Raw genomic sequence first — 134,744 nt, forward strand, 5'->3', positions numbered from 1 at the left:
CAGGGACACCTCCTTCTGCATCAGCTTGCTCAAAGCCCCGTCCAACCTGGTCTTGAACCAGGTTCAAGGTCGTAGAGGTGATGCTCCAGCCCTCTGGGCTAACGGGACCAAATATGACCTTAAAAACAGGTTTCAGCTGTAGAGATGGAAATAGCAGTCCTTTATATCTGCAATACTTGTATGGACTCGCTGCCAAATAATCTCCCAGGAAAGAGCATGATGTCCAGTAGCGCAGAGCAAGTGGGTCACTGCTGCCCATGGGTACGCTCCCGCTCCATTCAATGCTGCCACAAGAGTCTTAGGAGATTTTTCTCAGCCTGTTTGGGTTTGGTGCACCTTGGAATTTCATCTCTCCTATCTGCTCCTGCAGACTTTTTAAAAAATTCTAATTCCAGGTGAAAAATATAAGGAGAAGGTAAAACAAAGTGTAAATAGCCACAGTGCTTAGTGTGGGCCCCAGCCCATATGCTTAGCACCATCCAGCAGAGTTCCCTCAGAAAAGCCTGCTGTTCCTCCTCTCGCTTTTCCTCTGGTGCAACCCACTGAAGTGCTTCTCTGAATCTCCTGCTGCTGTCAGCAACTTGGTCCCTCAACACTGTGGAGAGCCAAGTTCGCATGTCTGAAGGACCTGCTGGGACAATAACTCCCCGTGGGTGACAAGGCACCTCTGCCCACAGCAGGGAGGTGCAACCAGGTGGGCTTTAAGGTCCCTTCCAGCCCAACCCATCCCCTGATTCTCTGGTTCTACGACGTGACCAGGATGGGACAGACACACTATTACACCTGGAAGGAACAGTGTCTGTATGTCGGTACGAGCCATTCGGCTCCTGGGGATGGAGGTGATAGAGCTTGGCACTACCCAGGGAGTTCAGCTCCACATCCCAGTGAAAACATAAACAACTTCGAAGGCCGGGAGCTGCACGCAGGTGAGAGCACCCTGAGCAGCAGCAGCTGCTCAGCCAGGAGGGGGGCAGGTGGAATCAGAGAATCTCTAGGCTGGAAAAGACCTCCAGGATCACCAAGTCCAACCATTCCTATCAAACACTAAACCCTCAGCACCTCATCTATCCGTCCCTTAAACACCTCCAGGGAAGGTGACTCAACCACCTCCCTCGGAAGCCAGTGCCTAATGACCCTTTCTGTGAAAAATTTTTTCATGATGTCTAGTCTGAACCTCCCCTGGCGGAGCTTGAGGCCATTCCCTCTCGTCCTGTCCCCAGGCACTTGGGAGAAGAGCCCAGCTCCCTCCTCTCCACAACCTCCTTTCAGGTAGTTGTAGAGAGCAATGAGGTCTCCCCTCAGCCTCCTCTTCTCCAGGATAAACACCCCCAGCTCTCTCAGCCGCTCCTCATAAGGCCTGTTCTCCAGCCCCCTCACCAGCTCTGTTGCTCTTCTCTGGACTCGCTCCAGAGCCTCAACATCCTTCTTGTGGTGAGGGGCCCAGAACTGAACACAGGATTCCAGGAGCGGTCTCACCAGGGCCGAGTCCAGAGGGAGAAGAACCTCCCTGGCCCTGCCGGCCCCGCCGTGTCTGACCCCAGCCGAGCTGCCCTCGGCCTCCTTGGGGCTCGGGAAGGGGCGGGGGCAGCCGCCGCCGCTCGGTTGGTTGCCGGGTCCCGCCCGCCCCGAGCAGCCGCCGCCTCCCGCTCCTCCTCCCGGCGGGCGGCGGGACGGTCCCCGCTCCAGCCCCGGCGGCGCTCGGGGGGCGATGCCGGCGGCCACGGCGCCGGGGCTGGAGCCGACGCGGAGCGGAGCGCCCGGCCGGGACAGCGGCGGCCCCCGCGCACGCTCAGGTACCGGCGGGGCTGCGGGACCAGGGAGAGGGATGCAGCTCCTCCGGGGGGCGATGCGGGACCCCCGGGAGGGATGCGAGACTCCCCGGGAGGTGATGCGGGTCCTCCAGGAGGGATGCGGGACCCCCTGGGAGGGATGCGGGATCCCCGGGGAGGTGATGCGGGATACCCGGACGGGATGCGGGACTCCCCGGGAGGTGATGCGGGTCCTCCGGGATGGCTGCGGGACCCCCGAAGAGGGATGCGGGGTCCCCGGGAGGGTTGCGGGACCTCCTGGAAGGGATGCGAGACCCCCGGTGTGGGATGCAGGACCTCCGGAGAAGGATGCCGGACCCCCTGGAAGGGATGCGAGACCCCCGGAGTGGGATGCGAACCCCTGGGCAGGATGTGGGACCCCCGGAGAAGGGTGTGTGCCCCCCCCGGCGGGGTGCAGGACCCCCTGGACACGGCCGCACTCCCAGTACCAAGCAGGGAATGCTGTCTCGTGCCGGAGAAGCCACGGTGCCAGCCCAGGTGCCGCCCCCCGAAGAATTTGGGGGTCCCGGGGCTGCACGGGGTGCCCTGCGCCCGCTGTGCTTTGGTTGCCCGCACACTGGAAGCCTTTGGGTGAATTTATGGGAGCTGGGACCAGGCTGGGCTGAGCGGACACGGGAATCAAGGGCATTTTCCAAGAGGGAAGGGACGCGGCACGCATCCTGCAGCCTGTTGGAAGGCATTGATCCTCAAAGAGCTCTTGTCTCTGCAGGCTGGGTAGGAAATGAAGATATCTGGTTTTTGGTGGAGTAAGAGTGGAATGAGAAACCAAGCCAAGATTTTTTCTTCCTTTTTTCTCCCTTGCCCCTCAGTGGCGTTACTTAGTTTGATCATGTAGATTATAACATCCTTTGCAGCCTGTCCCCACATAGCCCCGGCACTTCATTAGCTCTTGCCAGTTGATCAGCGTTTATCGATGACCTGGTTTTGTGATGCTGATAGAAATGAGCAAACGTGTTTGGGCTAAAGGGGTAGCATCCCTCATCACTGCATCCACTCAATGTGATTAACAGTGCGTTTAACTTGAAAATAACAGAGCAGTTAATTTTAAAAATGCAAAACAAGCTCTGGGAAGCCTACTTGGAGGATTAACAACTCAAACACAAGTGTAGACCCTGCTGCTCTAGTTCGGTGCTAATGTTGCTAATTACCGACTTTTTTTCTTATCTGAAGTCATGTGTGTTTGGCTGCTTTTATTTGTTGTGTCAAATTGTTGCCTGGGGCTGGGTTTACCCCAGATGAAAAAGTGAAAGAGAGAGTTCGGTTCCTTGGCGCAGCCTGATGCCTGTAACGCTTGGAGGGTCTCTTGCAACTTCCTGAAACACAGCTATGAAATCAAACATCCTCTGCTTTTCCTGGTCTTGCCTGCATTTTGAGGACTAGTTTCTCCCTCTGACAGTCTCACCTTGAGCAGAGAGAATGAGAACACCCTGTGCCTGAGGAGGCTCAGCAGCACACTTGGAAAAGGAGCTGTGGGAGCCTGGCTTATCTGTTGGAAGGGTCAGCATTGTGCTCATCTGTTCTGCATATCGGAAGGGCACGTGTGCACAGCAGGAGTGCAGGATAGAGGAAGAATGCAGCAAATCATAGAATGGTTTGGGTTAGAAGGGACCTCAAAGCCCATCCAGTTCCACCCCCTGCCATGGGCAGGGACACCTCCCACTGGATCAGGGGCTCCAAGCCCCATCCAACCTGGCCTTGAACCCCTCCAGGGATGGGGCAGCCACCACTGCTCTGGGCAACCTGGTTGAGGACCTCCCCACCCTCACAGCGAAACATTTCTTCCCAAGATCTCATCTCAATCTATCTCCCCTCTTTCAGCTCAAAACCATTCCCCTTTTCCTATCCCTGCACTCTCTGACTAAGAGCCCCTCCCCAGCTTTCCTGGAGCCCTTTCTCTACTGGAAGCTGCTATGAGGTCTCCCTAGAGCCTTCTCTTATCCAGGCTGGACAACCCCAACTCTCCCAGCCTGTCCTCGGATGGGAGCTGCTCCAGCCCTGGGATCAGCTCCGTGGCCTCCTCTGGACTCACTCCAACAGCTCCATGTCCTTCCTGAGCTGAGGACTCCAGAACTGAACGCAGGGCTCCAGGTGGGGTCTCACCAGAGTGGAGCAGAGGGGCAGAATCCCCTCCCTCAACTTGCTTGTTAAAGCAAGTCTCATTCTGAGCAGTACCCCAGTATCTGGATGTCTCAAAGCTGAGAAGACGCCTTCTGCAATTCAGCCTCTTATGTTTTTAAATGATACAGATGCTTTTATGCGTTCCGTACTGTGCTTGTTTTGCTGTCACAGCAGCATTACGGTATTATTGCCTCTCTGCGGTTGTTTGCTATGGACAGGTACTCATCGACCATCTCTTCCCAGGCTTGTTATATTACCTAAAAAAAGCCTCTGAAATTCTGAAATGCTCATGTCGGTGGTGACCTGAGTGCTTTCCTGCCCTGCAGGAGCTGCTGTGAAGCAGGGGTGCTGTCGTCAGCCCAGCCACTGCATCGCCACCAAGTTGCTGTTGCCTCTGAAGCTGCTCAGATTATATTGAGGGCTGAAACAGGAAACGGAGGAAGGAGTAACGAAGGTTTATCATTATTTTTAGTCTGTGTGTTGCTGAAGCTGGGAGCTCTAGCCCTCTGTTTTTCCAGATTGGTAGCTTGTTATTTGTGTGATTCCTCCCTTATCCCTCAGTACCATCCTGTACCCCTTTCAGATGGGTCAGCACATGCTTCTGTAACTGGAGAGGTGCAGCTACAAACACATCAGTGTGGTTGGAGACAGAGAGAATGTAGGAAAGGAATAGAGAACGTGACAGAAACCATCGTTCTGCGAGGTTATAAATTAGAGGGTCTCTTGCTGCTGGGTTGTCGCCTCTAGTTGTGGTTTTGCTTTATCTCTCTGCCTTCCCTAACCAGGGAGGAGGAGAGGCTGCCTAACGTGAAGTGGAACGTGCAGCGGAATCCTGTGAGTGCTTCCTCCAGACAAAACCATGACACACACCACTGAAGGGAAGAGACGTAATCTCTGGCTTAGGGCAGGCACAAACTGCAGTTTGCTGGAGGGTGGAAGAGGTGTCAACCTTTTATTTACATGCTTATACTCTGGGTGACTGTTGGTGGGATGTAGGTATTGTATGAGATTCAACAAAGCCAAGTGTCGGGTTTTATACTTTGGTCACAACAACCCCAGGCAACGCTCTGGGCTTGGGGAAGAGCAGCTGGAAAGCTGCCTGGTGGAAAAGGACCTGGGGGTGCTGATCAACAGTGGCTGAACGTGAACAGTGGCCCAGGTGGCCAAGAAAGCCAACAGCATCCTGACTTAGATCAACCATGGTGTGCCCAGCAGGAGCAAGGGAAGGGATTGTCTCTCTGGATTTGGCACTGATGAAGCCACATCTTGAATTCTGGGTTCAGTTTTGGACTCCTCAGTACAAGAAAGTCATTGAGGGACTGGATTGTGTCTGGAGAAGGGGAATAGAGCTGGGGAAGGGTCTCGAGCCCAGAACTGGGGGACCTGGAGCTGTTTAGCCTGGAGAAGAGGAGGCCGAGGGGAGACCTCATTGCTCTCTGCAGCTCCTGGAAAGAAGGTTGTGGTGAAATGGGTGCTGGTCTCTTCTCCCAAGTTACAAGCAATGGGATGAGAGGAAATGATCTCGAGTTGCACCAGAAGAAGTTTAGATTGGATATTAGGAAAAAATTCTTTACTGGAAGAGTGGTGGAGCACTGGGAGAGGCTGCCGAGGGCAGTGGTGAAGTTTCCATCCCTGGAGGGGTTCAGAAAGTGTGTAGATGTTTAGTAGGCACGGGATGTTGGGCTGACAGTTGAACTGGGTGATCTTACAGATCTTTTCCTGCCTTAGCAGGGAATACCAGGTTGGATGTGGTTTTGGTGTGACCCGAGGTGTCTGTTCGTTTATTATGAGTAGTGGTTTTTGCTGAAGTGAGTTTCCTTGCCAGTGCGGAAACTGTGCAATAATGTCGCCAAGAACTTACAGTTGCTCTTCCAGGAAGGCAGAAGCAAAGTTGTCTTTCAAAGCTGAGAGCACTGCTGCTCTGCAGAAAGTCTGCAAGGAGGTTTCTCGCCTCGTTCCTGTGATCCAGCTCAGTTTTTAGTCTAAGGAAGAAAATATTGATCCCAAATTTCCCTTTCCACAGGGCAGAACATGACACAAGTTAAAACACATAGGCTTGTAATTTCTTCGGGGTTATTTCTCCTTTTTTTTTCTCCCACGAGAACCAAGTCAAACCTCTTATTAAATAAGGTGAAAGAAGTGACAGTTGCAGAATTTCAGCTAATTGGTTTTAGCTGCTGTGCTGCAGGATGCTGATTTTAGTGGTTAGGCGTTTGCACCAGGCATTGTTACTGCTTGGAGGCAATGATTTTTGTGCTTGTCATAAAAACTCCAGAACAGTACAAAGTTGAAGTAAAAGAGTTATTAGGTCTTCTGGCACAGTCCTGCATAGTGTGAGATTGTTCCCTTTGGTAGTCTCCAATACTTAGTCCTCGCTGCTCTTAAATTACCTAGGCTGTAGAGATGAATTATGTCTAGGCTTCTGAATATCAGCTAGGGAATTGAACTGAATGTTTTGGACCCAAACCACTGATATTTCAAAAATCAGAAGTCATCCTCAAAACATAGAAGCAAACCCACCCAAATGACAACAGCACTTTCTGGATTAGTTGCGGCCAGAAATGTGGTCTGTTTTCAAGCGTCCAAACGATGCTGGTTTGGCTCTTCCCACCATGGCAGAGCCAGGAGATCTTTAGACCTTTCCCATCAGAAAGTAGAATGTCCCAACACACATCTGCAGCTCTAAACAGAGAGAATTGTAACTGCGCTGAAATTAGCACTACTTAGCTTATTTAGTCATGATTGCCACTGACTTTTTATGTGCCTGACACTACAGAGTCTAACCTTCAGTGCTCCACAGAGGCATCTGGACAGGCTGCATCAATGGGCTGCAAACAGGGGTATGAAGTTCAACAAGACCAAGTGCCAGGTTATTCACTTAGGTCACAACAAAACCATGCGGCTCCAGGCTTGGGGAAGAGCAGCTGGAAAGCTGCCCAGCAGAAAAGGACGTGGGGGGACTGGTCGGCAGTGACTGAACAGGAGCCAGCAGTGGCCCAGGTGGCCAAGAAGGCCAAGAGCATCCTGGCTTGGATCAGCCATGGAGTGGCCAGCAGGAGCAGGGAAGGGACTGTCCCACTGGACTTGGTGCTGGTGAGGCCACGCTTGGAACCCTGGGATGAGTTTTGTGCCCCTTACTCCAAGAAAGACATTGAGGGGCTGGAGCACGTCCAGAGAAGGGAGCGGAGCTGGGAGCACAAGTCTTATGAGTGGCTGAGAGAAAAAGAAAAAAGGAGGCTGAGGGGAGACCTTATTGCTGTCTACAACTGCCAGAAAGGACGTTGTGGTGAGGGGGGTGCTGGTCTCTTCTCCCAATTGGCAAGTGACGGGACGAGAGGAAATGGCTTCAAGTTGTGCCACGGGAGGTTCAGATTGGATATTAGGAGACACTTCTTCACCGAAAGGGTTCTCAGGCACTGGAGCGGCTGCCCAGGGCAGTGGTGCTGTCCCCATCCCTGAAGGGGTTTAAAAGATGGGCAGACAAGGTGCTCAGGGATGTAGTTTAGCAGTGGACAGGTATGGTTGGACTCAATGATCTCAAAGGCCTTTTCCAACCACACAATTCTAAGAGTCGGTAATTTGATGTGGACAAGCCAGCCTGTAGGACAGTTGCTAGTTTTCATATAGGCATCTTATGGACACACTGTTTTTCAAACGGTGTTGCAGATCAGCAAGGATGTTATTCTGAGGAGCAGGTTTGACTATCTCAGTGGATCAACAGATTGACAGAGGGATGATTTTGCAGTCTTAGTGGAAGTCTGCCTCTTGTGTTTTGTTTTGTTTTGAGATGACAGGGAGAAACACAGAAGTTGCAGAATGAGCAACTGCTCACTAAAATAAATCAATCCCCGTGTCTGTTGAGGGTCTTGCAGGTGGGGTTGAGCTGGTGCCTGGTTTACATAGAAGCTTTTGTCAGCAGAGCAGAACCCCTGTTGCTGGTGCAGAGACGCTGGCCCCACAGCCCCCAGGCTGCTCAGGGAGGCAGCACTTACTGCACTCAGCAGCAACTAGAGTAGCAGCGGCTGCAAGAAACACTCAGAGGGGCAGAAAGTGGGTTAATTGCTTGCTTTTCCTCTAGCAGAGGTGGAAGCGATTATTAATTTGTTATTTCTGGGATGAAATAAAGCTAAACACAATGTGGATCACATGTAGTCTTCTGAGAAGAGGGTCTTTTATTGGTCAAACATTGGAAGGGGCTGCCTGGGGAAGTGGTGGAGTCACCATCCCTCAAGGCGTTAAAAAAACCATGCGACTGTAGCACTTCAGGACATGGTTTAGCAGGCAAGGTGGTGTTGGGCTGACAGTTGAACTGAGTGTTCATACAGGTGTTTTACAATCTCAGTGATTCCATGAGTCTATGATGTTGAGGAGGGGTGAAACGAGGACAGGAGCTGGGTTAGGTGAAGGGAAGAGATGTTGCACAAAAACCTGAGTGCACTTTTGGGGTGAGAATCGGTGTTCAGGAAGATGTTTTGGGCTGAGGCGGCTGGAGGAGGTGCGAGTGGGGAGTTTTGTTGTCTGATTCCTCCTATTCAGGAGGGCAGAAATTTATGCCTTCCTATAAAACAGCAGATTTCTATTCAGGAGAGTTTCTGCTCGGAACTGCAGTGATCTCCAAGACTATGACCTTTGCTACCTGCCTGGGTCAAAAGAGGCATCTTGTCTGGACACACAGGTTTCACTTTGCTCTGACAGAGGTGTCCCATGAAGCCAGTGGCTGTTCCGAGCACTCTGGTGTTTGATTATCATTAATAAATAGAGAAATAGAGATGGGGACTAAGTTTTTCACTCATTTTAAAGACAAATCAGCGACTATCCTTGCCCTGTATTCTGGCTGTCCAAAAGTGGACCGATGCAGGTCTTAGTTTCTGAGGCATGTGGCTGTATAAGAAAGTGGAAGGCATGGGGCTGCTGTCCTTTGATCTACTCACTTGAGCTCCTTCTTATTCTGCATGTGACTCACTCGCAATCATTGACTTTTTTAATGGAAAGAAGTAAATGCAGTGCACTGGTTCCCTCTCCTTACCCTGGCATCTTCATGCCATCGTTCCCTAACTCCTATGGCCAGGGAGGCTGAAAGCAGATGTGCTTATTGACTTGTACTGTTAATCATTGCCGTGCGTGGATGGTTCCTGGCAGGATGCTGCATGACTTTCGCACAGTCCAGTTTTGCAGGTTGCTTTTGTGTTAGTGGCCAAGCTCCTGGCTGCCTGCCCTTCTGCTGTTATGGGTGAAGCCCAGGACCAGGAAAAGCCAAACCCAGCAGCAATAAAAACATAAATAGCAAGGAAAAAAAAAAGTGATAAAATGGCAGAGATTTAAAAGTCTTTTAAATCTGGCTGTTAGTTTCTCACTCCGTGAATGAGTTCTATCACCATAATGAATTGCATGCTATTGCTAACTCTTGCAGACTGGTGTCTAAAAAAATCAATTATTCACAGAAATTCCTGCTGACAGTTGCGAATGTCGGGTCACAGCACCGTGGTGCACCTTTAGCAGCTTAACACAGTGAACCAAGTACAGGCACAGCTTCAGTTTGCTATTGGGAGTGAAAAAGTACTTGCAGAAGGTAGAGCAGGCCAGCCAGTGGCAGCAAATGAAGGCGAAGTCTATAGCATTAAGGTTAGTTTTGCTTGGTTTGATGAGTGGGAGTTCCCCTAGAAAATTAACAAGCCTGTATTCAATGTCCCTTTAAAATAAGAAAGGAGTTTCAGAGAGGGAAGGGTGAAAAGTTTCTGTATTCTTTAAAATAAGCACATTGTGTAAATGTAATTCCTATACTTCGGGGCTTTGGGGCAAAAAAATGGGTATGTAACCATCAAGTAGCAAACACTGGCCTCAAGCTGCACCAGGGGAGGTTTAGATTGGATATTAAGAAAATTTTCTTCATGGACAGAGTGGTGAAGCCCTGACAGAGGCTGCCCAGGGCTGTGGTGGGGTCTCCATCCCGGGAGGGTTCAAACAACGTGTGGCCGTGGCACTGTGGGACATGGGTTAGCAGGCACAGGGGGGTTGAGCTGAGGGTTGGACTGGATGATCTTAGAGGTGATGATATAACCTTAATGATTCTATGGTTCTATTCTGTGATTTCGATTTCTAGTTCACCTAAAATTTCTTGTTGAGTGTGAATTTCTGCTGCCTGAAGCAGTTTGTGGCCAGCTTGGGACCTTCCCACTTGAGCACTTTTCCGTGAAGGCAGTGTTGATACAGCACTTGCTTCATGTCCCCGTCACAGGCAGGGGATTCTGCAGGTTGAACCCAGTCTGGCAAACATCATGCAGAAGCAAGAGACCACTGGCCACATCACTGGGGGACGTCTGCTCTTATCGGCGACATTCACTCCCCCAGGCACCGCTGTGCACAAACCAGACTGAACAGTTGCTGCAGGCAGATAACCTGGAGCTGTCATGGGCTGTATGGAGCCAAATGCACAGCGAGGCTGGGCTCCACTTCTCGGTGCTGCCTGGGCTGGTGGTGAGGAGTGGGATGCTGCCTCCATCCATGGGGACAATGCAGAATGGGCCTCCAAAGTGCATGCGAGCGGGTGGCAGCGTTTGTGGCTCCTGCGAGGCACAAGCAGCAGCCTTGGCCAAGTCAAACTGTCCAGTAGGGCATCCTTCATCCCTCCTCTCCCTATGGCTCCTAAGAGACACGTGCCTTCCCAGTGAAAATATGTTCCTTTTAGCTTCTTTTAGCCTGGAGAATAGGAAGCTGAGGGGAGACCTCATTGCTCTCTACAACTACCTGAAAGGAGGTTGTGGAGAGGAGGGAGCTGCGCTCTTCTCCCAAGTGACAGGGGACAGGACGAGAGGGAATGGCCTCAAGCTCTACCAGGGGCGGTTTAGGCTGGACATTAAGGAAAAAAATTTTCACAGAAAGGGCCATTGAGTACTGGAACAGGCTGCCCAGGGAGGTGATTGAGTCACCATCCCTGGAGGTGTTTAAAAGATGGCTGGACGAGGTGCTGAGGGACGTGGTTTAGTGATTGGGAATGGTTGGACTCGATGATCCGGTGGGTCTTTTCCAACCTGGTTATTCTATGATTCCATAATTCTATGATTCTCCAGTGAAGAGCTTTTCAGTGAAGCACTGAATTTCGACACTGACTATTGCAAATTAAATAGACTATTACAAACCATGGTAAAAGCAGGAGATAGCTGATATTGCCAGGGTGTTGTATTCCTATTCGTTTTTCTATCAGGTGTGATGAGATAGTAATTTTCTATCCTGTAACCTTTAAATCCTGAGATTCTTACCTTAGCTCTGCCCAGCCCTCCTGCTTGTCTGTGCAGCCCACTATGGGTCACCAGAAGCACAAGAGTGAATGCATTGAATCTGCAGATCCAGCGCGTGATGGACAACATTGCTGCTGGTCTGCATTTCTATTTCCTCAGCTACAAGAAGCTGGATCTTGCTCAGCCTACCAAAGATCTATTGAAATGTTTAATTTTATTGACAAAACTTTAATAATTATTAAGGGAAGATGGAAAATTATAGAATCATGGAATTGTTTGAGATGGAAGAGACCTCAAAGCCCATCCAGTCCCACCCCCTGCCATGGGCAGGGACACCTCCCACTGGATCAGGGGCTCCAAGCCCCATCTAGCCTGGCCTTGAACCCCTCCAGGGATGGGGCAGCCACCCCTGCTCTGGGCAACCTGGGCCAGGGCCTCCCCACCCTCACAGGAAAACATTTCTTCCTAAGATCTTCTTAATCTCCCCTCTTTCATGATTAAAACCATTCCCCTCATCCTGTCCCTGCACTCTCTGATCAAGAGCCCCTCCCCAGCTTTCCTGAAGCCCCATTCAGGCTCTCCAGAGCCTTCTCTTCTCCAGGATGGACAACTCCAACTCTCTCACCCTGTCCTCAGATAGGAGGTACTCCAGCCCTCAGATCATCTTCACATCCCTAAATCCTTGATTTGTTACCAGCTGGCTTTCAGGTTAAATGTAGAATTGATCCACTTAGGTGTTAAAAAGAATTGGTCTGCTCTAAAGAGAAAAAGCTGAAGAGTTCCGCAGAGATCCTTAGAGGTGCTAAACCATTTTTTAGGTGAAAAGACACAGAGCTGAAGCTTTTCTGAGAATGAGCCCTTTTCTTGGATCCAGTGATAGAGTGAATGCTGAGGTTTGTGTTCAAAATGCCCAAAGAAGGTAAGTTTGAGCCACTGAGGGCCCTGGGGATGATTGATGTGGAGAAGAGTAGGATGAGGAGAGACCTCATCACTTTTCTGAGGAGGAGGTTGTAGTGAGGTGGGTGCTGGCCTCTTCTCCCAAGTAATAAGCGATAGGGCGAGAGGAAATGTCCTCCAGTTGCACCAGGGGAGGTTTAGGTTGGATATTGGGAAACATTTCTTCACTGACAGAGTGGTGAAGCCCTGGCAGAGGCTGCCCAGGGCAGTGGTGGTCTCCATCTCTGCAAGGGTTCAAACAGCCTGTGGCTGTGGCACTGTGGGACATGGGTTAGTGGGCATGATGGAGTTTTTTTGGTGGTTAGACTGAACAAGCTTAGAGGTCTTTTCCAACCTAAACGTTTCTATGACATTCTTCTTCTTTCTACATTTTAAAGGTAACAAAAGCAAAGAGAGAAATTTCCATCCGAGTGTCCTGTTGCAGAGAAAAGGATGAGATTTTCCTGTTCAGGTTCCTACAAGGGAGCGCCCACAACCTTCTCCAGACACCAGAAATGCCCATCATAGTCTCTGTGTGAGGGGAGGTAGCTGAAATAGTTTTGCTTATATAAGCAGGTTGTGGTTCTCATGTCAGACTTGTGTATGAGCACAGAGAAAGGCTTGCCAAAGGCAGAGTGCTAGTAAAACTTGTCTGTTTTCCTTGGAATACCGCATCCATGTTAGCAAGGTGCTAAATATTGAGTTGGATGCTGAAATCTGGATTTCCCAAAATAGTTTTCTTTCTATAGCGTAGTTGCTTATTTAGTTGTCAGCCATTGTTTTCTTGCTCTATTATGATAATGAAAAACACTTTGACCATTGGTCCAAGAAAATCTCTTGTCTTGACTATGGACAAAGAAAATTTTATTCAAATATAGCCCTGATCACAAGCCGTGTTCCATGGGCTCCGTGGGGGAGATGCTACTGTTCAGTATCTTTATCTGAGATCTGCACAAGGGGATCAAATGTACCCTCAGTCCATTTGCAGATGACACCAAGTTGTGCAGGAGTGTTGATCTGCTGGAGGGCAGAAAGGCTCTGCAGAGCGACCTGGGCAGGCTGGATCAATGGGCTGAGACCAGCGGGATGGGTTTCAACAAGGCCAAGTGCCAGATCCTGCACTTGGGTCACAACAACCTCTTGCAGCGCTCCAGGCTTGGGAAAGAGCGGCTGAAAAGCTGCCCTGGGGAAAAAGGCCCTGGGGGTGCTGGTCAACAGTGGCTGAACATGAGCCAGCAGTGGCCCAGGTGGCCAAGAAGACCAAGAGCATCCTGGCTTGGATCAGCCATGGAGTGGCTGAGGGCCCTGGGGCTGTTTAGTCTGGAGAAGAGGAGGCTGAGGGGAGACCTCATCACTCTCATCAGCTCTTCAGAAAGGAGGTTGTGGTGAGGTGGGTGCTGGGCTCTTCTCCCAGGTAAAATGTGATGGGACATGACAATGTGGCCTCAGGTTGTGCCAGGGGAGGTTTAGCTTCAATATTAGGAAAAGTTTCATTCCTGACAGAGTGGTGAAGCACTGGCAGAGGCTGCCCAGGGCAGTGGTAGAGTCTCGGTCCCTGGAGGGATTTAAAAGCCATGTGGATGTGGTGCTCAGGAACAGGGTTTAGTGGTGCAGTTGGTAATGTGAGGTTTATGGTTCAACTTGATGATCTTAAAGGTCTTTTCCGACCTTAACGATTCTATGTCACTTTGCACCATCTGCCGATATGTTCCAGTCAGTTGCACAAGTTTAAAGAATGAGAGCTTATTCATGAGCACTGGGGAAAAATACTAATGGAAGTTGAAAATAAAAAGCTACAGATTTTACCAGCCTAATGCTTCATGCTGGATACTTCCAGCAGCAAGGATGTGCCTCTTGATCGCTGGCTGAGGACAGAAGGACCTAGTGGCAGAGGGCGGGTTTGGGGATGATCCTTTGTAATTCCCTGGAGAGGAGGAAAATCATATGGAAACAGAACTGACCTGCACGTTTGAAATTCAGAGCAGCACTGATGGATTCATTTGTCTTCCTTTATGTTTCTCCATCCGTGGTTCTGTTTGGCTTTCCCTAAAGATGAGGTGACAGATCCTCAGGTAACACTCACATCTTTGGATCTGAACCTCTCCAGAGGCTGCGTATGCATTGATGCACGGGGGAGGCTCAGGACCATCTGTAGAGGACTGGGGTATTGTGTAACCAATTACTTCTGTTCTCCTTCTTGTAAAAACCAGTGCTTATTATGCAAGAAGCAGTGCTAACTGACTTCAGAGGCAAGCACAGCCAGGAACGAACTCTTGCTGCCTTGTGGGGATGGTGTGGTGGGACTTACTTCTCTGGAGCGGTGAATTTTCGTTGCATCCTGATGTGATCATTGTCCCATCATGTCTATCTGCCCCAGAATATTTGATACATTCAGGGTATCAGCTGAAGTGCAGATGAAAAGCATATTTCAAGTAATTCCTCTTAATTTTCTTCTCTTTAGGATCTTTGTTTTATACTCTCGGTCACCAACTGCACTGTACAAATACGCAGTTTATTTATTATTTGCTTTAGAATGACGAAGGGGGCAGATGCTTAGCAATATTGGCTCCATTTTATGACTCCAACAGTCACAAAAGTAACTCTTGGCATCACTTCCACAGGGAACTTTTAATTGGGAACAGTTTGAATTAAGGAATAATTCTGGAGCACTCCATAGTGGATAGAGATATAGATATATAATTTCTTTTTTTTTTTAAATTTGGAGGTAACAGTGAAGAGAGAAATAGATGGATGCTTCTAATTTGCTTTACGTTTAACAGATCCTTCCTGTTCTCGAAAGTTGTGCTATTATTAACTGTTCAGAAGTGCCATAACTTCTTTTTTCAGTTCTGTTGGTAAACAGACTAATAAAGCACAGAAAAGCCATCTGTTCTTGCTATACTGAGGATTTCATCAAATATCTCATTTTTCAGTTAGGTCTTCTTTCTCATTTAATTTTTCCTGCAAGAAGAGAAATATTCAGTAATGCCTTCATTGCTAGATCCAAGAGTAGTATCTACAGATGAAAATAACCTGATTGTGATGTAAATTGGCCAAAAACATCAATCATGGAGATGAGGACAGGATGAGATGGAATGGTTTTCAGCTGAAAGAGGGAAAATCGAGATGAGATCTTAGGAAGAGTTGTCTTGCTGTGAGGGTGGGGAGGCCCTGGCCAAGGGAAGTGGTGGAGGCCCCATCCCCGGAGGTGTTCAAGACCAGGTTGGATGGGACTTTGAGCGACTGGATCCAGTGGGAGGTGTTCCTCTGGCAGGGGGTTGGAACTGGATGGGCTTTGAGTCCCTTCCAACCCAACCCTTTCTGTGATTCCATGATTCTGTGGTTCTTGCAGGTTGCCAGGAGACCCCTGAGCATGAATCTCCCCTGAGCAGCGGTGGCCAAGCCTGGCCCTGCCTGCTGAAGGTGGTCCTTACAGTGCTGTGCGTGCAGAGGGCTGCATTTTGATGTACGTGGTTTGTGCCACACCTGGACCTCTGAAACCTCCCCTGGGGGAAAAACTTTGCTGGGCCATGCCTGCATGTCAGAAAGCAGATGAGTCTATAACAGCTTTCCCATGTCTTGTCTTTATAGTGACTCTGGGAAACCAGTAAAACAGGTAGCAAAGTTCACCTCATGCCATTGCTGATGTGTGCTTTTGTTAGAAAAGGTTTGTTACCTGGTGCCACCAAGCAGTAGCACGGCTCCATCACATGCTGCCCAGTGGCTGGGCACCTTGGCCAAGCTCTACAGCTTCAAGAGCTTGGGCCTCCACCCATCTTTTTTTACTGCTGGGTTGGTGTCGTATTTAACAGTCATTTCTTAAAAAGCTGTGCCAGTGTATGAATGTTCCAGTGGAAGGATCAGCTCCTCTGAGTAGCAGTTTGTTGGTGCACCTTTTCGTGGAATGAAGAACCCGGCTGTGGCAGGATACATCGCCAGCTCCGCGGGGAGCACAGTCACGAGGAGAATGATGCCAGGGCCAAGTGGTCTTGCAGACACAAGAGCCTTTACTACATCTGCTTTGTTAAATATTTCAATTCTAGCTGCTTTTCTTTTGCTTTTTAACATAGCAAACTCTTTCAAGAGCTCCTGGAAGATGTTGCTGAGAGAAACTGTGGCTGCCCCATCCCTGGAGGTGTTCAAGGACAGCTTGGATGAGGCTTTGAGCCCCCTTCCAACCCAATCTATTCTGTAACTCGATGATTCTCTGATTCTCTCTGTGAGGCTGCTGCAGATGTTTAGCGCTATGCCTGTCACTCTAGGGACTCTGAATTTTAAAGCATTCGTCTGTAAGGAAGTGGACTTGCAGAAATAATATCAGCATGTTTATTTTCTGCAGGGTTTATAGAACCTAACGCTCTGTCTCTTTCTGGAATCTGGTTATTCAGGGGTGTTTTGCTTGTGTTAAATAGTGAGTAATCAGCAGCCGAGGGCTTGAGGTGCATGGGCATAGGAATAATGAGGTGAAGTCATGCATTGCTCCCTTTCTGCACAAACGGCGAGTGGCAATCTTGATAACATGCTTTCAGATCATTATTGCTATGGTTTAGGTCATTTTGGTATACACTTATGTGATGCATTCAGTTTTCAGTCTCTATGTTTCACTATATGAGGAGCACAGGAAATGCTTAACGGGCAAGTGTGCCCTGGTCGTTCTCTCATTTCTGTTTTCTTATCAGCAGAGCATAAATCTGCAGCTTGCTGGCAATGAAACCATATGTTAACTCTTCCTGACAAATTGATTTTGCAGTACAGATAATCCTGGCTGTGCATATGAAGATACATTTTGGATTATTTTGTCTTAATTCTTGCATTACTCTCTGTGTTTCAGTGCCTGGGAATTACATATGTGGGTACTTCTGAGCCCAGTGGTTTGGTTGAATTAAGAATTTATGGAGCATTAGTGTCTTTACTTTAAGGACAGTTATTTGTCATGTGAAATAATCCATTTATTTGCAATAGCAAATGCCTGCCTTCTGTGTTGACAGAAGATTCAGATAGAATCATAGAATGGTTTGGGTTGGAAGGGACCTTTAAAGGTTATCAGTAGGCCAACCCCCTGGAGCAAGCAGAGACATCTTCAACTGGATCAGGTTGCTCAGAGCCCCTTCTAACGTGACTGTGAATGTTCCCAGGGATGGAGCCTCCACCACCTCTCTAGGCAACCTGGGCCAGTCCCTCACCACCCACAGTGTAGAAAATGACTTCCTTCTATCTGGTCTAAATCTTCTGTCTTGTAGTTTAAAAGCTTTCCCCCTTGTCCTACGAACCACAAAAAAAGAACAAACAAAAAACCCCATCCCTACTAAAAATTCAGTCCAAATCTTTATTGTAGACCCTTTTAAGTACTGAAAGGCCAGAGTCAGGTCTCCCCAGAGCCTTCATGAACACTTTTTGAACAGAGCGTATCCTTTTAGTGTTAAACCAAGCAAATAAATAGATTTCTATAAATCAACTCTTGCTTTGTAAGATGCTGAAGAAGTAGATGTAGGAACTTGAAAGTGTTTGGTTCTTCATGCCCTGAAGGGAGTTGGTGAGCTGATGTCATCTAGGTTCCCTAGAGCGGGTGCTGTACGTTGGCAAGGTATGGAGTGGACAAAACAGTTTGTTAATCCTTTTTCAGAAAGTAAAATTAAAAAGCAAGAGTCCTCACAACTTCTATTAGACTTCCAAATAATTAAATAAGGCCTCCGGGGAGACCTTAGAGCAGCTTCCAGTACTGAAAATGGCTCCAGGAAAGCTGAGGAGGGGCTTTTGGTCAGGGAGTGCAGGGATAGGACAAAGGAGAGCAGTTTTGAGCTGAAAGAGGGGAGATTGAGATGAGGTGTTAGGAAGAAATGTTTTGCTGTGAGGGTGGGGAGGCCCTGACCCAGGTTGCCCAGAGCAGGGGTGGCTGCCCCATCCCTGGAGGGGTTCAAGGCCAGGCTGGATGGGGCTTGGAGCCCCTGATCCAGTGGGAGGTGCCTCTGCCCATGGCAGGGGATAGGAACTGGATGGGCTTTGATGTCCCTTCCAACCCAAACCATTCCATGATTCTGTGATTTCCAGCCTTTGCTTTGTAGGAGCGCATCAACAAGTGAGTTTTCTTCTTGAGCTTGGAAGTAGTAGCCAGTATCTGTAAGCATAAGCACAGCACAAACCTGGGAATGGAGAATAACAGTGAGGAGTAATGCACTTGATGCAAGGAGCACATCTTGAGTCTAGGAATGATGCCGCGAAGCTAATAACAACACATCATGAATTTCGATGTTTATTATAAACCACACAGAAATGGCTGATGTTAATGCCTCAAGTCATCCTCCTAACTGGCTGCCAGGCATGAATCTACAGGGTTTGAGGTGCAGGTGTTGCAAAATATACGTGAGTACCAATTAGGGGGTTTAGTCTTACATTTGTGGGTGCTAACAGAAATGTAACACTGAATGAACTCCCTACTGTCACAAGACCTGAATATGGTATTTTCAAGATATTTAGAAAAGAAATATAAATCAAGATGTAAACCTAGTCAGCACAAATGCTGATGCAGTATTTGTGTTTTATTTCAGGAGGCAATGCAGCCTCAAACACCAGTCTCTGCTGAAATAAAAAATACAAATGTATATTTTTAAACATAGTAAAATTTTTGATTGTAGTAAATTTAGTCAGGTAAACATGTCTGAAGACTATCCAAAGGTTAAATCATAGAAACACAGAATCATAGGGTGCTTTGAGTTGGAAGGGACCTCAAAACCCATCCAGTTCCATCCCTCTACCCATGGGTAGGGACACCTTCCTCTGGATCCAGTTGCTCCAAGCCCCATCCAACCTGACCTTGAACCCCTCCAGGGATGGGGCAGCCACCACTGCTCTGGGACACCCGGGTCAGGGCCTCCCCACCCTCACAGCAAAACATTTCTTCCTAAGTTCTCACCTTGATCTCCCCTCTTTCAGCGTAAAACTGTTCTCTCTCATCCTACCCCTGCCCTCCCTGCTCAAGAGCTCCTCCCCAGCTTTCCCAGAGCCCCTTTCAGTGCTCTAAGGTCTCCCTGGAGCCTCCTCTTCTGCATGCTGATCAACCTCCACTCTCCCAGCATGTTCTCGTATGGTTGGTTCCCCAGCCCTTGGATCATCTTTGTGGCCTCCTCTTGTCTCTCTCCAACAGCTCCGTGTCCTTCCTGTGCTGAGAACTCAAAAAATCAATTGTCCTGAAAGGATCCAGTGCCAAATGATATATTCTTTGGAGAACACAGGCTGATTGAAGTCCGGAGAAACTGGCAAGTCTTTTGAAAGTATCTGTTGAAGGCTGCTGAGGTGGCTAAGCAGATGTACTTTGAAATCATATTTGACTCTGAGTGACTTTCTGCCTCTCGTGCAGCTGGAAGTGTCACCTATATGAACTCTTAAGTGTGTGCACAGGTGGCCACCAAGGCCAAGAGCATCCTGGCTTGGATCACAAACAATGTGGTCAACAGGAGCAGGGAAGTGACCCACTGCACTCAGCACTGGTGAGGCCGCACCTCAAATGCTGGGTTCAGTTTTGGGCCCCTCACTACAAGAAAGACATTGAGGGGCTGGAGCATGTCTGGAGAAGGGGAATGGAGCTGGGAAGGGTCTGGAACGTAGGGGTCCTGGGAGCGGCTGAGGGACCTGGGGCTGTTTAGTCTGGAGAAGAGGTGGCTGAGGGGAGACCTCATTGCTCTCTGCAGGCACTAGAACAGCTCCCCAGGGAAGTGGTGTAGCCCTCATCCCTGGAGGGATTTAAAAGATGAGTGATGAGGTGCGCAGAGATGGTTTAGTAGTGGACAGACGTGGTTGGACTCAAATGATCTCAAAGGCCTTTTCCAACCAAATGATTCTATGATTCTGTATGATCTGGTAACTAAATATAGCGTCAAAAGTGTAAAATGCAAAAAGGCAGCTGTTTTGCAGTATAGGGCAGTGGGATTTCACAGTCAGTCTCTGAGTGATTGAGGTGAAAATAAAGACCAAAGTTGTGACGCTCGTGAAGAGCGGAGGGAAGTTGTCCAATGCATGAATCCCATGTGTTTCCAGTAAGGGGATGTTGAAGGGAAGGACAGAGATAGAGGGAAACAATCCTCAAGGAAATATTTGCTCTCATTGAGGGAATTGTGGCCATAGGAAGATTCTGAAAGATGTGGCAAAACAAACACAATCAATCTGCATGGAATTGAAAAGGCGTGGTTCCAAAAGTTCAGTCCATATTTACTTTGTAGGTTAGAGTAGTAATGGTCACTGTGGCTTTCGTTCAGTCTTTTGCAGAAAGTTCTTTGGATTTGTTTTCCAGGAGGCTGGTTTTTTTAAGAGTATACATGGAAAATGTGTACTAAAGCCCCTCGGCTGCAATTTGATCACAGAAGCTTAACATTAATGAATGATAATAGAGGGGTCTTAAGCATTAAAAATAAAATAGAATCATAGAATCATCAAGTTGGAAAAGACCTCTTGGATCACTGAGTCCAACCATTCCTATCTGCCACTAAACCATGTCCCTCAGCACCTCATCCACACATCTTTGAAATGCCTCCAGGGAAGGTGACTCAACCCCCTCCCTGGGCAGCCTCTGCCAGTGACCAATGACCCTTTCTGTGAAGAATATTTTTCTGATATCCAGTCTGAACTTCCCCTGGCGGAGCTTGAGGCCATTCCCTCTTGTCCTGTCCCCTGTCCCTTGGGAGAAGAGCCCAGCTCCCTCCTCTCCACAACCTCCTTCCAGGTAGTTGTAGAGAGCAATAAGATCATCCCTCAGCCTCCTCTTCTCCAGGCTAAACACCCCCAGCTCTCTCAGCCATTCCTCATAAGGCCTGTTCTCCAGCCCCTTCACCAGCTTTGTTGCTCTTCTCTGGACTCTCTCCAGAGCCTCAACACCCTTCTTGTGGTGAGGGGCCCAGAACTGAACACAGGATTCGAGGAGCGGTCTCACCAGTGCTGAGTCCAGAGGGAGAATAACCTCCCTGGCCCTGCTGGTCACACCGTTTCTGATCCAAGCCAAGATGCCATTGGCCTTCTTGGCCCCCTGGGCCCCTGCTGGCTCATGTTCAGTCGCTGTCAACCAACACCCTCAGGTCCCTCTCCTCCCGGCAGTTTCCAGCCAGACTTCTCCTAGTCTGTAGCTGCTCAGGGTTGTTGTGCCCCAAGTGCAGGACCCGGCATTTGGCCTTGTTAAACCTCATCCCACTGGTCTCAGCCCAGCGGTCCAGCCTGTTCAGATCCCTTTGGAGCCTCCCAACCCTCCAGCAGATCCACGCTTCCACCCAGCATCCACAAACTTGCTAAGGGTGCCCTTGAAGCCTTCATCCAGGTCATTGATAAAGACATTGAACAGGGCTGGACCCAGCACTGAGCCCTGGGGACACCACTTGTCACTGGCCTCCACCTGGAGTTAACTCCATCTCCCACCACTCTCTGGGCCCTCCAGCCAACCAGTTTTCCACCCAGGAGAGTGTGCGCCTGTCCAGGCCAGAGGTGACAGTTTCCCAAGCAGAATGCTGGGAGAAACTGTGTCAAAGGCTTTACTGAAGTCCAGGAAGATCCATCCACAGCCTTTCCCTCATCCAGCAGCCGAGTCACTTCGTCATAGAAGGCGAACTAACCAAGGTGGCTGTTAAAACTTTGCATTTCTTTTTGATTCTAAGTGTGGAGTGTGAAATTTTCCCTTTTAATCTTTTTCTGTGTGGTTGAAACTCTGGCCATGCAGTGTCAGCCCAGTTGCCTCTGAGTCTGCTGAAGTCATTTGTAGGTGCAGCAAAAGAATTTGATGCAGAAGTGTTTGTTTTTAGTAAATGTTTTTAAAAAAGGATTATATAAAGCCATTTCTAGATTCTGTCAGTGCTCTTGTGAGAAGAAAAATAGAAAAACTGATTCATAGTTATTATCTTTGATGAATATCTGGATATTCTATGTTATCTTAATAACCAGTCATTAAAATTTGTGTTTAACATGAGTGTGAGACACAGAATGTTTTTAAAACAAAATCTGATGTGTAAAGCTAGTGGCTGACTCAAAGAACAGCTTTACAAACAACAAAGAAGTCTTATGAGGAGTGGCTGAGGCACCTGGGGCCACTTAGTCTGGAGGAGGATGAGGGGTGACCTCATCTCTCTCTGCAGCTCCTGGAAAGGAGATTGTGGTGAGGTGGATGCTGGGCTCTTCACCCATGTAACAAGTGATGGGAGGAGAGGAAATGGCCTCAGGTTGTGCCAGGGGAGGTTTAGATTGGATGGTAGGAAAAGTTTCTTTCCTGTCAGAATGGTGAAGCCCTGGCAGAGGCTGCCCAGGGCAGTGGTGGAATTTCCATCCCTGGTGGTGTTCAGAAAACATGTAGATGTGGCACTTTGGGACATGGTTTAGGTGGCATGTTGGTGTTGTGTTGATGGTTGGACTTGATGGTCTTAGAGATCTTAACGCTGCTATAATTCTAAGAAACAGAAAAAAAGAAAAGCTAAATGAACAAAAATGTACTGAAAATGAATGATACACCACAAAGCAGAATTAGTCCTTTGACAATCGAGAATAATTGAACATAGTTGTGCTACATGCGGATGTCTTTAGAGTGGCATTGACCTGCTGGCTCACTTCAGCCAAGAGAGAGCTGCAGGGCTCTGGAAAAACAGAACATTTCTGTAGGATCATGAAAGGTGCTGTCAAGTAGACTGAAATCCATTAGATGTTGGAGAGTTTGCATGGGGGAAGACGTGTTCTGAATACTTCCAGGGCAGAAGATGTCAGACTGAGTGCTTAATTAAACACAGAGTAGCACAAGACAGGAATCTGTAGGAGACCATGCCACTCACAGTGATTTTATTTAAGAAATATTTAATATGTACCAGTCTAAGTGGCTAATGTTGCCACACCAGTAAAAGACGGCTTTGTGCCAGGGGTCAGAACACTGGAGCTGCCAAACGACGCCAAAGAGGGTTTGGCCTTGGGGTGGCCCCTGGCAGAGCAGTTGGCATTGCACACCACGATGTCTGTTATTCATTTTTACCATTAGCTTTACCACATAACAATGTGGTTATGATAAAACCAAAGTGGACCTTGGCTTTTAGCTCCAGTGCTGCATAGTCTTGCTTTGCTTTTATTCTGCAGGACACTGTGGACGGGTCTTCCCTCCCCAGCTTGGCACGCTACAGATCATTCATGGCAACGGCACAGCTGTGGGGACAGTGATAACGTTCCAGTGCTCTGCCGAGCACGAGCTGGAAGGACCGGGCGTCATCACTTGTGTCTGGAAAGGGAACAGTACCCAGTGGACAGCTGGAGTGCCCTCCTGCAAGCGTAAGGTCCTTTCCAATCCGTTCCCAGTCCTTTGGGGCTGTGTTGTGTCTATCCCTGCTCATCTCCTCAAACTTTAGGATTAATTCTAGACGTCTGTGCAAGGGAGAAGACAAATTCCATTTCCTTCAAAGCTGCCCCCAATGACTGTAACTGTGCTCCATGTGTGTTCTAACATCATTAATTATCATGACACAGAAAAGACTTGGTAGGATTTATGGCTGATCTCAGGTCACAGAATCATGGAATGTTTTGGTTTGAAAGGGACCTCAAAGCCCATCCAGCTCCACCCCCTGCCATGGGCAGGGACACCTCCCACAGGATCAGGGGCTCCAAGCCCCATCCAGCCTGGCCTTGAACCCCTCCAGGGATGGGGCAGCCACAACTTTTGTGGGCAACCTGGGCCAGGTCCTCCCCTCGCTCACAGAAAGACATTTCTGCCTAAGATCTCATCTCAATAACCCCCTTGCAGCTGAAAAGCATTCCCCCAATCCTATCCCTGATCAAGAGGTCTCCCTAGAGCCCTCGCTTCTCCAGGCAGGGCAACCCGCAAGCATATTTACAAATATGTAACAAATATTTACAAATTTATTCTAATCTCCTGGTGCTCATTGCTGAAGAGAGTTTTGCTGTAAGAGAAACACAGCAGTATTTTATGAAGAATTTTAAATGGTTGCCTGTGGGCAACCACATGGGAAAGTAACCATATTGACAAATAGAGTTTGAATGGCAACAACATCAACTACCTTTCACGCTGTGTTCCTTCTTATTTATTTTAAGTTTGTTAGTTATTTGACAAGAAGTCGGCTCAGACCAAACATGGCACCTCAGTTCTGGAGTCCTCAGCACAGGAAGGACATGGAGCTGTGGGAGCAAGGACAGAGGAGGCCATGAAGACACTTTGAGGGCTGAAGCATCTCCCATCCTCCCATCCAGAACAGGCTGAGGGAGTTGGGCTTGTTCAGCCTGGAGAAGGCTCCAAGGAGACCTTAAACCAACTCTTTATCAGGGAGTGCGGGGACAGGATGAGGGTGAACGGTTTTGAGCTGAAAGAGGGGAGATTGAGATGAGATCTTAGGCAGAAATATTTCCTGTGAGGGTGGGGAGGCCCTGGTGCAGGTTGCCCAGAGCAGTGGTGGCTGCCCCATCCCTGGAGGTGTTCAAGGTCAGGTTGGATGGGGCTTGGAGCCCCTGATCAAGTGGGAGGTGTCCCTGTCCTGTGGCAGAGGAGTTGAACTGGATGGGCTTTGATGTCCCTTCCAATCCAAACCATTCTATGATTTTCTTACTAAGCTTTGAGAATCCCAGTGTCTCATACCTGGTATAATTTTAAATCACAGGTAGATAGATGACTCTTCTAGACACTTATCACTCTCACACAGATTCAGCTATTCTTATCTCTCTTTTGAGAGATTCCATTAAAGAAAAGTGACATAAATCCTCCCCGCCTGAGGCTCCATAAGTAGAAAGCTTTGTGGGGAGCTCATCTGGACGATTTGTGATGCTGATTGTGGTTGTGCTAGAAGAACTAGATGAGTTTTCAAGTGTTTAAATGTGCTTAGTGCTCCAAAGGACGTTACCTGTGCCACACCACATTTCCACTGCTCCTTTTGTCTGGATAATTCACTTCCAGCATCAGGTCTGTGTGAACACTCAGCCCTGCAAGTACTGTCCTTCTTCCATCCTGAGTCCTTCCCCAAACAGAGGAATAGGATGAAAATTATATGGAACCTGATTTTACAAAATAGGATCTAATTATATTGAATTCTCTTGGCTTTAAACAGCTTCTTTAAACCCATTTACCCCTGCCAGGATTTGTTTTTGCAGCTCCAGTCCTTAGGAGAGTCCGCTAGGTCAGCACCAGTGCTAAAGGCATTGTGCTTAATTAGTTACAGTGGTGAAATACTTGTGAACAAAGTAGTAATAGCTTATAAACAGGAGATTCTTAAATAGACCAGCTTGAGGCTTGCATAGCTGTAAGCTGAAGCCAGGATCTAATGTGAAAGCCCTCGCTGAGCTGCTATTAGCAGAGGTGTGAAGTGGGCAGGTTTCAGCATGGTTTAATGAAAATGTGAAAGATGAATTCATGGGCTGACCTTAGAAATGTCCTTCTGTGTTTGCTTTGCTGCAGCCATATCGAAATATGAGACGTTTGGATTTAAGGTTGCAGTGATCGCCTCCATCGTGAGTGGTGCCGTCATTCTGCTAATGTCCATGGCTTTTTTAACTTGTTGTCTTATCAAGTGTGTGAAGAAAAGTGAAAGGAGGAGGACTCAAAGGTAGGTCGAGAAAAGATGGTTAAAACCAGCACAAGACTGTGCATCATATGGATCCCATTGCTGCGACAGCAGAGAGCTTCACAGGGCTTTATGCTCACGCTATCACAATGATGTTAATTACTTAAAATCCTTAATTTGTAGGTTAGGCTTCAGACACAGAAAGATTTGGAATTCAAGACTATTTAGGCACCTAATGCCTGTTAATAGCAGATGACCTCTCTGGGCCTGGGCAGATCTGGATTTACGCAGGATTATGCAGAAGCTGAGTGTATAAGACCTACGTGCTAGCCCAGTGTTTCTCTCTTTAAATTATTTAAGATTGGCTGCATTTTCCCTTCCTCTCTCTTTCATTTTTTCCTTTGCTCTCCTTGAACGTTACTGGGAAAATCAATCTACCCATGTCAAAGCCACCAAAGCCCTCACCGTCTGCAAAGCATACTTAAAGTTGTGCTGGAAGGAGAAGTTTTGGAGTGAGGCAGGGGAATGGTGGTGAAGAGCAAGGCTGAGGAGGACATGAGGGGGCTGTGTGGGAACCAACTTAGGGGGGAAATTAATTTCAAAATCTGATTATAGCCAAAATACAGATTTTCTGTTTCCCTTGAAAAGGATGCTGTGAGGCCAAAAGGAAGTCTTTGGTGTCATTCATAATATTAGGTCTTCACTGACAGCAGTAAGTAATTTTTGAAATGAAAGGCTTGATTGGCATTTTTGGAATCGCCGCTTTTCATTTCAGTCAGACTGTTCATATCAAAGTCCTTGCTTTTCATTTATTTTAAATTGAGTTCTGTTCAAATTAGCTGTTTGCATGACTTTGATGGCTTGACATAATATTTTTCTCTTATGAAAGAAAAGCCATTCACAGTGAATATTTTGACCTGGTTCTGTCATCAGGACATAAAATGATCCCTGTTGTTGGGAGCTGCTCCATTCTCTACTGCCCTCAACCCTCCCTTCACTGCCTCCAGGAGCCACTCAAATCCAGCCTGTCCACAACTCAGCCCCACTGTAGACAGACATTGTGTGGCTTGGCCCCACTGTCAGAAAGCAGCTGAGATGGTGGAGAAACCATCCATGTCCCATGAGAAAGAATGGCACAATCCTGCAATTAAAGTTAAACCTGCCATTAAAGTTAAACTCCGCTCATGTGGCAGAGTGGCTGATGTGGTGGTAGCATCCCAGGGCATGAGCATGGGAGGGTCTGCCTGTAGAGAGGAGCTCTTTACATGGAGTCGTAGAATCATTAATGTTGGAAAAGATCCCTAAGGTCATCCAGTCCAACCATCAGTCTAACACCACTATACCTACAGGTCAGTTGATGTAGTTGGAAAATATGGATCAACTTTTGGATGCGCAGAACATTATCAAGTCTGCAACTTCTCTTTGGATTAACAGAAAATGAGACTCTATGGTAGGGGAGTAGTTAAATCAGTGTCTCTTAGACCATCTCTTAAAGAAAAAGTAAACTGTACTAGTGGGATAGGGAGGATGTCCTCATCTTGCCTTTAGCTTTGAAGTCTGCCTGTCTACTTTTGAGGACTCTTTTAGTTGGTCTACTAGAAGAGGTCACCTCAGCCTACAAACCAGTCTTGCAAGGTATGTGTTTGATGATATTTGAAGTGTCATCTTGTGTTTTATCCTTGCATTTGGAGACAAAAAGGACAAAGGCTGCTGAAAACCCTCCCATGATTTAGCCTCCGCATAGATCTTGTCCCACTGCATGAGCGTAACTGCCATTTTCTTTGGTAGGAGCAGAATTGAATCCTGAGGGGACAGAAATGGCACCAAAATCAGCATTGCCAGCCCTCACAAATTAATCTTGTCACATCAGCTAGTGGCAATGTCTGTGAGCATGTGAGTCTAAGACTTTTTTTAAAAACAAGAAAAGAAATTATTATATTGGTTTTGTCCTAGAGTTGAAGAGAGCAGCATGAAAATTGCCTGGAGTGTTTCCAAAAGGAAATCCTGAAGGCAACCAAATCAGCCTTGCTCTTAACAAAGGAAACATTTACCTGTCCTCTCCATTTTTAACTCACAGAATCATAGAATCACCAGGTTAGAAAAGACCTGTTGGATCATCAAGTCCAACCATTCCTATCAATCACTAAACCATGCCCCTCAGCACCTCGTCCACCCGTGTTTTAAACACCTCCAGGGATGGTGACTCAAACACCTCCCTGGGCAGCCTGTTCCAGTGCCCAATGACCCTTTCCATGAATTTTTTTTTTCCTAATGTCCAGCCTGACCCTCCCCTGGTGGAGTTTGAGGCCTTTCCCTCTTGTCCTGTCCCCTGTCACCTGGGAGAAGAGGCCAGCTCCCTCCTCTCCACAACCTCCTTTCAGGTAGTTATAGAGAGCAATGAGGTCTCCCCTCAGCCTCCTCTTCTCCAGGATAAACACCCCCAGCTCTCTCAGCCGTTCCTCGTAAGACTTGTTCTCCAGCCCCCTCACCAGCTTCGTTGCTCTTCTCTGGACTCGCTCCAGAGCCTCAACATCCTTCTTGTGGTGAGGGGCCCAGAACTGAACACAGGATTCGAGGAGCGGTCTCATCAGTGCAAAGTACAGAGGGAGAAGAACCTCCCTGGACCTGCTGGCCGCACCGTTTCTGATCCAAGCCAAGATGCCATTGGCCTTCTTGGCCACCTGGGCCACTGCTGGCTCATGACTGAATTCATCTTTTCAACCTGCCTCATGATTTTTGAATCCTTAAAAATATGAGTGCTTCAAAAATACACAGAAATTACATTTGGGGTTTTTTTCTGAAATAATTTATTCCATAAAAAGAGCGCATAGTCTTTTCCTATACAACAGGATCTGGCTTGGCATGTGTCACTGACAGAGGTCCATGGGAACATTCATAGAATCATGGAAGGGACCTCAAAGCCCATCCAGGTCCAACCCTGCCATGGGCAGGGACACCTCCCACTGGATCAGTTGCTCCAAGCCCCATCCAACCTGGCCTTGAACCCCTCCAGGGATGGGGCAGCCACCACTGCTCTGGGCAGCCTGGGCCAGGGCCTCCCCACTCTCACAGCAAAACATTTCTCCCTAAAATCTCATCTCAAACTCCCCTCTTTCAAGGTGAAAACCATTCTCCCTCATCCTGTCCCTGCCCTCCCTGATCAAGAGCCCCTGCCCAGCTTTCCTGGAGCCCATTCCAGTTCTGGAAGGTGCTCTAAGATCTCCCTGCAGCATTTTCTTCTCCAGGCTGAACAACCGAACTCTCTCAACCTGTCCTCATAGCAGAGATGCTCCAGCACTTGGGTCACCTCTGTGGCCTCCTCTGGGCTCGCTCCAGCAGATCCATTGACACAATGTCATGCCTTAAGTAACTGTCCTTGTTGTCCATAGTCTCAAAAGCCACTGAATCCCCCACCTTAGGGTATGTAAGCTAGTATTTAAGTCTCTGGAAATCTGGCTTGCACTCAAAGTTCATCATGTGTTCAAATGCTGATTTCACTAAATCTGGATTTAAATTCAAACTCTAGCAGGTCAGGGCTGTGGTCAGATCAAAGCTCAAATATACAGCCATTTATCAAAGTAACATATTTTACCACTTGCTTAATTCACAGAGACATGCAGCTGTGGTACCAGCTCAGAAGTGAAGAACTGGAGCACATGCAAGCTGCTTACTTTGGTTTTAAGGGAAGAAACAATAACAACAATAAGAAACTCAGGAATAAATCAGTATTCAGTGACGCAACTAACATGGCATATGATAACCAAGGCTTCTACAGGTAAGGCTGTTAAATTATAGTAGATTTGGATGAGTATGTTGAGCATATTTTAGAAACGATTCCTCAAAAATGCATTTTAAAGGGATGGCCCTGCAGAGGATGTGATGCCAGGGGGCTGTCCTTGAACTTGCCCATCTTGTGGACTGTTGCTGGAAGGTGAGACAGCAGAGAAGCTCAGCATGACCTCCCTCTATCTTCTTTCCTCTGTCCCCAGTAGTGCTTTGTTAAGCAAGGTCTGCAGGGGAGGTTGCACCAGATTAACTGGTGAGCGGTTTTTAATTGGCTTTGTTAAACTGATGCTAAACTGCAGTAGGAAAGTCACTCCTGTCTGTTGGTCAGTGGTGTCAAAGTGCCAGCTTGTTTAAGCACCTTAAGAGACACCTGGGGCTACGGCTGCGGCACGGCTCAAGGTGAGCATCGGGTATTACCACTTTTCCCTGGGTGACTGTAAAAGCTCTCTTAAGAGAGATCATTTCGTTATCAGGGTGTGCAGGGCAAACACAGTGGATCCACAGCCGCAGGGTAACGTAAACGCCCGCAGGGAGGGAACTCTGACCCTGGGAGTCCAAAGATACATCCACACTGAACCCAAGTGCATCCCATCATGTGGACGTATGGATGGTGGGCAAAGGTATTTTTCATGTCAGTTCAAAATCACCTCTGAAAGTGTCCAGATGTGTTCCACTGGCTGTGGTGTTGCCATCAAAAGAAAAATGGAGACATGTTCAATTCTAATAGCAGTTTTGCCATTACCATTCATATAAGCACCTGTCATTGTGTCTTTTATACTCTTCAGGTTCTGCTTCGTCCTCATGTACTGTAATATATAGTGCAATCCTTGTTTGCTTTTAATTCACTGCTCACTTGTACAACTTTTATGTACCACACTATCAATGATTTGTAGTGGTTACCTGCAGAAAACAATTTTATGCAGATTATAAACCTGCTTCCATGTCACAGTGCAGCTGGAAATTATATTCAAATGTAGCATTTGCACAGAAGTCTGATGGCTGCTTAATCAATTCCTAGCTTTGGGTGATTTCAGGAAGATGAATAAAGCTAATTAAATGCTGATTATAACCTAAACAGTTTTGAGAAGACTCAGGTTGCATTTCTTAATTGTGGGCAGCTTCAATCTGCTGCAATGTTAATGTTTTGTGCAAATGTAAGCTGCTTTTGGAATAATGCGGATAAACTTTTAAAGGGCTGCAAACAGGTTAATGCTCTGCTGGAGCCTCGAGCTCCTCCTGGGTGCTTATCTGCCCCACTCCAGTGAGCAGGAGCTGCTCTGCTATGGTTACCAAGTTCCGTACACTTCTTAACTGCAAATAGCAGGGAATGTACAATTCTTCTGGATAAGCAGCTTCTCTGGGGCCAGAAATCAACAAGTTTGTTATTTCTGTATAGACCTGAAGAATGTATAATTTTCCGTGGGGAATCACACTGGGCAGGAGGAGGAAAGCCTGTGGGCTCTGTTTTTAACTTTGTAGAGCAATGCACACGCTGTGTTAAATACTGGTGCACATGCCCACCTCTGAATGCATGAGGGCCGCTGTTACTCAAGGTCTACTTTATTGCTCGCATGCAGAGGTGATGTGGTCCTGGCTAATCACTAGCCAGCATGAAAATCAGCTAGAAGGAGTAGTTTGCACCTCCATGGCAAAACTCCAGCCATTAATGATGTAGAGAATGGGCACCGAGTCTCAGAGATGGAAATGGCTTTGAAGCTGCTACAGACCCTGAATAAAACTCTTGGAATTGCTGTAGGGACAGGCATCACCCTTTATCAATTTGTCTCTTTCTTCACTCAGATAAGATCTATTTAAATCAAGATCACAGAGTCACAGACTGGTTTGGGTTGGAAAGGACCTCAAAGCTCATCCAGCTCTGACCCCCTGCCATGGGCTGGGACACCTCCCGCTGGATCAGGGTGCTCAAAGCCTCCTCCAACCTCAGCCAAGATGCTAATTTCAACAGGCTAATTCTGCTAAATGGATATACGCACAGGATGAGACATGGGAATTCTGCTAATATATTTCATGTCAACTTTTGAAGACAACAAATGATCTATCAGCTTTGTGTTTCACTTGCAAAGGCTTACTAATTGTGCATAGTGGAAAAGACTAAGTTTCATCATCCTGTGCACATCCAGTTATTGGAGAAGCAGGACAGTGTAGGCAAATCCCTGCAGAGGTGCAAACGTGAAGCTGGCTTATTCTGGAAAGACTAGTGTGAAAAGACGTGTACTATCTGGGTTATTGCTGCAGTACCTTTCTCTGTTTAACGTGAGACAGATGTGCTGGCAGCCTACCTGTGCAGGTGTTGCTGTAGTGGTGGAGCTGTTGTAGTGTTGATTGGCTGAGGTAATAAATAAAGGTGGTTGGAAAAGAGCAGCAAAACTGAGTGCAAGCAAACCCATAAGAAAGCTTCTGTAGATTGCAGCGTGCTTGTGAACCAAAGCACATGTCCATGGTTATGAGCAAGCCAAAAGATAATTTAACCAAGGCTCTTCAAGGAAGGTTTAGAGTTCACATCCGAATCATAGTATCATGGAATGGTTTGGGTTGGAAGGGACATCAAAGCCCACCCAGTTCCACCTCCTGCCGTGGGCAGGGACACCTCCCACTGGATCAGGGACTCCAAGCCCCATCCAACCTGGCCTTGAACCCCTCCAGGGATGGGGCAACCTGGGCCAGGGCCTCCCCACCCTCACAGCAAAATATTTCTTCATAAGATCTAATCTAAATCAAAGCATTTTTTTATCAAGATGGTGATGAAACTTTGGAGCAGGTTTCCTAGAAGTGGTGGTCAATGCCCCTAGTCTCTCGGTGTTCAAGAGGCATTTGCACAATGCTCTTAATAGTATGCTTCAATTTTTGGTTAGCCCTTAACTGGTCAGGCAGTTGGACCAGATGGTCGCTGTAGAACCCTTCCAACTGAAATACCCTGTCCTATCCTATCCTATCCTATCCTATCCTATCCTATCCTATCCTATCCTATCCTATCCTATCCTATCCTATCCTATCCTATCCTATCCTATCCTATCCTACACTACCCTACCCTACCCTATCCTATCCTTGTGGTAGCATTTCAGACATTTGGAGAATTTGTGCAGTGCATCACTAGACCTCTGACATCAGAAATCTTTCTCTTCTAATACAGAGCTCCCCTAAGCAGCATGGGAGGCTGATTTCCCCCTGCTTTTTTCAGGGCTGCAGTACGTGTGGATTGCTGTGATGCAACCTTGGGAGGTGACTCTGCAGCCCACTTAGAAGAGGAAGGCTGAGACTTGAGTGGTGTCCCTGTCTGAGAAAGGAGTGGGTGGAGGCCTGGCAGTTTATGTCGCTTTTATGATAGTGTTTCCTTTTCTTAAAGACAACTGTTCTGCAGCTTCTTCATGTAAAACATGAACTATTTGGAAGAGTGAGAACTCCTCCACCCTTGAAGAAGATCCTCTTGAGGAGATCTTAGCCTGTTTCTGAGAGGAAAGGATGTTGGTGATGCTGCTTTCCAGACTTAATTGAAATAGATTTAGATATTAAGTAACATTTTGATTCATCACTTTACGGCTTAAAAATACTCTAATAAATAAAACAAAAAGCCAGTTCTTTCAGGAAAACCGACATGAAATAAAACCGAAAGCCTGTTCTTTCAGATAGGTAAGATATTATGGTTTATGGGGTAATTTAGGATTCATAGAAAAAACTACAGCAATGCCTTAGAATTCCAAAGAGATAATTTTGGCTTCATCATGTGGATGCAGAATGCTGATGTTCAGAAGTCATAAATAATGAAGGAGCCCAGCTGTTGGACAGTAGAGGCTCCAGAGGGCTGTTCTGGACCTGTCTGAGCAAAATGAGGTATTTTTCCCATCACATTTGAAGCATGTAAACAGATGTGATGAATATATAGTTTTGCACAGAGATATTGAATTTTAGTGGCAATTACTCTAATTATAATGAGCTCCATTCTTGGCTGCTTGAATAAATTGCTTTTTTTTCCCTAAGAAGTATCTCCATGAATGCCTGGGATCATTAACTAGAGAGTGCAGCCACCTCTTTCATTCAGATGTAAGGAATCATAACGAGAAAAAAAAATCCAATTTTTAGCAGAATTTCTTATATGCAGGAGCTGTGGGCATTTATGGGATATTTGCATTTTTTAATATTTGAAGAGTTTACTGCTGTTGAGCAGGGCAGGACCAGTACCAAGGCATAGGGCTGCTGGGAGGGACGTGTTATCCCCAGCGTTGCTTCTCAGAAGTTTGGAGCACAGAGCAGAGATAGCGGGTTGCTGTGTGATGCAGAGGTTTGGGACAGATTAGCTGAGGCAAAGGGTCTGTCACTTATGGGAGGGAGATTAGCTGCAGCGCTGGGCCATGTAGTTAAAGGAGAACAATGTTCATGAGACTCCAAAACAACCCCCCTGAATGCTTGCCCAGCAGAGACAGGGCTTGTCAACACGTACTGGGAATAGCTCCTACAGCACAACTGCAGTGTGGATCAGGAGAAAAACCTAAACTCAGTAAATTCTCTTCTGACCTCTTTAACATTTTAACTCTCTCTGTCCCTCTACTCGGCTCTGGTAAAAATAATAATACATATACAAAAAAAGTGATGCACAGCACAATTGCTCACCACCTGCTGAGCAATGCCCAGCTTCCCCCAAGTTTATATACTGAGCGTAACGTCATATGGGATGCGATGGGACGGGATTTCCCTTTGGGCAGTTTGGGTCAGCTCTCCTGGCAGTGTCCCATTCCAGCTCCTTGTGCACCCCTAGCTTGTCAGGCCAGTAGGAGAAGCTGAAAGATCCTTGACTGCTTAGTGGCAACTAAAATATCAATATATTATCAATATTATTTTCATTCTAAATCCCAAATGCCCCTCTTCCATCATCTTCCAACAGTGTGGAAGACTGGGGAAGTTCCACTGGACTGGAGGCTGATGTTGTTCCCGTTTACAAGAAGGGTCGCAGGGAGGATCCAGGGAACTCCAGGCCTGTCAGTCTGACCTCAGTGCCAGGGAAAGTCATGGAACAGGTGATCTTGAGTGCTACCATGAAGCACATGCAAGAGAACCGGCTGATCAGGCCCAGACAACACGGGTTCACAAAAGGCAGGTCTTGCCAAACTAACCTGATCGCCTTCTATGACAAAGTGACTCGGCTGCTGGATGAGGGAAAGGCTGTGGATGGATCTTCCTGGACTTCAGTAAAGCCTTTGACACAGTTTCTCCCAGCATTCTGCTTCAGAAACTGTCACCTCTGGGCTGGACAGGCGCACACTCTCCTGGGTGGAAAACTGGTTGGCTGGAGGGCCCAGAGAGTGGTGGGAGATGGAGTTAACTCCAGCTGGAGGCCAGTGACAAGTGGTGTCCCCAGGGCTCAGTGCTGGGTCCAGCCCTGTTCAATGTCTTTATAAATGACCTGGATGAAGGCATCGAGTGCACCCTTAGCAAGTTTGCGGATGACACTAAGCTGGGTGGAAGTGTCGATCTGCTGGAGGGTCGGGAGGCTCCAAAGGGATCTGAACAGGCTGGACCGCTGGGCTGAGACCAGTGGGATGAGGTTTAACAAGGCCAAGTGCCGGGTCCTGCACTTGGGGCACAACAACCCTGAGCAGCTCCAGACTAGGAGAAGTCTGGCTGGAAACTGCCTGGAGGAGAGGGACCTGGGGGTGTTGGTTGACAGCGACTGAACATGAGCCAGCAGGGGCCCAGGGGGCCAAGAAGGCCAATGGCATCTTGGCTTGGATCAGAAACGGCGTGACCAGCAGGGCCAGGGAGGTTCTTCTCCCTCTGGACTCAGCACTGGTGAGACCGCTCCTCGAATCCTGTGTTCGGTTCTGGGCCCCTCACCACAAGAAGGATGTTGAGGCTCTGGAGCGAGTCCAGAGAAGAGCGACGAGGCTGGTGAGGGGGCTGGAGAACAGGCCTTATGAGGAACAGCTGAGAGAGCTGGGGGTGTTTAGCCTGGAGAAGAGGAGGCTGAGGGGAGACCTCATTGCTCTCTACAACTGCCTGAGAGGAGGTTGTGGAGAGGAGGGAGCTGGGCTCTTCCCCCAAGTGATGGGGGACAGGACGAGAGGGAATGGCCTCAAGCTCCGCCAGAGGAGATGTAGTCTGGACATTAGGAAAAAATTCTTCACAGAAAGGGTCATTGGGCACTGGCAGAGGCTGCCCAGGAAGGTGGTTGATTCACCTTCCCTGGAGGTGTTTAAGGCACGAGCGGACGAGGTGCTAAGGGACGTGTGGGTCTCTTCCAACCTGGTTATTGTATGATTCTATCATTCTATGATTCTCTGCTCTTCTCTCGTGAGACCTCACCTGGTGCCCTGCGTTCAGCTCTGGATTCCTCAGCACAGGGAGGACATGGAGCTGTTGGAGAAAGACCAGAGGAGGCTACAGAGATGATCTGAGACCTTGAGCGCCTCCTGTACAAGGACAGGTTGAAAGAATGGCAGTTGTTCAGCCTGGAGAAAAGAAGGCTGTAGGGAGACCTTAGAGCTGTTTCCAGCACTGAAAGGGGCTCCAGGAAAGCTGGGGAGGGGCTCTTGATCAGGGACTGCAGGGATAGGACAAGGGGGAACATTTTTAAACTAAGGGAGGATAGATCTATACTGGATCTTAGAAAGAAATACAAAATCATAGAATCAGTAGGTTGGAAAGGACCCACAGGATCATCGAGTTCAACCATTCCCATCAATCACTAAACCATGTCCCTCAGCGCCTCATCCACTCGTCTTTTAAACCCCTCCAGGGAAGGTGACTCAACCCCCTCCCTGGGCAGCCTCTGCCAGTGCCCGATGACCCTTTCTGTGAAAAATTTTTTCCTAATGTCCAGCCTAAATCTCCCCTGGCAGAGCTTGAGGCCATTCCCTCTTGTCCTGTCCCCTGTCACTTGGGAGAAGAGGCCAGCTCCCTCCTCTCCACAACCTCCTTTCAGGCAGCTGTAGAGAGCAATGAGGTCTCCCCTCAGCCTCCTCTTCTCCAGGCTGAACACCCCCATCTCTCTCAGCCGTTCCTCATAAGGCCTGTTCTCCAGCCCCCTCACCAGCCTCGTTGCTCTTCTCTGGACTCGCTCCAGAGCCTCAACATCCTTCTTGTGGTGAGGGGCCCAGAACTGAACACAGGATTCGAGGAGCGGTCTCACCAGTGCCGAGTCCAGAGGGAGAAGAACCTCCCTGGACCTGCTGGTCACGCCGTTTCTGATATTTTCCTGTGCGGGTGGTAAGGCCCTGGCTCAGGTTGCCCACAGAAGCAGAGGAGGCCCCATCTCTGGAAACATTCAAAGTCAGGTTGGATGGGGCTCTGAACAACCTGATCGAGTTAAAGTTGTCCCTGCTTCTGTAAGGGGCTTGGCGTGAAGGATCTGTAAATTTCCCTCTTAACCTGAAGCATTCTATGCTTCCACAATTTTAAGACTTAAAAGTCTTCCCAATTCTGTATGGGAATGAAACCAGACCTGGTGACATCACTCACCCAGGGGACTGACCTTCCTGAGCACAGCAGAGCGCCCCAGCGTGCCTGGGGTTAGACGGGTGCTGCGGGTTCTGCGGGTGAGAGTCCTGGGCATCTGGGACATTTGGTGTGCCAGAGGAACAAGCATTTAAATGCCTTGCCAGGTTTAACTGAACTGGAAGTGTTCCTGAGAAGGATATGGTATTTTTAATCATTTTTTTACCGATGAAAAATAACAACTGGCCCTGCAGTAATCCTTTTCTGGAATAATTGGGCAACTACCCCCAGAGGTGAATGATCCTCTTCCATCTCCAGCAAACAATCATGCAGGAGAGCTTAGGCTCTGTCCCCTGCCTGAGCAGGCAGGTTGTCTTCTACCCTGTGGCGGGCACAGGGGGAAATATCACTATACAGAAGCTTAATAACTGTCCTTCCTCTGGCAATGTGTGAGAGGTGGAAATAGATGTCAGTAAGCGATGAAATTTAAGAATCAGGTGTGGAAAAGTAGAGCGGGGTCATCCTAAGGCAGAGGCTGGGGTATGCTTGCTCGCTGTTGTGGGATAGCTCAACCTGGTCCTTTGGGGAACAGTTGGTACAAGTGCGTTGAGGCAAGTTTGATCTCAGGATCCCCTGCCTGGAGAAAAGCAGGGAAACTCCAGCTTACTTCTAACTCCCAAAGTGAAAAAGTGGTCTCCTCTTTTCCTAGCCATGTCTCTAGGAGAACCCATGAAAATATGCAGCTTGTGGCATAAACACCATGAGAACAGACAGCAAACCCTTTCTTGTGTGCAGAGACATTAAAGAAGCGAGCACGCCACTGTTTGAGCTGTAGCACATTTAAACATCAGCATGCACAGAAAGATAGAGGAAATACAGAGAGCGAGTACTAAGAAAAAGCTGAGCAAGCTCGTTTCAGTTGGCATCAGTTTTCTATTTATGGCAAGAAAGAGACACATCCAGGGAGACCTCATTTTTTCTGCCTAACAGTAACAGAATCACAGAATCATGGAATGAGTTGGGTTGGAAGGGCCCTTAAAGCCTATCCAGTTCCAGCCTCTGATTTGAACACCTCCAGGGATGGGGCAGCCACCACTGCTCTGGGTAACCTGGGCCAGGGCCTCCCCACCCTCACAGCAAAACATTTCTTCCTAAGATCTCATCTCAGTCTCCTCTCTTTCAGCTGAAAACCATTTCCCCTTGTCCTATCCCTGCACTCCCTGATCAAGAGTCTCTTCCCAGCTTTCCTAGAGCCCCTTTCAGGACTGGAGGCTGCTGTAAGGTTCATACTCAGGTCATCCTTGTGGCCTTCTCTGGACTCGCTCCAACAGCTCCAGGTCCTTCCTGTGCTGGAAACTCCAGAACTGAGCATCCAGGTGGGGTCTTACCAGAGCGGAGCAGAGGGGCAGAATCCCCTCTCTCACCCATCTTGTTCCACTGCTTTGGATGCTGTCCAGGACACGTTTTGGCTTTCTTGGTGGCAGGTGCCCATTTGGGCTCGTGTGGATCTTGTCATCCACCAAAACCCTGAAGCAGTGCCCAAGTATCTTCTAAGATAGTTGCTAGTGTGCTTTTTTTTTATTATTATTAGTATGAGGAACTCAGTTCCACCTTCTTGAAGAGGTAGTCAACAGTTACAAACCAAAAATCAAATCAAAAGTGCATGTACCAGGAGAAAAACTATAAAGATTTACATGGGGTAGTCACAGCCTTTGCAAAAAGCCCTGCCAGGATTATAGCTCAAATGTAAGTACTCTGATCATTTTTGCAATAAATACAGTTTTCTTGGGCAGGATTCGTCCTATTCTGATATTTTCTCCTATAAAGCTCTGCATCTTCAATTACCCGTGGTCCACCTCCAAGTCAGACAGCCAAACTGGCTAAACCTGTACCTGGAGGACAGCTCTTCTCCTGGCTCTTCCTCTCATTCTCTGAACTATTAAGCTTCCACTGACCGAAATAAGTCTATTCTGAGGTGACTGTGGCATCCTCCATTCACTGCAGTGTATCAAATCTCGTGGACATCTGAGGGACGATGAAGTCAGTGGAGTTCCACCTAAGCAGAAGCTGAGAAAAGCTATTAAGAGGGTTGTTTGGTAAGGGACAGATAAGTGTGTGCGCAGTGGGCTCTCCTCTGCACACACTGCTATCAGTCAGAGGCAGCTTTCAGTTTGCATTTTCATCCTTGGGAGCTCTGTGCTTTATCCAGAATAAGTGTGGCTGGGTTTTTAAGCACTTCAACTTGCCTTAACTCCAGTTTCTAGCTGGGCTACTTCAGGACATCACGGTAAGAGGATCAGGAAACCTCCCTGTAGTCTTATCTGGAAATGCAAACCCAGCCGAGGAGGTGAAGTGCTGAGCACCCTATTGGGATATACATTTGACAAGGGCAGACTTGATGTACAGCTGAATTTGGAGCTCCCATCTGCGGAGAAGAACCACCACCACAGCACTGGTCTGTGGGTTTGAGAGGATTCGTAAGAATTTTGCTTTGTGTGACTTGAAAGCTGTTCCTTGCTGGAGGGGAAACCACTGGGACACCCGAGGAGTGTGAGAACACAGCGGAGTGGCCAGTGGCCACTGCAGAGCTGCAGAGCTGCTCACTGCTGGCTCTGAAAAGAGAGGTTTGTATGGGAGGACAGGAGGGGATTTTACATTGCTGTTTGTCAGGTGACTTTGTACAAGACCCAGGGGTGATCATGGAAGCATTATGAAAACAATAGCAGCTCCATTGAAAGCACATGTTGCTGTGCACACCCCCTCCTCGCTGGCTGCAATGACAATTAGGACAGAAATCATTGCAATTTAGCAGCCCTTTGTGCCAGGGCCCCAAGTTGAAACCACAGCTCACTTCCCCTGCCTGCTCTTTCTTTGAAACACGTGTCACAAGGTTCTGGAAGGCTTGAGTCTCTGAAAGGTGGCAGTGGGGAACACAGAGCACAGTAATAACAAATTAGAGGGGGAAAAAAATCCTTTTGTGAATAGAAAAGCTTAAGGTGGGACAACTCGCAGGGTGGGACAATTGATGTAAAATCTTGAAAAGGAATTCTGTCCCTCTCCTGTGCTGGGTCTCCTCCCCTCTGGTCCTGGTGCCACATGATTAAACATCACATGCATAGGGAACTGGACTGATTACACACAGTTGGATCAAACAGGTTGTTTGCTCTTCAAAGCCGTTTTACCGGATGCTTTATGCAGCGAAGTACAAAACACCACAGGGACAATAGGTCCTACGCCTCTTCCTGCAGCCCTGGGAGTGGCCCGCTGGTGGCTCTCCACAATTTCAGCCACGCAATGTGGGGACCACGCTGACCCCCACGCGGAGACCCAAGTACAGGGTGCAAATGATCTCACGCACGCAGCCCAGCCTCAGGCAGCAGGAGCCAGCAGGGCTCAGCTCACTGTGCCCGAGCTTTCAGACAAACAAATGAGCAATTTCTGGCAGTGAGGCAAATCATAAAAGAAAAAACAAGAGTTTTTTGGAGGGAGTGAAGGGTCTAGCTCTCTGGTAAGACTACTGGCCTTCCAAAGCACCTCTAACAATATTGCACTAAGTCACTGTTGTAGAAGATCATAGAACCGTGGAATGGTTTGGGTTGGAAGGGACCTCAAAGCCCATCCAGTCCCACCCCTGCCATGGGCAGGGACACCTCCCACTGGATCAGAGGCTTCAAGCCCCATCCAACCTGGCCTTGAACCCCTCCAGAGATGGGGCAGCCACCACTCCCCCAGGCAGCCTGGGCCAGGGCCTCCCCACCCTCACAGGAGAACATTTCTTCCTCAGTTCTCATCTCAATCTCCTGTCTTGCAGCTGAAAACCATTCCCCCTTCGTCCTGTCCCTGCCCTCCCTGATCAAGAGCCCCTCCCCAGCTTTCCTGGAGCCCCTGTCAATACTGGAAGGCTACTCTAAGGATGTTATATATAAGATGTCTGAGTGTTTATATAAGATGTTTTCAGTCTTAACCCTCTCAGCAGTGCATCTCCTGGCACTCCTTCTAGATGTCTGGGTGGGATTTTCTTGTTCTGCTTAGCTTTTCCATCAAGCTGAATCTAGGCTGAACAGCTTTACAGCAGCATGTCTCTCAACATGGGTATTTCTTCAAATGTTGTCCCTTTTCAGTGTGGTGAATCTACACCACACTGTCCTACTAGTAGAAGGGCATCAGATCCTTCAGCTTTTTAATCTCTTCTACTTATGTGTTTAGAGTAGGAAAAGCACTGGGGAAAGTGTCCTCAAGGGGTCAGAATGCAAAGTAGGAATGTGACCACGTGACCCATCCCACCCCATCCCATCCTGTCCTTACTTCCAGAAGGTCCTTTGGCTCACAGCCCTGCTGCTCAGCAAACCTGGGCAGACAGGAACATTTTTTAGTGCAACATGAGTTTCTGATTCACCTTTCCTTGCAACCACTTACACAAGGTAGTGGAAGACTTCAACCATTATAGTCACTAAATCAAAGAGGAGAAAAAACCCCAAATTTCATGTTATTGTGGAGGCCAAAGCTATGAGCTAATTTCACTGTCTTTGCATGTGACTTCTTTGACTGAATGACAATGCCAAGCTGCCTCTGTTAAGAGTGTGCTGGCTTTGTGTTTTTGGCAGAACCTTCTCACTTGGACATTGTTGTTGTTGGATTGTCCTTATTTGCTTTTTACCAGGTACACTGGTAGCACGTCTTGTAGTCAGAAAGGGCTCTGGTACAAAAATTTCAGGTACTAAAATAACTTATGTGGGAGAATATACTGGTCTGTTCCTCTGCAGAAGAGATTTTTTTTCTTCTTGATAACGTGCTCCAGCTGTACTGGATACCTGAAAGGAGGACCTCAAACCTACTGAAACACGGGCTTTCCCATTTGACTCCCTCCTGCAGTCAGATCAACTACTTCACAGAGAATGTTTTATCACTTGGCCTAGAGATGTGTAAAAAAAATTAATCTCAAAACAGTCCAAACTTGGAATGCACGACTTCTTCCAAATGCTTCCACACAAAGGGGGAATTAAAAAAATTGCTTTTTTTTGTTGTTCTTTAGATGTATTTTTTAGTTGGACTAGTTTCTTTCTGGTTGTTGTCTTAGCTGACAGAGCATAAAAAGGAGTTTGTCTACAGCTCAGTTCAGTTCTCCCTGAATGTGGAAAATACCAGATCCTCAATTCTCCCTTGCAAAAGAACAGCCCATCCCTGTGAGGACAGGCTGAGAGAGCTGGGCTTGTTCAGCTGGGAGAAGAGAAGGCTGCGGGAAGACCTTAGAGCAGCTTCCAGTACTGAAAGGGGCTCCAGGAAAGCTGGGGAGGGGCTCTTGATCAGGGAGGGCAGAGATAGGACCAGGGGAACGGTTTTTAGCTGAAAGAGGGGAGACTGAGGTGAGATCTGAGGAAGAAATGTTTTGCTGTGAGGGTGGGGAGGCCCTGGCCCAGGTTGCCCAGAGCAGGGGTGGCTGCCCCATCCCTGGAGGGGTTCCAGGCCAGGTTGGATGGGGCTTGGAGCCCCTGATCCAGTGGGAGGCGTCCCTGCCCATGGCAGAGGGTTGGAATTGGATGGGCTTTGAGGTCCCTTCCAACTCAACCGTTTCTATGATTCTATGCAGATTTTCTTTCAGCAGTAAGCTCTGCAGTATCACTCTGTAGTTATAAGTGTTCTGGTGTCAAACACAAAGATACTTGAGGCCTTGTTGATGCACCAGGACTAAAAAGGCAGAGTCGAAACAGTACAAGTCAATGCAAAGTGGGTAAACTTACCAGGCGGGTTTTTTTGAGAAATAAATGAGTTTGCTGTTGTCCAAAGTACAGGTGCGTAGATTCTGCTCTTCTGAGCTCCTCCCATATTCTGACTACACTGATGCAATGTCTTCTCACATCGAAAGCAGAGGTGGTTTAAGATGCCTTTATGCTTATCTGACTGTAGATCATGCCCCAAATTGTTTTGTATTACACCTTTCCAGTGAAGAATATTTATTCTCCTTTCCAAGAATGATGTAGCTGCATTGTACTCTGCACCAGAATAGCAAGACTTGAGTTATTGGGGTTTATTTTCTGCTTTTCCCCTGTGGTTCCTATACATCTGTGGGTTTCCAGCATGAGCATTTCTGCCGTCTTTCTGTAACTGATAATTGCAGAATGCGGCTTCTGTTTGCTTTCTTGACTGGCTTTTCATATCTGAAGGGGTAAGACCCCACTGTCCTGGATGTGGGTGTGCAGTGCTGTTTTCTGTGGCTTCAGAGGAAGCGAGAGGAGCCACGTGGGCTGGCTTACTGCAGTGCATGTGGGGCAAGCAGCCCCAGCATCTGCCTTGCGTGCAAACAGCTCCATGGAATAACTGATTGTTTTCAAAAACCCACACAGTTATTTGGCACAAACCCAAAAAGGGTGGCTCTTACCTGTTTCTGGTTCACAGAGCCATGTGCTTAAAGCCAGCTGCATCCATCATGCCTGTTGCAGCAGAGTTCAAGAACAAGCTCATCCCACCCCATCATTTTCCTGAAGCAGTTGTGTGTAGCTTCCTGAGCATCTTTTCAGCAGCTCTGCCCTCTCTGCCTGCCACTGTTCCTGCTCTGCCCACATGCTGCAGTTTAACCCCACAGGCAGCTGAACCAACCACTCAGCCACTCGCTCACTCCCGTTGGTGGAATGGGGGAGAGAATTGGAAAAAAGGAAAAAAAGATATAAAGCTCATGGGTTGAGATTAAAACAGTTTAATCAGACAAGAAAAGGAAGAAAAATAATAATTATTAATATATGCAAAAAAGTGATGCACAGCATAATTGCTCACCACCTGCTGAGTGATGCCCAGCTTCCCCCAAGTTTATATACTGAGTGTAATGTCATATGGGATGGGGTGGGATGGGACGGGATTTCTGGGTCTGGGTCAGCTCTCCTGGCAGTGTCCTGTCCCAAATTCTTGTGCAACCCTCTTGATCAAGGAGTGCAGGGATAGGACGAGGGGGAACGGTTTTCAGCTGAAAGAGGGGAGATTGAAATGAGATCTTGGGGAGAAATGTTTTGCTGTGAGGGTGGGGAGGCCCTGGCCCAGGCTGCCCAGAGCAGTGGTGGCTGCTCCATCACTGGAAGTGTTCAAGGCCAGGTTGGATGGGGCTTGGAGCCCCTGATCCAGTGGGAGGTGGAACTGGATGGGCTTTGAGGTCCCTTCCAACCCAAACCATTCTATGATATGATTCTATGATATGATAACACTATACCAGCTACTAGGAAGCAATTTAACTCTATCCCAGCCAAAGCCAAAATCTTACACTATTGACTGGTGCGTTATTTGCTCTCTGGGTCAGTAGCCTGTGCTGGCTTGACCTCCTTAACCAGCGAGGAAAGGTGAGATGCAGGATGGATCAATGTCCAGTGGTGCTGCACACACACCAGCTGAGTCCCAGCCTGTGGTGCCTCTGGGAGGGCCAGGCAGTAGCCAGACTGGGCACACAAGGGCCAGAATGAGCCACGATATGCCAGCGCTTCGTAGGCATTGCTGGCAGTTCTGCAAACAACACCTCAAAGCCCAGGGAACACAACTGTCTCTGCTGCTCCCAGCAGTGCTTTGCTAAGCAAGCAATTCTGTTCTGCACCAGACTCAGCATTCAGGCATTCTTAGTAATGTTCTCTGGATAATGCAGCATTAAATGGAAGCTCATTTGCTGGAAAACAAATAACATCTCCCCCATCCAAATACAAAACCAAGTCTTTTCAAGGTCATCAGCCTGGTAGCCAAGTGGGCGATGGTGTCCTGGGGTGCATCCCGCATGATGTCACCGGGCGGGCGAGGGGATTGTCCTGCTCTGCTCCTCACTGGTGCAGCCCCATCTTGAGCACTGGGGGCAGTTCTGGGCACCACAGGATAAAAAGGATCTGAAGGTACTGGGGAGAGTCCAGAGGAAGTCATGGAGTTGGTGAAGGGTTTAGAGGTGAAGCCATGTGAGGAGTGGCTGAAGGCACTGGGTCTGTTCAGCCTGGAGGAGACTGAGGGGAGACCTCATTGTGCTCTGCAGGTCCCTCACAAGGCGGGGAGGAATAGCAGGCGCTGAGCTCTTCCCTCTGGATCCAAGGGAGTGGCAGGAGGATGTGCCAGGGAGAGTTACATTGGACATTAGGACAAGGTTCTTCTCCCAGAGGGTGGTGGAGCACTGGAACAGCTCCCAGGGAAGCAGTCACAGCACCAAGCCTGACAATATTCCAGAAACATTTGACTAATGCCCTCAGACCCACAGTGTGAATCTTGGAGTTGTCCTGTGCAGGGACAGACATTAGACTCGATTATCCTTGGAGGTCCCTTTCAACTCAGGGCATTCTAAAATCCTACGAGCTATTTTAGAGAGACAGAGTGATTTGCCCCACTGCTGCCAACAAGTTTCAATGCTAGAAGCAGCGAGTCCCTGTGTTACATCACAAGTTGTTTGCAAAATGCCTGATGTGCAAATAAAATGGATTGGAAAATTATGTTATTGTCACTCAAGCAAATGGAACGGAAATAAGTTTTTACTTCATGCTTGCAGGTTCCAGGAAGAGTGGACTCGGGACATCACAGCTCCTGGGTGTTGCAAAGACAACGATCGGCTGCCGAAGTTCACCAGGAGCAGCGGTGCAGCTGCCCCGGGACACACTACTGCGGTGCAGACAGTGGATTCAATACATGTCGTTGAAGTTTATGGACACAAGGAGAGTTATAGCAAACCGAGCCGTCAGATACCTGGATAGCTGGCATCTGATATATGAATGCTCCTCTGGACCAAAACGAAATTTGGATAGAAATATGTGCCTTAAAGACAACATAGAGAGTTAATTATTCATATGAAGTTGAAAGTTTTCTATATTCCAGGCTGGTTATTTAACAGAAATGCTTGAAGTTCTAAAGAAATGACTGTTGAGGCTGGCAGTCCATAGCCATTCTCTGTGGTGAGGTAGGGATTGTGGCCATGGCAGAAGCATGGTGTCATTCTTCTGTACAGCTAGAGGGATGGTAGCCAGCTGGTGTGTTTGCCTCATGCAGAATCACTGATGATGACACATGCATAAGATTGTGACCTTCTTTTAACCAGTGGGGTTTGTAAGCATTTCAGAATGATAATCCCCATCATTTTTACAGAGTAGTATGACAGAATTGCAATAAAATGTTGTTTTTAATCAAAAGCCCCTGTTGTTTTATATCAGGAAGGCCTTTTTGTTTCATTCATCAGCTCTGTGCTTGGAGACCCTGTGAGACTGGGTGCAGTAGAGGGACATCGCTGGATCCAGCACCCTGTCCCAGGGTCGGGGGAGGCTCTTGAACAGGGAGTGCACGCATGGGATGAGGGAGAATGATTTTAAGCTGAAGTTTTTCCATTCAGCTTTGCCTCGCTGGTATCTTGTCTCATTCCTAGGAGATGTGGTGTGATGCCTGTGTTGCTTTCCTCCAGCAGAGTGGTGTTAGCCCCGTACCACAGGGAAGTAGGCTGGTAGAGGCCGTTGTCATTTAGCTGAGAGAAAGTCTAAAATAGTAAAGCTTTTTTTATTTGCTCAGCAAGTCTTTGAAGAAATCTCGTGGCTCTCCTTTCCAGACCTATGTGGTTACATGCAGTTTTTATATATGTATAAAAATATATCTGTTCTTTCAGTTTTGATAACCAATACGTGCTATTCGTGCAATTTCTTGGCCTTTCACTGGGCCTCAATTGTTCCCTTTGCCTCTGTCTGCCAGGCTGTCTTTTAAAGAGGAGATAATTATAGAATAATAAAATGGTTTTGGTTGGAAGGGACCTCAAAGCCCACCCAGTTCCAACCCTGCCATGGGCAGGGACACCTCCCACTGGATCAGGGGCTCCAAGCCCCATCCAACGTGCCCTTGAACCCCTCCAGGGATGGGGCAGCCACCCCTGCTCTGGGCAACCTGGGCCAGGGCCTCCCCACCCTCACAGCAAAACATTTCTTTCCAAAAGCTCATCTTAATATCCCCTCTTGCAGCTGAAAACCATTCCCCTTTTCCTGTCTCTGCACTCTCTGATAAAGAGCTCCTCCCCAGCTTTCCTGGAGCTGTTTTCCATACTGGAAGCTGCTCTAAGGTCTCCCCACAGCCCTCCCTTGTCCAGGTTGAACAACCCCAACTCTCTCAGCCTGTCCTCGGATGGGAGGTGCTCCAGCCCTCGCATCATCTCAGTGGCCTCTTCTAGACTCTCTCCAAAAGCTCCATGTCCTTCCTGTGCTGAGGACTCCACAACTGGACGCAGGGCTCCAGGTGGAGTCTCATCAGAGTGGAGCAGAGTGGCAGAATACCCTTCCTCACCCTGCTGGCCCCACTGCTTTGGATGAAGCCCAAGACCCATTGCCGGATTGTATTGAGCTTCTCATCCTTCTCTTTAGGGCTGCTCCCAATCCTTTCTCCACCCAGCCTGTAACTGCGCTTGGGATTGCCATGACCCAGGACCTTGCACCTGGTGAAGGTGGCCTCATTCTGCTTGATACTGCCTCTCTGCAGCTCTCCTAAATTTCCTGCCTTTTCTACATCTCTATGATTACCTTAATTGGATTTAATTATCTGGCTCCCTGGCTTTTTCATTTTATCATTTGGTTTCAAATTCCTTTATAAGACTTCAAGTCAGTGAGTGAAATAAATTCAGTCATTGGGATGGCTGGGTCAACACACAGCGTGAGAAGGGAGCCCAGTTGCCCTGTTCTACAGACGAGGCGAAGGTGAGTGGTGTTTGATGCAAGAATGTAAACCCTTGAGATGACAACGACATTGATAGCCATGGGAAACAACAGAGGAGGTAGGTAAATTTACTGTCTGTGCCAGAGCATGGGATTGTGATCATTTATTTGGGCATCTAACACAACAGGCAACATAGCTATAACAAGATAAGGAAACAAGAGCCATGCTGTTTCTAGAAGATCGGTGGCACTGTTCCCTCGGGGCTCGTGCTTGGTTTATGATGGCTGAACCCCCCGGAGTTGGCTTTATTGCTCATGTAAACATTATTTATTGTTAGGAGCAAAGTAAGTGCTGTGCAGGAAGGACACGAAAGCAGCTGAGATTCTAAAATAGACCCGTAAAAACTCATATTTATTAAGTTAACCCTTAAATGTTTGTCTGCCAGTGATTTCAAATGGATTCAGGCTCGCATTTCAGCTACAGGAGACTAGTGTATCCTTATGTATTTTTATGGAGCTGACGGCTTGCTCTTAAAGAACAAGTTAAACTGCTACAAGCTACATAAGCACCAGACAGCTCCCTCCCTGCATGGATGTTTGTGATTTAATTGATGTGTGTTACGGTATAACAGGATAATTCTTCACAGATGAAAAAAAATGGCAACTGTGTTTATCGGAGCCATTACTTATGTGCATTCCCTAACCTCATGTTTTGAAACTGTTTTCCTAGAGCAGGCGACTCTGCCAAGGCCATTGCACTGGGCTGCACTTAAACCTCAACTGTTTGCAGAAAACCAAGAGAGAGTTTTTAAGATCCGATGCTAAATACTAAACAGGGAATGGTTTCTAAGCCAGCTGACATAGCATTGGCTACAGGTAGGTATCCGACCCTTCTTTTTAGTTAAATGAAAATCCACGCTTTGAATCAAATGAAAGGACGCATATGCTGTGCTAGAAAGGTGGAGTGCCTGAGCCTGGGACGTGCCAAGTGCCAGGCAGGCTGAGAGCTGGGGATGTTCAGCCTGTAGAAAAGAAGGTCCAGGGAGACCTTAGAGCAGCTTCCAGTGCTGAAAGGGGCTCCAGAAAAGCTGGGGAGGGGCTCTTGATCAGGGAGCACAGGGATAGGATGAGGGGAATGGTTTTCAGCTGGAAGAGGGGAGATTGAGATGAGATATGCGGAAGAAATGTTTTCCTGTGAGGGTGGGGAGGCCCTGGCCCAGGTTGCCTGGGGGAGTGTTTGCTTCCCCATCCCTGGAGATGTTCAAGGTCAGATTTGAATGGGTCTTGGAGCCCCTGATCCAGTGGGAGGTGTCCCGGCCCGTGGTAGGGGGTTGGAACTGGATGGGCTTTGATGTCCCTTCCAGCCCTAACCATTCCATGCTTGTACATGGGAACTTAGTGCACTGTGTACCTGTGACAGTACGTCCTTACAGGAATATCCCCTGTGGGGAACACCTATTTTTATTTGTGGGATATCACAGCATACAGTGTTGCCAGATACTGTGATTTTCATCACCAGGCACATGGTATGTCTTGTTTTCTTGTGCCACAAATAGTAGAGTTGGATGAATGCGTGAAAAATCACAGCTTCTATTTAAAAATAATTAAGGGTCTTGCACTTTTGTTTGCATGAAGGAGTTTCAGTTCTGAAGTGTCAAACAGAAAAAAATCACAGGAGTCTTGGTTTCTTCAATGATAATGACATGATTTAGGGGAGGCCTGACTCATGATTCACAAATACTTGGTCACAGCAAATATATGCCTGATCTTGGCATGTCTTCTAGGGCTAAAAGAAAAGAAACACCACATCTTGATCTTACTTACTGTAGAGTTAAAACTGCTTTCATGGAGGTTTCAACATGGATTTTGGATATGCAGGCTTTCTCCTGGATGCCTGCCCCTTGGATGTTATCTTAGAAGTCTCTAAAGATGTTGTTTTCCACAGGAAGCTCTGCTTTGGTCACTCTGACTTTTGGTTATGGTCTAGTATTGTTCAAAGTTTCTGTGTGAAGTCAGGACCCAGAAAAGAGGCAGGACTCTGAAACTGATGGAATGGGACAAGCTGCAGGAGGTGGCCAATCCAGAATCAGCAGAGTGAAACAGCACGGCACAGGATAGCTGGAGACCTCTGGTTACACCAGACACCAGTTTCAAGAACAGGAGATACATGAGTGATGGTTTTGGATGCTGAGGATGCAGAGAGGGAAGAGATTCTGCCCCTCTGCTCCAATCTCATGAGTCCTTACCTGGAGCACTGCATCCAGTTCTGGAGTCCTCGGAACAGGAAGGATATGGAGCTGTTGGAGCTAGTCCAGAGGAGGCCACAGAGATGATCTGAGGGCTGGAGCACCTCCTGTATGAGGGCAGGCTGAGAGAGTTGGGGTTGTTCAAGCTGGAGAAGGGAAGGCTGCGGGGAGATCACAGAGCAGCTTCCAGAACTTAAAGCAGCTCCAGGAAAGCTGGGGAGGGGCTCTTGGTCAGGGAGTGCAGGGATAAGAAAAGGGAGGGGTGAGGGTGGTTTCAACTGAAAGAGGAGAGATTGAGATGAGATCTTAGGAAGAAATGTTTTTCTGTGAGGGTCGGGAGGCCCTGGCCCAGGTTGCCCAGAGCAGTGGTGGCTGCCCCATCCCTGGAGGGGTTCAAGGCCAGGTTGGATGGGGCTTGGAGCCCCTGATCCAGTGGGAGGTGTCCCTGCCCGTGGCAGGGGGTTGGAACAGGATGGGCTTTGAGGTCCCTTCCAACTCAAACTATTCCATGATTCTGCGCTTCTGGGTTCTCTAACAATTTTGTGAGAGAACAATTTTGTGTTTGTTCAAAAACATCCCACTCATCTGCTGGCAATTTTCATTAAAGTGCTATACCTTACTGGCAGATGTAAGTGGCTTTTACAACTATTTTTTTAGCAATATCTTGCAGCACAATTCTTTAATAACTTTAAATGACACTTGTAATTGAATCTTCTGCTTGGAAGGACTGAGAAGAAAATCTGGCAATGTACTACCTGGTAGCTTTTGAGATGACCTACAGTAACATCCTTTCATAACTCTGCCTGATGACATCTGACAGAGTTTGTTACCTGCACAATTTAAATAGTGTGGTGCAGTATTTCTTATAGCTTGGAAAAATAAAAAAAACAAAACCCCAATACTCTGGGAAGAGCAGAAAGCAACATCCTAGTGAGCACCTTGGAGACAGAGGATATCCAGCCAGAACCAGAGCTGGAGACCTGCATGCTCCTCTGGCTTGCTGGCTGCACTTGGAGTCATAGGATCATAAAATTGCTTGCTTGGAAAATGCTGGCCACACCATGGCTGATCCAAGCCAAGATGCCATTGGCCTTCTTGGCCATCTTCTTGGCCACTGCTGGCTCATGTTCAGATGCTGTCAAACAGGACCACAGGTCCTTTTCTGCCCAGCAGCTTTCCAGCTGCACTTCCCCAGGCCTGGACCGATGCATGGGGTTGTTGCCTGTGTCTATAGAAGTTCTTAATCTATAGCACATTTAGTTACTGTTGAGAAGTTTAAGAACTTTTATGGGGTAGTAGGGTAGAGTAACTCGCGGGTGAGAAAAAGTCCAGTTAGGCTGGTGACGTTTTTTTTAAATAGCCTCGAGACTTATCTCACCTCACCTCACCTTGGGGTCATTTCCCCACAAGATACAACCTGACAAATCAGACCACAGGCAAGAGCCAGATAACGACCTCCACTGGGGGTACCATGAGGTTCCTCCACGGCATTTTGACAAACTCTTGCTGTGAAGTGGAGCAGTGCCTTTCAGATTTAGGGTGGTATTTTGAGTTACCCCTCATAACACAACTGTGTAAACTCTTATCAAATCCTGCCTCCCTAAAAGCAATACAAGGAACCTCATTTGTTTCTCCCTTCAGTAACAAGAGGAGGTTATCATTTCTACTTTATGTGCAAGGATTATTGCGAAGAGAGAGCTGATTGACAGAGCCCATGTTGAGCCTCCTGGATAGCTACTCCAAAACTGATAGCTATTTCTATTGCCCCTGCATCCAGAACATATCAGCTGGTGGGAACACTCTGTACTCCCGAGCACCCTGCACACCAAGATGTCCTCTGTGCCCGGTAGCTAACACAAATGTACTGATGAAAACACAATGACACAGCAGTGAGGCAATGGAAGTTCAGCTGGTGTCAAGCAGAGCAGAAGCAGCTTGCTCCCTGGATCCCTGGTGCTATACTGAATGGTGTGTGTGTTTGTGTATAGAGACTGCTGATGGGTGTCAAGATTACAGAATCATGAAGGTTGGAAAAGACCTCTAAGATCATCCAGTCCAACACCACCATGACTAGTAAACCACACCCCAAAGTGCCATGCCTACATGTTTTCTGAACCTGTCCAGGGATGAAGACTCCAACACTGCCCTGGGCAGCCTCTGCCAGGGCTTCACTACTCTGTCAGCAAAGAAATTACTCCTAATATCCAATCTAGACCTCCTGTGGTGCAACTTAAGGCCATTTCCCCTCATCACTTGTGCTCCTGGGAGAAGAGCCCAGCACTCACCTCACCACAACCTCCTTTATGGGAAATACAGAAAGCGATGAGGTCTCCCCTCAGCCTCCTCTTCTCAGGCTAAACAGCCCCAGGGCCCTCAGCTGCTTCCAGAATGCCTGGGCTCCAGACCCTGCTCCAGCTCCATTCCTCTTCTCTGGATGTGCTCCAGCCCCTCGATGTCTTTCTTGCAGTGAGGGCCAAAACTGGACCCAGGATCCAAGGTGCAGTCTCACCAGTGCTGAGTCCATGGGGTCAATCCCTTCCCTGCTCCTCCTGGCCACACTACGGCTGATCCAAGCCAGGAAGGTGTTGGCCTTCCTGGCTACTTGAGCTCACTGGTTATACTGAAACACTCACAGTTGTGTTTCCCACAGGAGGTGTGTTGCATCTCTGAGCTGGAGTCTGCAGTAGCTCCTGATCCATGCCCAGATGCTGGCTATTAATTCATAAAGCCAGCGTGTTGCATGCTGGCTGTACAACATCCTTTCCATCCTTTCTGGACCCTCGTGGTCAGGTGAGGCACTGAAGCTGGCAGGGTGATGACTTCCATGTGAGGACATTGTAGACAGAGTGGCTTTGTTCTCATCTCACAGCTCTGCCAAATTTGTCATCTGTTTATTTATACCTTGATTTTAAGGAGAGGATGCTCAAGTGGATTTATTTGCTTCCTGTCTTCAAAGAATTTCAATGTTTTGGGGTTTTAGAAAAAAAAATATATTTAGTTGACTATTTTTCTCAGTTGTATAATTTAATTTGTACTTTACAAAGGATCAGATTTTGAGATATGTGTGGTTTTGGACATGTACTTGAAGTTGGCTGCTCATTATCCCATGTAAAACCTAAAAGCCGACACAGTAAATTCTATAATATAAATCAAGGTTACCTGAAAGGAGGTTGTGTCGAGGCGGGTGTCGGTGTCTTCTCCCAGCTGACAAGCAATGGGATGAGAGGGAATGGCCTCAAGTTCTGCCAGGGGAGGTTTAGATCGGATATTAAGAAACATTACTGACAAAGTGGTGAAGCTCTGTCAGAGGCTTCTCAGGGCAGTGGTGTAGTCTCCATCCCTAGAGGGGCTCAAAAAGTGTGTGACCATCACGCTTTGCGACATGGCTTAGTAGGGATGGTGGTGTTGGTCTGACGGTTGGACTGGGTGATCTTAGGGGTCTTTTCCAACTTTAATAATTCCATGATTCTCTGTTTCTGTATCAGTATATAAAGACTTATTCTATATGCTGACATTTCCATTGTGCTAGGAACAGGAGCTGCTCAATTTTTTCTATTATCTGCACCATCTTCTTGTTTTACTAATGTTATCAAAACTTCCAAGAAAAAGGTGTCATACAGCAGAATCAGGGTGTGTGTGATTCACTCATGTAACAAATACAAAAAGTTAAAACTAATCAAGGATTTCCAGACCTGTGGACACTGCAGGCTGTGATTTCACCCAAGTCAGTTCTGTTCACATTTAATGGTTTGGCTTTGCTGGTCGGGAATAAAGTGCTGAGAACCTGAGGCACAGCCTCTGCCTTTGTGTTTGGAGGCAGAGAATTGTTTTCCTTCATTTCCTTCTGTCCAATGAAGAAATAAAAGAAAATACCAATAACAATAGTATGACTGCATAAATAAGTGTGGAAAATTAATTATTCCATATGCAAAGTAATCGTAAAAATTATTAGCACCAAAATAAATAAATAAATCTCATAACTTTGAGTAAACAAACATCTGGTTTTCCAGAGCCAACTACATATTCCTTAAAATCAACAGGGAACTGCTGCTGGCTCCAGAAGTGAAAGAGCAGCCGGGGTGGGTGCTCCTGGACGCCTCTGCCCGTTCTGCCAGCCTGACCCGCTCCCTCCCAGTTTGCTTTCACTTCTCAAACTTGGCAGTGACCTCTGTTCTTCCAGGCAAGGACAGCCCTCCGGCACCCCGGGCACAACACAGCCCGGTGACACCGATGGACGATGCTCTACAAGACATGTAAGTGCATGTGTGTAATGGGGAATTGGGACAGAAGGACCAGTCTGAAAAGTCCAAATGTGCAGAGCAGCCGAACAGATCCAGGAAGGGCTGCGATGGGAGCGGACAGCTGGGCGCTGCCATCCCAGCTTTTATTTCCCTCTCCAAGTTTTTTTTCCCTCTCCAAGTTTTTTTTTTTATAAATAATACCCAAAACTCGCTGAAGGGAGCTCGGTGTGTAATCTGAGCTTTTGGGAAATGCTTCTTTGTGTTCCCTTAAACACAAAGAAAGGCTTTGTTAAAGAAACTGCCTGCACTATCTGGATTTAATTTGTTCCTAAAGCGATCCAGTCCTCTTCAGCTGTGGGAAAATAAGAAGCCATATTGTGAATGAACAATTAACAGATTAAACAAGAAATACAACATGCTGATGCTGCCAGGGCAAGGCTAATATTTAGTAAATCAAATAATTCACTCAAATAAACAAATCATTTGGTTTAGCACGGGGGAAGCAGCAATGGCTTTTGAGATTAGTTAACCAGGAAATACATCTGCTGTCCTTTAGACGCTGGAAAACAACACAGTGTGGGGTTGCTTAGCTTAGCTACTAAGTGAGGAGACAGGAACCTGAAATGAATCACAGGGTTTCCGAAAGGAGTTGGGCTCTGTGGATGTGGCACGCTCGCCGTCAGCAGGAAGGGAGGGCTTTACACAGTGCTGCCCTGTCTGCCAGCCGTTTGGATTCACCCAAAGAGCATAAGGGCTTCCTAGCACTGTTGTCTACAGCTCATTGCTGTTACTGGTACCAAGCGGGTGTTCTCCGTATCTGGCTGTGTTCTTTGGATGTCATGGGTCGTACCATGGGAGGGGATTTGGTTGGCCCAGCTCCTGCCAAGTATGTGCATCCCCACCGCCGGGTGTCCCTCCTCTCTGCTCCCCAGGATCCTTCTTTCCAAGGCAACCCTGACAGTGATACCATTGCAGAAATTCTGCACGCCAGGGGCATGAGGAGGAGATATATTTAACCCTCATTATCTGAATCTAGAGGACGAAAATATCTCCAGGCGATGTTGCAGTCTGCACTGCAGCACTCCTGAATGAATGATTTTCCCTTCCATTTCACTCACAGGGTTCATAAACACTGTTTCCTAAAAATCTTTATGTTAGACTTTTTAGTCTATATCACATTAAGACAAACAAGTTTTCAGTTGTGTGGTTAAGATTCTGGTAGCAATTCCAGGGAAAATTTTAGCAGATCACAGAATGCAGTGGATCTACAATGGCATAATATCATCATAAAAACAAATTCTCTGCATGCCATGCCACCACTGCTCCTCTGAACTAGACAAAACCTATTGCTGGAATATTTTATATGTGTATGAAAAGGTCTTAAAAATACACGAAGGGAGGAGTTATGAAACAGCAATTTCCTTCCTACAAAGTGCCTGTTTCTGTTACTACAATACGTGGCCAAAAATCACTCTGATACAGGTATAATGGAATAGTTTGGGTTGGAAGGGACATCAAAGCCCATCCTGTTCCAACCCCCTGCCGTGGGCAGGGACACCTCCCACTGGATCAGGGGCTCCAAGCCCCATCCAACCTGGCCTTGAACCCCTCCAGGGATGGGGCAGCCACCACTGCTCTGGGCAGCCTGGGACAGGGCCTCCCCACCCTCACAGCAAAACATTTCTTCCTAACACCTCATCTCAATCTCCGCTCTTTCAGCTTCAAACTATTACCCCTCATCCTATCCCTGAACTCCCTGAGAAAGAGACCCTCCTCAGCTTTCCTATGGGTCCCTTTCAGTACTGGAATGATCAAGGTCTACATGTGCAAGAATAATAACTTTATAATCTATTTTCATGCTGTCAAGAAGATGTGGATTCCTGAGGGTGAATGGAACACACTCAGGATGTTTATACACTATTCACCTTTCCAAGGCTGTGCACCATACAAGTCACAACACTTGGGAATACTAAAAATACTTCAATGAGACTTTTCTTTTCCCGTGTTCTAGAGCTAAAGAAGCTGTTTTATTTGTAGTGCAGAGGTACAGAGTGACATTGTCAAGGGGAACATGGGGCGTTAAGGTATCTCCTTTGTTAAGGGAGGTTCTTATAACCATGCCAGTTACAGCTCCCCAAAGGTCTCCACGATGAGCTCCTTGGCACAGAGTAGTGAGGGGTGGGTGATGTGGCACTAGGATGAGACATCACTCTCTTTTGAGAGCTGTGCTAGGCTAGAAATTTCACCCTGGCAGGGAAGGCCAGACACTGGAAACAAAGGCAAGAGTAGCAGAGAAAGAAACTGTCCAGAAGGCAGCTTCAGGACGGTGCAGCTAAATGTGCCAGCCAAAAGCCTGCCCCAGGACGAGTCAGAAACACCCCAAGCAGCATCCCAGGGTGGTGTTGGGTATGACTCTTCCCCCTGAGACCACCAAGTGGCAGCACTCGCCAACTTCCAGCAGATTATTCTTTTCATTTTTAACTCCCAGGCCAGATGGAGCTGTCTCTCCTAAGAGGGTCTATACTATGTGTAATCAAGCACAAAGTCAGGACCCCCCTAAATCCTTTCTTACCTCCTTTTTGGGAACTCCTGCCTACCCTGTAGGCTTCAGGAGTTCCAGCTGGTCAGTTGGGAGATGCTGACTTCCATCTTCAGTGCTCCAAGTTCCTGAGGCACTGCACCACCCAAAGCAAGGGACCACGCGTTCTGTTCTGTCTCTGTTTAACCAGTCTTGGTATATCACAGAATCGTAAAATCGTTAAGGTTGGAAAAGACCTGTAAGCCCATCCAGTCCAACCGTGCCCAGTTAACCATGTCCTGAAGTGCCACATCTACATGTTGTCTGAACCCCTCCAGGGATGGAGACACCACAGCTTCCCTGGGCAGCCTCTGCCAGTGCTTCACCAGTCTTTCAGTAAATATTCAGTTTAAACCTCCCCTGGTACAACTTACAGCCATTTCCTCATATTCTGTCACTAACTACTTGGGAGAAGAGAACAAGTAAACATTTCACTGCAAGATTTTCTTTGACTGAGAGAAGTTGTCCTCACTGCTTGGACTTGGATAACCATGAGTCACATTGGCCTTACACACTGCAGATGCATTTAAAGAAATGTGAGAAGTGCTGTGGCACAAGAGGAAATACAAACTGCATAACAACATGTTGGTATGAGTCCAGAAGAGGGCATGGAGATGATTTGAGGGCTGGAGCACTTCCCATCCCAGGACAGGCTGAGACAGTTGGGGTTGTTCAGCCTGGGAAAGAGAGAGGGCTCCAGGGAGACTTCTGGAAGGGGCTGCGGAAAAGCTGGAGAGGGTCTCTTGATCAGGGAGTGCAGGGATAGAACAAGGGGAACGCCTTTCAGCTGAAAGAGGGGAGATTTAGATCAGATGTTAGAATCATAGAATCATAGGGTGGTTTGGGTTGGAAGGGACCCTTACAGGTCATCTAGTCCAATCTCTGTGCCATGGGCATGGACACTTCCCACTAGATGATGTTGCTCCAAGCCCCATCCAACTTGGCCTTGAACACCTCCAGGGATGGGGCAGCCACCACCTCTGTGGGCAACCTGGGCCAGTGTTCCATCACCCTCAGCATAAAAAAGTTCTTCCTAATGCCTAGTCTAATGTTCTCTTCTTTTAGTTTAAAACCATTTTCCCTTGTCCTGTTCCTACAGGGCCTGCTAAAAAGATTTTCCCCATCATTCCTGTAACCCTCATGAAATATTGAAAGGCTGCAATAAGGTCTCCTCAGAAACTTCTCTTTTCCAGGCTGAATAACCCCAACTCTCTCAGCCTTTCTTCAGAAGGCAGGTGTACCAGCCCTCGGATCATTTTTGTGGCCTCCTCTGGACTGGCTCCAACAGCTCCATGTTCTTCCTGTGCTGAGGACTCCAGATCTTAGCAAGAAATGTTTTCTTGTGAGGGTGGAGAGGCCCTGGCGCATGTTGCCCAGAGCAGCGGTGGCTGCCCCATCCCCGGAGGTGTTAAAGCCCAGGTTGGATGGGGCTTTGATCACCCTGATCTGGTGGGAGATGTCCCTGCCCATGGCAGGGGGGATGGACCGGGATGGGCTTTGAGGTCCCTTCCAACCTAACCCGTTCTATGATTCCATGATCTTTTCAGAGCTCAGATATGACACTCTGGGCCTGATATGTGAAACGTGTTGGACTTGAAGTTCTGCAATCCAAGCTGATATCAAGTAGTTGCAATTACAAATTGCAGATCAAAATTAAAGCTACTCAAGCTGTATTTCTGGCTGATGATTGGCAGTTTCTGGTTCTCAGTATTCACTTAGGATGAGAGGGAATGGCCTTAAATTGCACCAGGGGAGGTTCAGATTGGATACTAGGAGAAATTTCTTCACTGAAAGGGTTCTCAGGCACAGGCAGAGGTGGCCCAGAGCAGCGGTGGAGTCTCCATGCCCATAGGGGTTTAGAAGATGGGTAGCTGAGGTACTAGGGGGTGTGTTTTAGTAGTGGACAGGTGTGGTTGGAACCTTCAATCTCAAAGGTCATTTCCAAACAAATGATTCTATGCTTCTGTGATACCAATAGAGAAGGAATGAATACTCGAAGTTCCACTCAAGATCCAAGTGATTTCTTTTCTCCTACATTCACAGGGCAGAGTGACCTAAACAAACACTTCAAGTGAGTTCTAAGAGGGAACAGAAAGTAGGTGTCACTTCCAGCAGTGTTTTTCCCTTCTGGGTTCCAGGTGACTGGCACGTCTCAAACTCCACCTCTCCTGTGGCTGTGGGGAGAACTTAGAGCAGCTTCCAGTAGGGAAAGCAGCTCCAGGAGAGCTGGGGAGGGGCTCTTGATCAGGGAGGGCAGGGATAGGATGTGGGGAACAGTTTTCAGCTGCAAGAGGGGAGATTGATTTGAGATTTCAGGAAGAAATGTTTTGCTGTGAGGGTGGGGAGGCCCTGGCCCAGGCTGCCCAGAGCAGGGGTGGCTGCCCCATCCCTGGAGGGGTTCAGGGCCAGGCTGGATGGGGCTTGGAGCCCCTGATCCAGCGGGAGGTGTCCCTGCCATGGCAGGGGTGGGACTGGATGGGCTTTGAGGTCCCTTCCAACCCAAACCATTCTGTGATTCTGGGAGTCTATGAAATGCAGACACGTGTCTGGAACAGCGGGAGAGCAAGTGGTGGCCCCCTCGGTGTAAAAAGGCCGCTGAGAGGCCGGAGCGGCCCTGGGGCGGGCGGGGAGTGGGGCGGCGGCTCCCCCCGGGGCTGCGGGGACACCGCCCCGCCCCGCCCCCCCCCTGCCCGCGGGCGGGGCCGCAGCGCGCGCCGGGGCCGCCATGGCCGGTGAGTGCGGGGGGGCGGGAGCGGAGCGGGGCGGGGGACAGCAAAGCCCACCCAGTGCCACCCCGGCCACGGGCAGGGACACCTCCCGCTGGATCAGGGGCTCCGAGCCCCATCCAACCTGGCCTTGAACCCCTCCAGGGATGGGGCAGCCACCACTGCTCTGGGCAACCTGGGCCAGGGCCTCCCCACCCTCACAGCAAAACATTTCTTCCTCAGATCTCGTCTCAATCTCCCCTCTTTCAGCTTCAAACCATTCCCCCTCATCCTATCCCTGCACTCCCTGATCAAGACCCCCTCCCCAGCTTTCCTGGAGCTCCTTCCAGCACTGGAAGCCGCTCTAAACTCTTCCATAGCCTTCTCTTCTCCAGGATGAACACACCCCACCCTCTCAGCCTGTCCTCGTACGGGAGCTGCTCCAGCTTTCAGATCATCTCTGTGGCCTCCTCTGGATTCTCTCCAACAGCTCCATGTCCTCCCTGTGCTGAAGACTCCAGAACGGAACACAGGGCTCCAGGTGGGGTCTCATCAGAGCGGAGCAGAGGGGCAGAATGCCCTCCCTCCCTGCTGGTCCCACTGCTTTGGATGCAGCCCAGGACATCATTTTGCTTTCTGGGCTGCAAGCGCTCGTTGCTGGCTCATGCCGAGCTTCTCATCTCACAGCAACTCAAGTCCTTCTCCTCAGCGCTGCTCCCAGTCACATCATCCCTCAGCCTGTACTGGAATTTCAGATTGCCCCGACCCAGATGCAGGACCTTGGCCTTATTGAACCTCATGAGTTTCTCATAGGCCCCCTTCTCTAGCTGGAAGAGGGAATAGCAGACATCCTCAGTACGTTTGCCGATGGCATAAACCTGGAGGAGCAGCTGATCCACCAGAAGGCTGTGCTGCCATTCGATGAGACCTGGACAGGCTGAAGAGGTGGGCAGAGAGGAGCCTAATGAACTTCAATGACAGCAAGTGTAGGGTTCCATACCTGCCACAGAACAATCCCTGCAGCAGGTCAGTGGTTGACTGTCTGGAAAGCAGCTCTGCAGAGAAGGACCTGGGATTTCTGGTGGACAACAAGCTGACCATGAGCCAGCAATGAGTCTTCGTGGCTAAGAAAGCCAAGGATACCTTGGGGTGCATGGAGAGAGTATGACCAGCAGGGAGAGGGAGGTTCTCCTCTCCCTCTGCTTTGCCCTGGGGGAGCCCATCTAGAGTCGTGTGTCCATTTCTGAGCTACCCAGCTCAGAAAAGACAAGGAACAAGTGGAGAGTGTCCAGTGGAGGCCGTGGAGATGAAAAGAGGGCTGGAGTATCTTATCAAGATTCCTCATCTCTCTTATGGGGAATGGCTGAGAGACCTGAAACTGTTCAGCCTGGAGAAGACAAGACTGAGAGGAGATCCCATCAATGCTGATCAATATCTGATGGGCGGGGCTGGAGGATCATAGAACCATAGAGTGATTTGAGTTGGAAGGGACCTTAAAGCCCATCCAGTTCCAACCCCCCGCTATGAGCAGGGACACTTCCCACTGGATCAAGTTGCTCAAAACCTCATGCACCCTGTCCTTGAACATATCCAGGGATGGGGCCAGACTGTGTTCAGTGGTTCCCAGTGACAGGACATGGGAGGACAAACTGGAGTATGGGAAGTTCCACCTTAACATGAGGAAAAACTTCTTTGCTGTGCGGGTGATGGAGCACTGGAACAGGCTGGCCAGGGAGGTATGGAGTCTCCTCTGGAGATACTCACTCTGTGGCTGGACACATTCCTGTGCAACCTGCTGGAGGTGACCCTGCTTTCCCAGGGGGTTGGATTGGATGAGATCCAGAGGGCCCTTTGAATCCCCACCGTTCTCAGATGCTGTGTGTTCTATGAATGGAGTGTGGGTGTTGCCACGTGAAGGCTGACTGCGATGTGTGTGCCCTGAGGTGTGCTCAGAGCTGTGCTTCGTCACACAGCCTGGTACAGCAGCTGCGCAGGCTGTGGCCATGAGAGAAATCCCTTCCCATGTCCAGCCCAGAGGGGCAGACCAGTTGCTCTTCACTGGAGCTGCATTTGTTGAACAGTGCCATGTGATCCTCACAGACCATTTCTCTGCTGCCACATTCCTTAAATCCTCGACATCCCTTTCTTGGGCTCTTGTCCAGAATGGGACAAGGGAATGGAGCTGGGGAATGGGGTTCTGGGAGAAGCTGAGGGACCTGGGCTGTTTAGTTAGGAGAAGAGGAGGCTGAGGGGAGACCTCATAGCTCAGTGCAGCTGCTGGAAAGGAGGTTGTGGTGAGGTGGGTGCTATGCTCTTCTCCCAAGTAACAAGTGGTGAGACCAGAGGAAATGGTCTCAAGTTGTGCCAGGGTAGGGTTAGATTGGATATCAGGAAAAAATTCTTTACTGAGAGAGTAGTGAAGCCCTGGCAGAGTCTGCCCAGGGCAGTAGTGGAGTCTCCATTCCTGGAGGTGTTCAAATAATGTGTGGCTGTGGCACTTTGGGACATGGTTTAGTGGGCAAAGTGGTGTTGGGCTGACAGTTGGACTGGATGATCTTAGAGGTCTTTTCCAACCTTAACGATTCCATGATTCTATGAAAGGGAAAAGCCCAAACCTACATTACTTTTAAGCTAATATTTTGTTGAGAGACTTTCTCAGTTCTCTCCTGAGGTGCCTCAGCAGGGCGTTTGCATGAGTGCATCCAAGGGCAGGGCAGGTGCCCTCAGGCTCTGGTTGTCACTTTGCCTTTACAAGGTTTATGAAAACCACCCAGGAGTTTTACAGGAAGCTGCAGCTTGGGTTTGTGTTGCACAGCAGTTGCCACTGAGGTTTTTGGGATGGAGGTTTACAAATTATGTGTGTTGTTATGGAGAATGTCAGAGATGATTTGGGGGGGGTGGGATGTGGCTGTTGTATTTAAATGTATCTGTCTGCCATGATCCCATCTGCTTGGTAAACTGAGGAAGCTTTTAAGGGAAAAACAAACATTAAACAAACATTAATAAGGATACAGTGGTGTCAGAGAAGATATCAAGAGTGCTTATGTGAATATTGGTGGAGTTATTAACTGGAAAGGTCTTCTCACCTGACCTACAGGGCTTAGCAGCATTTGTGCTTCCAGGGCTCAGGTACTCCTGGGAGCAGGTCCGTGTGGGAGCACAGTAAGGAGAGGCTGATTGCAGCCTACAAATTCAAAATGCACCTGGATTTATTCATTCACTGTGACAAAAATGAGGTGGAAATCCAGCGCCCAGCCTGAGGTGGCAGGTCCCCAAGTCTATGTGATTTTATCCAGAAGGAAAGCAAAGATAGATTGTATAGGAGTGTATGTGGGGCAGGGGGCTGTCAGGGACAAAATCCCATTTGATATTCCTTGTACTGAAAACAACATAGAATCACAGAATGGTTTGGGTTGGAAGGGACCTCAAGGCCCATCCAGTCCCACCCCCTGCCATGGGCAGGGACACCTTCCACTGGATCAGGGGCTCCAAGCCCCAACCAACCTGGCTTTGAACCCCTCCAGGGATGGGGCAGCCACCCCTGCTCTGGGCAACCCAGGCCAGGGCCTCCCCACCCTCACAGGAAAACATTTCTTCCTGAAATCTCAAATCAATCTCCCCTCTTGCAGCTGAAAACTGTTCCCCACATCCTATCCCTGCCCTCCCTGATCCAGAGCCCCTCCCCAGCTTTCGTGGAGCCCCTCTCATTATTGGAAGCTGGTCTAAGGTCTCCCCACAGCCTTCTCTTCTCCAGTCTGAACAACCCCAACAGCCTGTCTTCAGATAGGAGGTGCTCCAGCTCTCAGATCATCTCCATGGCCTCCTCTAGCCTTGCTCCAATAGCTCCATGTCCTTCCTGTGCTGAGGACTCCAGAACTGAATGCAGGGCTCCAGGTGGGGTCTCACCAGAGCGGAGCAGAGGGGCAAAATCCCCTCTCTGGCCCTGCTGGTCCCACTGCTTTGGATGCAGCCCAGGATATGGTTGGTTTCTGCGCTGCAAGCAACCATTGGCAGCTCATGTTGAGCTTCTTATCCTGCAGCACCCCAAGTCCTTCTCCTTAGGGCTGCTCCCAGTCCATTCTCCACCCAGCCTGTGTTTGTGCTTGGAATGGCCCTGACCCAGGTGCAGGACATTGCCCTTGGTCTTGTTGTACTCCATGAGGTTTGCACAGCCCCACATCTCCAGCCTGTCCAGGTCCCTCTGGTTCCATCCCTTCCCTCCAACGTATTGACAGTGCCACACAGGCTGTTGGGGTTGTGTCACCAGTAAACTTCCTGAGGGCGCCGTCAATCCCACTGTCCATGTGTGTGACAAAGATATTAAACAACAGAGACTAAAATCAGAATTACAAAGGGGTTTTTAATGGCCACTGTAACTGAAGGTGATGTTTTGTGTTACCAGAACATTGTACCAGTGGGTAGTGAAGCCTTCCAGGGAGCAGATGCCTCCCCACAGGCATAAGGAGGGAGGGTGCTAATGCCACAGCACTCATCTGCCGTCCTGTCTGCTGCCAGGGTCTAGCCTGCCAGTGCCTCGGTTAGGAGTTGTCTCTGGAGAACTCTGTGAACATGCTCTGCTGTTGAGTTTGGAAGAGCTGTGGGAAGGGCGGCACTGTCGCCCTTGATGATTTTCCTGCAGGAAGGCAATCTGACACCTTATGGTCATGTACAATCAGATTTTTTATGAGTCTTGTTACTTCGAAGAGCAGAATACACTTCAGCAGTTTTAAAATGCCAGCCTGTGGTTTAACAACTGGGTCGTCCTGCAGCAACTGTCAGAACCCAACTGCCTGTTGGGAGGGAAGGGCAGAGAGGTGTCATTTTCATAGAATCATAGAATCATAGAATAACCAGGTTGGAAGAGACCCACTGGGTCATTGAGTCCAACCATTCCTATCAAACACTAAACCATGCCCCTTAGCACCTCGTCCACCCGTGCCTTAAACACCTCCACGGAAGGTGAATCAAGCACCTCCCTGGGTAGCCTGCTCCAGTGCCCAATGACCCTTTCTGTGAAAAATTTTATAAAGGGCTGCAATGGGGGTGATTTTCACCTGCAGGTGGAACGTGTTGAGTGTGTTTCCTTGACACTGTCAATTGCTGCTTGCACATTTATTGTCACTGATTTTATGTATTATATTCTCTGTCTGAGGCACTGCAGGCTACAAATAACCATTAATCTCTTGCTTTTCTCTGATATCTCTTAATTATATGTGTACTTCTGTTCCTTCCAAGTGTGCAGGCTGCAGACGGTAGTGTGATGTGCCCATGCAGCGTGCCAGAGGCCACCTCTGCCCTGGGGAAGAGAACAAATATAATATATAATGTATCATGGGCTTATAGTAATTATAAGTTAATAACGTGGAATGACTAGTTGTGTTTTCTTCTGAACTGTCAAAAGACAGCTCCTGAGTTTCCTGTCTGATGAGCTTAGATTTCTTCTGAGTGAGGAAAATGCTGAACTTTTTATAAGCAACCCTTAGGTCAGCTTCAGTGCCGTGGTATCCGATCTCAGCTGTGGTTGCTGCCTCTCCTCACTCCGCTACCAACCCTCCAGCTCTGTCAAAGCCGTCAGGCTCTGCTGCTGCCTGAGCAAACCTGGATCTTATTCCAGAGCCTTGGACAGGATGAAGCCTAGTTAGTTCAATGATCTGGGAGGGGGAAGGTTGTTAAGTGCAGTAACATCCAATCACAAATTCAGAGTTAGATGCAATCTTTGTGCAGTCAGAGGGCATTGAAATGCCTGGCAGTGACACTCCTGTGCTGTAAGCTCTGGTTAATTTCCCTTGTCTCCTGATTTTGCTGCTCTGAACTCTCCAGGCAAGTACTGGCTAACAGCATGGCAGCCTTAATGCGGGGGTGGCTCCTGCTTAAAAAGCAAGTCTTGGAATCATAGAATGCTTTAGGTTGGAAGGGACCTTTACGGGTCACACCATTCCAACACCCCTGCAGGAACAGGGAAATCTTCAACTCCATCAGGTTGCTCAGAGCCCCATCCAGCCCGACCTTGAATGTTTCCAGTAATGGGGCCTCTACTACCTGCCTGGGCAACCTGTGCCAGTGTTTTACCATCCTCATTGTAAAAAATGTCTTCCTTATATCTAGTCTAAATCTCCCCTCCCTTAGTTTAAAATCATTACTCCTTGTCCTCTCCCTGCACTCCCTGTCCCTCCTAACTCCCTTTCCCTGGAGAAAAGCTCCTTCTTAATTTAAAGATTTTAGCTTTTCCTTGCAGTAACTGTATTCTCTTTGAGGCAGTAAGATAAAAAGTGGATATGTAAAATATCCCAAGCAACCAGTCCCGAAATTCTTAAGCCCCAACAGGACATCAGTAGCCTTGCTGCAGTTGTGAAGTGACCTGGTTTGGAGTTTCTTTTATTTTAAATTGTAAATTACGGGTATGTTCAATACTTAAAAGCTGCTGCTTGTGAACAGGGATTATAAAACTTCATAGCATGGTCATGTTGTGCACCTGTAACTGGGCCATGTCTGGTGTGCATGGAAGCAAGTCCATGGCATCACAAAGCTGCATGGTTTCTGGGGCGAGCTGGGCACACGGTGGCTTCGAATACACAGTTGTGCCTTCCAGGTACCCTTATCGCTCCAAAGCAGGGTGCCACATTCCAGCTGCTAGGATTAGTGGGGCTTTTTTGTTGTTTTTCTTTAAATTTAGTAGCTGGGGTACAAATCTGCAGTGATGGGCGGTGTTGGTGGGAAGTTTCACTTCTCTGATCTACCAAAAGCTTGAGGGCGGCTCCTTGTGTAGCTTGGGCAGAGGTTTTTCAAAGCTAGAGGAGATGAAAGATTTCAGAAGAGAGAGGCGACGTACTGGAAGAGTGAGGTACTTCTGCTCTACTTTTGTTGGGCTTGTGTTGAGCTTGATAACTACTCTTCAGGAAACATTAAACCTTGCACCCAGTCCTGAATACTGAAGGTGCAGGCAGTGAAACATCTCTGTGGGAATGGGAGGAAGCAGACTGCTTCCCAGGTGCTGCTTAAAAACGGAGCATCCCATAGGATGGAAGAGTCTTGTGGATGCCTAAGGCACAATTTAGCAACAGCCAGAGAGGCTTAGAGCATCGTGTCATTCTCTTCTTCTGCCTTTTGGCTTAGATGGGAAGAAAACATAGCCACTGAGATCTCAGAGAGGGCTGTGGCCCGTGATAGGATGCACCAGCAGGCAGGTTTCAGGTGGCAGCAGAAAGGCCTTGGTGGTTTAATGAGTGTGTGTAAATGAAAAGTGCTGCGAGGACATAGGGTGCTCCTGATTGCTCAGAAACGATCCTGACTTCAATGAGATCTTCAGTTGGTCACAGGTAGGTGTCATTGTTACTAATAGACTGCCTGGGGGACAATTGGTGATGAGAAGGAAGCAGCAGAGCATGAAACAGGGAAGGAAATGACACTTGTAGCCTGCTTTTATTTTACTTTGTGTATTCATTCTGCTGGATCCTTGTCAATGCTTTTAGCACTTGCTGTGTTTTATTGCTTGGATGTCACAGGGTTATTTGGAGTTAAATTGCCATGCTAGCTGCAAGACTGTGGTTTAATGCATGTTTTTTGTAGAGTGTGCAGAACGTACAGAGTTGTGGTGACACTGAGAGTCGCTATGAACCTTGGAGCTGCGGCAGAAGGAGGAGGAGGAAGCTGTGGGGAGTGTGGCACTCACCTCCCAAAAAAGTATTTGCATGAGCAGGCACAACTTCACAGTCTCCTGATCTCACCTCAGCCGTTTGTGCATGCCAGGGGGTTGATCTGAAGAGATGTTTGATCTCAGCCTTGAATCAAATAACCTAGAACTTCTTGCAACAAAAGGGAATTGCACAGCAAGTTTATCAGGGTTGTGTGTTTCTGACAGGACACTAAAACGCTGCCTTGGGAGCAAGCCATGGACAAGTGAGGCGTTAGAAACATTTGGAAATAATATGATGTTTGTATAAAAATTACGAATGGAACAGAAATCCTGTTGTGCCTGTGGAATCACAACTCCCTGTGCACTATGTGTGTTCTTGTTTGAATAGGTTGGATGCTGCACTGGAGAAGTTATTGATGTGCAATGGTCACACGGGGAGGTTTTCCCAAATCCTTTCCTGTAAATACTGTTAGTACTGCACAGACACAGAGATGGACAGCATGACACAAACCCCACACATGACCTAGAAAGGGCAAGGACTGTGCGTAGGCGCAGTGTATAATGCCAAAGTTTTCCGGCTCTTGTAATTCATTCTTTTGTTTATGTTCTCTGTGAAGGCAGGCTGGGAGAGTTGGGGTTGTTCAGCCTGGAGAAAGGAAGGCTCTGAGGAGACCTTAGAGCAGCTTCCAGTACTGAAAGGGGCTCCAGGAAAGCTGGGTAGGGGCTTTTGATCAGGGAGTGCAGGGGCAGGATGAGGGGAAGGGTTTTCAGCTGGAAGAGGGGAGATTGAGATGAAATCTGGGGAAGAAATGTTTTGCCATGAGGGTGGGGAGGTCCTGGCCCAGGTTGCCCAGAGCAGTGGTGGCTTCCCCATCCCTGGAGGGGTTCAGGTTGGATGGGTCTTGGAGCCCCTGATCCAGCGGGAGGTGTCCTTGCCCATGGCAGGGGTTGGAACTGGGTGGGCTTTGAGGTCCGTTCCAAGCCAAACCATTCCGTGGTTCTGTGATTCTATAAATTGAAGAGCAGAGAGGACTACGGCTGCGTGTTTTCTGGTAGCCAAAATACCATTAACCCTTTGTATTTGCTTTAAATGGTGTATGATCTGGGGGTGTGTTGGGATGATGGTATTTTGGTTTTGTTTTATATACGGCTCTGTCAAGTGCCGTACTGGCATTTTAATGTTTATTTCAGACATGGTCATGGACGTGATCTTTCTAAATGTCGTAAGGGCACAGCAACCAATGGAACCGGTCTGTGCCTGCGTTTTAGTATAGGGTCTGTAGACAAAGAGCTGTCAGGAAAACTGGCCCTGCAAAACCCAGCACTGTAAATTGGAAATGGGGCCTAAATAGCAAGCCTGGGTTTGTGTATTTGCAGAGGCTTGTGCTAATAGAAAAAGCTGTGGCTTTGTTTGCATATGTATTTGAGGGTACTTCTTTGGTAAAAATTTACTGCTTTTTGAATGCCCTTTCTCCTCACTCCCACACGAATTAAAGGCAGAGTCCTTCCCTAAACAGTCCTTCATGACTGTTTTGCAGAGATGTTCCAGTTCTGGTTCAGTCTGGGCAGGTTCTGCTGGGTCCATTGCTGAAGTGTCCTATTAGAGAAGCAGCAGCGTTGAAGTGTTAGAGAGCTGGGTGATATATGAGGTTCAACAAGGCCAAGTGTCAGGTCCTGTACTTGGGTCACAACAACCCCATGTAACGCTCCAGGCTTTGGGAAGGGCGGCTGGAAAGCTTCCTGGAGGAAAAGGATCTGGGCGTGCTGGTCGACAGCAGCTGAACGTGAGCCAGCAGTGGCCCAGATGGCTGAGGGCCAACAGCATCCTGGCTTGGATCAGCCATCGTGTGACCAGCAGGAGCAGGGCAGGGATCATTCCTGGACTTACTGCTGGTGTGGCTGCACCTCAAATCCTGGGTTCAGTTTTGGGCCCCCCACAAGAAGGACATTGAGGGGCCTGAGTGCATCCGGAGAAGGAAACAGAGATGGGGAAGGGTCTGGAGCCCAGGGGTGCTGGGAGTGGCTGAGGGACCTGGGGTTGTTTAGCCTGGAGAAGAAGAGGCTGAGGGGAGACCTCATCACTCTCTGCAGCTCCCATAAAGATTGTGGTGAGGTGTGTGCTGGTCTCTTCTCCCAAGTAACCAGACAAGAGGAAAGGGCCCTCTTATGAGAGGCCATTATGAAAGGTTTCTTTTCTGACAGAATGGTGAAGCCCTGTCAGAGGCTGCCCAGGGCGGTGCTGGAGTCCCCATCCTTGCAGGGCTTCAAACAACATGTGGCTGTGGCACTTCGGGACATGCTGGCATGGTGATGTTGGGCTGATAGTTGGACTAGATGATCATAGAGGTCTTTTCCAACATTAATAATTCTATTCTGTGTTAGGGCCCAATCCCTCCAACCCCCCTTGCTGTGCCCGGCTGTGCCAGCTTCTCTGTGTCTCATCCCATTCCACCCCACACTGTGCTGAGGTCCTCGGGAGTTGAGCAGCAGGCAAAGCCCTGCCCTGTGCTGTGCCCCACTGTCAGCAGTGCACTGAGTTTGAATCTAAATTTATGTCCTTTTACTATTCTACATGGGAGAGAACCTCTCTTTGTGAAATTCATATTTACCTTAAAAAATTATAAAGCACCATCTAAACTCCATAACATGAAATCATAAATGATAGAAAATATATCTTCATTGTTTTAACAGCTTTGGGACTGTGTTTGATGTAAGAACTTTGGGACTGTATTTGATTAAATATCCATCTAATTAAATATCCATCTGATTAAATATCCATCAGTGCTTGACATCTAAAACTGAGAACCTTCTCCCTTTGGAAAGAGAAAGGGAGCCCAAGTGACCAGCCAGGAGTTCAGGTGTGTGTGATTTTAAGTGGATGTGTCTTTGAAAGCACGTGACTGTGTTGTTTTTTCCTAATAGATAGTTCAGCTTTCTGAAATTTTGTGATGGTGGTAATTTTATTTTAGCTCTTTAACCACTGCCAGGAAAATGAATTGTACGTAATTTTAAAAATGCCTTGCTAATTAACTGCTGCAGTTTGTTCTCTCTGTTATTTCTTCTCTAGATCAGTCGTATTGTCATCGGCTGCAGCACGACATGTACTTTCTTACAAGCAATAGCCGATTGAATGAGCAAGTGGTTGATAAAATTATTCTTCAGCTTAACCGAGTCTACCCCCAAATTCTTACCAATGCAGAAGCAGAGAAGGTAATTTGATGAATTTTACTCTATCTCTGAATGTTGCATTGTTTTTGCAGGTCTGTAGCCCTCTTCCCAACTTGGCTTTAGCTGCCACTCACAGGCAGTCTTCCTCACCTCAGACTTGCTGACCAGTTGTATCTGATCTCATATCAGAGAAGTCACAGGGCTGGCACGTTCCCTGTGCCAAGTTGTTATGGGAGAAGGCGATCCTGAGCAGCAGCTCAGTGCCGTGGTTCCTGCTGTGGCGCCTGAGCCGTGCCCTCAGCAGCACGCTATCTTAGAACCATCCGTGGGCAGGATTGTGCCCAGCGTGTGACCAAATGCCCTGCATGCCTGTGTCACGTCAGGTGATCTGGGCTCCATCCAGCTCTGTCCACAGAATCATCTCTATTAATTTAACAAGTTTTAGCAGATGGTTCATGTGATTAATAACTCGGAGTACTGGTAGAGAGAGGGAGCGTCAGTCCCTTCTGTTAGTGTGGGAGCTGTGGAGTGTGGATGGAGTTAGTAACATGTTCTAGTGGTGCCACTATGCAGGGTCGAAGGCTGCCCTGCTTGGCATAAAGCTTTCAAAAATGCGTAGCTCATTTTAGGGAGAAAGATCTTATAAACTTTTGTGAAGTGATAGTTAAAAGCTTCACAGATCCTAGTTATGGCACTTTGTACTTGCCTTCTGCTGACTTTGGCTGCGCAAAGTTCAGGATTTTGGCATATCAGTATTTGAACATTTAGAAAAATCAGTCTAATGCTGTCATAATCAAATTCCATTGGGACAACTGATGTTTTGGTAGTGTAGAGCAGTACCAGGTCATCAGCTGAGCCAGAGTAGCCACAATTAAAGATCACGCACAATTAAAGATCATCTCATTCCCTCAGGAGCTTCAAAATAAATGCATAAAGAACCCGTGAAACGTAATTTGTGATTTCTGCTCTATGCAGACAGAAATGATCTGCTTTCTCATGGGTCCAGGCAAGTTTCTGTCCACTCTATAAAGTGTTTAGGAAGCTTACAACCCCAGATATATCCAGTGTACCATGTGGGAATTTTGGCAGAATAAGGAGAGCTCTATAAGGTATGTGGCATTCCTGTCACCTGCTGAGAGCAGAGAAAGCAGCAAATGCAGATTAGCCATCACTTTTATCAGGACAGAAAAAAGAATGAGGAAAGGGAGAGGCAATATGCTCTCCATCAAACAGTGCTGGCCAGATGGAGCTCAGTGTCTCGAATGTCTCTGAAATGCATGTCCTTTTTAGGTTCTCCTTATTTTTTTGGCCCATTTTTTTTAGCAAATACAAACCAAACTCTGTATCTTCACTCCCTTACATACTGAGAAGTGATGTAAAGTTGATCTCCAGCTGTTGTAATCTATCTTCTGATGGATACTTTTCTCTTACAGTTCAGGAATCCAAAGGCATCACTCCATACCAGGCTTTCAGATCTGATAAAGCACCTTCAAAAGAAAGGAGAGAGGCACTGTCAAGAGTTTTACAGGGCTCTACAGATAAATGCTGAGCAGCTGTATAACGACCTGCCGAGCAGGAAAGTCTTGAGTAAGTTGATTTGTAAGTTGATGGAGTTGTGGATTTCCTCAGCACGGTATTACAAAACCTCATTTTGATGAGATTTAGGTTATTTAAATATACGTGCAGCATGTCAGACATTGATGTAACTCAAATGGCATACAATTTCTCTTTTCATAGCCATTGCTTCTTAATGGCTTGTTTATTTCCTCTGTGTTTATTCTGACTTCTGGCACCTAAGATCATGACAAACCTCAAACTCTTAAAGCTCAAAACTCTGGTTGACCAGAAGCTTGCCTTTTCCTCAACCCATAATCTCCTGGTTGTGACCAGTTTAATGTGAAGCAAACATTCACGGGCCTTCGTAATGCTGAAAGGTGATATCAGTCACCCAGGACTTGTTTTGTGCAGCTGGTAGGCCTGAGTGGTGTCCGTAAAGCTGCCCCCCATGATCTGAGGCTCAAACAGGTGCAATTCTATGCTGCACATGAGCTTGTTTCTGTAAGGAGAAGTATCAAGCCTGACTTGCCGACCTGGGATAATGCTTACTATGTGTTGGTGTTTTTTCCCCCTGCTAATGAATGGGAGAGAAGAACAATGTTCCAAATGCATGGGAAATACGTTCAGGCATCCCACATACAGCAACAACTTGAGGAGTTTGAGGGAAAGCTCCCACAATTTCAGTTAATGAAGCTGCAAAGGGGCTGCAGTTTAAGAAATCCTAATGAAGTATCTAATAGCATTAGTACGCCACTGGTCAATTGATTTCTAGTTGTAAGAAACTCCGCCTTTAGGTGCAGAGGAAATTTTAGACAGGAGGGTGAAACTGCAGAAGTCTATAGATGTGTAAAAGATCCAGTCAGACCTCTTTTATTTTGGAAGTGAAGATGGCATGTAAGGCAGTAATTACCTTTGAAGCGACTGCATTGTCTAGCTTCGTTTTGCCTTTCATTTTGAAGGAAGGGAGTTGTATCTCCTCATCAGAAATACATACTGGTGGAAGACCACACCATTTTCCTGCCTGCACAGGGAAGTTGCAAAGTTATCCCAGCTCTTCATACTGGAACTACTGACCCTCAAACTATGAAAGTCTGGGCCCATCCCTGCCTCAGAATGTCAGTTGAGCATAAATCCCAATTGATTCAGCCTCGCAGCAGCTTTAAGGCACTGGTTTTGATCTGATATTTTTCTTTCAGAAGTCATGCCTTTTGAGGAGAAGGGAATTAAATCAAATAGTCTTGGATCTATCGTTTCACTCAGGTAGAGCTCAAGAGGAACAGTTATTTCTGTCAGGCTGGCTAGAAGACAGCAGACAGTCTTTATTAGTTAACAGCAACTCAAGAAGTCTTAGTGCAGTCGATGAGAATAAAACTTCAAGGGCATATCGGTGGTTTAAGAGTTAAAGCTCTGTTAATATTCAATAACACTTTCTACAAGTTGTTTCTGAAAATGTGTCTTAACACAGGTGTACGCAGTAGCCAAGGCCTGGCTACATCCCATATAGATGGTCTGTATTCAGCTGGGTACTAGAAATAGCAGAGCTGTGACCAAGTTCCTCTGTACCCATTAAACGTACTGAAGTTGTGCAGATATTGTACTCTCACACTGCCTCATGCTACGGTCACACCAGGACAAACTGCAGAATCATTGAAAGCTTTGGGCTGGAAGGGACCTCAAAGCCCATCCAGTTCCAACCCCTACCATGGGCAGGGATATCTCCCCCTGCTCCAAGCCCCATCCAGCCCGGCCTTGAACACCTCCAGGGATGGGGCAGCCACCGCTTCTCTGGGCAACCTGGGCCAGGGCCTCCCCACCCTCACAGCAAAACATTTCTCCCTAAGATCTCATCTCAATCTCCCCTCTTGCAGCTGAAAAACCGTTCCCCCCCATCCTATCCCTGTGCTGTCCCTCCCCAGCTTTCCTGTAGGCCCCCTTTAAACTAGCTAGAAGGAAACTTGCACAGGACATCTGTGGGATGTTTTCTCTTTTAGGTGGAGCATGAACATGCTTGTTCTTGCACTTGATTTATGTGGTTACTTTGGAGAGCTTTTACTCGGGTAGCCACATGAGTAGGCAGGGTTATGACTTCTCATGTTCAGGCAACACATGGGCCAGAAGTGTTTCACAGGAAAAACAGAGCTGTTTGTGGTGCCCCAGAACGGTTTTGCTGCTGCTGTGCAGAGATTCTAGTAACCATCATCAGTCATTAAATTCTCTGTATCTTGGTACACTCTCCTGTGTTCCCATCCTTAAAACAACAAGGATAAGTTAAATAACTGAGTTAAAATACCACTATGTGGTGCGATTCTACAGTTTCCTTGCATTGACTTGAGAAGGAAATAATGAGATGAGATGATTGTGTTAATTTTCTTGCGGCTTTGTATGATTTCTGTAACTAAACTAAATGTCTGCAATCTGGATTGAATGATCAGCATCTGTGCAGCACTTTAAGCTAAAACCGCGAAAGATTTTATTCTGTAGGAAAAGCTCCCTTTTCAACATGAGGTACTATTTGTCATTTAAATGCACTTGAACATTCTGGATACTGGGAACATTATCTTTCTGGTCTCTAATGCGCAATTTTTATGTTACTGAAATGTTACTTATATAGAATCATTTGGTTGGAAAAGACCTTTGAGATCATTGAGTCCAACCGTACCTATCTACTCCTAAGCCATATCCCTGGGCGCCTCATCTGCCTGTATTTTAAACCGCTCCAAGGACGGTGACTCCACCATTGCTCTGGGCAGCTGTTCCAGTGTGTGAGAACCCTTTCTGTGAAGAAACTTTTCCTAATATCTAATCTAAACCTCCCCTGACACAAGTTGAGGCCACTTCCTCTCGTCCCATCACTTGCTGCTTGGGAGAAGAGTCCTGCACCCACCTCACCACAACCTCCTTTCAGGTAGTTGCTGTAGAGAGTGGTGAGGTCTTCCCCTCAGCATCCTCTTCTCCAGGCTAAACAGCACCAGTTCCCTGCCCTGTGCTCCAGCTCCTTCACAGCTCTGTTCCCCTTCTACAGGTGCGCTTTGGCCCCTCAATGTCTTTCTCATAGTGAGGGGCCCAAAACTGAACCCAGGATTCAAGGTGCAGCTTCAACAGCACTGAGTACCGGGGGATGATCCCTTCCCTGCTCCTGCTGGCCAAACCATGGCTGATCCAAGCCAGGATGTTCTTGGCCTTCTTTGCCACCTGGGCCACTGCTGGCTCCTGTTCATCCTCTGTTGACCAGCACCCCCAGGTCCTTTTCTGCTGGGCAGCTTTCCAGCCGGTCCTCCCCAAGCCTGGAGCACTGCAAGAGGTTGTTGTGACCCAAGTGCAGGACCCCTTGTTGAACCTCATATCATTGATCGCAGCCCATGGATCCAGTGCATCCTGATCTCTCTGTAGTGCCTCCATATCCTCAAGCAGATAGACACTCAAGCCCAGTTTAGTGTCTTCTGCAAATTAGCAGCAGTCATTATTAAATTTGTCAAATTTAGCTCAAAGCACTTACAGAATTGACACTAAAATTTGTAATTGTGAAGAAAAAATGAGAATCCTTAACATGGGGACTTTGTTCTAAATGCAGACTGAACTGAAACAAGCAGCGTTACAAACTCCTGGAGAAATTATTGGTGAGGACGCAGCTGAACCATGGCCAGGAGAGAGTTCTGTGTAGATGACATGTAGCTGCGCATAGCGAATCCTTGCAAAGATTGCTTTTTCACTTTTAAAATCAACTTTAAAATTCCTGCTGAAATAAAACTTCTTTGCCTCAAGTATGATAATGCAAGTGAAATGTTCCGTCATGTCTCAGAATTCCCACTAGAGGGTGGTTAAGGCACATGACATGGGCAGCTTCCGAGCTACTGAAGCCAAAAGGTATCGCAGGTTCATAGAATGGGTTGGGTTGGAAGAGACCTCAAAGCCCACCCAGTTCCAATCCCCCTGCCATGGGCAGAGACACCTCCCACTGGATCAGGCTGCTCAAGGCCTCATCCAACCTGGCCTTGAAAACCTCCAGGGATCTTCCAGGTGACTCAGGAAATGATTTTATTTCTCTCAGTGCTCAAAGAGAAGGGATCTGATCAGCCCCGCTCCACAATAGCCTGGCAGAGCACAGAGCCTTGACTGCACTCTCCGGTGAAGCCTGAGAGTTTCCTAGCTGGAGAACATGGGGAGGACCCCCCCTAAAACGAGCAGGCAATAGAATATTGCATCACAGAGACTTTGCAGCAGTCCTTTCTGCTTCAGTGACTCAAGCTTTGCAGCAAAACTCTTCAGCTGTTTCTGTTCTGCTGGAGTGCCATGCCATGTCACCCCCGAGAGGAACGTGGTTAGCATGGAGGACATGTTCCCTATCCAATGTTGGCTGACAATAAGTCCCCTTTGCTGACCTGGGGCCCAGGGCGGTTTTCCAAGGCACCTCACCTGTAGAAGAAGGAAACCAAACAGTCCCACATTCTTCCCTGTTGACAAACAAATTTGGAGCTCTCATGTTCTTTTTTAAACGCTTTTGACCACAGAGATCTGGCTAGAAACATCTTGCAGATCATGATGCATTCAAGGAAAGCCATTCCTCTGCCGTTTATGGTGATGGTGTTCTTAGGTGTCCTCACAGTTCTGCAGAAAATGTTATCTCCACAGCTCTGTGGCAAAGACACCTCTAGAGGAGCTGCAGGTCTTTCTCCCCAGAGCAGAAACTACTTTGTTGCTATCTACAGAACACCTTGGCTTGAAGGCCAGCCGCCCTTTCTACTTGAATTTGCAGAAAAATAGAGGCAAAAATTCTTTGTGCCAAATGGAACTTAGGACCTACAGACTGTGAAAGAAACTGTGTGTGTATTTTGCTGAGGCCAGAATTTAGATAAATCACCTGTGCCAAGCAGTTTGTTCCAAGTGCTTCCTCTGCCGGATACATTAATGCCCAGAAATTTACTCAAGAACAGAAAATGTGATGATGCATTAAATTATCAGAGTGTTTTCAGATTAGCATGTATATTCACAGATATTTTGTATTTATTCTGAAATGTGTTATTTTGCACAGTTTTGCATGTGCTGATGATTTTGTTTGTTTGCTTGAGCTGAGCACTAACTTTTCATGTGTTGCTTTTATTTCTAGAAACCACAGACCCCACAGAGATAGACACTGACAAGGAGCAATATTTGCTAAATGACAGGGGTAAATAAACGCATACAGTGTCACTGGATGGAATGGCTTTTCAGATTATGATGCAATTTACTTGATCATGTAATTTGCATTTCATGTAATAAATAGTTTGATTTATGATGTCGTTACTGTCACAAGTTAAGTGGAATTAATGGAGGAAAAGGTTCTTAGCTGCTTGCTGTTGAGGAAACCAGCGCCAGGAAATTCAAGAGACTGTAGAGTTTAATCAATATTTACAATGCTATTATTACCTACACTCTTAGAGCTAAACTCTTCATGTTCTGAGATTTCTTCAGTGTTGGAATAGCAAGTTCTGTTCAGCTGCTGCTATTGTGATTTTACATAAGGCTTTCAATAATATTTTCACATAACTTTCAAATTTTTCCATTTTTTAAGCTTTCAATTTAAGTACAAATCATTTGAAAACAAAGACAGAGAAGAATATGAGCAGGAGCTCACTTAATTATTTTTTCCTTAGGAAAACGTATTAGTTTTCTTCCCCTTCCTCTGTTCAATGCCCAGATTATAGAGGCAGATATTTTATTCTCTGAAAGTTAGTTTGAAAAGGAGTTGAAGGTCTGAAGGAACGGAAAGAAAGCTGAAGAATTCACAATGAACTCTTTTATCATTTAAATTTTGTTTAGAAATTTGGATACTGTTATGAGAGAATAAAGGCACCTTCTCTGATCTGTGCCTTTTGGGCAAACTTTGCCCAGAGAGAAAACAGAAAGGAGGGGTAGAAACAAAATTTAACCCAATGTATTTTCTTGCCTGTGTTGGTGTTACTTTGAATATTGAACCAAGTGACTCTTTAGGTTTTTCACATTGCTATTGCTGACCACAGCGTAACAGCACGGGAAGAACAAAGTGCTGGGAAACAGGAACATTAAATAATTTCCTTTCTTCCTCATGCTGATGGAAGAATTGGCCTCTGCCTGGAGGCTGTGTGGCTGTTAGCCACCCTGACTGGGAGATCTCAGCTGAAGGAGCAGCCAAGTCCTTGCTCCATTGCCCTTTCTCCAACGTCCTTGTCCCCGTGGTCAGCTCCAGTTCATCAGTCTGCACCACATTTGTCCTTAAATTGGCAGGCGTGGTTTAATTGTAGCTACATCCATACGGAAGCAGTAAATACAAATAGAATTGTAGGTAATAAAGAAGCAGATATAAATCTTTACGAGGTTATGTCTGCAGATAAGCATGAATTAGAGAGGTTTCATTGATGTTCAGTATTGATCTTTAGGGATGAACTGCATGTAATTCCAGGCAGGTACGTGAAGGATTCAGTTCCAGTAGGAGATTTGTTTTAGGTGTTTGTGTGGTTCTGCATTTCAGCTTCCAGCAGAACTGCAGACTGCAATGAGAATATTTGCTTTTGTCAGGAAAGCAGAGTTTGTAGAACATCTGTGGGAAAAACTCAAACCCTAAAACTCTCTGCTGAGACCCCGCAGTCTGATGTGATGTTGTCTTACCCACAGGCAGCACGCTGGCCCAGTGGGGCTGGTCGTGGAGTAGGGTGGTGGGGTCCCAGGAGCCTGGTTAGTCTTGTGTTATAGTGTTTAAAGGGGGTTTTGCACAGAGTTTTAGAGTAAGAAGTCATCTAAGGAAGCTTTCGTTTAACTTTAATAGGCTGTAGCTAGGTGAACAAACAGTGAATGACATCAAAGCCACTGTAGTAAAAATTAATTACAGTATAGCAATCTGCTTCATAGTACATTAGCTACAGAACATAATTGTCAGTGTGTTAGCTTCATTTGAATACACTTAATTATGCATATTAGGAGCAATTGATGATTTATGAACTGAACTAAACTTTCACTACTCTCTTGTGTCTTAATGTGTTTCCTTTTTTATTTCCTTTAGGTCCAGTGTTTTTCCTTGCTTGTTTTAGCATTGCTGCAGGATTTGCGTTGTTTTGGTATTGCTATAACACAGGTAAATCCACTCTGGGGTTTTTCCTCTCAGTTGCTTTGCTTTAGCACGTGATGGGAGAGGAGCACACGTCTGGATCGAACATGGCTTACCTAACAGAGCAGGTCAAGCTGTCATCATTCAGTAATTGGGTCAGGGTACGAACCGCGCTTGAAACATGCTGAGATGTAAATAATGAATAATTTGCCCGCAGAGGATGGCACAAATAGGGGCTCTTTTTAAAGACAGTAGTCATGTGGGCTACTGTTGCTATAGCAATGGGTCACAATTCCCAGCACTCATGAGGCAGGAAAACAGCCCCAAACCTTCTGGTTTCCACATCTCTGGTTGAAGCATGACCGGTGCCAGGGCAGGAGGACACTGCCTCAATTTGCTGAGCCCAAGAAGCTACAACCATTGCCCTTCTTGCTGGTTCACAGCAACCAGCAGAGCTCCTGCTCCTCTTCACAGTTGTGCCTTCCACTCACCCAACGCTGCATGAGAGCGGCAGCTCTTTGCCGACAGGGCGTTGGTGCATTCACATTGATCAACTTGAGCAAAGCAGTGAGTCAGTGCTAGCAGAAGAGATCCAGGGGAGGAGCAGCTGATTCAGAGGTATTGCTTGCCCTTGAGTTGTCACAGGCTGCTGTGGGAAGTGCCAGTCTTCACGCAGTAGATGGGGAGCAGAATCCAAACACCATTTGGTTTAGTGCCTTCTGCTCCTGGGACTCCAGTCACAGCAGTTACAATTGGACATTGCTCTTTACTACTTTTTTTCCCAGAGCTGCAGGCTACGGTGGCACCAGTTCCTGGACACTTCAGGTGATGTGGGGGTCTGAGCTGTCCTGCCATTCATTCCCTGATCAGAGTCCCTCATTTGAACTTTCCATGGAGTCAGAGTTTAAGGTTGAAATGGAACCATTACACCATTGTGTCTAACCCATGTTAGCTGCCATCACTTCCCTTCGTCAGGTTCAGTCCACCGATGTTTAATAGAAGCATTTTCAGAAAAGCATTCAGGGACTGATACCAAAACCACAGAGAATCCATCCTTGCCCCTAATCTCAGTTAAGCGTCCATAGCGTTAGAAGTGTGTGTCTTATTCTCAGTTCAAACTGATTTCAGCTCCAGCCTATCTATCATTTTTGTTATGCCTTTCTCTACCAGATTGCAAAGCTCCTTCCCCACTTGTTTCTGTGCCAGCCTTTCTCCCTGTGGAGGTCCTTGTGCCTCAAGTCATCTCTCCATCTTCAGTTTTACTAAAATTACCAACTAAAGCTCTTCAAGTCTTTTGTTCCAAAGCTCTTTTTTCCCAGCTTTTCAAGCTCATTCCTGTACCTGTGCACTGTCTCAATGTCCCACATGTAACAGGAGCACCAGATCTGAGTGTGGTCTTCCAGGCGTGCACCATTGGGTGCTGTATTCAGATGTAAAGCTGCTGGCTTACCTAATTCGGTGACCTCCTCTTTGTGTGTCTGAACCTGCAGCGATGAATCTGAACAGATTCATCGTTATTCTGACTCAGCAGTAGATGTAGACAACATTGAAGGAAATGGGCTTTCCTCTAAAGTACTTTTAAAATTGATTTTTATGATTTGTAGATGCTGCTTGCTAGAGTGAAACTTAAGTTTGTTCACCTTATCTTTTTCCTCCATCTTTATTCTGTTTTAGATACAAAAGTCATGGGAAGAGCCAGAAGAATCTTGGGCTTTTCTCCTATTATCATAGGAAGACATGTTAGAAATATTTGTATGTTGTATTTGGAAGACATATCAAGAAATTAAGGAACAGCTGCCTCTTTGCTTGCCTGTACAGTGTTCCTGCCAAGAGAAGACAACGGTGCATGGATACTAATATACTACGCTCTTATACCAAAGATTTTATTAATTAGCTTCATCAATAATCATGTCGCCTCCAGATGTATTCAGAATCTCAGCCATATACATCCTTCCTTATGGGAGGAGACATTTATTTTTGTAAATGCTTATTTTAAAATATTTATCATTTCTATAAAAAATTATTTTTAGTACAGACTTTAAGATTATATCCTAAGTCATCGTGGGTCTTAAGCCATGTATGCCTACATGTTTTGTACTGGAATGAAGGATCACAACTGTTTAAAGAATGCTAGCTTATCTTCTGTGATAATTAATTGAAGAAAAGCACTTGAAAAAAAACCAAATGCACTCAAAGCCTTACAAAGACGTGGATCTCCAACTCAGGACTGCCTGGTTTGTCTGGATCCTTTATACTCAGTGCCTGAGCTCAGGTGGATCTAGCACCTATGACATTTATCCATGCCAGGTACCTTTTGTGTGCTTTGTACTTGCTGTGTTGTCCGGTTTCCTTCGTGCCTTCTCCCAGCCTGCCTTGCTGGTGTTCACACTCAGCTCTGGGCCCTGATTTGGATCCCCTGGAGCTGGTGCACAGCCCACAGAGGGTCCCAGGAACTGGAATGGCTGAACCAAAGCTCTTGAAACTACCAAGAAGATTTTTTTCAGATTTATTTAGTTTTTCCTTTGCCAGTGAAGAGTTTCGCAGTCTGTGGATACAAAACTGAAGCAGTCCAAGATATTTTGCAGGACTTAAGTACTATGATATCTTGAGGCTTTTTATTTTTATATGTATATGTATTTGAAGAGCCTGAAGTTGTTTATCACATTATTTGATGATGTTATGTTTTCCTTCTGTAAGTTGAAACCCGACAAACTTGACGATACCATTGTCACACTAAAATTCTTGAGGGAAATGCAGGAGCCAGGGCTGCAAATGAAGCACCTTGGTGTTTCTTAGCATTATGACCCTACCTACGCTCCTGCCTAGCTCAGTACAAATGGCGTTCCTTCTTCTACTGGAGGCGCAGTAGTTCTGAACTGCCTTGTGGGAAACGATATTTTCAATGGATAGGTCTTCAGAGAGCCCCTCACGAGAATACAGAGCTTGGGGAAACCATGTCCCTCTTCCTGGGGAGAAAGAGACTTGGTGGCTCTTCACTGCCTGACTGAATGAAGAGATTTCCAGATGAAACCAAATGTCACCTGAATAAAAGTTGCAGTTACATCACAAGTTACCAGTGCACTGGGGACCCCACACAAAATTTTCAATCATTTGGAGTGGTTTTCTCAAAACAGACTGAAAATTGTTTTCCAGCTTAAAATTCTATTCATGTTATAAAAATGTCAACATCTTCTCCAAAGCAAATGATCTTGTAGTCGCTGTATTTCCTTCCAGGACCACCCTCACCCGATATAGTACCAAGCATGGGGTCCAGAGGAGGGATTGGGTATAGGGCTGGATTTTCAAATAAAAGAATCATAGAATCACGGAATGGTTTGGGTTGGATGGGACCTCAAAGTCCATCCAGTTCCTACCCCCTGCCATGGGCAGGGACACCTCCCACTGGATCAGGGGCTCCAAGCCCCATCCAGCCTGGCCTTGAACACCTCCAGGGATGGAGCAGCCACCACTGCTCTGGGCAACCTGGGCCAGTGCAAAAGACTACTTGCAGGAAATGCCTAGAGAAACTTTTTAGTCTCAGAGGACCCTGACTTTACTCTTCTGAGAAAATGTTTTTGCCTACGGCATCGGAGTGTGGTTGGGACACAAGCCAACCCCAAACAGAGGTAGCCACGGTTTTTGATAAGTCACATTTCGAGGACAGATGGGACATCTTCGTGGCCATTGCTGGGATGAGTGCAACTCACCTCAAAACAGCTGAGAGAAATCAAACGGTATTACACCTTGACCGCACTGTCAGCAGCACAAGCTGTTTGGTTCAGTCTATTCCAGGCTCGCAGTCACTGTGTTTACGCTGTTAGCAGTGCCTCGGCCAGCCAGGTTAAAGCTGGCTTGGCTCTTTGCACAGCTGCAGCTGCTCCCCTGGCCGCAGCGCCGGCATTTCCCTGTCGAGTGGAGCTGTGCAGTGCTCCGCAGGAGGTTGTTCTGTGTGCTCACATAACCCCAAGTCAGCAGTGGGCCAAAGGGGGGTGTAAACAGTCTGATTGCTGCGGTGTAGAACATGGAATGAGACGAATGGAATGCCAGGCGAACGAAATAGGAGCCAGCAGACCGTTTGCTTAGACTTCTTTTCCCCTGCCTCCACCCCACCAGCTCTTGGATCTCTTCGGTCCAGTCTCCGCAGGGACTGTGGTGGGGGAGAAGGCAGTGCTGCAGCTGAGCATGCAGTGTGGGCTACGGAACCAGTTAACCACGAGGCTCTGTGCCCTTGTTTCCCTGCGATCTGCTCTTGTGCTGCCTCCCATCTCAAGAGGCACTTTAATTATGCTCTGTTGTTTTAAACACCTTGCCTTGTGTTTAAGGTTGGGTTTTCTCCCTGGCAAACCAGCTCTGATTGATAACACCTGAAATAAAATGGTCTTTTACCCACTGCTGCTTAAATCCTATAGCAGCCCCAATTTTAGGAACTGGAAAAAGATTCCTCTGAAATCTGAAGGGGTTTTAACTCTCTGCCTTGAAACAAACTTTGAAACCTCATTAAAGGTGTGTATTCATGTTACAGACAAAAAAACATTGTTCAAAGCAATCGCAAGAGTCACGTCTTATGGTTGGACTGGATGATCTGGTGGGTCTCTTCCAACCTGGTTATCTATGATTCTATGATTCTATGATTCTATGATTCTATGATTCATCTAAAAGCAGTAACAGGCCCTGTTGCTGCTAGGCAGGCTCTTTCTGTTTAGATTACCCACCGTGTTGCTCCCTGGATAGCAGTTTGCAAACTGTTGTGAGCTCTAACTGAAACCTACAGGAGTTATGGGTGCCTTATTTAATCTGAAGGTGAGACTTTGCCAGACATGCAGGTTCAAGGATGCCTCACAGTGCCAGAAGCCCTCTTGGACAGCTGAAACTGCTGCAGGAGTGGGACATGGGCCTCTCAGTGCCTTAAACCAAGTGGCTTTCTTGAGCCTTGAAAGCTGTATCACAGAATCATGGAATGGGTTGGATTGGAAGGGACCTCAAAGCCCACCCACTTCCACCCCCTGCCATGGGCAGGGACACCTCCCACTGGATCAGGGGCTCCAAGCCCCATCCAACCTGGCCTTGAACCCCTCCAGGGATGGGGCAGCCACCACTGCTCTGACCAAAGGGAGGTAAGGCAATGGATATGGGAAAGGAAAGTTTACCAGAGGGTGTGGCTCTATTTGTTCCCTTTCTGTGGTTGCTTGAGGTGAGGATGCTTCTCAGGAAAAAGAAACTAAGCCAGGATGGGCTATAACCAAGGTTAGGGCTGGGAGGAAAGAGGGAAAATGAGTTTTGATTCATCCCAGTTGGTAAAAGGACTGAACAGCAAAGAATAGAAAATCATCTGTGCCTTTGTTACTGTTAGTTTTTAATTTAAGAAGTAAAAGCAAGGCTGGCTTTTACTTTTTCTTGAAGGATCTTTCTTCAGGAGCAAATAACTGAGGTTTAAGACACTTCCCTGCAAGCACAGCTCTGTAGCCCATAGAGGCAGAGAGAATTCTGTGTCTGGTTCCTGGAGGAAGCTGGCGGGTCCTGCGTGGGAGCCAGGTCCTGGGTTAATGATTGGGAAATAAATTGAGTGTGGTCTCGGATGAGCCTGTCTGGCTGCAGAGCTCCAGCTTCCCTTTCAAGTCAAGAATACCCTGGCCTTTGCTACTGAAACAACTGGGATTTAGTAATGTGCTGTACTTTGTGTGCAGGGAATTTGTTCTGGCTGTGTAGGGGGCTGTGTGTGCAGAATCATAGAATCACTAGGTTGGAAAGAACCCACAGGATCACCAGTTCTCTCAGCCGTTCCTCATAAGGACTGTTCTCCAGCCCCTTCACCAGCTTCGTTGCTCTTTGGACTCGCTCCAGAGCCTCAACATCCTTCTTGTGGTGAGGGGCCCAGAACTGAACACAGGATTCGAGGAGCGGTCTCACCAGTGCCGAGTACAGAGGGAGAAGAACCTCCCTGGACCTGCTGGTCACACCGTTTCTGATACAAGCCAAGATGCCATTGGCCTTCTTGGCCACCTGGGCCACTGCTGGCTCATGTTCAGTCGCTGTCAACCAACACCCCCAGGTCCCTCTCCTCCAGGCAGTTTCCAGCCAGACTTCTCCTAGTCTGGAGCTGCTCAGGGTTGTTGTGCCCCAAGTGCAGGACCCGGCACTTGGCCTTGTTAAACCTCATCCCATTGGTCTCAGCCCAGGGTCCAGCCCTTTGGAGCCTCCTGACCCTCCAGCAGATTGACACTTCCACCCAGCTTAGTGTCGTCCTCAAACTTGCTAAGGGTGCACTCGATGCCTTCATCCAGGTTATTGATAAAGACATTGAACAGGGCTGGACCCAGCACTGAGCCCTGGGGAACCCCACTTGTCACTGGCCTCCAGCTGGAGTTAACTCCATTTCCCAGCAGTCTCTCGTGTGGTGCCGCTCCTGTGAACGCTGTGGTTCTGCTGCTGGCAGTGAAGGTTCAGGAGCTGTTTTCAACACAGCCTCTCACCATGCTCAACTCTCCTTGAAGAAGTAAAACCTTCGCTTTTCCCTACGGTGTAAGCAGTGTTGTGCCTGGCCGACCAGCCACTGTGTGAGCGATGCCTGCAGGGCTGGGCACAGCTCCAGGATGGGAGACAAGCAGGGAGAAGTTGAGGTCTCTGGAGGGTGGGAGCACACGGTTATCAAGCTGCAGGTTCCCCTGCGAGCACACAGGGTGCCTGGCACAGCGACCTGCGGCCGTTCCACTGCTGTGCAGCTCACCCAGGAATCCCAAGGGAGGGAAGGGGGATGAGCCTGAAGGACTCCTCATTGCTAGCCAAAAATCATCTTTCTTGCCTATTTTATTTTTTCTTAGGAATTAGCTTTTTTATTCAAAGTGAAGCTGCACTGCGCTGATTGTTGTGGTGGTTGTGTCGGGGTATGGAGCTCCAGGGACAAGAGCTGCTCAGCGTGGTAACCCTGAGCCTTGCCAATACATGAGGCAGAGTGCTGGGAGCATCGGCACGCAGGGAGCACTGGGAAGCCAGGTGACAGGTCACACTGTGAATTTGCACTATTCCAGTTAAAGCCAGGCTGCTATTTCCAGTCCTTCAGCGCAGGAGGAGGTGCCTGCGAGCCAGAGCTGAGAGAAAGGGGCAATTCGTTCTGGGACACACTGGGCTGCGTTGCACCTGCTGGCTGGAGATTTCAAAGTCGCTCCTTTTATTTCTTTCTCCCAATACTGTAATAAATTGAAAACTGTTCAGTCAGCGTTTGCAGTTGTGGATGCTTTTCACTGTGTTCTGTGCAGAAAAGCATTTGCAGAGAGCTGTGATGCCATCGCTGTGTAACCAGCATTGCTCTTACACTAAGAAACGCTGTTTGCTCTGCTCCGCAGCTCCTGTGTTCTGTGCTCATTTCTCCTAACGTGCACCTGCTTCGGTTCTGGGGAAATGAATGGAACTATTTTTTTTTTAAAATTGGTGTGAAGCTGACAAATAAACCGAAACAAAATCCATACTGAGAACCAAAGGCTGTTGGTTTTCATCGTCTTTCAGAAGTGCCCAGATACGTTGCTCCTCCCCACGGCTGCTGCCTGCCCTCTGGTTCACTCCTGGTCTTTGCTTGGTCAAATTTTTGTTTGGGGTACTTGTGGCGAGATTTTTAATGTTTTCACCTGCTTTCAAAATTCTTGGCATTATTCCTGCCTGCCTCATTCAACAATGCGCAGCCAAACTGGCCCCATCGGGGCAGAGCCCGCGTGTCTTGGTTAAACCCCGACTTTACGTTACCCATTTCCATGATTCTATAATTTTCATTGTAGCTTCAACCTGTCCACTTTGTAAGAACGTCATTAATGCCAAATGCAGAAGAAACCAGCAGCTGGAGAAGGGAGAGGCATGTGGTAGCATCGCTCTGTTTGTTCGAGTGGTTTGGCATATAAGAGCATTTCAGGTGAGTCCTGCCCTGCCCTTTCTGTTTTGGAGCACGGGACACACCACACTGCGGCCGCAAGGAAAAGCTCTCTGCCATTTTGCTGTTGATAAATCTTTAATAACATTGTGCTTAGTAAAGCAAAAACCTTTCAGACTCGGTCTGTGCTTCATGAGCTGGGAACAGGGGAAGTCAGATGTCAGCAGCCGGAGTGCTACAGCACCTGAAGCCTGAATAAATCACTGGCATGATGCATCCTCCTGGCGCAACACATCGACTCCTGTCTTTTCAGTGCCAAAATATTTCTTCATGCTTGGGTGTGGGGTGTTTTTGACTTTTAAGCCCAGGTTTTGGCTGCCCTGGGGGTTCACAGCGCCCAAGCCTTGTAGCCCCTGGATGGAGGATGCTCGGTGACATCCAGGGGCTGCAGAGCCGCCTCCAGCACTGGCCTTGGATGGCAACGCTGCCTGGTCCCTGCGCTGCCTCCCGGCCAAACGCTGCAGCTCCTGCATTAACAGAAAGTCAAAGATTTAAGATTATTTTTTCCTCTGTCTACATGGAGCAAATTAATATTAAAATCTCCCAGCAGAGGCTGAAAATGGGATGCCTGGGCCTCTCAGATATTCCTGATCCATAATGGTTGTGGACAGCTGGGTTATGCTTCTCATCTCTCCATGGAGGAAAAAACCCTGAGACTGAGTTTTCCAACTCTGCCTGGGGCTGCGAAACACAATGGAAATCCTTGGAAGACGGTTGTTACCCTGCTTCCAGGGAGGGCTCAGCCCCCTGTCCCTCTCCCACCCCTCCCGTGTCCTGGGCTGACTTTTCCACTTGCCTGGGTGTTTCACTTCAAATAATGATTCATGCAGAAGGTTCCCAAACACAAAGTGGCTTCTGGGTATTTGAAGAAGAGGAAAAAAAAAAATAAATATCTGTGCTCTCCTTCCTCCCAATTCTAGCTTGTCCTGGTGTGGAAGAACAACACATTTTTAAACTCCACAGGTGTCGCATCCCAAGGGCAGCTCCTGAGCAGAGCTGGTGCCTCCTGCCCCTTTCTTCTGCCAGACCAGCAGGCAGGAGGGCGCAGAGCTGCCCAGCCCTGACTGGGGGGACAGGAACTGGGGGGAGCAAGGGGTGGCACAAGGGAGACAGGTGAAGTGCAGTGATAGCTCTACTCTCTCGCTTTTACCTGCACATCAAGAGAGGAAGGCTCTGGGGGGAACTTAGAGCAACTTCCCACACCTAAAGGGGATCCAGGAAAGCTGGGGAGGGGCTCTGGATTGGGGAGGGCAGGGACACAACAAAGGGGGAATGGTTTTTCACCTGGAAGAGCAGAAATTGTGATGAGATCTTATGGAGAAACGTTTCCCTGTGAGGGTGGGGAGGCCCTGGCCCAGGTTGCCCAGAGCAGTGGTGGCTGCCCCATCCCTGGAGGGGTTCAAGGCCAGGTTGGACGGGTCTTGGAGCCCCTGAACCAGTGGGAGGTGTCCCTGCCCATGGCAGGGGTGGGACTGGATGGGCCTTGAGGTCCTTTCCAACCCAAACCATTCCATGATTCTGTGAACTACAGGAGCTTTTTCTCACAACACACCACTCTCTGCCTGCATTGCTTTAGTTTGATGCTGGATTATGGTTTGCAGCAAGGTGCAGTTAGAGCCTCTGGAGGCAAGAAGGTGCTCATCCTTCCCTCTGACATCCCAGGTGAGCTTCTTGGAGCTCCCTCAGCCACCCTGATTTATCACTGCTTCTTCTCTCTGCTCTGGAATGAAAGCTTTCCTTCCAGGAAGAAGGCAGATCATATATGTCAGGCAGGAACCAAATTCCAAGTCCAGGTAGAAAAGATAAAACTAAAGCAGAAAATTATAATTAATCACAATAATTTGCACAGCAGATTCATATGAACCAGCTGCATAGGTGTCTTTCAGAATATTCCCAGGCAGGGTACATGGTAGGGCACAGGTTACACTTGTCTGGACTAGCACAGAGTCATTAAGAAAACAAACAGGTAGGAAGGAAATTCCTCATTCAGAGGTGGATGGAATTCAGCCCTGGATAAGTCTAGGCTGGTTCCAACTATGGAAACACAAAAAAGAAGGCTCATTATTCCCTCACACCCTGTCTTTGCAAGCAAAGGGGATGGACAAATTAACCAAAGTAGTAACAGTGCGAGCGGCTTGAAAGCTGCCAGCATCGCTGTTTGATAACCATGTGCCCTTTGAGATGTTGCGGTGAGATTTACCAGGGTGACTGTGGGATTTGAGTCTGATTTTGTTAAGTCATGTTCCCAGAATCTGAATCTTCATGAGCAATGTAGAAGCCTGGGGGAAAATCCAGGCATTTCTTTTCTTAGTGATGCTCTGCCTGGCACACCCAGTGAATCAGATTTTCTGACACAGAAAAGAAAAAGTCCTATTTCACAGTAAAGACGTGTTGCTGTCTTCCTCCATAGCTTCCACAAATCCAATGCAAACGTGACCCACAAGGGCATATTTTCATCCTCATTGTTAGAAAAGTGAGGTAATGTTGTTTGGTGCTGAAACCAATATATTTTCTAAAAGTTTTGGCACTGGTGAAATTGGTTGGCAGGGCTTCAGTAGCCCTGCTGCGGGTCTTCACACCATGGCACCAGATTTCCCATTCACAGAATAGTTTAGGTTGGAAAAGACCTTTAAGATCATCGAGTACAACCATAAACCTCACACTGCCGAGTCCCCACGTCCCACAGCCACACGGCTCTTAAACCCCTCCAGGAATGGGGACTCTGCCGGTTCCCTGGGCAGCCTCTGCCAATGCCTGAGAAACCTTTCGGTGAAGAAATGTCCTAATACCCTAATATCTTAAGTATTTTTTCTTAATATCTATTCTGGTGCAACTTGAGGCTATTTCCTCTCATCCTATCACTTGTTACTTGGGAGAAGAGCCCAGGACCCACCTCACCGCAATATCCATTCCAGGAGCTGCAGAGAGTCATGAGGTCTCCCCTCAGCCTCCTTTTCTCCAGGCTGAAGAGCCCCAGGCCCCTCAGCCAGACCCACAATCCCTGGGCTCCAGACCCTTCCCAGCTCCGTCCCCTTCTCTGGATGCGCTCTGGCCTCTCAGTGTCTTTTTGGATTGAGGGTCCCAAAACTGAACCCAGGATTCAAGGTGCGGCCTCACCAGCACCGAGTCCGGCGGGATGATCCCTTCCCAGCTCCTGCTGGCCAAACCATCGCTGATCCAAGCCAGGATTTTCTTGGCCTTCTTGGCCACCTGGGACGCTGCTGGCTCATGGTCAGTCTCCGTTGATCAGGACCTCACTTTTCCACTGGGCACTGTGGGAGTTTTCTTCCAAGGCACGTCCCCTCCTTTGGCAGTAAAATCCTTGTGGCAGAAATCTGTGTCTGAACACCCCAGCGTTGTGGCCGTTACGATGCATGAACCTCATTTTAAGAACGTTCCTTATGTGCATCTTTCAGTGAAGCTGGCTGTGTTTGTTTCTACTAGGAAAAAAAGTCATTTCCAAACAGCTGCCATCTGGTGATATCCAGGGGACCAGTTGTTTCCTCACTTATTTGAAGGGAAATGTGGTATCTACACTATTCTTCTGCCGTATCCCGTTGATCGAATAGTGATAACACCAAATGGGCTGCCTTAAGAACTAAATGAGACCGGTACCGTTCTGCTAGATCATTTCCCTACAGACAGTGCAACAAAACTGCTGGGAGTCATTCAGAAGGTCTGAGTTTGTTACTTTTGAATCCCTTACAGCAATGGAGGGTCTGCGGGGCTGGCCGGGAGCAGCCGCCTCTCACGTGTGGATGTTACGCTCATTTATATAACCCTGCAAATAATTTCTTTAAAGGCAAACAACTAAGGAGAAAAGAAAGCTGGGGAGGGCTCTGGATCAGGGAGTGCAGGGATAGGAAGAGGGGGAACAGTTTTCAGCTGAAAGAGGGGAGATTGAGATTAGATCTTAGGCAGAAATGTTTTGCTGTGAGGGTGGGGAGGCCCTGGCCCAGGTTGCCCAGAGCAGTGGTGGCTGCCCCATCCCTGGAGGTGTTCAAGGCCAGGTTGGATGGGGCTTGGAGCCCCTGATCCAGTGGGAGGTGTCCCGCCATTGGGACTGGATGGGCTTCCAAACCAAACCATTCTGTGCTTCTGTGATTCAAAGAAAACCTGCTTCTTTTTTAGTCTCCAGAGAAGAGCAACGAAGTTGGTGAGGGGGCTGGAGAACAAGAGGAGCGGCTGAGAGAGCTGGGAGTGTTTAGCCTGGAGAAGAGGAGGCTGAGGGGAGACCTCATTGCTCCCTACAACTACCTGAAGGGAGGTTGTGGAGAGGAGGGAGCTGGGCTCTTCTCCCAAGTGACAGAGGACCTGTCCCCTGGGGGACAAGGGGGAATGGTCTCAAGTTCCACCAGGGGAGGTTTAGGCTGGACATTAGGAAAAAAATTTTCACAGAAAGGGTCATTGGGCCCTGGCAGAGGCTGCCCAGGGAGGGGGTTGAGTCCCCTTCCCTGGAGGTGTTTAAGGGACGGGTGGACGAGGTGCTGAGGGACATGGTTTAGTGTTTGATAGGAACGGTTGGACTCGATCCGGTGGGTCTCTTCCAACCTGGTGATTCTATGATTCTATGAATAAGCCCTACGCTACCTTAACCTTAGGGGAGATTCATTCATATTATTTTCAAGGCCTGGTGTGTCAGGTTATCAAAGATATGAGTTACACATATGAGAACGTATCATTAATTTTCTTCTAAACATTCCCACTGCCCTGCAGGAAGCAAACACTGTTTCAGTAGAACCTGCTGTCCTGTGGTTTGACAAAGCTATGTGGCAGAACAAGGACCCCATTTTGACACGGGTTTGGGTTTTGTTGGGGTTTTTTCCAAAAAGTTGTAAAACAGTGCGTAAATTGGTATCACACACAGCATTTCCTGATTCAGACAGAACTTGTGATGGCATCACCTTTGGTAAGCTACAAAATCAGCAGAGCTTAGTGTTTGGATTCTGCCACTCATTTCTGATAACACTGTTGTAAATACCTGAATGATCCAGATCATCCTGCTTCTTCAAGCTGTGAACAATACAAGAAAATCCAAGCTTTAGGGTAACAGGTACTGACAATTCTGTGCCCTGGATCAAGGAGATCATAGAATCATAGGATTTCTAGGTTGAAAAAGACCTTTGAGAACATCCAGTCCAAATGTACCTGTCCACTACTAAACTGTATCCTTAAGCACTTCATCTGCCTGTCTTTTAAACACCTCCAGGAATGAGGACTCCACCACTTCCCAGGGCAGCCTTTCCAATGCCTGAGAACACTTTCCATTACGAAATTTTTCCTCATGTCCAATCTCAGCCTGCCCTGAGATCCTAAAATCAATTTGAGACCATTCCCTCTCATCCTATCGCCTTTTACTTGGGAGAAGAGACCAGCATGCACCTCACCACAACCTCATTTCTGAGAGCTGCAGAGAGCAATAAGGTCTCCCCTCTGCCTCCTCTTCTCCAGACTAAACAGCCCCAGGGCCCTCAGCTGCTCCTTAGAACCCTTGTTCTCCAGACCCTTTTGCAGCTCTGTTCCCTTTCTCTGGACGCTCTCCAGCCCCTCAATGTCTTTCCTGTAGTGAGGAGCCCAAAATTGAACCCAGGATTCAAGGTGTAGCCTCACCAGCACTGAGTGCAGGGATGATCCCTGCCCTGCTCCTGCTGGCCACCCCAAGGCTGATCCAAGCCAGGATGCTCTTGGCCACCTGGGCCACTGCTGGATCATGTTCAGCCGCTGCTGTCCAGCATCCTCAGGTCCTTTTCCACTGGGCAGCTTTCCAGCTGCTCTTCCCCGAGCCTGGAGCTGTGTGGGGGTGTTGTGACCCAAGTGCAGGACTTGGCATGTGGCCTTGTAAAACCTTGTCCCGTTGGTCTCAGCCCATTGATCCGCCCTGTTCAGGTCCCTTTATAGAGCCTAATGTGTCAGAAAGCAGGATAAAATTTTTGTTAGGATATGTAAAAAAGAACCACCAAACCCTTCCCAATGACAGTTGAGGGGAAACGGCAACCAGGATTATGCTTTCTAGTTCAGCCCATTTTGTGCAATAACTGCTGCAGAATAAGCTTCAGCAGTGAACTGGTTTAGGAGACTTAAAAGTCAATTCCAGTAAACAGAGTTATCATAGAATCATAGAAAAACCAGGTTGGAAGAGACCCACTGGATCATTGTGTCCAACCACTCCTAACTCCTATCAAACACTAAACCATGTCACTCAGCGCCTCCTCCACCCGTCCCTTAAACACCTCCAGGGAAGGTGAATCAACCCCCTCCCTGGGCAGCCTCTGCCAGTGCCCAATGACCCTTTCTGTGAAGAATTTTTTCCTTATGTCCAGCCTGAACCTCCCCTGGTGGAACTTGAGGCCATTCCCTCTTGTCCTGTCCCCTGTCACTTGGGAGAAGAGGCCAGCTCCCTCCTCTCCACAACCTCCTTTCAGGTAGTTGTAGAGAGCAATGAGGTCTCCCCTCAGCCTCCTCTTCTCCAGGCTGAACACCCCCAGCTCTCTCAGCCGTTCCTCATAAGGCCTGTTCTCCAGCCCCTTCACCAGCTTCATTGCTCTTCTCTGGACTCGCTCCAGAGCCTCAACATCCTTCTTGTGGTGAGGGGCCCAGAACTGAACACAGGATTCGAGGAGCGGTCTCAGCAGTGCTGAGTCCAGAGGGAGAAGAACCTCCCTGGACCTGCTGGTCATACCGTTTCTGATCCAAGCCAAGATGCCATTGGCCTTCTCGGCCACCTGGGCCACTGCTGGCTCATGGTCAGTTGCTGTCAACCAACACCCTCAGGTCCCTCTCCTCCAGGCAGTTTCCAGCCAGACTTCTCCTAGTCTGGAGCTGCTCAGGGTTGTTGTGCCCCAAGTGCAGGACCCGGCATTTGGCCTTGTTAAACCTCATCCCATTGGTCGCAGCCCATGGATCCAGCCTGTTCAGATCCCTTTGGAGCCTCCCGACCCTCCAGCAGATCAACACTTCCACCCCGCACAGTGTCATCTGCAAACTTGCTAAGGGTGCCCTTGATGCCTTCATCCAGGTCATTGATAAAGACATTGAACAGGGCTGGACCCAGCACTGAGCCCTGGGGACACCACTTGTCACTGGCCTCCAGCTGGAGTTAACTCCATTTCCCACCACTCTCTGGGCCCTCCAGCCAACCAGTTTTCCACCCAGGAGAGTGTGCGCCTGTCCAGGCCAGAGGTGACAGTTTCCGAAGCAGAATGCTGGGAGAAACTGTGTCAAAGGCTTTACTGAAGTCCAGGAAGATCCATCCACAGCCTTCCCCTCATCCAGCAGCCGAGTCACTTTGTCATAGAAGGCGATCAGGTTAGTTTGGCAAGACCTGCCTTTTGTGAACCCGTGTGGACTGGGCCTGATCACCCAGTTCTCTTGCATGTGCTTCATGATCGCACTCATAGTTATGGTCACCTGTTTTGGTAAATCCAGCTACACCAACAATTTCAGCCCAGGCTGCCCTGGACACTGAGGCGGCTGACGAGAACCAACAGAGCTGCCTGTGTAACCATGATGCTACTCAGCAGCTTACAAAACAGAAGCAAACGGGTGACCGGGCATGAACTGTTTCCCAAGACAGCCTGTAAAAATTCATCTCGCTTCATTATTGATGACCCCTTTTTAAGTGAAATGTTTGCCTACAACCAAGAACTCTGGAGAAGCACAGCAAACCAAAAACCACCTCAACCAACACACTAGGGTGCTGCCCCTAGGAGATATTCCCTGGGATTGTAAATAAGCACCCGACTTAAAAGAACAACCATCATGCGATTAAATTATTTACACCTGAAACCAACTTGCAGATGCTTTTGTCTGCTAAAAAATACATGATCTCTGAAGGCTTCAGAGACCTAAAACACAGATTGCGTGTCTGAGGACGTTCTGTAAAACTTACTTAATCACAATAAAAGATATGGTAATAAACCAGCATCCTTTTTATTTAAAAGAAGATATGCAAGTTGAATACTGCTGATGCTCAGTAGGGTCCTGTAGTCAGAGGGATGGCTTCCAAATGAGGTTTTTCGTGTGTTTGGAACCAAAAGAAGAGACCAGGCTCTCTGAAGCGGTGAGTGGCTGCTGTGATGCTCCAGTCACACTTTTGGGAGCTCAGGAGGCAGAAGGATCCACAGGGGAGGTTTGTTGTTGTCCCGAGCCTGGTTCTGGCAGACTTGAAGTGAGGACATCTACCACCTTAGCCACCTGAAAAATTATGGTCCAATGACCAGGGGAATAAATGGGAAAAGACCCGGTACGTCTGTACTGAAACCTCCTCTGACTGCTTTCAGGTGTTGTAGTTGCAAGACAAATGTGACCACGCTGATAAGAGAGGGCCATGGGAACCTGTCGCACAGGAATGGAAAGCTACATTCAAAACTTGGCCAGATCACCACCAAGTATAAAGTAATCATCTCTAAACCACGAGCATCTGTTTGAGTCTGCCCTTAGGGTAGTGGGACAGGTAAAGAAATGAGAGAATTACCTAGGTGCCAGAAACACATTTCTTCTTATTTTTGGGTCTTGCTTAAAAAACTACAAAGATGTAAATCTTGCAGTGAAAAATATCTAATCACAGAATCATAGAATTGTTCAGTTGGAAAAGACCTTTGAGATCATCGAGTCCAACTGTTCTTGTCCACAACTAAAACTGTATCTCCGAGCACATCGTCTGCCTTTCTCTTAAATCCCTCCCGGGATGGGGACTCCATCACATCCCTGGGCAGCCGTTCCAGAGCCTGAGAATCCTTTCTGTGAAGAATTTTCTTCTAGTATCCCAATATTAAAAACAGTGGCAAGCACTCCTTTGAGTAGAAAGGTGGGAGGTGATACATTCAAGAATGTTTCCAAAACTTCTCCCTGATGTTGAGCCACAGATTAATTCCATGCTTGGAAGGTCTCTGTCTACAGTCACCTATTTTCTCCAAATGAAAGGTTTTCAGGTCTGCTGTTTGGCCAGTCGATTCACTGCACTACAGCACTGAAACTGCAATATCACAAGTACGTATGACTAGTCCTTCAAGAGTTTGCTGGTTTGTACAGAATAAATAAGGCAAATTGTCCTGAGTACTTAATTGACAGCTTGTTCTGAGTGATGTTTAAATTGCCACAATACACACACAATTAAAACCATTGCTTGCCAGATACTGGTTAAATGTGTGTTAAGTTGGAAATGAAGCAACCTAAGTCAAATTAAAAAATAGGAAGGAATGTCTGGTCCTTTACTGATCACACAAGTTTCTGATTTGTTTCCTGTTAGTAATTCTTACAGAACACATTAATGAAGATACAATACATGATGGGCCTGGAGACATAACCAGAGAGAAATATGATCAATAAAAACTGTAAATGAGATGAGACATGTGGAAGTCAGACCTCTATTAACATGTGCAAGGGAGCATTTAAAAACTAATGGTAAGGAAATGTATTAGTACAAGCCTGCTTCTGCAAGTAAACACACTCCTAGAACACTAGGACTTTTCCAGTTGCAGATGTGATGCTTTGGAAATGAAATGACTGGAAAGCTTTTGTTGTAGAAATGTTTACAACCTACACCATTTCTAGCAATAGTGTATTTAGAAAAAAGTGTCGCTCCCTGAGCCAGCAGGTAAGAAACTAGAAGATATTTATATCTCTATATATACTTCAGAAAAAAAACTTAAAAAATTAGTGATGCTTTATAAGCTCATAAGAGTAACATAATCGCAGCAATTAATCTTTGGAAGAGAAGAAGGAAAAGAGAGTTGTAGAGTGATAAACTTCTCTCAGTTTGCTACTTGAATTGCTGTTGAGCACGCAGTGCCCGTTCAGAGGGTGAAGTTCACCCAGTATCCTCTAGTTTTCCAGTCGGGAGTAGAAAAAGTTAGTGCTTCTAACAGGGTTTCCAAAAATATGCATGGAACACAGAGCATAATGGTTAACAGCAAGAAACTATCAACAAGTAGGTGCATCTGTGCACAAAGGAGAAGGAAACGTCAAGTGTGGTCCAGAGATGAAGACAACTGGCTACCTGTGGGCAAAACTGGACTAACGATAGCCTGCTGCTTCTGTTAGTCTCACTTTCCCTTCAGCTAGAGTGGAAAAAGAGACAATAAGGCACAGCTACCTTTGCGCATCACAAAGGAAAAGCACTGCTGGACCATAGAGCACAGAGTTTTGGTGCCAAGGGAGTGAAATGAAGGACGATGCGACTACACCAGAAGCCATGCCTGCTGTTTCTTACTGCGCTGGAAAGGACAAACTGCCACAAAACCAAAAGGCACGGAAAATGGGAAGTCCTGGGAAGTGCCACCTTGCTCGGTGAGCTTATGCCACTTTTCTGAAAAACTATTTGTTTCTACAGAAATGGAAATGCCAATGTTCCAGAGAAACAATGTCCTTGGGTCAAAATCCATATTTCCTTAGATTCCTGTCTAGATATTAACTGGAAATTGTTAGGTGCACAAATGTTTTTGTTGTCTGAAACTTGAGAAAGCTGCCCTGCATGCCCAGCTTCTCCAGATTATTTTCTTTTTCTCATGTTGTCCCAGGGTAACTGGCTCAAGCACAAATGGCATCTACGGAAGGATGAATGCCTCAGGTCTCTGAAACACAAAATGAAGATATTGAGATGTTAGTCATACAGGGATTACAGCAAGCAACAAATTTGCTTTACAGGGGGAATTGAGTTTTCTCTGGAAAATCATGCATAATAGCAAAGGTGAAGCCAAAAAGTGGTGTCTGCTCATTTCTCTCAAGACTTTGAGGAGATGGTGGCAGCAGATGCCATCTGCCGTGGCAGTTTTTAGCAAGGGCAATATGCACAAATAAGCAAACAACAAATCTAATGCTCCAAAATGATTCAGAACTTGCCCATTTAACAAGTCTGGAGCAAACAGACACAGGTCCCATACACCACAATTGGCCACTTTGTAGGAAACTGCACGTGAGAATTTGGAGGGCAGGATCCCACAGCTGCTGGTTTTGTACAGATGCAAACTTGCTTTGAATAACCTTTGGTTACATCAAACAGATACCGTTTCTCCTTTACTGAGGCACTGCAATTCTATTAAACCAATCCTGTTTCTGTATGTGAACACACCCTCTGGCCATGCGCAGCCATATGTGATATGAGCCACTGTATGAGCCAGTGCCACCCACGAGGCAAAACTGTGCTCCATGCTCTCATGATGATCTAAGACAAGTTACAAGTGAACTGGTTTCTCACTGAAAACCTTGCTTCCTGACTAGGAAATCCACAATTGTGGTCATAATTAGGCCACAAAACTCTATGGGCTGACAGGTTATGAAGAGCAGAAGGAATAGTGGAGGAGAAACTCAAACACAAATGCTGAAGAGCCTCTTCTTGGCAGACGGTGCCAAGCTAAGCAACAAGACATTGTACAAAACCACCGATGTTTCCATAAGATTCAGCCACACGTGTGTGAAGGAAGGGGAAAGGAGACAAAGTCCATGGACAGGTGGGAGAAACTTGCAGGGATGCTCTTCACATCTTTCAAGAGCTGACACACAGTGATGTTCAGTCTGGCACTTACTGCTGCCCAGAGTTGAACTGCCTTGTACCACAAAAACCAGATGATCGGCAAACTCTGTAACTGCTGCACAGTTCTTCAAAGCACTTCGATATTAAGAAATACAGCAGTGTTGTTGGGAAATACTGCAGAAGCAGCATCTCCTAAAAGCCAGCAAGAGAACAAAAAGCGAGCAGAGCTGGCACGGGTACTGGGAAGAATCAGTGAGGCACCTCATCAGAGAACATAGTAGAGAAACAGCAGATGAAATGTGGGTCAGCTCTCCCATCCTGGGAAGGCAAGGTGTGTGACACCTCCTTCTGGATATCAGCTGACTTCGCAATCCTGCCTTGGGATTGGATTGTCACCTCACCTTCCTCCCCACTCAGCATATACTGGTGTGATAAATAAAAACTGGTTCTCCTCTCTTCCCTCTTAAGCTTTTCTTCCGCTGTATCAAAAAGAGATGTGGCTGTGATTCTGCTTTGCCTTCTGCCCTATTATTTGAATTTCTTGGTGCCCATTTCAGATTCTGTCTCTGCCTCTGTTCCTGGCTATTGCAAATGATTTTTCCCATGAAGACAGCTAACATTGCAATAATCCTTCATTCCGTTTGCTTGGCTTTGCCAGTGCAGTTTTGGGGTTAGTGTTTCAGTACTGTTTTAATAAGTACTGCTGAGATGGATGTTCTACCTTAGCTCTTTGCTGCTAAACTTGCATATTTATTAGTTTATTTGTAGAGACTGTGGCCAGAAAATACAATAAAATGATTTTGTTTCATTGCAAGAATTTCACAGATTTTGGTTAAAGCAGACAGTTCTCCCCACATCCTAAAATAAATTAATTTATTCTTCATCTTCTTAGTAATTTGTTGCACCAATTTCCCCCAATGTTGCTTAGCATCCTGATAGATTTTTGTCTGGTTTGCATTCCTGTTGCACATTTCTGTTGTGCCATTCATCTTCAGATTAGTGGTTTGAATGCTTTGTATCATCTTATTAATGGGGAAAGGGCTTCATCTAGAATCATGGAACGGTTTGGATTGGAAGGGACCTCAAGGCCCATCCAGTTCCACCCCTCTGCCATGGGCAGGGACACCTCCAACTGGAGCAGGGGCTCCACGCCCCATCCAACCTGGCCCTGAACCCCTCCAGGGACGGGGCAGCCACCACTGCTCTGGGCAAAGTTAGCTCACACCACTGAAGTTAGACGCATGGGCTGTCTGTGTAGTAGCCTGTGCACATGGTGTGCCAGGAAAGTAATTTATTTCCTTCTTCAGCAGATCTCCTGTATGTGATTTGATATTTGGAAGATAAAGAGCCAGAGCAATGTTGGTACACACAGACCTAGCAGTGCTACTTCAAAGGCAGATGTTGGACCATAGTGCTTCTTGGGCTATGAGCCTACAATTTTGGTTTATCTACTCCCAAATTGTTCATCACAGCTGTGACTCCAGGGAGAAACCCATGTTGATTCTCACTCTTCCTACGTTTATCCTTCTGTATAAGTGAAAAACAAACTTTAAAATGCAGGTAGAGAAAAAAATATTGTTGTAAATGACCACGTCTCATATAAAGTGCACATCTTCACAGGTCAGGTCCCCCACAAAGCACAAGCCCTGCAGCTTGGCAGGACCGAAAAGCCACACTTACTACACAGGAACAGAAGGGCTCCCAGGATGTGTAGTGGCGTTATCTTGGACTCAAGAGCCCTGGTTATTTGGATAAAGCCTTCAGTGTTTGTAACAGACTGGACGCAGTATATGGCAAATCTTTCTTACACAAGGCAGAGGCATTTGGAGGAAGCAAAACAATGTTATTTCCCTTCTTAGCTTAGTCAGCAATGAGGAAAAGGAGCGGCTAAGCCAGCTGGAAAATCATCACATGTCCTATGTGTGACAAATGCCAGGGGCCCCTGACAAAGTAAGACACTGCCATCAACTTTTGAACTGTACGTTTACAAACACACTGTAAGAACTCAGCAGTTCCTGGCAACTTCTGCTTTTGCAGTAGTCTGAAGTAAATTCATTTACCTGCGAATGCAAGAACTGTATAGATAAGCTCATGGCTATTTCTGAAGTTAAGCCCTAGCGTACAGAGAGACCACGCTCACCTTGTAATTACTGCTTTGATGCTGACCCGGCAACCGGCTTCTGCACTCCAAAGGCAGTGATAAAAATATTCACAACTACTATGATGAACACCAGTCCTGTTGCAAGGTTGTTGAGGAAATCCAGCTTTCCGTGTTTTGCAGGGTTGTTAAGGTCATATTTTACTTCAAAGAGAAAAGGGAAAAAAGTTTTAATCATATGTATATTTCAAAATCCAGAATAAAAGTCTTCACTACTTTTGAGTTCAAGAATTTCTCTTACTCTGAGCTATTTGCATCAATCATACTTAAAAGGGAAGTAAGATTCTGCAGCGTCAGTAAAAGCACTAAGGGGAAGGTTTCAACCACAAGGAGTCTATTAGCTCCCAGTAATTAGTATCTAATCTCTGTGGATGCACATGGGAAGTAATGAATACACAGCCATTACTAGAAATCTTCTGAGTCCTTGATCTCTCTAAATCGAGTTCAGTTGCAGACTTTAGGCATGTAAAAATTATTTCACTCTTAAAAACATGAAGATTGAAGCCCTAACAGGATGGAATGAAGTTAAACGCCCTGTAGCTAAAATGCTGCAAGTTCTTCTCTGACAGCCCGGTCTTTTAGTACTGGTGCCCTTCCCAGCTGCAGTCCCTGCTTTTGCCCTGGTTGTGGTTTTAGAAAGCCTGTATCTGTTAAACAGAGGAAGATTTCAAAGCACTGTAGCTGAGGTCCTTTTCACAGAGAGCATCAGCTGTACAAACGTTTCCTTTTGTTTCTTGCATTGTTCTTTAGTCCATCTGCTAATGAGCGAGGGAGGAACACACAAGGGAGAGAGGATTAATTCAATTTAAGCTTTGATTCCAGGGCTTGTGAAAACACAGAAATGAGTTCCATTGGACCGATAACAGCCTTGATGATGGAGTAAAGAGTGTACTTGCACAGGACAGTAAGAAGTCTGGAGGTGCTTGTCCGGCATCATGTGAAAACCCAAGATATTCTCTGTGTTCCCCTGGAGTCAGGGCTCTGCAGTGTAAACCCCTTGCTAGATGCTGTTAGAATGAGAGATGATGAATATTGGAGTACATTTTAATAATGATGAATAGTGGAGCACATGCTTTTTGTCTATTAAGACTCCTAGTTCTTAACTGCATAGATCACTGGAGCTTGTGTGTGCACATACAGGAGGAAGTTTATACCTGACAGGCATTTCCAGCAACATAAATAAAACCCTGAGCTCCTTCTGACAGGCACATGCATAGATGAGTAGCTTATAACTCTATTGCATGAGACAAACTTTTCGCTTTTAACATAACAGTTCTGTTAGCACTGCAGAACTCGCCCGCAGAACCAAGGCTCCCTGGCTTGTTGAAACAGTCAATTGAGCTGGTGGCAAACACACTCGTGATGCTGAAGAATTAAAAGCCAAGTTCACTTGGTGTCCCCAATTAGGAAATCTAATGCTGGTTTGGTTTCAAGGAATTCTGGGCACCTGTTCAAGCCCTGTTTGCTAAAGCAGCATAGTCTAACAGCACAGGACTTTCTGCTTAAGCTACTGCAGACCTGTGTAGGCATGAAATAATTTAAGCTCAGCAGTACTTAACCCTGAAAAAGAGTTTATACATGTCTGTAAAGCATCTGGAGCTGTGTGGATGCCCGCATCCCAACAGTACCTGAAAGGCCTCTAGTACCGTCATGTGAATGAAGCGGAATAAAGAACACAAAGTAATTAATCCTGAAGTATGAAAGAAAGGCATTTCAGACAATTGGTGTAAATAAGAAAAGGCAAGAATGGCCTAATGTGCATCATGATTTAAAAGAAACCATGCTCAAAGGTGAACTGACACTTTCAAAGTTGTCCCTTTGCCCAAAGAAAGGGCAGAAAAGATTAGTACTGCTTGCCAGGTTGGGTGGTGCTCTGAATCATAGAATGGTTTGAGTTGGAAGGGACCTCAAAGTCCATCCAGTTCAACGCCCCTGCCATGGGCAGGGACACCTCCCACTGGATCAGGGGCTCCAAGCCCCATCCAGCCTGGCCTTGAACCCCTCCAGGGATGGGGCAGCCACCCCTGCTCTGGGCAACCTGGGCCAGGGCCTCCCCACCCTCACTGCAAAACATTTCTCCCTAATATCTCAACTCAATTTCCCCTCTTCCAGTTGAAAACTATTCCCACTCATCTTGTTCCTTTCCTCCCTGATCAAGAGCGCCTCCTCAGCTTTCCTGGAGCCCCTTTCAGTACTGGAAGCTGCTCTAAAGTCTCCCAATAGCCTTCTCTTCTCCAGGCTTAACAACCCAAACTCTCTCAGCCTGTCCTCATATGGGAAGAGCTCCAGAGCTTGGATCATCTTTGTGGCCTCCTCTGGACTTACCCCAACAGATCCATGTCCTTCTGGTGTTAAATTTTACTTTGTGAATTTTGGAGTACAATTGCAATAATCCTATCTCTGTGATTACAGTACGTAAGATGAGGGTGTTTGTGAAATGTTAACAGTTATCCTTTAAGTATTTTATTATAGTAGGATTTGATTACTATGATTTCGTGTCACTTAAGCTATTCCAAGACATTCTTTGCTTTGCTTCCAAAAAGTTAAGATTGCCAAATCACTTTCAAGGACAAGTCTGGTGACTATTTTTCAAACTGTTTTTGTGAAAGGCACTTTTGAAGGAGGAAAAGCTTTCAATCCCTAGTAGAGAAATGTGAGAACTGGTAGCTCCAGGGATAAAACTGTCTCAAGGAAAGAAACTTGATGGTTGCACACACTTTTGTTTGGACTTGTGAGAGCCTGTAAGAGGCAGAATTTGGTGGCTGGATAGAAAGGCAAACTGCTCCTGCAGGCCAAAACTAGCAAATACACACAGTGAAAAGCAAGCTGGAATCATGGAATGTCCTGAGTTGGAAGGAACCCACAAGGATCATCGAGTCCAACTCCTGTCCCTGCGTAGGACAACCCAAATAGCTATGATGCCTGTATCTTTTTACTTCCATGTTCTATTTCCCATCCTCAGTCCTTCTGACCCTGGCACAACAGCATCGCTCCAACAGCCACTGCTGTAAGCTGAGGGTGTTGTCACCTCCAGTGTGCGAAACCTCTAGCCATCACCAACCCCACAGAGCAGGCTGAGTGCCCGAGGAATCTCACTGTTCACTAAGTGGTCTGTGAACTCTGCCTCAGCCCAACGTCATAGCTGGGGCTGCTGGACACCCTCTTTATTCTTGATATGACAAAGATAAAACTTACAGAGATGGAAGCCCTTTTGCCAATGACGGGCAGAAGCAAGCTTAAAAAAGCAGTGTCTCAGCATACACTGAGAAATTATTGTGTAACATAAAACAAGGAACATGTTAACAGCCACAAAGCCTTCTCAACTGAAACAACCTCCAGGGAGATGCCTTCAACCAAGAAATGTATAAATGTTTCACTGATATTTACATTATTCATAGAATCATAGAATCATAGAATAACCAGGTTGGAAGAGACCCACCGGATCATCGAGTCCAACCATTCCTATCAATCACTAAACCATGCCCCTTAGCACCTCGTCCACCCGTGCCTTAAACACCTCCAGGGAAGGTGAATCAACCCTCTCCCTGGGCAGCCTCTGCCAGTGCCCAATGACCCTTTCTGTGAAGAAATTTTTCCTAATGTCCAGCCTAAACCTCCCCTGGTGGAGCTTGAGGCCATTCCCTCTCGTCCTGTCCCCTGTCACTTGGGAGAAGAGCCCAGCTCCCTCCTCTCTACAACCTCCTTTCAGGTAGTTGTAGGGAGCAATGAGGTCTCCCCTCAGCCTCCTCTTCTCCAGGCTAAACAACCCCAGCTCTCTCAGCCGCAGCTCCAATATCATCAAGTTGCTTTTTCCAGTCCCTTTCTAGAATATCCTCTGAGCCAGGACCTGGATTTGGCTCTTGTATCAACTCTGCCAAATGCAGAGACTGCCTTTTCTGTCTGTTTTGTTAAGAAAGAAAAAAGCTGTGTCATCTTATGTATTTTGGGTTTCTAGGAACTTCCTCCTTGAAATTAAAGTTGCTTTTTCAGTTGTGCCAAAAAACATAAAGACTAACAAGAAACATCAAAGGTGGCACCTACACCTTAGTAAATGCCATGTGTGAACCCTGACTATTGGCTTCAAAGCTTTTCATTTATGGTAGATGAGATATCTGCCATATCCTATACATTAATTTAAAGGGAAAGATTTGAATCATAGAACCATAGAATGCTTCGAGTTGCTAGGGTCCTCAAAGCTCATCCAGTCCCACCCCTGCCATGGGCAGGGACACCTCCCACTGGATCAGGGGCTCCAAGCCCCATCCAACCTGGCCTTGAACACCTCCAGGGATGGGGCAGCCACCACTGCTCTGGGCAGCCTGGGCCAGGGCCTCCCCACCCTCACAGCAAAACATTTCTTCCTAAGATCTCACCTCAATTTCCCCTCTTCCAGCTGAAATCTGTTCCTTTCCTCTCTGATCAAGAGCCCCTCCCCAGCTTTCCTGGAGCCCCATTCAGTGCTGGAAGCTGCTCCCAGGTCTCCTGACAGCCTTTTCTTCTTTTCAGGCTGAACAATCCCAACTCTCTCAGCCTGTCCTCGTACAGGAGGTGCTCCAGCCCTTGGATCATCCTTGTGGCCTCCTCTACACTCACCCCAACAGATCCACGTCCTTCCTCTGTTGAGAAGCCCAGAAAAAAGTTATAAGAATAAATGATCATACACTCGTACCAAAATATGTGATCCACAGCAGTTTCCTACGAGTGAAGACTTCATTTCCTTCAGAGGGGTTCAAATGATGCTGCAACCTAAACGTTCCTTCTGATTTTCACAGGTATCTTTGTTCAGCTCTCCAAAGTTATGGTCTAGGGACCTGGCTACTGCTAATGAATGTCAAAGGTTTTTAGGAACTTTCGAAGTGTTACTGTGTAATTTTTGCACTTTGCCTTGCAAAAGCAGAGCAGAAAATATCACAGTTGGTGAAGATAGCAAAGAGAACTACCGAAGACTTATTCAAGGTCAAACCAGAAAATTCACATTTCCCAAAGAGTCCTGTCTCTCCATTCACTCTGGAGCTTTACTTGGGCTTTTGGGGAAATTTATGCTCACTTAGTGATGATATTGTTCTAGAATTGGATGAACAGCTGCGGCTGCCCCATCCCTGGAGGTGTTCGAGGCCAGGCTGAACGAGGCTATGAGCAATCTGACCTAGTGGAAGTTGTCCCTGTCCCAGCAAGGGAGTTGGAACTGAATGGGCTTTGAGGTCCCTTCCACCCCAAACCTTTCCATGGTTCTGTGGTTTTATGAAATAAGCCTGGTTCTATAGCTACTTCGATCACTATTGTGCCTTACAGAAAAAGGCACAGGGTAGAGGAATTACATGTGCTGCTAGTCCATCAATACTCACTTAAAATACCCCATTTTTAGTGATAAATACTGGTTCTGGTGCCTCACAGCACTGTAGCTATTAATACTGAATAGTGGAACAACTATTTTGAAAACAGCAAAGACACTGCATTGAGTTTCTAGGAACGTGAAGGTCCATAATTCAACAATTATGACAGGAAAGGGTGTGGGGGCAAGGGCAGGGAGGATGAAACTAATTCTACAGTTGTGTCATTAAAAGTGTCCAAAGCACATGCCAACACAACTCCGACTGGAACTCATTCTCTTGAAATGATTTCTAGCATATATTAAAGGTATCACATCACATTTATTTTGTAGAAAGCAGTTTCCCTAGATACAAGCAGAATTCCAAACAATCTCGTTGTAGTCCCTGGATGCTACTTGGACTGTGTTTTCATATTATAGGACATTTCAAATTCTGAAGTCACAGAAGCTGGTGAAGGGGCTGGAGAACAGGTCTTATGAGGAGCGGCTGAGGGAATTGGGTTTGCTTAGTCTGGGGAAGAGGAGGCTGAGGGTGAGACCTCATAACTGTCCACAACTGCCTGAAAGGAGGTTGTAGAGAGGTGGGTGTTGGTCTCTTTGCCCAAGTGAAAGATGACAGAATGAGAGTAAATGGCCTGGAGTTGTGCCAGGGCAGGTTCAAACCTTGTCTTCACTGAAAAGGTTCTCAGGCACTGGAACAGCTGTCCAGGGAGGTGGTTGAGTCCCCATCCCTACAGGGATTTGAAAGACAGGCAGACAAGGTGCTCAGGGTGTGGTTTAGTAGTGGACGGGTATGGTTGGATTAAATGATCTCAAAGGTCTTGTCCAACCAAGTGGTTCTATGATTCTGTGACAGTATGTGGATAACAGGTGAGGTGTGTTCTTACGGGGAAATCCTGCCTGCTTTTCTTCTTAGCTTTAATTTCAGTTTTACACAGGTTTGAAAATTACCAGTAACCAGTACATTTCTACTGCTCCCCACCTAGAGATTCAGGATGTTTGAATAATTCCTTATATTTAAACCTCAGGGGTTTTGTTCATTATTATCATGCCTTTGCTATCAAACCTTTGATTTGAGCACAGAAACACAGAGGACACCACACCAACAAGAATATGAAAATTTCAACTTTCACTTCTGTTTCAGGTTGTATGTCCACAATGTATTCTTATAATATTACTTATGATATGACTGGTATGGAACATATGCAATGGAACTTAAGACATTTCAGTCATAAGATTAAGTAACAGGTCTTGCCAGAAGGAATATTATGAAATGAGACAGGTTGCATGATCCTATCTGGTCTATTAATGTTTCTTTCACAGTATTTCAGCATCTTCCTTCCTCCTCAGACCAAAGAAAAATATTCATGCTCTGGGCAAATGAGTATGAGGAAGTTAATCTAAATTGAAGATTCCACATAAAGCTCCCCTTACTCCTTTTGTGGCAGTATTTCTATGCTTTAAGAAAAACCTTTAATCAATTCTGAGGCAAAGACTTTCAAATATAACAGCTCTTTAAAAAGAATTGAGGAATCTCTACACCACTTTATAGGTGGCATCATGGAGGAAAATTACATGTTCTCGCTTCCGCTACATACCAAGGAATATGAGGAGCACTCCCACCAGAACTTGCAGTGTGAGTGACAGGCTGATGAGAACGATAAGTGGGATGTAGAAGGAAAAAGAAGGTCCTTGCTCCATCACGGCTTTCAGCTGGGACGCGTTGGCCATCAGCAGGGCAATGTCCAACATGCTCTCTGCGGCGCTCTTCTTATTTGCATAGTGGTTGATATTCATAGGTCCATTTCTTTGAAACCATTGTGATGTTCTGCGCTAGAGGGAGAAGAGGGAAAAAAGTTACTTACTTTTAATTGGTGTAGTGAGCGAGAGATGCCTTGGCACACCGACTGATGTCTGTGATCGTACTGAAAAAGACAGAGCTGTATGGGGTCTTTCACCGTTACCACTGTCCTCCACCTGATAAGACAGCAGAAAACAGTGCCTGCATTCCACTTCGGCAGATAAATATGCTTTTTCTAGCTTGTAGAATCGGTCTGAACAGACAGCGTATTTCTACTATGAGAAAAGGAAAGAATGAAACAGCTGAAAAGTTTGCAATGAGAAAAGTTGGGAGGAAAAAACACGGTAAAACTATCAATCAAGGAAACATTGTAATTAATTTACACCTAAAGGTATGATTAAAAATACAAATATTTATTAAATTCACCCTCTGCCATTGGAAAGGCTGGATCCATGGGCTGAAACCAACAGTATGAGGTTCAACAAGAGCAAGTACCAAGTCCTGCCCTTGGGACACAACAATCCCATGCAGTGCTCCAGGCTTGGGGAAAAGCAGCTGGAAAGCTGCCCAGCAGAAAAGGACCTGAGGTTGCTGGTCGACAGTGGCTGAACATGAGTGAGCAGTGGTCCAGGTGGCCAAGGAGGAGAACAGCATCCTGGCTTGGATCAGCCATGGAGCAGCTGAGGGCCCTGGGGCTGTTTAGCCTGGAGAAGAGGAGGCTGAGGGGAGACCTCATCACTCTCTGCAGCTCCCAGAAAGGAGGTTGTGGTGAGGTGGGTGCTGGGCTCTTCTCCCAAGTAAAATGTGATGGGACAGGACAACACGGCCTCAAGTTGTGCCAGGGGAGGTTTAACTTTGATATTAGGAAAAGTTTCATTCCTGACAGAGTGGTGAAGCACTGGCAGAGGCTGCCCAGGGCAGTGGTAGAGTCTCCATCCCTGAGGGGATTTAAAAGATGGGCAGACAAGACACCCAGGGATCTGGTTTAGTAGTGGACAGGTACAGTTGGACTTGACGAACAAAGGTCTTTTGCAACCAAACCATTCTATGATTCCGTGAGTCTTATTTTAAGGATTTGTGTGGAAGCTGGCCACTGTATGGGTTTGCTTGACCACCTTCCCTGCTGCTTTTGACTCCACCATGTCATTGTCCAGGTCCATCCATACACAGGGAACTGCTTTTCCATTTAAATATCACACGATCTGCAGGTGCAAAGTACTGCCCAATTATGAGGGAAACTTTTCTTACCATTTTTGCACCAGCAGTTATGTTTTGGTTTTTTTAATTCCTCAGCAAACAAACAGGAAAATAAAAAACACCTGCAGGGCAAACCCAGAGCTGGTTAACCTGGCAGGGTGAATAAAGTGTTTCCTGATGACAATTCACATGACTCAGCTCAGAATTTGACAGCTCATCTCCCAGGGTACCTATTTTGCTACGGTTTAGATGCAGCCTAGGGTGACAAGTTTAGACTTAGATGCCCAACTCTGCAATGAAGAAAGCCTAGGTAGCCTTCTTTTCTGCAGTCTCTGAACAGATTAAGAAGTTCATTCTCGCTGCTCTTACTTCTAGACTTTACTTTCAAAAATCATATACAAATACATTAAGACCAAACTTGCTCTAGCTGACTTGTTTCAACCTGCTTCTTAGAGACCTTTTTACTGTACAAATGTGTCCCTGTTTGCCAGAAAATACTGCGAGGAAAGTCTCTCCTTGAAGGTTAGTCTGAACGCAGAAAACACTCTCTAATTAGTCTCTTCAGCAGCAGCACTAATAACTATAAAATTTCCAACAGCCAAGCCAGGTTTGCCACTGTCCAGACTTTAAAGTGCCTTTTTAAATAGATATTGATGCACATGGCAAAATATTGCCAGTTTTTCCAGGGCGCTAAAATACCAAACTTGACCTATTTTCACCAGACACATTGTAATCAACCACAATCTAAATATTTTACAGAGACAAAAATGTCACAGGGCAGCCAGCAGCAGACTTTTTTTCTGCAAAGAGAAAGAAGCCACAGCACTGTAGCTCCATGCAGGCAGCTTCTTTAAATGGCTCTGAGACAGATACCAACTTCAGCCAGGAAGAATTCGATACTCATCCAAGTTTTGTCTACTTCCCACAATCAAAAAGTGCAAAATCTTGGGTGGGGAACCTGTCCCACACTCACCACCTTCTGTCTCCTCAAGGAGAGCCTCCTCCTCCCACACCCCACCCCATTAAACCGCTACAGCATTTGGATGCTTCGTAAGAATCCCCGTAATTCTCGTACACCATCCACCAGGTGTGGATGTTCATCTTCTTAGGGAAAGCAGCATGGAAAACGCACTGGTAGTACTCAACAGTAAAACCCAAACTAACATTTGTCACCGTTTGTTGTACAGTAAAAAGCCAAACACATGCACAATTTGCTCTTGGTTACCTAACACCGGCAGTATCACAGGGGATGGGGAACTACACGTGAAACAGAAAATTCAGTTTCTGGGAAGGAATTTAAAAGGAGCTCTTCTCAGTAGACTATTTTGTCACAAGTTCATTATAAAGGAAGTTTTTTTCCTATGTCTAGTAGCTAATTAACTCTTTCCTGACAAAAATACTGGCTTTAAAATATCTGTTGGGTCTATGAGGCCACAGTGTGTAACACGGGCAAAAGATACACAGGTGGCTGTAACTCAGTTCTTAATCCTGATGGAAGGGGACTGCAGTGAATACATGACAGCTGGTTTCTTTGTTTTCACCCCAAGTAGGAACGTGATCACACTTGACAGGGCTGCATGGCTACTCTTTTTAACTACACAAGAGTAAATATTCTGGGCTACATCTTCCTTTCTGTTACATTTGTGACTCCACCATGTAAGACAGTTTCTCTGTAAAGAACAGATACTGTTATCTTTTTTCCTGGAGCTAAGTGATGCCCTACGTTCAAGACCTTGCTGTTTGCTAATCGTCTGTATGGTCAAGTTGCAGGCAGAAACGGCAGGTTATGGTAGTTTTGTGGTGGAAGAAAGAGTTTGATTCACTTCTGAACTGCAACAAATGGAGAAGACATTGAAACATAGAGAGCTGCTAAAACTAGAGCAAAACTTAGGGATACAATTTAGTAGTGGACAAGCACAGTTGGACTTGATGATCTCAAAGTTCTTTTCCAACCTAGTGATTCTACGATTCTGTGATTATTCCTGGAATGACAACCCAGCTATTTACTACATTTAGATTCCAAAAAATGGCATTTTACTCTGTTGAGAGGCTTTCAGCTACTGATCCTGAAAGCAGCTCAGAATTGGAACTAGGCATATGGAAGACTGAAACGTTGGTTCTACTGTACAGCTTTATCTCAGCCTGTGATCTTGCCTTCTGTCAGGAAAGAGGATGTCTAATCATGAAAGCCCAGAAACAATCATTTCCCATCTCCTGATGTTGAAATGCAGTCTCCTAACTTGTGCTGAAACATGATAAAACCGAAAAAAAAAGTAAATCAGCCTGGTCTTCCTGGCACAAGTTGAAGGCAACTGCCAGAAATATTGAACCAAACACAGTCAGCAGTGTGGCAGCAGTTTTTGAGACCAGATTATGTGTTCCACAGCAATATAGACAGGCAATGAATGGAGAGCTGCTGCCTTAACCTCAGGATAATTGCTGTCATGTACAACAGAAATTATATGGAATCTTAGTTATGTGGCTTTACAGTTTCAGAGAGATTCCAAGCATGCAGCAACACATGAAGCCCCAGCACTGAATGACACTGGCTGGGCTGTTATCTCCTGATGGGCTGCAGAGCACAAAAGGGAAACTTGTGGAGACTAGGACGTGTGTGAAGTACAGCTTTTCCTGCAGGTGTCACTTGGCAAGGGAATAGTACATATTCCACTTGACCTGCTTCAGTCTCCATGTAATCAAAACACCTCACCACATGCTTCCAATATTCAAATTACCTGATACAGACAGGCTGATTCCTTCAGCTGGTATCACCAAATGAACCTGAGGAAAAACAGCATGTGTGCTCATATGTGTGCTCATAAGAGCCAGGTGTAGCTGGAACTGCCTTTCCCTGTCAGTAAGAGCCTGCCCTCAGGTCCCTTGTTGTCCACAAAGCATCCACTTCTCAGCAGAACAACCTGCCATGATAGTCTACGCACAATTATAAAAAGGAGAGGAGTGAAAAGCCTCCCCTCTTGCTCCCTCTGTGACCAGAAGAATCCCCTGTGGAAGAACTTATTTTCACAGTGACAGTTTGCTGTCCCCACAGACAGGACTGCTCTGCATCTCTGCATGGCAGTAGGCTCTGTTTGCCCAGCACGCTGCTGTTTCCAAGGATAAAGCTGAGATGCTTGGCTTCTCTAAGACTGAACCCTCAGAGCAGGATCGACTGGAACTGGATACGCAGTCGTTCTGTGCTGGTACGGACTTTCCCGCTGCTTTGCTTCACTCCTTATTTTAACAGTACATTCAGGAGAACCCAGTCCCTTTGAAATACAGAAAGGATTTATTCATTACATTTATTAAAAGATAACTAAGAGTGGCATTGAGGAAAATGTCCTTGGAAGCTGAGTTTTATGAATCACGCCTAAGACCCATCTGGTGATTCAATAGGAAGGGAACAGCCCTGAAAATGGAAAAATCTGAAAATAAATAGCCAAGTATCTTTGCTGAACACAGTGGCTGTTATAGTAAGGATTCCTGCTTCTAATGGAGCATTAAAACACTTCTTGTGACAAAATTTATACAGCTCAAAAGGGTATTGATCAAGCATTAGTGCCTGCTGAAGTGGCCACATTATCAGGTTGGAAGTCTGACCAAAAAGCAGGAAAGCACAAGACTAATGTTCATTTTCTTGTCCAACTTGACCCAAATTTCCCAAAGTGGCACCAGCTGGTGTGTCCAGAGAGGAGAGGTGGAGTTTGAGACATGCCAGTCACCTGGAACCCAGAAGGGAAAAACACTGCTGGAAGTGACACCTACTTTCTGTTCCCTCTTAGAACTCACTTGAAGTGTTTGTTTAGGTCACTCTGCCCTGTGAATGTAGGAGAAAAGAAATCACTTGGATCTTGAGTGGAACTTCACGTATTCATTCCTTCTCTATTGGTATCACAGAAGCATAGAATCATTTGTTTGGAAATGACCTTTGAGATCGAAGGTTCCAACCACACCTGTCCACTACTAAAACACACCCCCTAGTACCTCAGCTACCCATCTTCTAAACCCCTATGGGCATGGAGACTCCACCGCTGCTCTGGGCCACCCCTGCCTGTGCCTGAGAACCCTTTCAGTGAAGAAATTTCTCCTAGTATCCAATCTGAACCTCCCCTGGTGCAATTTAAGGCCATTCCCTCTCATCCTAAGTGAATACTGAGAACCAGAAACTGCCAATCATCAGCCAGAAATACAGCTTGAGTAGCTTTAATTTTGATCTGCAATTTGTAATTGCAACTACTTGATATCAGCTTGGACTGCAGGACTTGAAGCCCAACATGTTTCACATATCAGGCCCAGAGTGTCGTATCTGAGCTCTGAAAAGATCATGGAATCATAGAACGGGTTAGGTTGGAAGGGACCTCAAAGCCCATCCCGGTCCATCCCCAGATCAGGGTGATCAAAGCACCATCCAACCTGGTCTTTAACACCTCCGGGGATGGGGCAGCCACCGCTGCTCTGGGCAACATGCGCCAGGGCCTCTCCACCCTCACAGCAAAACATTTCTTGCTAAGATCTCATCTCAATCTCCCCTCTTTCAGATGAAAACTGTTCCCACTCATCCTCTTCCTTTCCTCCCTGATCAAGAGCCCTTCCCCAGCTTTCCTGGAGCCCCTAGCAGTACTGGAAGCTGCTCTAAGGTCTCCTCACATCCTTCTCTTCTCTGGACTGAACAACCCCAGCTCTCTCAGACTGTCCTTGTACAGGAGGTGCTCCAGCACTTGGATTGCCTCCGTGGCCTCCAACAGCTCCATGTCCTTCCTTGTGCTGAGGACGCCAGAACTGAATGCAGGGCTCCAGGTGAGGTCTCACCAGAGCAGAGCCAAGGAGCAGAATCCCCTTCCTCACCCTGCTGGTCCCAACTGCTTTGCACGCAGCCCAGGATATGGTTGGCTTTCTGGGCCAAGATACAAGCACTTATTTTAGTACTGGTACACTATCAGCAGTAAACACTTTCACGGAGTTCTAACTTTAAACCACGACATAGTAGACCACATTTATAATAAAAAGTACAGGAGAGAGACAGTTTTGTTTAGTATAATTGGGAATATAATGCTGATTATTCCTTACATATTCCAAACAAGGTTTCTAAGGACTGTGCTTCTGATTAATCACACCTTCTTTAAACCATCAGAAGGTTCTTGGCCTGCTGTACATTTGCTCCGGAACACCGTATGCACAACACTTGGCTTGCTCTAACTCTGCATACAGCTCTCTTTCCATTTTAGCTCAGTAAGTACTGCAATTATAGGGCAACTTTTAGACACCTTTAACAGCCAAACAGCCTTGATTCAAAATGAGAGCGGGCAAGCTTGTTGAACAACATGACCTCTCAGTTTGTAACGCCATGGAGCAAGCTTCCTCAAATTACTGTGTTCCAGGGCAGTCCTAGTTTTAAAATAATGGAAAGATGACATGTAATAATGAAGCGGCGTTCATAAAAGGCTGAGTCATCCTGATCTCAGAGCGGACAGTGCTGGGTTCTGCAATAGTCTGTCTAACCCAAGCTGTTTAAAAGATGCTAAAAAACCCTTCTGTTTAAAATAATTTCCTAAGTTTTTGAAGTCTTGACCTTTAAGAAAAACTCTGTCTGGCAAACTTTTCCAGGTCTTTTAGCGTTACAGCAGGAAAAAAAGGAGGATCAGATATAAAAGGACTTAAAACAGAAGACAATTTCAGAACTTCACTTTTATTTTTTTCCAAGATCAACCCTATGGTAACAGGATTGAATAGTGACTTTATATAGTCATCTAATAATCCCCATAGATGTGGATTTCCAGTCCACATCTCCATCACCTACAGACTGAAAATGCAAAGGGCTGCACATGGCCACTCTGAAATTGGATTTCCCCTCTGCCTCAGAAGTCTTGCTGATCATAACATCATAGAATGCTTTGGTTTGGAAGGGATCTTAAAGCCCATCCAGTTCCAACCGCCCTCCTATGGGCACGATCTAGAAAAACAGAGAAAATATTCTATGAAGAAGAATAATATTCTTCCAACAAAAAATATTTCAGCTATGTCAGCTATGTCACAGATGATCAGATCCTTCGCACACCTCCCCAGAAGGCATTATTTCTTTTCCCTCAATAAAACATGAGATCATTAGTTCAGCTTAGCACTGACTCAGAGAGAAAAACCCTACATCTCGGCTGAATCACCAGTTACATCTCCTGTAGGAATTCTTTTTTGTGGATGGAAATCTGAACATCTAAGCACTAACCAAGTGTAACGCTAATTAGCTTGTGGGATTCCTGCAGTCACAGCTTGAAACAGTACAGCTACACACACACAAAAAAAAAAAAAGAGGAAAAACTCAGCCTGTGTTCATATTTCATAGCCAGCATCAATTTTCTAGCATCTTCAGAAGCCTGAGAAGTCACTTTCTATATGGAAAGACAGAAAATACAAAAGCATGGCCATATTAAGGGAAAAAAAGCAGTAACTGTGCTGATTGCTGAGGGCAAAAAGTTAGTGGGGAAAAATAGGAATGTTAGCTCAGGGCAGAGCACTGTTTTCCAACAGCTGTACTGGTTACAGGACCAAGTTATAATATTTTTAGTCACTAAATGACTTAAAAATAATCAGCACACCTGATGGCTAACCTTGTGAAACGAAGTAATAACTTAAACCTTGTACAGCTACTTAAACAGCAGCTTTTGCAGGCACGATTTTTGTTCTGTCTCACATTGCTGCCGCTGATTCCAGTGATTTGGTCTTATGATGCTGTTTCTCACAACTGGACTGTGGGCTGTCTACTTGTGTTGTTAAAGCACTGATTGTTTCTTACAGCTACTTAAAAACAAGCAAGCAAAAACTTACCATCAATAGTTTCAATATATAAGTAACATAATATATATGATACAAGCAATACTTTAAAACATGTCATTTAATTCTATATGCAGTAAAACTATTTCAAGTTCCCGCAAATCTGAAGTTTGCTACTTGCAGCATGATGCCAAAACTGCTGTCCCAAAATTCCTTATGAATAAATTTACAATCTTGAATACACTCTTAGTAATAACATGACAATGATAGAAGCCAACTACTCCAGAGCTGCTCTTTCCTACTGTCCAATTCTTGTTTTCACAGTTCTTCTTTTCAACAAGCATTTCCTGATAACTTGGAAACATTAAACTAGATTCATATTAAAAACGGGGCTAAAGGAGAGCTGGGGAGGGGTCTAGATCAGCGAGGGCAGGGATAGAACGAGAAGGAATGGTTTTAAGCTGAAAGAAGAGAGATTGAGATGAAATCATAGGGAGAAACGTTTTCCTGTGAGGATGGGGAGGCCCTGGCACAGGTTGCCCAGGGAAGTGGTGGCTGCCCCACCCCTGGAGGGGTTCAAGTTGGAGAGGGTTGGAACTGGATGGGCTTTGAGGTCCCTTTCAACCCAAACCATTCTAGGTTTCTATGATTTTCTAACACACATAATCTATCTGTGTCCATATGGACCATGAACATGGAAGCAAGCAAGGGAAGATGAAAAAGCAGTTACAATCTGCATTTGTGCAAACAGATCCTTTGCAGAAGCAGCAGCCAAGTGTGATCATCCCTATTTGTCAGCAAGGTGCACCAGGCCAAACCCACACTAGAAGGAAGGAATTTCTTGCTTCTTTGACAGTTGCTAAAAATTAGCAATGTAGTAAAAACAAAGCACATTAAACCACTGTGCAACCACTGATTCATAATTACAGTGGGCTTAACCGGTCTTTTTAAATTTTCTGTGCTTTTATAATGCTTTGGAGGTAAGACAGCTATACCTGCATCTCATGACAGCTCTGCTGTAAGAGAAGGCAGCAGGCTGTCGCTGAAGGTGTGCAAGTGAATCTCTCCTGAGGAGAGGGCAGGTGCTAGGATGGGCAGTAAGCAAACCAGGGTGGTCCAAGCCACAATGCCTACGAGCACTCCTAAAAGCAGACACTTAGGCACTTTTGACTCCAACACTGAAGATTCAGGCATCTGTGGATTTGTGGTCTTCCCAGGTTTAGCTGTGTGAATTGTGAAGTTGGTCAGATTTAAGGTATCTCCTGTTCACACACCGGTTGTTAAGAAATCTGTCCCTGTCTGTGCTACCCCATATACACTTCTTGTCTTTTTTTGGAGGGTGGGAGCAGGGGTGAAAAATGTCCCTAAAATTCTCTGCGGTGCCACTGTATATGTACAATACAATATAATAGTACACCTCCTCTCTTACTCATTTTATGACACTCACACAGAACTTGCAGTTTCCACTGGAAAGACCTAACAAAACAATGATTGCTTGCAACTGAAAGTGAAGTAAAAGAGGAAAGTCGCAGAAAAATTATTGGAGCAGACCAAATTGAAAACATAAATACCCATAACTAGGACTTGTGATGTAATCACAACCCTGTCTTAATACAGAAAGAAAACTGCTGAGAAGTCAGAGGTTTAAAGGAAACCCCTTCAGGCCACCCGTTTGACCTGCATACCCTGGCCTTGATTCTCTTTAGGTACTTTCCAGGATTTATTAAAACCAAGATTTTTTTCTCTTGGTACAACATTCGTGACTACAACGGTTTGTCAGGAAGGGAGAGAGGAAGGACGGGCAGATCTGCTACACAATCAGTCCAGTCTGTCTGCAACCAGAAAGTTTGACCAGTGACGCAGAGGGTGGTTTAGTACACCCATTTCTATCTGGCAAAGTCTCGAGTTGGAATAAGAGCTGCTTTTAAGAGTACAGTCTCTTCCAAAACAACATAAAAGACAGTCTTTCACCAGTCTGGCTTTTTGGATTAAGTGGCGTGCTTGGAAAACATCATCTAGGTGTAAAAAGAATACTGGATGAAATGCTTTCCAGTGAAGATCTCTGGTCGTGTTTTGACTACATGGAGTAGTAAAACGCTGGGTACTTGTTGTCTTGCTCTTATTTGGATTACTGTATGAAAAAAAAAGAAACCCACACAGGCTCATCCCTTTAAGCAATTCCTTCTACTCAGGCGTTCAGTAATCTCCTGTGCAGATACCCCTGCCAAACTTTCCCATCCTTTCTCATGCCACCCGGAAAACCCTCCTGGGTTCTTCCTGGAGAAGAGGAGGCTGAGGGGAGACCTCATTGCTCTCTACAACTACCTGAAAGGAGGTTGTGGAGAGGAGGGAGCTGGCCTCTTCTCACAAGTGACAGGGGACAGGATGAGAGGGAATGGCCTCAAGCTCCACCAGGGGAGGTTCAGGCTGGACATTAGGAAAATTTTTTCACAGAAAGGGTCATTGGGCACTGGCAGAGGCTGCCCAGGGAGGGGGTTGAGTCACCTTCCCTGGAGGGGTTTAAGGCACGGGTGGACGAGGTGCTAAGGAGAATGGTTTAGTGTTTGATAGGAATGGTTGGACTTGATTGGGTGGGTCTCTTCCAATCTGGTTGTTCTATGATTCTATGATTCTATGAAAGCAGTGTGGGTGAGCTGGGGAGAGCCTTGCTGCTGACCCACGTGGGAGTCAACGGGCCAGCGTGCCAAGGACTAAAAGGTCTGCATTGTCAGTCCTCGGTGGGCACCTGCCTGTCTCTGAGATGAGACCAAATGTAACGCTTGTAGCGGCATCCCAGCAAAAACCCTGCTGAGTTACTGGAAGATGTTTAAGAAGGAAAACCTCCTGAGGAGCAGGAATGCCAGGAGCGCGCTGGCAGCCAGAGCACAGAGAGTCACGGAATGGTTTGGGTTGGAAGGGACCTCAAAGCCCACCCAGTTCCACCTCATTCCATGGGCAGGGACACCTCCCACTGGATCCAGTTGCTCCAAGCCCCATCCAACCTGGCCTTGAACACCTGCAGGGATGGGGCAGCCACCCCTGCTCTGGGCAACCTGGGCCAGGGCCTCCCCACCCTCACAGAAAAACCCATTTCTTCCTAAGATCTCATCTCAGTCTCCCCTCTCTCAGCTGAAAACCGCCCCCGCCGTCGCAGCCCCGGAGCCCCCAGCCCTGCGCTCCCAGCCCCGGAGTCCCTCCCCACCTTCCCCGAGGCATTTCCCATCTCCCCGGCTGCCGGCCGGAGAAACAGCCGCGGGGCAGCGCTCCGCCTCGCCGGGGATCGCCGCCGGCCGCCCCGCCGGGCCGCCCTCGCGCAGGTGCAGGCGGCCGCCCCCGCCCCGCCCGCCCCGCTCCGTACCCGCTCGCCGCCCTCGCCGCGCTCCCCCAGCCCGTTCAGCTCGTGCCGCTCGCTGCCGGCCTCCATGGCGGCGCCGGCCCGGGCTGCGGGGCGGGGAGGGGCGGGGCGGGCGGCAAAGCCGGGACAAAGGCGGGTCCTGCGCTCGGAGCGCCGCAACCCTGGGCGGCTACCGAGCAGGGGAAGAGGGGTAGAAACCTGCCTGGAGGAGAGGGACCTGGGGGTGTTGGTTGGCAGCGACTGACCATGAGCCAGCAGGGGCCCAGGTGGCCAAGAAGGCCAATGGCATCTTGGCTTGGATCAGAAACGGTGTGACCAGCAGGGCCAGGGAGGTTCTTCTCCCTCTGGACTCGGCACTGGTGAGACCGCTCCTCGAATCCTGTGTTCAGTTCTGGGCCCCTCACCACAAGAAGGATGTTGAGGCTCTGGAGCGAGTCCAGAGAAGAGCAACGAAGCTGGTGAAGGGGCTGGAGAACAGGCCTTATGAGGAACGGCTGAGAGAGCTGGGGGTGTTTAGCCTGGAGAAGAGGAGGCTGAGGGGAGACCTCATTGCTCTCTACAACTACCTGAAAGGAGGTTGTGGAGAGGAGGGAGCTGGCCTCTTCTCCCAGGTGACAGGGGACAGGACAAGAGGGAATGGCCTCAAGCTCCACCAGGGGAGGGTCAGACTGGACACCAGAAAAAAAAAATTCACAGAAAGGGTCATTGGGCACTGGCTGCCCAGGGAGGTGGTTGAGTCCCCATCCCTGGAGGTATTTAAAAGACAGGTCAATGAGGTGCTCAGGAACATGGTTTAGTAATTGAAAGGAATGGTTGGACTCGATGATCCAAGTGGTCTTTTCCAACCTCATAATTCTATAAAAGGTTTCTCAGGCACTGGAACAGCTGCCCAGGGAAGTGATGGAGTCACCATCCCTGAAGGGGTTTGAAAGACAGGCAGACGAGGCACTCAGCGATGGTTTAGCAGTGGACAGGTATGGTTGGACTTGACAGTCTCAAAGGTCTTTTCCAACCAAAAGATTACATGGTTCTATGGTTCCATGTCCCTGCTGCTTTTGACTCCACCATGTCACTGTCCAGGTCCATCCATACACACACACGGAACCACCTTTCCGTTCAAATACCATATGATCTGTGGTTACCAAGTACTGCCTAGTTATGAGGGAAACTTTTCTATCCATTTTCACACCTGCAGTTGTGTTTGGGTTTTTTTTTAATTCCTCTGCAAGCAAACAGGAAAATAAAACCCACCTGCACACTCAAACAGCACAAGGAGGGCAAGGCAGCTGGGGAAGGGCCTGGAGAACAAGCCTTATGAAGAGCGGCTGAGGGCCCCGGGGCTGCTTAGCCTGGAGAAGAGGAGGCTGAGGGGAGACCTTATTGCTCTCTGTAGCTCCTGGAAAGGAGATTGTGATGAGGTGGGTGTTGGTCTATTCTCCCAAGTAACAAGGGATGGGATGAGCAGAAATAGCTTCAGATTGGATATTGGGAATAATTTCTTTCCTGACGCAGTGGTGAAGCATTGGCAGAAGCTGCCCAGGGCAGGGGTGAGGTCTCCATCCTTGGAATAATTAAAATCATGTGGCCATGGCACTTTGGGACATGGTTTAGCAGGCACGTCGGGTTGGGCTGACAGTTGGACTGGATGGGCTCAGAGGACTTTTCCAATCTTTCTGATTCCATGACTCTATGGTACGGTGTGCAAATGTTTCATTTTAGAAAACACTGCTTTGGCAAAATCAAAGTTGAAGGCCAGGGTTTTATTTTAAGAGTGCTCTTGTCAGGGTTTCTAGGACATGGAGCATAGGAAGCCTAAAGCTGTTAAGAGGGACTTCAGGGCTCTAGGGAGAATGATTGAGGGCTCTGGGGCACAGGTAGTAGTTAGCTCCATTTCAATACTAAGGAATGAGGAGCAAGAAGTGAGGAAGAAGAAATTGATTAATGACTGGCTCAGGGACTGGTGTGAAAAGAGGGGCTTCAGGTTCTTTGATCATGGGGAGGCCCATGCACCCCCAAGGCTTTCTTACTAGGGACGGGACATGCCTGTCTCCTAGGGGGGCTAAAGCCCTCTCTAAAAATCTAGTTAAGCTCATAAATCGAGCTTTAAACTAGATGTGAGGGGGGAGGGTATGGAGGCCAGATGGGAGTGAGCCTGGAGGTGGGACTTCAGTGTCAAAGGGGTGGTGTGCTGGCCAGGACCACCAATGTATCACCACTAAGTGTGAGGGGGCGAGTTCCCCTGGGGATGGTGAGCAGGAAACTGGCACGGTGGCCTTAGTTAACCCAAGGACCACTCAATTGGGAAGAAATCCTATTACGAGGGCTGTAGGTTTGCCAGCCCAGCTGAAGTGCGTTTACACCAATGCACGCAGCATGGGAAATAAGAAGGAGGAGTTGGAAGCTGTGGTAGGGCAAGGAGACTACTCAATCTCACAGTCTATATCAATGATGAAGATATTAAACAGCACTGGTCCCAGTATGGACCCCTGAGGGACACCACTTGTCACAGATCTCCATCTAGACATTGACGGTCATTAAATATGCTTGGACTGTAATTGCCACAGCATTTGTTATCCAGGAGAAGCTGGTCAGAATTCTCTCTGGCTGTAAGAGTGCTGTAACAGATTGCAGAGATACTGCTGTGTTTGAAGTGCCTCTTTTTTAATTCTTCTGTAGCTCTTTCCAAATGCATTTTGATGTGCTTGTTTGGCACTTGTGAAGGTTTGATCCACTCTAGTGAAAATATTCTGCCCTTTATCCTAGAAATCAGAGAAGATCTGCTCTCTGTAGATTACACTTGGGGGTGATAGTGCTGAGTTATTCCTTCTCTGTGCTAACTCATATTTTATCAGCCAGTAGCTACGCAATGAAGGAGCAAGGCAATACTGTGTGGTAGGTCATTCTTGTTTGTGTGTGAATTTGAGCGCAGTCATCATAAAATGAGAACTTTGCAAGTGTTATCACATGAATCTGAGTCAAGCGCTACGCAGAATAGATTTTGGAGGGTGCAGAGAGGGTCCTTAGGACTACTGTTAGAACAAGTTTAGACTGGATTTTAGGAAAAAATTCCTTACTGAAAGAGTGGTGAAGCACTGGCCGAGGCTGCCCCGGGCAGTGATGGGGTCTCCATCCCTGGAGAGGTTCAAAAAGCATGTGGCAGTGGCACTTCGGGACATGGTTCAGTAGACACGGTGAGGTTGGGCTGGTGGTTGGACTGGATGAGCTTAGAGGTCTCTTCCAACCTTAATGATTCTATGATTCTAAAAGTCATTGAAACCTGACTGGACAGAAAAGACCCATTGCACTGCATTTCTGCATCTGAGCCATGCAATACATTTGCAGTCTGTATTAGACTCTCAAGCCATTAACTGGTTTAGGTTATTTCTTCCCTTTGAAATCACTGTGATAAATATGTGACAGGCACAGAATGACCCTGGAACACTGATGAAACCTAACTAGAAAGGACAATGGTATGCACTTTCACTAAAATATCAAGAGAGTTTTGGTTGGGTTTGGTTTGGTTTAGTTTTAGGGGGCGAAATCTCTCTCTCTTTATCTATCTATCTATCTATCTATCTATCTATCTATCTATCTATCTATCTATCTATCCCTATCTATCTTTCTGTCTCTCTCTATGTCTGTCTTGGTATCTCTCTCTGTCTATATCTATCTACTTATCCCTCTATTTATCTCTATTGGCCTGTCTGTCTATTTATATATTTTTAAATCCAGGCATTCATTTTCTCTAGGTGAATACTGTTTATGTAACCAAAGAGAGAATGTGAGGAAGCCCAAAATAAAAAGTACATGGTACTACCTGGCATTTGTGGTCACTATAAAAACAAGTAAACTGGTACTTTCGAACTAGAGCACAACTTTAAGTAAACAAAACTACATTTGTTATGGTCTCTCTATGGGAAAACCAGATCAGTCATTCAAAAATGAGGGAAGGATCTAAGGAGGAGTGTCGTGGTGATGAAGAAATGAGACTACTTGAACTATTTCATATGGATATAGAGGTTGCAATTCCAGAAGTGGTACTTTATATTAGTTACAACCATCACCTTTAAGAATCTCCTCGTTTTTTGGTTTTGTTTTTTTTTTTTTTTGCTAGCATCAGGATTTATTACATACATGAAATTTTATTTCCTTGCCCTGGCAGCTATTTAGAACAAAAAAAACCTCATTTCTATCTACTGTAAGATATGTGAGATTTGATTGTTTATTTGTTTGGGGAGGAGGCAAATTTGTGTTGTATCATTGAAACTCCTTGGAGTGAAATCAGATTATTTTGTGCTTGTTCTTCCTTTTTTTCAGTTTCCTGTTTGTCCTTCAAGCCTTGCGTGGTCCCCTGCAAGAAATCATGGTGTTTTAGATATAATTTTAAAGGTAAATACTTTGTTTAGGCAGTTCTTGCTCCAAATGCCTGGCAGAGTTTGATGAAAGTAACATTTTAAAAATAGCTAGCAAGTAGTACCTGATATCTCCTTAGTTCATGACTCCTGGTGTGAGCTCTAGGAAAGCAGCTGACTTATTTCCTTTATATTTTCACCTGAGTTATGCATTAAGTACTTTTCTTGTGCTCTCCTGCTATAATTTCCTGCCTGACAGTTGCTCTTTGTGTTTTTATGAAATATCTAGGAGCTGGGAGAAGACAGACAAAAAGGAGATTCCATAATGCTCTTCGTGAATGACAGGATGGGATGCAGTAGGGACATTCTCTACCTGAAGGCTGGAAACCTGTCCCACTTTCCCTTTCCAAAGGAAAATTGGGTGGTTAAATAAATCCAAGTATTAATCTGGAGAAAAAGGGAAGGAGATCTGAAGGGTTTGACAAACAGCTAGTCTTACTGTAAACTGCAAAATTCCCTCTAAATTCAGCCTTTGCTTCATGCGTTCCTGTCTGCTGGTTCCCAGCAAGGAAACCTGTTTAAAATAATTTTGTAAGGTGTGTGAAATGGTGCTCTTTTTCTGTTATGAATGGTGCCTGTACGGAATTACTTCTCTGCAGCCGGACGCATCCAGGGATGTAACTGACACTGCAAGCTAATCTCCTATAGTTCATTTTGCGTCCTGGGGGTGTGATACATAATTTAGATCTGACCTGTTGCATACCCTGGCTCTCCAGCAGACCTGTCTTTAAGTGACACTATTCGTTCCATAAAGCCATAAGCTATTTTGCAATATTTGCAATACAGAATTACCCATTTCCCACAAACTGTGACTTACTCTGGGGCAATATAGTAAGTAAATATGGTAAGGCTGGAAGCTGTGGAGTGATCATGGCTATCAAGCGCATACACACTGCAGAAAAGTTTATATTGACTCTCTGGACAAGGCTATGCGTTGGAGAGAAAGAGGAGAAACAGCTTTAAAGCTGGTTTGGGTTATGGCTGCAGCATCCCTAATATTAGAGATGTTGTGGATTCAGGGCTTGTCTGGGCTCATTCACTGAAAGGTAATTAAGTAGCTGAAACACATCAAAGTAAAGGTTTGATTTGAGAATGAGTTGTAGCAGTGCATCTACTATGGCCACGCAATCAGAGAAGGGGCCATTAGAATATTTGTGGGATGTAATAAATGTCTGAGCAGGAGAGGTTCATGTTTGTGGGTGCACAATGTTGGTGTGACAGAGCAGGCAGATAACTCTCCATTGCAGGCAGATAACTAATTCTTTGCTCATTCAGAAACTGCTTTGTGAACAATTACCTTTGAGAAACACAGAGATAAGGAGGTTTATGGCATCCACCATGCGACAGCCTGCATGAATTGCAAGTAGCTGGAATTGCTCTGCAACAGCTCAAATTGTAGGTCTGCCTGGCAGCCCCCAGGAATCAAGATACATGAAAATATCAAAGTTTTGAAAGTGACATGAATAACTTGATTTACTCAGCTTTCCTGAGAATCCAATGGTAAAGGCACATGATGGGGATCTTCACTTATAAGCAGCAGCTTCTGTTTTACAGACCCAGAACTATTTGTGCGTTGAATGCATGAAGCACATAGAGAAATCTCTGCTCTTTGTTATTCAGCAGATCAGAATCAGCATTCACAGTTGTCCATAGAATCATGTTACAGAACCATGCAGTCATAGGATGGTCTTGCTTGCAAGGCATCTCAAAACACATCCAGTTCCAACCCCCTGCCATGGTCAGGTGTCCCTGTGGATCCTCCCACTGGGTCAGGTTGCCCAAAGCCCTATCCAACCTGGCCTTGAACACCTCCAGTGATGGAGCAGCCACAGCTCCTCTGGGCAACCTGGGCCAGGGCCTCCCCACCCTCACAACAAAACATTTCTCCCTAAGGTCTCATCTCAGTCTCCCCTGTTCAGATGAAAACTGTTCCCCTTCATCCTGTCCCTGCACTCCCTGATCAAGAGCCCTTCCCCAGCTTTCCTGGAGCCTCTTGCAGTACTGGAAGCTGCTCTAAGGTCTCCCCAGAGCCTTCTCTTCTCCAGGCTCAACAACCCCAACTCCCTCAGTCTGTCCTAATATGGGAGGTGCTCCAGCTCTCAGATCGTCTCCATGGCCTCCTCTGTCCTTGCTCCAACAGCTCCATGTCCTTCCTGTGCTGAGGACTCCAGAACAGAACGCAGGGCTCCAGGTGGGGTCTCACCAGGATGCAGCAGAGGGGCAGAATACCCTCCCTTGCCTGCTGGTCCCACTGCTTTGGATGCAGCCCAGGACATGGTTGGCTTTCTGGGCTGCAAGAGCACATGTTGCTTGCTCATGTTGAGCTCCTCATCTCACAGCACCCGAAGTTCTTCTCCTCAGGGCTGCTCCAAATCCATTCTTCATTTAGCCTGTAATTGTGCTTGGGATTACCCCGACCCAAGTGCAGGACCTTGTTGAACTCCATGAGGTTCTGACAACCCCACCTCTCTAGCCTGTCTGGGTCCCTCTGGATGCCATCCCTTCCCTCAGGGTTGTCAGCCACACCGTGCAGCTTGGTGTCACTGGCAAACTTGCTGAGGGTACCCACAATGCTACTGTCCATGTCTGCAACAAAGATGTTAAACAACAAACACTGGTCCCAATGCCAACACTTTCGTTCGGGATTCCAAATCTGTGAAACTAGTGGTTAAAAATCTTAGTGATTAGGAATGCTTGAGAAGCTTGCTTGGCACACTCATACTTGAAACAGACTTTTTGAGAAAGAGAGATTTCCAGCAGCATTGGACCAGTGCCAGGAGGAAATGAGTAAGCTCCTACCTAGAAATATGCAGAAACATCTACGCAAATGGTTTAGCATTAAAATAGGGATGTCTGGAGTTTGTGAGAATGATCTGACCCAGGATATACAATTTAACAGTACTCTTTTGGATTAATTTTTGATGCATTTAGAAGTGCAAAGGCAGTTAATTTTCTCCATAAGGAGCAAGTGCTACCCACTGCATAAACGACTCTTCTATGCTGTAGTGCTTAGTTCCCTGGGCTTGCCGTCCTTCACGCAGTAACACGCTTCTGAACAGTCCATTGTATTCACAGTGCGCATCAAATCAGCTGCACACTCAAATAAACCTCTTAGCTGCTCTGTAGTGCATTGTGCAAAAAGATGTTCACACAGAATGAAACACGTTGGCTGTGTAGTTAAGCAGCTAGTGTGGCTGCAGTAGAGGTGTTGGGTAGATTGTGCCTGACAGGATGGCTTTTGTGGGGACAGGCCCTGGTGGCCTTGACTTCCCTCGGCAGGAAGGTGGCTGGGGTGCTGCACCGCACTGACAAGGTGTCCAGAAGTGGCTTCATCTCATCCAAATGTGAAGTCCAGAGCAACAGAACAGACATACACCATCTGGGAAGCAAAGCGATCTGGGTTGCGTGCTAGCATGCTGTCTCCTTGTGCACATTGGCATCTGTGAGGTCCCTGCGCCTGGCCCGTGGAGCAAAAACCTGTGCTGCATAAAAATCCTTGGCATTCCTCCTGGGAGAGTCTGTTGATTCCTTTTTTTTCTGATCGGATGACAGCCGGGCAGGTTGTCAGGTGGTTCTGCTGCTCCCTAACTCCGGAGCGCACTTCCTGAGGAGGTCTGGCAGTGTTGGCTTCAGCTTCCTTTTAACTCCCTCCTGTAGAGACTGCTCTAGTGTGGGCTTGCACTGCTGCATCTGCCAGTGCTGTAAGGGGACAGGATTCGCTCTTCAAGCAGTGGTACTGCACACCAGCTGAGAAACCAGCTTCAGCCTTTTATTTAAAACAGGAAATCAATGTCAAGAGTTTGGATAGGAGGAAATACGGCTCCTATTTTTATCTTCAGTCTTAGGCTCTTCATAACTTTCACATTTTCAGGCTGAATTAGCTTAGCTTAATCTGTTTCTATCTATTACTTCGTTCTTTAAAGTGTCCCAGTAAATTCACTGCACCTTTATTGAACCACGGCATATGTACATGTGTATTGGCACACTGCTATGATTAGAGAACACATGATTTTTATTCAAAAGTTGTGAAGAATCATAGAATCACAGAATCATGGAACAGTTTGGGTTGGAAGGAACCTTAAATCCCATCCAGTTTCACCCCTGCCATGGGCAGGGACACCTCCCACTGGATCAGGGGCTCCAAGCCCCATCCAACCTGGCCTTGAACCCCTCCAGGGATGGGGCAGCCACCCCTGCTCTGGGCAGCCTGGGCCAGGGCCTCCCCACCTGCACAGGAAAATATTTCTTCCTAAGATCTGATCTCAATCTCCCCTCTCTCAGATGAAAACTGTTCCCCCTCATCCTGTCCCTGCACTACCTGATCCAGAGCCCCTCCCCAGCTTTCCTGGAGCCCCTTTCAGCACTGGAAGCTGCTCTAAGGTCTCCCCACAGCCTTCTCTTCTCCAGGCTGAACAACCCCAACTCTCTCAGCCTGTCCTAATATGGGAGATGCTACGGCCTCGCATTATCTTCGTGGCATCCTTTGGACTCACTCCTATAGCTCCATGTCCTTCCTGTGCTTAGGACTCTAGAACTGGACACAGGGCTCCAGGTGGGCTCTCACTAGAGCGGATCAGAGGGGCAGAATCCCCTCCCTTGCCTGCTAGTCCCACTGCTTTGGATGCAGCCCAGGACCCAGTTTGGCTTTCTGGGCTGCAATTGTTCATTGATGGCTTGTATAGCTGCAATGAGGTGGCATATGAAGTTACAATTTTGTCCTTATTAAAATTCTTGTTGAAATGCATTGTGATGCGCATTAGTTATTATCTTAGCTGGGGCTAGAAAAAGCACGTGTGTCATGTGTTTGAAGCTGCCCATCTTAGATGTGTGCGGTGAAGTATGCAAAAGCATGCAGGGTTAGGAGGTGGTGCTGTGTAGTTAGAGGGTGCAGGTGTGACTGTTTAGCCCCAGCCCAGCTTGGTGGGCAGCAGTTGTGATCACCCTCATTTCCTCCCTGTGCCCAGGGAAGGGCCACGAAAGGAAAAGACTCATGATTTGGAAGCTAGAACTAAAACAGCTTTAATGAAATAATAATGATAAGAATAAGAAGAATGATGAAAATGCTATTAATAAGAAAATAATAGAATATATACAAAATTGCCCCCTTGATGACTTTGTCACCACAGATGCTGCAGAGCAGGGACTTGGAAAAAGGTCCTGGTCTGGACTCAGATGCGAGAGGGAACTTGACTCAGGAACTGGATTCAGGAATGGATGGATCTGGGATCAGGGGCAAACAGACAGACAGGGTCCTTACTGAACATCGGCCATCAAAGAAAAGGGCCTTTGTGATCTTTCAATTTTGTCCCGAGTGTGACTGATCTCTCAGTTTTATCCCCAGTATGACGTACACGGGGTGGAATCATCTTCTGTTGGTCAGGTTGGGGTCACCTCTCCTGTCCGCTTCTCCCTGCAGGTGCCACCCTTTCCCTTACGGCTCCACCAGCTCCAGGATGGCCTTCGTTTTTACAGGAATAATCATAAACTCTTTCTTTCTGCATCCCAGTGCCCTCTGAGATCACTGCCAGAGGGAAACCCATTCTGAACCCCGTGCAGTGAACTTTCAGAACATGAAGTTACTCAGATGAGATTCAGCTGAAGTTAGAAACTGGTACTACTATAGCTCAAGTCAGAACAATACGTAATTGATTTTAGAGGTGCTGATTCTACCTCTCAGTAATATATGTAAGATTGAGAATCAGTTGCATATGAATTTCTAGACTGCGTTGTCAGCATTTTACTCTAGCCAACAGAACCTTCTTATTATCATTAAATTCTTCTGATGGACGTTATTATATTAAATAGATGGAGAATAATTTAAAAAAACCCCACGTGCAAACCCACGTTTATTTTTGAAAGGTTAATTTTAACTTTTTTCATCAAATGTATACTCCATGGTAGGTCAGAGATGCCACATTATCAGTAATGCATTCCACAGCATTTAAAGCAAAAGTAAGCCAGATATATTTTTCCGATGTTGGCAGCAGAGGTGCTGCAGCACTCCAGAAGAGAGAGTGGCAGGAGGTGATGTGTGCACAGGAGTAAAGAATGAGGCTGTTTAAAAAGCCAGGTTGTCATACAGGTGTGAATCTGGATTGTATGTCCTTAGGTAGCTTGTCAGCAATGGGTTAAGAAGAGAAGAGTTGGGCCTTCTCGCTATTATTGGCAAAGTGTGATTCAATGAAAGCAATAACCGGGTTAGATGAAAAGGCCTCTGTCTATGGAATTACTACAAAATGTAACTCAGAACAATGCCTGCTATTGAAATAGGATGATTTTTTTTTTTTCAAAAAAAAGTGTTGTTCAAAGGGTTCTTTTGTGTCACAGCTTTCAGGAGTCATTTCCAGCTCACAAGACATATGGGGAGAGGAGGGAGGGAGGAAGGAGAAGGGAAAACTTCCCCACAAGGTAAAGCACCAGCTCCTCAGGTGCTGTAGCAGTGATGAGGTTCCTGAGGTCCTGAAGCACCAACCCAACACGGGCCAGAGGAAAGAAATGAAGAACAGGAGAGCAGACTCCCTTGCCAATGTCCAGCCCATTTGTCACGTATTTTATTCATATAATGTCTTTTAAAGAAATAAGTGATCCTTGCCAGCAGTTGAAGTTTCCTGAGCCCTTGTAGTGTGACAGGATTCTGACTGTGTGTGGGGCTGCATGGGCTGTGGGGCCTGAACCTAAAGCCTCTCTGGTTTTATTTGGACTCTCCCAAGACTGAGTTTAGGCTCCACTGCAATGGAATAAGCTTATGTGCATTACACATCCACATAAACACTGCCAGAGAATCTCATTAGTGTGACTGATGCAACAAAGGAGTCCATGTTAGAATCGTTAAGGTTGGAAAAGACCTCTAAGATCATCCAGTTCAACCACCAACACAACACCAACCTGCCTAATAAACCATGTTCCCAAGTGCCATATCCACATATTGTCTGAGCCCCTCCAGGGATGGAGACTCCACCACTGCCCTGGGCAGCCTCTGCCAGGGCTTCATCAATCTGTCAGTAAAGAAATGTTTCTTAATATCCAATCTAAACCTCCCCTGGTGCAACTTGAAGCCGTTTCCTCTCAACCTATCACTCGTTACTTGGAAGAAGAGCCCAGCACCCACCTCTCTACAACCTCCTTTCCAGGACCTGCAGAGAGCAATGAGGTCTCCACTCAGCCTCTTCTCCTCTAGACTAATCAGCCCCAGGTCCCTCAGCCACACCCAGAACCCCTGTGCTCCAGACTCGCAGCTTCATTGCCCTCTGCACGTTTGAGTGTGCAAATAATGAGGCTGTCATTGTCAAGGAAGAGTGCCTGGTTAAGGTTGTTTTTTCCAGAATTTCTGGAAGCTGTATATTCCTAGACTCTTAGAATCATTCTGGTTGAAAGAGACATCAGGAGCTTAGCTAGTCTGTCCACAGGCAGGGACACCTCCCACTGGATCAGGGGCTCCAAGCCCCATCCAGCCTGGCCTTGAACCCCTCCAGGGATGGGGCAGCCACCCCTGCTCTGGGCAACCTGGGCCAGGGCCTCCCCACCCTCACAGAAAAACATTTCCACCCAAGATCTCATCCTAATCTCCTCTCTTTCATTTTAACACATCCCAGGACCTTTTTGGCCACTTTTGCTGCCAGAGCACACCTCAGGAGTCTAAACTCTTCAAGGGTTTCTTTGTCATTATAATCTGCCCATATATAAATTACAAACATCTGTTTGCATTTCTTTCATGTGTTATTTTTGCCAAGTCTCAGATTTTTCATTTGGAATTTTTCATTCCTCTGTTTGAGGAATCCACATGAAATCTTCAGGTCTGGTTGATTTAAAATTAAACCTGCACAGTTCGATTGCTTTTTGTTACTAAGGGATGCCTTAAATTAGCAAGAGGATATTCTCAAATATATGTTTTGAGCCCAGACTGATCACTATTGTGATAATTCTGCTTGAATCTCAGAGATAGTAGTGGACAGGTACTGTTGGACTTGGTGATGTCAAAGGTCTTTTCCAACCGAATGATTCCATGATTCTATGAGTTTCCCTCATCACCCCTTACAGTTTGCCCATGTGGTCAAACCAGAGCACGGATTTTATAAAGACAGTTGGTTTTGTTGAAGTCCTTGGCATTGCTATTCAAACTGGCAGTGAAGGTACTTAACAGGTTTGGAACATGGTAAACAATAAGCCTATAAACTAGACTGGACTGAAACCATTAAATATGATAAAATGAACTGAGACCTCAAAGTGCTGAGTGCCTTCAGCAGAACTTGTAGGCACTTGCATTCTCTCTGTGATCTTCCTTCCCCTCTGCAGCTACCCTGCGTGGTTTGGCTGTCTGTAGAAACACAGATTGATGTTGTTGTTTGGCTGGTAGATCATTAGAAGTACATTACAAGTGTTTGTTTTTTTTTTTCTTTTGGTTCCTCCCTTCAAGAATGTGTATAAGTGGAAGCAATTTGTTCTTTAGAGACCTGTTGCCTGAAGAAAGCAGCGCCATCTGGCTTCGCGTTTCTTTTATCGACTGAGTAGTTCATGCAGTGTATTAAACCCATTTCCAATATTTACTAGCACTGTGTTGTCATGTTTCCACTTCATTAGGTGCTTAGGATTGCAATTACTTCTCGTTCTTGGCTTCTTTTATTTTATTTGCCGCGTGACTTCTGTGTTTGTATTACATGTTGGTGCTTGCAATGATTGTGAGTAATCTCTGATTTAGAATGTAATAATAAGGGGATTGAACCATAAGTCATTAATAGGTCATAAAATAAAGAAAAAATCTATCAAGAATATAATAATGTCAGTGACATGGACCGCAGGAATCTTTGTGTTTAAAAGGTATTGGTTGTAATTCATTTATATCTGCTTTTGGTTTAGGTTTTTGAGGATCTTACATGGAATGTGAAGTTAACGTTCATCATGCCCCATTAAGATGCATATTTTACTTTTAACCTCTGCCTCCTGTGTCAGTTCCTACATCTGCTCAACTTTGCTACACAGATCTCTGTTCCGTGATGTGAAGAAGTTGAGCATCTGTCCAGTGTTACAAACTGCAATACAGAGGCACAGAGGAAACGAACCAGAACTGTTAATGTGTTAAATGGGGCATAGATGGGTTTTAGATTATTTTTAATGGGATTTTGAACCCCTTATTTCATTGGAGATTAAAATCAATAGTTGTGCTTGTATCTAAAGTCAAGAACTGCTCTCATTGAGCATCCTAATGCCAAAGCTGGAGTCAGTGTAAAGGCTGGTTAATTCATCTTCATGAGGGCACGGAGCCTCGGAGCATGGAGCTCTGTTTCCAATCCACTCCAGGGAATGTGCAGTTTGTGTTGACCAGACTGGGATGCTGCTCGAGTGCAGGGGTATGATCATAGAATCATAGAATGATAGAACAGTTTATGTTGCAAGAGACTTTAAAGATCATCCAGTTCCAACACCCTGCCATGGGCAGGGACATTTCTCACTGTATCAGGGTGCTCAAGGTCCCATCCAGCCTGGCCTTCAACACCTCTGAGGATGGGGCAGCCACCACTTCTCTGGGCACCCTGTTCCAATGCCTCACCACCCTCATTGTGAAGAATTTTTTCCATGCATCTCATCTAAATCTCCTGCCTCCAATTTAAAGCCATTCCCCCTCATCCTATCACTCCAGGCCCTTGTAAAATGTCCTTGCCTGGCTTTCCTGTAGGCTCCCTACAGGTATTGCAAGGTTGGTCTAGGGTCTCCCTGGAGCCTTCTCTTACCGGGCTGAACAACTCAAACTCTCCCAACCTGCCCTTATAGCAGAGGTGCTCCAGCCCTCTTATCATCTTTGTGGCCTCTTCTATACCTGTTCCAACAGTTTCATATCCTTCTTATGTTGGGGTTTCCAGAATTGGAGACAATACTCCAGGTGTGGTTCTCAGAGGAGGCAAGTTGGTAGTTCCAGATAAAAATTCAGTTATGACCCAGAAGTGGGAGGTCCAAGATCTCAGCACAACGTGGAACTGCTCAGTGCGTCCTTTGGAAAGCATAGGGAAAGCCAATCCGAAATCACATCTTCCCTCATCCAGCAGATTTTTCCAGGAGTGGTGGCATGACTTGAGCATTAGAGGTGCTGAGCACCCTGACTAGAGCAGTGTGAAAGGCTTGCAGTCTTTAGAGCACAGGTTTGAACCTCTCTTACTGGGAAAGGGATTGAACACAGCTAAGTGCTCTAATGGCTGCACTGCTGCAATTTGAAAGAGAAGACTGTTGCTTCTTCATTTTAGAACAAAGAAATTCATACATCAGTGGTGGGGAGGAAAGTCATCCTGGTGTCTATGGATCTTAAATGCAATTGAGTGACTTCTTACAGTGCCTGAGGACAGGAGGAGGAGCTATTTCAAATCATTTGCAAGCTAGTCATACTGATAGAAGTGTGTCCCAGCATGCCAGCTACTTCAGATCCCGTTTTGATAGACCAGCTGGGTACCAAACAGAGAATGCCGAGGTTTGCTTTGGGATCAGATGCTTCAGGATGAAGTGTTACTGAATGCCAGCTCTGTGCTGGATCTGTTTTCTAGGGGACCTACAAATGACTAAGCCCAGGCTACGTCCACACTCGGAGGGGTATCTGGGTGTCCTCATCTGCTGGCCTGTGCTCTTATTCACTGCCAGCCTCCACACTTCCAGAGAAGGCTGTTTTTAAGACATCGACGCAGGCAGAATTTAATCATCTGAGCTAGAAGTGTGTCTGTTGTAGAACTATATGTGAATCACTTCTGCAGTGCAGCTGGTTGCCGGGTCTAACCGTGAAGCTCTGCATCTTCCAGTCAGTGTGATGGATTGTAAAAGAGTTACAGTTCAGGGGGACGTTATTAGTCTCTTCTGAAGATTTCCTTCTCGAACTCTACCAAATCATTTTTCTGACTTCTTAAGTAGGCAGGAGCAGTGGAAAATGAATCATCTTTCTCTCTGGCATCGCTTTCCTGCAGGATTGCCATACAAACAAGAGGTAATCAATGAGTGAGAGACAGGAAATGTTCTAATGCTGAGGCCAGGGCAGTTTGCGTACGGTTGCATGCTGCATTTCTAGGCACTTGGGTTTTATTTCAGAAGGGAAACTCTAATGGTCGTGCGTAAAAGTAATGGATGCTGATATCAACACACCAGGCAATCTCAGAACCATCATAAAGGCATTCCTGCTAGGGACTCGAAGTACAGAACAAGACTTTTGAAAGAAAAGTTTGACTAAGTAAGGGTTTCTGGATGAAGACAAATAGCCACCTTCATGTTTTTGGGAGAAGAAAACAGGGAATCTCAGCCTAGCTTAGAAACATTGCATTTTATCATAAGCGTGGCCCATAAACTTAATCAGGAGAGTGAGAGGGACTTCTACATCTGGACTTCTACATCTGGACTTCTTACTCTGGCTGCACCGTGCTGTGGTCACCATGTTCTGTAGGCCAAATTTATAGCATGGTGTAAATATTTAAGTTAATGTCAGCGATTACAGTTATTCAGTTTTGTGGTGAATAACATTGTGAACTTGCTTGGCAAATGCTTCTGCAATAGTGCTGGCTGTGTGGGAAGTGAAATGTTATTTATTACTCTGAACATAACGGCCTCAAGTTGCGCCAGGGGAGGTTTAGATTGGATGTTAGGAAAAATTTCTTTACTGACAGAGTGGTGAAGCCCTGACAGAGGCTGCTCAGGGCAGTGGAGGAGCCTCCACCCC

General features: G+C 46.9%; 3 protein-coding genes across 5 annotated transcripts; 2 read left to right on the plus strand and 1 right to left on the minus strand.

Annotated features, from left to right (window-relative positions):
* Positions 1 to 1,691: 1,691 nt before the first annotated feature.
* Positions 1,692 to 53,944, plus strand: SUSD3 (sushi domain containing 3). Of its 3 annotated transcripts, none has more exons than XR_011338180.1 (6): positions 1,692 to 1,793; positions 23,204 to 23,392; positions 25,521 to 25,668; positions 29,237 to 29,401; positions 45,353 to 46,105; positions 53,767 to 53,944. XR_011338180.1 is itself a non-coding variant. In XM_069865701.1 (6 exons), exons 1-5 carry the CDS (start codon positions 1,709 to 1,711, stop codon positions 29,764 to 29,766), a joined length of 735 nt encoding a protein of 244 aa, XP_069721802.1. In that variant the 5' UTR covers positions 1,692 to 1,708; the 3' UTR covers positions 29,767 to 29,811; positions 45,353 to 45,491. The 3 variants fall into 3 exon arrangements, 2 of the variants coding, with proteins under 2 accessions (XP_069721802.1, XP_069721801.1); XM_069865701.1 differs by lacking the exon at positions 53,767 to 53,944 and adding an exon at positions 29,619 to 29,811 and having other exon boundaries at positions 45,353 to 45,491; XM_069865700.1 differs by lacking the exon at positions 53,767 to 53,944 and having other exon boundaries at positions 45,353 to 46,360.
* Positions 53,945 to 59,235: 5,291 nt separating this feature from the next.
* CARD19 (caspase recruitment domain family member 19) lies at positions 59,236 to 80,860 on the plus strand. Its single transcript, XM_069865705.1, has 6 exons — positions 59,236 to 59,277; positions 69,951 to 70,093; positions 71,485 to 71,638; positions 76,713 to 76,772; positions 78,621 to 78,692; positions 80,340 to 80,860. The coding sequence occupies exons 1-6, from the start codon at positions 59,271 to 59,273 to the stop codon at positions 80,450 to 80,452; spliced, it is 549 nt and encodes a 182-aa protein (XP_069721806.1). The 5' UTR covers positions 59,236 to 59,270; the 3' UTR covers positions 80,453 to 80,860.
* A 13,615-nt stretch (positions 80,861 to 94,475) lies between these two features.
* On the minus strand, positions 94,476 to 118,732 carry NINJ1 (ninjurin 1). Its single transcript, XM_069865714.1, has 4 exons — positions 118,656 to 118,732; positions 107,136 to 107,370; positions 100,191 to 100,352; positions 94,476 to 97,151 (listed from the first exon to the last, which is right to left on the minus strand). Exons 1-3 carry the CDS (start codon positions 118,719 to 118,721, stop codon positions 100,198 to 100,200), a joined length of 456 nt encoding a protein of 151 aa, XP_069721815.1. The 5' UTR covers positions 118,722 to 118,732; the 3' UTR covers positions 94,476 to 97,151; positions 100,191 to 100,197.
* Between the last annotated feature and the right edge of the window lie 16,012 nt (positions 118,733 to 134,744).

The sequence above is a fragment of the Phaenicophaeus curvirostris genome, chromosome 11 (assembly GCF_032191515.1).
Source record: "Phaenicophaeus curvirostris isolate KB17595 chromosome 11, BPBGC_Pcur_1.0, whole genome shotgun sequence".
In the NCBI taxonomy this organism is placed as follows: domain Eukaryota; kingdom Metazoa; phylum Chordata; class Aves; order Cuculiformes; family Cuculidae; genus Phaenicophaeus; species Phaenicophaeus curvirostris.

What these genes read in the sequence shown, in the direction of transcription:
- SUSD3 (XM_069865700.1), top strand. Translation starts at nt 1,709, where the DNA reads ATGCCGGCGGCCACGGCGCCGGGGCTGGAGCCGACGCGGAGCGGAGCG. An exon ending in TGGAGTGCCCTCCTGCAAGC is followed by an intron (nt 23,393 to 25,520) that starts GTAAGGTCCTTT and finishes GCTTTGCTGCAG; the next exon opens with CCATATCGAAATATGAGACG. An exon ending in GAAAGGAGGAGGACTCAAAG is followed by an intron (nt 25,669 to 29,236) that starts GTAGGTCGAGAA and finishes CTTAATTCACAG; the next exon opens with AGACATGCAGCTGTGGTACC.
- CARD19 (XM_069865705.1), top strand. An exon ending in CCAATGCAGAAGCAGAGAAG is followed by an intron (nt 70,094 to 71,484) that starts GTAATTTGATGA and finishes TTTCTCTTACAG; the next exon opens with TTCAGGAATCCAAAGGCATC. An exon ending in GCCGAGCAGGAAAGTCTTGA is followed by an intron (nt 71,639 to 76,712) that starts GTAAGTTGATTT and finishes TTTTATTTCTAG; the next exon opens with AAACCACAGACCCCACAGAG.
- NINJ1 (XM_069865714.1), bottom strand. Translation starts at nt 118,721, where the DNA reads ATGGAGGCCGGCAGCGAGCGGCACGAGCTGAACGGGCTGGGGGAGCGC. An exon ending in GCGGCGAGGGCGGCGAGCGG is followed by an intron (nt 107,371 to 118,655) that starts GTACGGAGCGGG and finishes TTCTCCCTCTAG; the next exon opens with CGCAGAACATCACAATGGTT. An exon ending in AGTGCTCCTCATATTCCTTG is followed by an intron (nt 100,353 to 107,135) that starts GTATGTAGCGGA and finishes TTCTCTTTGAAG; the next exon opens with TAAAATATGACCTTAACAAC.